The sequence below is a fragment of the Agelaius tricolor genome, unplaced genomic scaffold (genome assembly GCF_023055355.1).
Source record: "Agelaius tricolor isolate 1412-34295 unplaced genomic scaffold, bAgeTri1.0.p SCAF_8, whole genome shotgun sequence".
NCBI classification, from domain to species: Eukaryota; Metazoa; Chordata; class Aves; order Passeriformes; family Icteridae; genus Agelaius; species Agelaius tricolor.
Window position 1 is genome coordinate 38,590,265 of NW_027269268.1, and position 122,587 is coordinate 38,712,851.

The 122,587-nt window shown below is 38.8% G+C and overlaps 1 protein-coding gene and 1 long non-coding RNA gene across 7 annotated transcripts; both read right to left on the reverse strand.

Annotated features, from left to right (window-relative positions):
- Window positions 1–726: 726 nt before the first annotated feature.
- GABRB1 (gamma-aminobutyric acid type A receptor subunit beta1) lies at window positions 727–109,362 on the reverse strand. Of its 6 annotated transcripts, none has more exons than XR_011680014.1 (11): window positions 108,717–109,362; window positions 108,531–108,622; window positions 108,386–108,453; window positions 47,657–47,877; window positions 29,615–29,697; window positions 13,482–13,619; window positions 13,222–13,374; window positions 11,648–11,898; window positions 10,128–10,264; window positions 9,500–9,666; window positions 9,071–9,390 (listed from the first exon to the last, which is right to left on the reverse strand). XR_011680014.1 is itself a non-coding variant. In XM_071432448.1 (9 exons), the coding sequence occupies exons 1-9, from the start codon at window positions 109,022–109,024 to the stop codon at window positions 6,564–6,566; spliced, it is 1,647 nt and encodes a 548-aa protein (XP_071288549.1). In that variant the 5' UTR covers window positions 109,025–109,362; the 3' UTR covers window positions 727–6,563. The 6 variants fall into 6 exon arrangements, 1 of the variants encoding a protein (XP_071288549.1); XR_011680011.1 differs by having other exon boundaries at window positions 10,128–10,408; XR_011680013.1 differs by having other exon boundaries at window positions 9,500–10,264.
- Window positions 92,702–97,417, reverse strand: LOC139592632 (uncharacterized). The gene is made up of 2 exons (XR_011680071.1): window positions 97,008–97,417; window positions 92,702–93,342 (listed from the first exon to the last, which is right to left on the reverse strand). It is a non-coding gene; the product is annotated as an uncharacterized lncRNA (long non-coding RNA).
- Window positions 109,363–122,587: the final 13,225 nt, after the last annotated feature.

Consider the following 122,587-nt stretch of genomic DNA (forward strand, 5'->3'; position numbering starts at 1 on the left):
TTGCTGAATGAACTTTTGTGTTGCTGCCTCTTAGTTTTCAACATCAACCGTTCAAAAATACAAAATAGTGGTATTTTCTCAATAACAAGAGGCCACAAATAATAACTTCCATTTTTATGTACAACCAGTGAAACTTCTGTTGCAGAATTGCTACAGATTCTACTTTCAATATTTGTGACTTTTTCTTAATAGTAGACTTAAAGTGTTTACATAGCTTCATTTTAAATTCTCCAGCAACTTCTGTAATAATGGATTTCTAATTAAGGGTATGTAGTGGTGTTCAGTCTGTAGTATCATCCTATATTTCTCTGTCCTCTACTGCAGCACTGAACAGAAAAGGCTGAAAAAGTCTTTTTTCAATGTTTTTTTGCTTTAACAAGAAGACAGGTTTCTGATACTGCTGTTGTTGACAGAAATAAATGTGCAATGAGATGCTTTTTTTAATAGGTGTTAGACTTTATTGAAAAAGAGTATTTTTAATATAACCATCAAAATTAAGTTTTTAATAGGGGGCATAACAACACAGTGTGAATGGCTAGAGGGAGACAGGAGCTCCAGTTGACAAGCAGTTGAGAAGCAGGAGCTAAAACATGGCATTCTATTTGAAATGTGCATCCTGACCTTACATCTCTACAGAGCAATGAAAGGCACATAATGGCCTCCAGCAGATGGCAAGGAAAAGGACCAGAAAGAATGGAGAACAGAGCTTGCTCTTTGTACTGTCTGTACTGTCTGTCAGATTTTATTTCTCTTTGCTCAGAGAATTAGGTACTTCTGGAACAAGCAAGGTCTCCTGTTGTGACAGATAAGGCCTTTGTGGAGACTGTACCAGACCAGATTAATGAAAAAAGCCAGAGCTTTCACAAGACCCATTGCAGTGGTGTCATCTTCAGCTACACTTTGCTGGATGCAGGTAGACATAAGCAGGTAGTAAATAGGACAAACCTACACAGGACAAAAGCATCTGTAACAAGCTTGTGGCCAGGAGCATGTCTTGAGGAGAGTTTGTGGTGTGAGGAGCCCCACTGACAAAGAAACTTGTGCCTGTGACTAAGAATTAGGCCAAAGGTATGAGAGTTTAAAGAAGCCCAATTAGCATCAAAGAACTGAATTTTGTCCTTGCTTTTCTGCTCTGTTTGCCAATATCTGTATTTTCCTACATTCTTCCACGTGTGAGCTCATTCTGATTAACTGGCTGCAGCATGTGGAATAGCTCTGGAGTTTGCACATCCCACCACACTAACTGGTAAGTATTGTTCCCAGGAGGTGCTGCTCCTTTGGCCCAATTCTAGACCCTGGGTTCCTGTTCTCCCAGTCCTATCTGGCAGAGCAGCTCACTTCTGGGGCCTGCAGTGGCATGGGCAAAAAGCCCCCAAGCCAACCATCATAAAGGTGTTCAGGAAATCTCTCTGGTTTTGCAGGTACTAAGGAGAGGCCTCTTGGGTATGTAATTTACACCAGAAACAAAACTTTGTACAGGAGGCTTTTTGAACCAAAAGCTAATGAAATCAGTACCTACCATATAATAGACATACTGTAGGAAGTTTTAATTTCACCACCTAAAAAGCACCTACAGAAATTCACATTGCATAAACAGACCTGCAATTTGAATCAGAAAATCAGCATATCTTGATACAAAATATAAAAAGTGAATTATAAAAATAATGTTACTTGCCCTCTGCTGGCGTCCATTGCATTTTTCTCTGTTTCACAGAACTCTTCCCTTGATTTCAGAAAAAACTTTTTTTCATATCAGCCATGTCAGCTTTGATCTTGGTATGCTAAAGGGAACCAGAACTGCATATGAGCAGCAAACTGTCAGTATGGAATTGACAATTGTTTATAAAACTGCTTTTGCAACAAAGCTATTATACATGCCAAGAAGCTGTGTTTTTAAAAGATCTAAATAAGTCTGTAGAACATTTCTGAGTTCTGAAGCAAGCCTTTCTGATGGGAAACATGTTGAGACATAATTATGCTTTCTTCTGAAAGGTGGTTTTAAGAACCAGTAACACCCTATCCTGAAGTATGCACATTTTGCTATCATTTTGATTTGTGAATTAATATTTAAAATGCAGTACCAGCAGTAAAGGGATTTTTACTCTTCTAGTACTAAAGAATGCTTTCATAAGTGCATCAAGATAGTCCATAATTTTTTTTTACTTTAAATCAACCTCAGTTACATTTGGTGGTATACACTCTTTCCTCTGTAAAATTTTAGTTCATACCTGCTTCAGAGCTTCTCCAGAAAGACCAAATGACTCCCACCAAAACCTAGAAAAGGAGGCAAATATCACAAATATCATTCTTTGTACTTTTTCAGGCCTGTGTGGAGAGTACTACAGAGAGAAGGCTCTGGCTCTTTTTAAGCACTGGGTTACTCAGCTAGTTTAGCTAATAGAGTAATGAAAGGCACTGGAAGGTGTGGGGATTTTTATAACTGGGATTTGCCACAGTTCCACAGGGACTGCTTTGGTGATGGACTATCTGTGGGGAAGGGTTCCTAGCACCATATAGATTAAATAAATTTTTTTGATGGCTACAGTAATTTTTTCTGGAGGGGGTGAAGGCAGAGGTTTCAGATCTGTCATATTTCTATTGATATTGTTTTAAATGGGAGCCAGAGCAACGCTGGATCATCTGAGAGCTGCTATAAACTTCCTTTGTAAAAACCAGTCCTGAATTCTTTACCTATGCCAAAGTCTCATTCAGCTCTTTCTTGAAATGATGATTTGCCTGATTTGTTTCAGAAATGTTAGCTATAGTGTACAACATTCAAAGTTTCTTCTAAAAATCTAAAAAAAAATCAGGTAATATGTTGTCAGCTAGATCAAAACGGCAAATGAAGTTTCAGAGACGGGAACAAGGAGACTGGTATGTTCACAGATGAGATGGCTGATGTTCTCACCAAAAGGCATGATCTGCTAAAGGAAACCATCTTTCTTACACTTTGGCAGTGTGACTGATTTTATACTTTTGCATGAGACTGTGCAGGTACAGAGAGCCAGGGATGAGTTAAAAGAAATTGGTCAGAGATGACCTCTAACAATATGACATACTTCTGCTGCCATGTAATTATATTAGTTCCTCACTGAGATTCATACTCAAATGCAATTGGACTTTGCAATAAAAAAATGTGAAAGAGTGAGTACCAGGCCATTTCTTAGATTGGCACCAGCATGGGACAAGAAGGGATGTTTTTATAATTCTGGGAGATTCAAGATTACTTACAAAAGTATTGAGAAATACACATGGCAAGGAACAAACAACACCATTAGAGTTACCTCTGCACTCCAAGGCAGCAAGTAGACCAAAGTCACCTGGTCTTCTTTTAAGAAATGGTACCTTTTTTATTCATCACTTAATTCTTTCAGCCAGTGCATATACATTTCAGCATTATTACATGCTGAAATTCATTATTCTTGTGTGATTCTTGCCTTGCTTGGGCTGCAGGATGATTGGTTGCCCAAGGAGGTAGGAGGAAATGCACAGTCACAGATGTGGGGAGGTCATGCTTTGTAATAGAGAACCCATTTTTAAAGTATTTTTTTACATAACAGATATAATCCAGCCTTTTTTTACTAATACTCCCAAGGACGTATTAGCAATGCATCCTCAATATGTCAGAATTCATGGGAACAGGCTCCTTGGTGATAGGAAACAGCTGGTGGAATGTGGCCCTCAGCCCCTGGGTGACTTTCCTGGTGATTTATGTCAAGAAATCCTCTACTTGCAGTACAAAGGGAAGGAACATTTCCTGTAAGGGTGAACTAGGTGAACCAGCAGATATTCCGAAATTGCAACCTCTGTGCTGTTCAGTGGTAGCATAAAGAAATGTAATGTCAAAAATATTCCTGTTTCACTGAAGAGACAGGTTTTTGTGTCTATGAAGGCTGACAAGAGGGGTGATTATTGTGACGTTTGTCCTAGCTAACCTAGCTGCTTTGTTGAAACTTGTAGGAATGTAGTATCTCACATCCTTACTGTTTTTTCAGCTTTTGAATGAAAAGAAAATTATTGGTTGATATTATCAATAGATTCAAATATTGTTGGGAGACTCCCAGGTAGGCACACAAATGTACATGCTCAGGGACAGTAGAAACTCAACACCTCAGGAAACCCAGCCAAAAATGACTTCCAGTAGAAATTGCATGAGAGCTGCACAAACTGCATGGGAGTTTAGCTAAAATCTAATTAGCAACAGGACCTTACCTGTGCTGATCTTGAAGTCTGGTTCTTCAGGGTAGGGAAACTACTGAAGTACAGCTGTGAGGGAACTTAGCATTACAGCATTATTCAGCTTTATTGTATGAAGCCGGCCAAATTACTCCAGCTTATTGACTATAAATGGACTCATTTTGCCATGCCATGCCACTAATAACCACTGGCTTTTCCTTGCTACCAAGCTATTGCTCTCAGTGAGAAATGATTTCTTCTGCTTTTTTCTCTAGAACTTGTACATACAGTTAGTAGCTCTTGCCTCTGTATGGGATGGGTTATTAGTCCCTGCTGCCAAACTTTGCACCAAGAGCTGGCAGCTGTCTCCTGACTCAGGTGGTGGTGGTGGCTTCCAGCTCTTGATGCAGACAGGCCTTGGTGTGTGCTGCTCAAAATGTCCTGTGGGGCTGGGATTTGGATAGGTATGTGTTCAGTGTCTCCTGGGGCAGAAGGCTACATCCTCCTATTTTGGGACATGCTGTTCTTAAGGAGTTTTGCATGTGCCCTGCTCTTGTTTTGTTAATGGCTTTTACTCTGCTCCATTTTTTTAATTTTTTTTTTTTTTTTTTTTTTTGCTTGGAACTGTACAATGTAACTGATTTTAGTCCATGTACCTATCAACTGTGCCAGGAGTATCTGGCTGAACCATAAACTAGAAAAATATATGTATGGATATGTTAGGGGCCTGCAAAAGAAATGCTGAAGATCAGTAAAGCTGATCTTTGCCCTTGTAATCCAAAACAAAGGATCCTTTTTTTTTTTAACCTAAAGACTTTTTGAAGTCATGTTAGATGTTGGCTCTTCTAAAATGTTCACTGCAGCTGTAAGGAGAGGTTGCAGTATCTCCTCACCACTGGATCAGCTGGGCTTAATTACTTACCTGAGGTCTGTCTGTGAATGTCTTTTGGAAATCTGGTAATGCAAAACATGAATCATTGATGGTTGTATTTTATACTACAAGTCTGCAGAATTCATTCCTTTCTTTGAATTAATTTTTGTGTATAAGCATGAAGCAAGCAAATTCAATGGCTCATGGACTTACTCTGTTAAGTCTCATGCCAGTTCAAAGAATTCAAAACTATTTAATGGATATGTGTTTGCAATGGACAGCACATATGGTCCTACTGCTGTCTCCCTCCTGGTGCTATTTTTTGCGGTTTTGTAAAGTTCAGTTTGCAAGACTTCCTTAATTTGATTTCTTTAATATATATTATAGCCTGTTTAATATAGGTAGAAGATGACTGATCTATTGCTTCTCAGCTGCATGGACATTGCCTGTGGCTCCGTGGCTGGAGCTGTGTCAGGCAATAGGCAGCCAGGTTTGAAGAGGCAGCTCCTCAGGAGGAGCGCACCTGCATTGCCAGTGTGCTGTAAGGCTCAGCTGCATCTCCTGAGTGGAATAAAGAAATCTGAAGGAAACTGTGTGCAGAAATTTCCTCAGATCTGTTCCCAGACATCTACCAACTTTTGGGAGAATGTTGCAATTACCAGAAAACACAGAAAACCTGGTGTTAAGAAAAATCTTGGCCTGGGGTATCCCATAGAGTTGCTTCAAGGAATCAACATGTGTTTGTTTTCTACTTTTTAATACAAAATTACATATGGCACAACTGTTCTCATAAATAATGACTTTGCTTCTGTTATTGTGGAAATAACAGAATTCCATTAAGATCAAATCAGCTGATTACTTGCTTGGATACTCAGTGGGATTTCTCTCTGCTACCCTTTTTTCTTTTGAAGATCTCTGTCTGTGAAAATGTTATTTGACTTCTCCTTGAGTGATACTTCTCAAACACACTATGGAAATACTTTCCAGTAAAGCTATTAAGTTTGAAGTGAAGCATGGTGCAATAGTTATAATTCTTTAAACTGTAATTTCTTCACATTTCTCTACACTCTGAATGGTGAAAGACAGTGACATAGGCACTACTAGTAGTTTGACTGTGTTGTTTGGAAGCATACTGCTGTGAGCTGCCAATATGTGATAAGAAATACAGTGGGACAAATTTCCACTTAAAAAAAATAAATTTGGCACTGAAAGGTTATGGGTGATACATAAACTTTGTAAAAATCAAGGTAGAGCAATTTTTCTCAAGATGCCCCTTAAGAGCTGATCTGTACTGTTCTGATCTAAATGTTGCAACCCTGGATTTGTGTTGGGTTGTTTTTTTGTTTTTTGTTTTTTGGTTTTTTTTAAAGCTTAAATCTAGAAGTGTTCCATGGTGGAGAATCTTACGTTGAACATGGAACATTATAGCTACCTGCAGTTCTTCAGAATTAATGAAATTGAGAAGGAAAAGAAACAAGTCTAATTATGTTAGTCTGTGGTAACATTATTGCATAACTTAGTGGACATAATACAGCCAGTAAACAACATTAAAAAGAATAAACATGATGGGAAAGACCACTCTGGACCACTTGTCTATCAGGTTAACATCAGTCAGGTCAGGGATTTTGACTTTGATCTGGGATGCCCTCCTGTGTAAGTGTCCTTTTTTATGGAGCCTGTGCCTGTCCAGAGCACTCCTGCTGTAGAGGTCTCTGCTGGAAGTGGCTCTTCTGTGCTGCAGGTTGGCGCTGTCGTACGTGTGCGTGGTGGCTCGGGGCTCATGGAAGATGGTGCAAATGTTATTTCGTAGCTCAAGAGGTTCCAGAAGCATGTTTCCATGGGCATCAACCTGTGTCAAGGGAGGAATGGGGATTAGACAAGCTCCTCAGCCAGCCCAAGGTGTTTCCCAGATGGACCTTGTGGCTCTAGTGTCAGGGTGCTCCTGGGGCTGCAGTGTCAGTCCCGTCTGGTACAGCATTCACAAAGGTGAAAAGACACTGAATACGCTTTCCTGACTGGTGTGAAATTAGCTATTCAACATCTAAGCACCTTCCATCCTGACTCGGCTCCTTGGTCTTGTAATTCAGTTAATTGTCTCATTCTCTGTGAAATAAGACTTTTGTAACTTTATCTTTTACTTGGACCATGGTCTTTTTGAAATACTGATCTTCAAAATCTGGTGACGGGCACCTGAAGCTTTCACACACTCAAGATGAAAAGAAAATGTTGCTATCTCTGCCCATTTTAAACAGTTTTTGACTGGTTTTGTGCTGCAGGTTAGTTTCTAAAAATTTTTTGACAATGGGTTCATCATATGAAGAGCATGTAGATACACGATACACATGTATTTTATCAGTTATTATAAAATACTCGTGATGAGAATTGATTTTGGGCAATTACTCTGTTACAGGGATGAAACCATAGCACATTAACTTGTTCATGTGCAGATGAATAATCCATTTCATTCAATGAAAACTTACATTCCGTTGCATTTTTATGTGTTAGTGTCAGAAGCAACTGTTTCAAATATGTTTGTCCCTTTATTTGTGCTATTAATCAAAGCACTGTTTTAAATACCTGAGCAAAGGACTGGAAACTGCAACCAATATGTACATGTCTGGCACAACCAATTATATATATATAAATATTAAATATTTTTGTATCATTGTATGAGTGTTATTAACCATGAATTGCTGCATTGCTGTGAAATGTTCTCCTTTTCACAAATCTTTCATTTTCTACACATCTGTAGTAAAAACTCTTTTGAAATTTTTTTGTGGTATTTCCAGGTTAACTTCTGATTTCTCCACAAAGACTTAATAGATGTTTCAAATTCACAGATATTTAAACATCCATCATGGCTCATATGAGAGAAATATACATCATAACACTGGCCTCTTAAATGAAACTTCAAGGTCTTCACCTTGAGGCTTGAATATTACTGTTGTTTTTAGTAAATTGTGGTGTTGGACCTATCCCAAATTTATAACAAACTCGATCATGTCTGTGGATGCCTTTATATCAGTGAATAAGGTATTAATTATAGAAAATATCTAGTCTTGCGAGGCACCATTGAAATGCAGTGCTTTGTGTACACTCTGAGCTTTACGTTTTTAGTAAGACATAGCAGACCTAGAAAATTATATAATAATTACAGCAGATTTGAAGTATGTGCAAGAAGAAATTCCAAACAAAACACACAGGGAAACCTAGTTTTTGTGAGTTGCTGCAAAGGAAAGATGGGACCAAAGAAAGTTTCAGTTCCACCTGGCAATGTGGAAGATGTTCTTTCCCATCACAAGAAGAAATCTTTACATCATTACTGACAGCATATTTGCACTGTGCCAGACTAAGCACTTACTAACTGAAAGAAAAGCAGTGAAGGGAGTATTTGTACAAAAGCCACACAAGAGAACTGTGGGGTAAAAAAGCCTTCTAAGTGAAGCAATAAGGCATCACAGGTAGAAAATGCACTATTCTGGTTTAGAAATTGATTGACCACAAATGTGCTGAAATGAGAATTCAGTGGTAACACCCCAGTTCCTACCACTGTTTTGGTGGGAAAAGCTCACATATTCTGGGTTAGAAAGGTCAGCATGTCACAAATCAGCATGGTGTTTCAAATGTTTGCTTGAGATATGGGCTGTATATTCATACTTAGGTCAGTTCTTTAAATTTAAGAAGAAGGAAAATTTAAGCTAGGGTCTTCTACTCTTCAGAGGACTGCCCTAACTATGGGACTATTCATTTACTCTGAAGATCTGACATTTTTTCTGTGTAATCAGATACTATCACTGGCAATCCTTGAACCTTAACCTGTCCCCATTTTTTATTAATAAATAGTGATATTCCATAAGCTGTTAGTGTGAGTCCTTCCCAGGTGCTGGCTGTTGCTGGCAGTGGGTAACATGAATAAAGAGGAAGACCCACTAAGGGGTCATAAACTGGGAAGACCTGATGAGGGGTCTCTCTCAGGCTGTCCCTGTCAGTGACATCTCAGTCTGACAAACGAACAAGGAGATATAAATAGTCTTTATGCTTTATTCATAGAAACAGAAAGATTGTTTACTACAAATTAATAGTTTTTGTATATTAAAAATAAAAATGGCATAAATTGTGAAGGTGGAGAGACTTTATATCCATCTTCTTCAGTCTTTAGAGTATGGAACAGCCACATATGAAACAGCAGTTCTGTTTCATTTTTCATCTGGTCTTCTCTATACTGTTCATATTGTTTGCTGAGTGTTGCTCAAGCATCTAAAGCTTGTGTTATCTGGTGGAGGAATTTGAACTCTTTTAGTCTTTGGAGCTGTATGTCAGATGAGAATGATCAATATCTTCACCTGGCACAAAGAGATGAAGCACTGTTACATATCTTCTAATAGTTACAAGTGCCTGTATGGATAAGTGGTGTGGGTCAAGAATAAAAGGGAAAAAATGTCCCATACTTACAACTGTACTTCTTTTATGCTCAAAAAACTACTTTCCCCTGCTCTGGTGCAGGCATCATAATACCAGTGAAAAATCTCAAAAAATGATGGAGAGGGGCTGGGAGCTGTTTCACAGGAGGTAACAGAACCTTGCTGTGTCCCCCACTGTTCTGGTCATGTGCACTCTTCCTGCCAAAGACAGAAATACAACTGTTGGAAATTAGCATTTCTATGCTGAGTAATGTTCACAATGTCTCACCTCAGTATGTGGAACACAAAATTCACCAATATCCATTCACGTGTGTGTGTTTATGTATATGTGTGCCTATATACGTATTTACAATCACAAACCTGCACTGTACAGGCAGAAAGCAGTCTGTTCACTCAAAGGACTCTCAGTCTCAGAATGGGATTCCTGTCTGAAGTGTGAGCATTTAGAAATCCTGGTTCAAAACATGTATGACTTCCTTTTTCTATCAGAAAAATGATGGTGTATGCAATGGTGGTGCTTTAAAAACTTTCCATCCCATTCTGAGTACCAATCCCAGTGTAATCTTTGCTGCATAATATTTAGACAAAAGCTTTTAGTTATGAGTTGTGGCATTTTGTTAGTTAAATGAACTCTCCAAATACGTAGGAGAAGAACTTACCTGCACTCTAATCCTTTACTCAGTTCAGTGCACTGGGGCACATGTAGCCAAGGCTGACCTCTGAAGACGTCTTGATTTCATCTTCATCATGAATCCTTGCTGTGAGGCTTCTCACCTAGGCTGGGTTATCTCAGGAGCTGTTGAGGTAGCTGGTCAGAATTTGTGGGTTATGTTGTTTTTTCCCCTTCCTTATTTTCCATAGAAATGGATAGACAGCGCCTGTGCACGACAATCCACACTGGAGTGGCTGTGCTCTGGCTGTGCTCTGGCTGTGCTGTGCTCTGTGGAAGACAGTACTTTGTGGGGTCTTGGAGGCTGCTGATTGCCTGAACTGAATTTGTGCCCTCACTGTAATAAAGTATCTCCTACACAGTGGGAGAAGGCAAAGAACTTTTAATGGGCTGATGAGTTCACTGAGACTGAGGATATGATGGCTTTGTTAATGAGGCATAGCTGTAGTGGTGGGACACCAAACACACAGCTCTAGAATTAATAAGATATCACAGAGTTTCTGAAATGCACTTCCTGATGTGTATGTGACACTGTAGCCTTCTATCAAGATGAAATCTTACTTCTTAGAGGTTTATGTGTTGGTCTCATTCTTCAGACTGAACAGAGGGCATGAATACAGTTTTGTTCAAATGTTTTCACCTCAGGCCACAGCAGTAAAGAAGTTTATAGGACAGCCTGGGCAAAATCTCATTAATAACTGGATGTAATATATTGTAAGGAAAGCACAGAAAGGAAGAAAATTTTTGGCTTGTTAGGATATGTATTTTCCTCTGCATCAGACTGGGCCAAATACACCTGAGGCTTCAAAGGGTTTGTTTCTGAAAAGCTGGGGAAAAGTGAAATAGGTTTATGATATTTGCAAGTGCTCAGTGACATTTTGCAAAATTAAACTCATCCTCATTAAAAAAAATGTCCATAGTATTACTTTCTGTAAGTTTTCTGGCCTGTTTTTTAAAGAGGGGGTAATTGTGGTATGCCTGAATTTAGCTGAGGGAAAAATCCTGACATCTGTGAAAGCTGTTCTAACCTAGCAGCAGCATCCTTGTGTTCCTCAATGGTCAGTGCTACAGGCTTCATTCAGGGCTCACTGAAGCAACCAAGCTTGTCTATGCTTTTTATTTTTGGTGAAGTTTCTGTATGTAAAGAGGAACTTTAAACATTTCTTCTATACCACCTTCTAAAGCAAAAAAAGATACAGCTGAAGTGATAAATATTTAACTTCCTTGTACCCCTTGTACTTCTTCTGCAAGAAATATGAAGAAGAAAGAAATACATGTCCTAAATATTCATTTGCATTTTCTTACTCTGTTTCCAGTTGAAGATGGAACAGACCATATTTTGCTGTGAACTCCTTAAAATACAATTTTTCTCTATGCAATCTTAAATGCTTTTTTCTAATTTTGCATTGCTTTTGCACATGTGTTCCACCTGTATTTATCTCTATCATCATATAAATGAACATTTTTACAGTAAAAGTGATGTTTGACAAGATAGCTTGAACATTTTACCTGGACTCTATTTGTTTCCAGTCTGCTCTTCTCTCCTGTAGCATGTCCTGCTCTGCCTGCTGTCTTTTTTTGACGTTGAGGTCCTTTCCCAAAGAATATGTAGTTTACAAAGGCATATTCCAGCAAGGCCAGGAACACAAACACAAAGCATCCCATCAGGTAAATATCTATTGCCTTGACATAGGGAATCTTTGGCAAGGTCTCCCTGAGGTGGGTGCTGATGGTGGTCATGGTCAGCACAGTTGTGATTCCTTGCAAAGGGAAGAAATAGACATTGACTAATGAGACAAGGAAGGAGATTTGAGCACAAAAGACATAATGGCAGCATTGCACTTCTCATGCAGATGGGTTAATTATGTGATCAGCTTCTTAGCAGCCAAAGGAATGTGTTTTGCAGAACTGGAAAGGAACATGTCCTTGCTGGAACTGGAAAAAGTCTGCTGATAGCACCTTCCTTGGCTTTTCATGAAATGGAGGATGAATGAAATAACCTTTAATAGCCCAGGCTATGTTGGAACTTCTTGCCTTAATTTTTGCAATAACTGTGCTAGGGAATGTGGTGTTAGCTGACCTGGATAGCAAAAGTTGATTGCTGCTCTTTCTATGTGAGAAAATGCTTCTTACTTCATTTACAGCAGTAGCTCTGTTTGACCCTATAGGTGACTTGCATTGCTGTGGGGATCTGCAGTAAGTATCTAGCATTTGATTTAAATTGGAGGATTGAAAGGAGAAAGGGAAGCCTTTTGATAAAGTGATGGTTTTTGGTGAAGAGAAGATTAATACATATGCTTGTACCAAAACAACTTCTCCTGTTAACTAGATGCTTGCAAGTAAAGCATTTCCATCTCATTGTGTTATCCACCACTGAATGATTTTTTTTCTCATATGTGTTTTTTCTTTCAGCTGGCTGAAACTACTTTTTAGTCTGCTTTAATCACAGATCATTAGTGCATGTAGATAATAGCTCTAGGCACAGGTGTAACAAGTTTAATTTTCAGGGAGATGGGACAAAATGTTTTTTTGGCAATAGAGCTGAAAAACATATATGCCTTAAAGCACAGATAGTGCAGAAGATTGTTATGGAAAGATTCATTGTTATGGAAAATTGTAGGAAGGAAGGTGGTAGGGGAAAGAACCAACTACAGTAAACCAGATTTATTTGGTGTAAGCTGGTCTGTCTCCACTGATGTCAGCAGGATCTTGTGTATTCCTACCAGTCACAGATCTGGCCTGAGAGAACACTTTTGAACATCCACAGGGATTGTTCATGCAGCACAGTGTAGATACCCTTAGACACCTGAATTAGACTTCCACGCTCCAGTTTGGAAGCAAGATGCTTTTGGCCTGATCCAAAGACCATTATGACAACAGGAAGTCTGTCAGAATCCCAGCCTAAGTGTGGAGCAAGAGCTTCAGATGTAGGCAAGGTCACACCTGCCTGCCTTCCTGACAAGCCTGTGCTGCTTGTGTAAGATCACAATTAATGATGCTACAACCAGCAGAATGGATTTGGTGCCACTGTTTTAAAAGGCAGCAAGTGCCCACATCATTCAGTCGTTTTGAGAAGAAGTTACCTAGAGCAACTCTGGCTGCAGAGGCATCGTAATTGATCCAAAAAGACACCCATGACAGAATTGTGATCAGTGTGGAAGGCATGTAGGTTTGCAAAATGAAGTATCCAATATTTCTTTTAAGCCGGAAGCTAAGTGATAGCCGAGGATATGCTCCTGGAAGAAAGAAGTCATATAATGACTAATGCCTCACAAAAGGTAGGCACTGATATTTCTGGGTTGGAGGAAGAGGGGACAACTTTTTTTAACTTGTCAGTGCTTACCTGTTGTAAATTCCACTCTCTTTGATACCATCTTGTAATCTACAATAGAAAATTGTGGGAGCTCGATGTTATTAACTCCTGTCACTGCTGACTCTCCTCCATTCCAGTAAAATTCAATATCATCAGTAGTGTATCCATCTGAAACAGGCACAATTTGATTATTTACTTTTCTTTTTGGTTTATTACTTTGCTTAAATAGTTGCAGTTCAAGTGGAAGGAGCTGCTGTTAAACAGGAATTCAGCCTTCTGTTTTGTGACATTCCTGTTACACAGAAGCCTTCTCTGTGCCCTGAGGAAGATTCTAGATGTAGAAGAGGAGAAGACAAAAAACAAGGACAGAATTAATCCTTAAAGTTTGTTTTTTAGCTAGCTCTAATACTACTACTTTTCAGTCAGGCTTGATCTGCTCAGTTTGCCAACGGACAGACACATAATCAGCAAAACTTTTAAAAGCTCTTTGGAGGAGCTCTGACAGTAAAAACAGGTTCAGTCCCCAGATTTTAATTTGGTTTCCTATGCAGGATGTGACAAAATACACAGCTAAGAGCCAATGGAGACAAAGATGATTCTAGAAGAATTAAGGTGCCTGTAGTGTCACCTGACAATGTCTGTCAGAGCTGTAGGTAACCCTTTGATATTCATGAAGCATTTTATATTTTAATTAGACCATGCCATCTTTGATCTTCTGTTATCACAGAACTATTTCTTTTTTACTCCAAAACTAGCACCTTTCTTCTGTTTCCTTTTAACAGTGATGTTGATTATTTATAATGTAATTAAAAATTAATTTGCTATTATATCACTGGAAATGTTAACATTATTGTTACCATTTTCAGGAATATTTTGATTGAACTCAGAAGTGACTGAGTTTCAAAAAAATCTCGCAATTGACAACATTTTTGAACTAATATATAAACTGGTTCCACTTTATTGCATTTTTCTACTTTCCCCAGATATCTACCAGAGGAGAGAACATTTCATCTATTTTTAAATTTTTCCTTCAGGTGTTAGATTTAATCAGGTTTAAATCATATAACACAGATCAAATAAAAACATGTGTTTGAACTCAAACCTTTAGAAAACTTGACAGTACTTTTGCCAGTTGAACCAACTGTAGCCTTGAAGCCTCCACAGAGTTAGGAGGAGTTAGGAGGAACCTATCCTTTCATATGCACAAGTATCATATGCAATATCAAGCTAAGGAAATTAGTCTTGAGATGTCTTTTCCTGCGATGGTGCCTGGTAATAGCCTCATCCCTGGAAGGCTGACCACATGCAGAACAGATCCATGGTTTCCCTGGTGACAGTCAGAGAAGCTCCAGAGATTGCTTGGAGAGTCTGCAGCTATTGAACAGCTATCTTTTGATGCAAACACACAATGATGGGCTGAACAAGGTTAAACGTTCACAAATTTTATTTCTGAACTGTCAGTGCCATGGTGTTCTAACTATCAGAATTGCTCTGAAAACCACACTAACTTATGTAATATGGATTGCTGCTGCAAGCTTAAAACTGGGTTTCCCATTACTTGTGCTATTTTATTTTTGTTTCAAATGACCCATCCCAGGGCTGTGACACAGAGCTCTGCATGGCTGGTTTTCATTCCTTTTCGCTGCAAAAGGTCGAGGTAGCTGCTTGGTACTGAGACTTCAGTAGCTGCTTTAAAGGCTGTGCACACAAACCCCAGGGCTGACATGAGCTGCATGTAGGGTGTGATACAGAATGGCTGAAAGTGAATGAAGACTGCTTAGACTGTTTAAAAGACCAAGACTGAGATTGGCAAGGAAGTGTTAACTTCATTTTCTTGCAAATCTGTTTTATGAAAACCTTCTCTTGAAGGATTTCTCTTCTCAGAAAAGGTGGTGCAAAACAGATGGCATTGGAACTGTCATCTCACACTGAAAGGGCATTGATTATGTGTAGACTTTGTACCACACAGATATCCTCTACATGAGGTAATACCCATCCTTTGTCTTTAGGGGACAGAATAAAAAACAAAAGGGGCATCACTACCTAGATGTTGAGCAGCTACTTGCTGCAAAGTCACAGGTGAAGGTTTAGATGTGAGAATCCTGAACTCTGCCTCAGGCTTTGGAAGAAAATGATGGAAATGATTCTTCTGTTCTGTGCTGTCATCACCTGTTGCCCTTTTCACATCCTGCCCTCCAGTTTAGCTCAGATTGTGCTGTTTCCTTGGGCAGCGCAGGCTGGGACCCAGGGCAGTGAGAGGAACAGCCTCCAGTCCTCAGGAGCTCCTGACTTCACTTGCAGCTTCTTAAGGCAGCCACAGCCAGCCTCTCTGCAGTTTCTCTGATGTTTTGAGAAAAGAAATAATAGTTTGGCACCTTATTGGGGCTGAAATTCCCTTCCCTGAAGGTGAATTATTACTGATTTAGTTGTTAAAACCCACAAAGGTGCCAAATAAACACCTGGGATATCAGAAGACAGATTTCAAAAAGAAAACAGATGCAACCTCCTGCAAAAAGATTGCACCATGTTATTGATACACTGAGTGGTCATGTTGGATTTTTGCAAAAGGAAATTATGTGAGTTTTGTAATGTAGACAATGTGCTTTCCCCTAGTTTTGCTCTCTATGACTTTGGCTACTGAGTGAAAAGTAGAACTAGTAGGTTATTAAGTCAACTAACCAAAAGGAAGAGCCTTGCATGTAAGACTAGCTGTCACTGCTGATAGGCCATGTTTTTAATCTCTCCAAACTTCCAAATACAACAAAAAGTGGCTCGAATGTGAACTACTTTTTCTGAATATATCGAATTTTTTCTTGAATTAAAGCTTCCCTAAAGTTGATGGGAATTATGAGAACGGGATAGTGATGTTTTTCACCCAGGAGCATTCACATTTTTAGAAAAGTAGTTGAGCAAAAACATCTTCCTGTGGTTTTAGGTACAGTGAACTTCAGGACATTAATTATTTCCCTGGCAGTCATTGTAATATCTCTGCTAGACACTAACAAGGTGTAAATTCTCCCCGGGCAGTCCATTCCCTGATAGGATTGTTGCTGTTCGATGCCCTTTCCTTATGTGTTTTGCACATTGTTCTAGGTGTGTGAGGGGCATTGCTTTTCATGGCTGACAGTGGCTCAGAGGTGCAGGAATTTCACAGGTGCTCGGCATGGCTTTTTTCTAGAAAACTTAGGAGGGTGACAGTTGGCTGCAGGTTAAAGACAGGAATTGATCTCAGCTCTGAACAGTGAGCAGGAGACAGATTGCTCCTTCTCCTTTTTCAAGTGGACAGCGGCTTTAAGCGAGGAGCTGTAGTGATGCAAATGAAGGAACCTCCAAGTGTGGAGCAGTAGTGACTGCTGGCTAGCAGGCAATGGAAACCCCTTATTTCGAGCAGCAAATGCCGTAGCGTTTACAAAGGAAGAAAAGCTATTTCAGTGATAGGAAAAGTGAGTCTTGCCCTTGCAGTGGCCAGTGTTAATGCTGGTTTGTTCACCGAACTTATCAGTACTGCCCAGGTACTCCCTCGGCAGCTCTTTTGCCATGTAATCCTTGTCCCTCTGCCTACGTATACATAACACCAATTTAAATGCATAGCTCTGCTTTTGTGACAGAGAGAGCAGCACTCGCAGCTGCACCGTGATGTCCGAACACGAATTTCATACAAGTCAGAGACACCGCGGGCCCGCAGCGTTTCAGCGATGCTGACCAGAACTGCCACGGGCCGAACGGGGGAGAGCGCCGGCAGCGCGCCCCGGGACCGCGCGGGGGCGCCCGCGCTCCGCCTCGGACCGCGCGGGGATTGCGCGGGGGATGCGCGGGGAGCCGAACCCCGAACCGATTATTGAGGGAGCTGGTTTGCTCCCAGCCTCTGCAGCGAGCGTGGCCTCATTGCTGTGCTGGCATCCCTAGCAGCCTAGCTCGCTTAATCAAGCAGTTTTCCGTGTGGTTTTGTTGACCTAAATAATGAGAGACCTCTAAAAATTAATTATTTGCGTATAATTAATAATGGTCCCTGAAAAATATTTGTTCTTCTTAAGCCTTTTTTTTGTTTGCTAGATTATTTTCCATCTATAAAACCACTAAAAAGCACATTTAATTGCCCAGCTCGAGATGCAAAACTTCTGCTTCCTAGAAAATCTTGTCTAGAAATTAAAATACCTTAAATTAAAATTAATAAATTAATTAAAATTAATCTTAAAATACAGCACTTAATCACCAACTTTTTTTTTTTAAATTTTTTTTTAACTCAGCATCTGAGAGTTTAAGTGAGAATGCTTGGTCAGAAGTACCACAGATTTAAAAAGTAACTATATACACACATGGCAAGAAATAGGTTATGTATAAATCTCCCTGTTCACAGAAAAAAATACTTTAGAAATGTTGCTGACATTGTGATTTAGCCAAGTTCAACAGTGTATGGGATGTCACCAGGCTGTTCTGTTTTACACTGCAGCATTTCTCAAATATCTCTGGGATAAGTGAGGATGTGTGCTACATTCACAAATACAAATCATGGTTCCACTATCATTAGCAATTCAACAGAAATGTCCAAACAGAATCCCTGTTCCCTTCTGATTCTCCGGGGCAGGGGAGCAGGTAGCTCTGAAACACCCAGCAGCCAGATCTCCTCCTTCGGATCTAAACAGAGCTTTCAAAAGGCTACAGCAATTCCCTGTGCACAAATTTGGTGGCCCTGGACAGGGCCCTTAGGCTGAGGTTGAGATTGTACCCCAACCCTCTTCCATTCCTCCCGGATTGCATCTTTCATTAACAACTTGGTCTTTGTTGCTAAATGTCTTATATATATATATTTTTTTTTTTGTTATTATTCCTATGATTGTATTCAAACTGGAAGATAACTCATTCCTTCCACACACCACAAGGCAGTCCATACGGTGGTAAGTACATTGTACTGTTTTATCTTAAATCTGACTTGTGAATGGGGCACCATGCATCTGAAGATGTGTTTTGGAAATCAGTGTAACTAGTTAACATTAAGGTGATAGAAAAGGTTTCCTGCCACTTGTGTTTGAGTGCATATTTGCATGTATAAGGTACTTTTTTTTTTTCACTGAAAATATTTTTTGTTTTTCCTGGGGATAAGAGTTAGCCTTAGCAACACTGGCTCAAATGAAAACTTGGTTACTTTTACTTGCTGGAGTACTAAACATTGTCAGTTATTTAAGAAGGTTTCTCAAATAAAAATAAATTTTATGTATGTGGCAATCTGTTCCCTCCCAGTTGGAGACATAACTTCCTATCCATTAGAAGAGGAAAATAAACATTATTACAGCATAAAGTCACTCTTGCAAGATCCTAATCTAGTTCAAATAGTGAATTATAACCTTGCCTTAATTTGCAAGTACCTTTAATGTTGGATCAGTTTTACTTGTTATCATTTTTTGCCAGTGAGACTCAACACAAACCTGAAAGTCCTGTGGGAGAGACATTATTTGGTTTTGCTTAATATCTCTTTAATGGCTAACACAGCAGGACTTGTCTGTATCACTGTGCCTCAACAGGGAAATGAAGGATTCTGGGTAAGTACTCAAACTTGTATTGAAAATGCCTTCCAGCTAATTTGGCCCCTTCTACTGGACTATGCCAGTGATGGCAAAGGAACTTAAAGGCCAAAATAAATATAGTGTAATGAACAATCAGAAACACATTGGTATGCTTTAGCTAGCATGGCTTTCATGTGCAAGAGCACCTCCTGTAAGGTATACTGGTATTTTTGTTTCCTGTTCACTAGTAAGAATTTAATTCTCATTAGCTATGAAAAAAAACCCAAAAACCCAAACTAAAGAACTGTTAAGAAAGGGAAGCAAATGCAAAATTCCTTGATTGCATTTCCATATACATTCCAATTCATGTTGTGCTATTTCATGGAGTTTCCTTTCTTTGCCCAAAATAGCAATCCTAAATTGACTAGAATGAAGGACACACTTGATTCCAGTGAAGAAAGGACCTGTCTGAGTCAAGATTCTTTAGCCTGGAGGCAAGGTGGCTGATAAAAAGTCTGTAAGATCCTAAGTTAGCATGGTGAGCTTGAAGAGCACAGGATTATTTACAGACCATCAGACTTTCAGACCAAGAAAACAACAAATCATGTCTAGAGGCTAGTTTGAAAGAAATAAAGGGAAATTCAGCGTACAGATAAACTGCAGAAATCACTCATTGTCATGAGTGTCCTTAGTTTCTGCTTGTTCAAAAGCTGCCATGGAATCACAGAATAAAAATCTATTCAGGTTGTAAAGTATGATACTATATCTGACTGGATGTAGCAAAGGGCAGAACACTTACAGGAGGTGCTTACTGAGGAATATCAGCACGTGTAGATAGAGCACTATCCTAGGCTCTGTTCTGTCTTCATTGATATGTTCTGCTGGCCACTCTCAGACACAAGATAATGGTTAAGAGACACTATATCTAAGTCTGTACAACAGCTGGGGGTCTGACATGTTCCAGTGCAGCCTGATTTACGCATCTCATTTCTTTCACCTTTACAATACTTTCATCACTGGAGTGATGACTTTTAGCCTGATGTTAAGAGGCTCTGACTCTACACATCTCTGTGTAATTCCTGTAAATGAAACTGTGATTAAAAAGTCTTGTTCATGCCCACACATTTTGTGTGGTAATAAGCAGCCTGCCCATAGTAGCTTAGAGGCTAAGATGTCATAGAAAACTCTGAAGTTCCTTATATGCAAATGCTTAGTGAGTAGTGCCAGTGATTCAGATTTGGACTTGAATAATTTTGATGACCTGTTGTCTAAAAAATTTCCACCAGCAACATATTGTTTTCAAACATTTTTTCAGAAAGCAGGCAAGCAGTATGTGTTCATGACTGGTGTCCTCTTGTGCAGCCCAGACACTTGTGTAATCGTACATGGAATATGTACAAGGACAGGTCAGCTCTGACACACACATCATGCATCAGTTTCTACAGACTTTTAGCAAGTTTCTCATCTTATAAGTTAGTTTGAATGGCTCTGCAGCATGAAGTTTTAAGATGGCACTTTAGATACTTTGATAGTTACATATGCTGAGGAACATTTTGTTTAATTGCTTCCATCTTTCTCACTCATTTGCCTGGATCCTCTTCTCTTGTGGGGTTGAAACCACCAAAGTTCTGAAGTCACACTGTCATGTTCTTGTCTAAAGAACTGTCAACAGTGATTAGTGCAGGAGCTATGCATGAGAAAGTTAACCCAAAGAGTCTCCTTGCCTTGCATGCCATTTCACTTGCTGGTGGTACCAGACTGTCCTTGAGAGCTTGGAGCTGGAAGGAGGATTTGTTTCTTTCCAGTAGCAAGTGTCAGAGATCCCAGCCATCTTCTCTTCCTTTCATTCTGAGATGCCTTTTTCTGGAATCTGCTTTGATCTTTCTGCTTCTCCCTTTCTTATTCTTCTTTTGAATGGGGACACTACTGGTTACCAGCTGTATCTCAGCAGGCAGAAAGGTGAGCCAAAGATCCTCACCTCTTCTGCAGAGGCTTGCTTGCTTTTATTTCTCCTCTTTCTTTTTTTTTCTTCTAACCTTTATTCCCCTCTGGTTTGAGGAGGAGGAAGTAAATATCCATTTCCAGGAGCAGCAAAATGCAGACCACACATTGTTTCTACTCTAGTCCCAGCAGCACAGTCTGGGAGTGCTAGACTCATGATGAAAGACCGTGGCATGTTGAGAGAGACCTGCCCTCTCCTGAAAGCCTCATGCAATCCTTCACCTTGTTTGCTCACTCAAAGGACTTCCACACCTTCACACAAACCTGACAAAGGTAACTTGCGTGCTGTGCTGTCAGGAGCACATTTTATATAGAATTTGTAAGTCCAATGCAAATCATTTTTCAACCCCACCAGTTTCTTCCTTCCTCTTTTTTTTTCTCATTTGAGCTGCTGTACAATAGATGACTCTCACAGTCTGAGCCATAATCCTAGAAGTTTTTTTCTGACTTGAGTTGCTTTACAAAGTTAAAAAGGGAACAACACTATTTATAAGCACATTATGTAAACATTAGCAACAGAGGTTCAGCTGCTTAGCATTCAATTAATTTAGTTCAGTCAATATTGCACGGTACACAGTTTTGTCTGCTCATATTGTAAACACATCTTGCCCTTGAGCACTTACTTCATTTGACTAATTAAGATCTACTTCTAAGTGCTCTCATTTTGTTGCCAGGCAGACTCGCCCAACTTTAGATACGGCTGTTGTACTTGGTGAAAAAGGCATTTGAAATCCAGGTCCACCTGGTTGGTGCTCTAGTGGGTCAGGCCAAAACCTGCTCATCTTTAAGGCACTAGGGTCTCTGCTTTCCAGGACTCAGACTGGAGATGAATCAGGACATTGTATGTTTCTTACCTATGCCAGCATGTCTTATACAAGTACACATATTTCTGTGCAATATTGTGTTCCCACCTGAGACAGTGAAAACCCTTTTAAAATTTTAATTATTTAATGCAGGTGCTAAAGTTTTTCAGAGAGGTAAATGTAGAAATGTTGGGAAATGGATTTGTAGAAAAAATTTGTCTCACCCTTCTCATGAGACTAGAAATGAAACAAAAGTTTTTAAAACACCTCTCAGTTGCTCCACCTCTCTAGCTCAAAAAAAAGTATTGTCCGACATGGAACCAAGTACAAGTCCACTGTACTTGGGTGTTTTAAGATAAGCTTTAGGATAATTTTAAGATAAGTCATCTTCCCACTGAGATTGGAGGCATTGTGTTTTGTTATTTGTATTACTGCAGTGTCAAGAAACCATACATATAGATCAAGACAGAGAAGGGATAGGCACTGAGCAGATAATTTCTCAAGATTTATAATATCTGTAAATACAGATGCATTGGGGGAAAGATTTCATTTTCACAAACTGAAGCAAATCCATGAGTACCAGAATCCTCCAGTTTGTTCTGGGTTTTTTTTCTTCTATACAGCAATTCACACCTTGGCAGAAGACACCTTGTCTTGAAATATATAAAGAATACTTATGACTGTGCCATTCTACTGTACCATTCTAGAACAACTGTATTGTCTCAAAGCACAGTATACCGGCTCTTCCAAGGTTGTTATATTACCAGGTGCAAAGATTATTTTTCCTTCAGCTCTGACTGCAGAAACACAGATTCATCTAAGAGCACAGCTGCTTCTGGAGAAGTCAGCCCTTCCTCCAAATGAATCTTTAAATTTTTTTTAAAGCAAGCTAAGCTTTTTCTTTTGCTGTTGCCCTGGCCTGACGAGTCTCAGAGGCTGAAGACTGAGACTTGATGAGGTTGTGCTGGGAAGTGACTCAGCTCCAGCTTTCCTGTCCTCTGTGGTCACCAGGGGACACTCTGGGTCACATATTGGGACTTCTGAGATTGCTGAGATGACACTAAACAAGAAGAGCAGTTGGTGAAAATAACTTTGCATTCCTCTGTGTGTAATTAAAAAGTGCTTAAGACCGTCCAAGCTTTGCTAATTTCATATGCTCATGTTCTGGAATTGTTGAATGCCAAATATTTGCTATTAAAATCTATGCATCCATATAAAGACAAGCTATCCATCTTTTTGAAAATAAAATGTGAAAGTCATATAGACTAAACTATCTGCATATGAGTAACTTGTAAATTTGTGTGCAGTGTAAAAATACATTCTGAAAGTAACATAACTGATTTATAGTCCTCTGGGGAAAGAAATATTTCCAAAGTGTGGAAACAGAGCAGTCACTGTGGCTTAACACTAGTGTGCTGTGAAGAATGAATTATTTGGCTCAGTGGCTGACTTAAAAGATGAGTGGTAAGGAATGACACAAACTGAGCCAAAAATACATTTTAACTTTTGATGTGAAAAAAAAAAAAAGGAAGCATGCAGTCCTACTTGGCTAATTTCTCAGTTTCAATATCAACAAGCTATTTGTGAATCTGCCTCTCAAAGTATCTAAAAAACAACTTGCTCAGCTTCACAGCTCTGTGCTAGTCTTTCTGTTCCTGTGATGTTTAAATCGACTGCTGTGGATGCTCATGCTGTAACTTTAAAATCTCTCTTGTTTTGCTGCCAGCATGTTCTCTGCAGCTCAGAAGGATGGCATGTCAGAAGTTAATGTGGATCCACAGATTGTTGTGTGCATGCAGAGTCTCCACGGGCGATCCTTCTGAGAGTGCATTTGCAATGATACCAGCTCAGTATGTATATTCTGCATAGGGTAGATGGAGTAACCTAGGCTTTATTATCTAAATGCCTTAATAAATTATAAAGTGATTTTCAAATTGCAAAATGTGTTGCCCAGAGAGTAGTCATTCTGCTATCCCAGTGGGCAGTATATGGGATAACTTGGCAGCCTTTTGTGCTGATCTCCATTCCTGCTCTGCTCTTGCTGGGGTGTTTTGTATGGTATTGTCTTGCTTGTTTTCTGAGTATGCTGTGATAAAATGTGCTTTTCTGTGTCCTGCTGTTGCCTATTCCTTTGTTAGGCTTTGTGGGAGCTTGACCATGGCATTTGATCCAGGGGCAGAGTCTTTGTGAAATAAGGTGATTTGTGCATGTCAGAGCACAGGCAGCAATGGGAGTACAGCAGGCATGGATGGAGACCCACCTGCACACTGGTGAGTTGGGAAAGCTGTCAATAGGATGACATGCTAAGAACATCCTATCACTTACAGCTGGCACATCAAGAGAAGATGGGCAGGCAGGAACCCTTCTGACTTTTTCATTCAGACAGTTTGCATTGCATTGCACTGTTTGAATGATATGAGTTTTGGAACCTCTATCTTGCTTCTCTTAGTCCACCAAGTTTGGAAAAAATTTAAAGCTGAATATGTATTTTAGAACACTTAAAGGAATTGGCCAGAAGCAGAAGAAAGTTTTTATTCCCAGTGTTATGCTGTAACAACCAGAGACAAGTCAAAGTGGAGAAAATGAGGGTTTTTTTTTACCTGGGGTTTACAGGACCCATGGGTAGCAACACATTCCAGAGAACAGGTTTATGGCTGACAGGTCTCATGGGAGAGCAGGGGCAGTCTGGCAGGAGAGTGAGTGAGAGAAGCTCTTCATTTACAGATGTGAAAAATCAAAGCAACTGGTACTGGGGGGCTGTACTCTTTAGGAACATCAGAAATAGAAGCTCTTAAAAAAGTAATTGGGTTCATCCTCTTTCCAGACTTTTTTTTTTAATTGGGAAGGGGCCTTGCAACTGGCTTTTAGAATACTCTGAGCAGCAAGCTCCTTTGAGAAAGGAGAAATTATGCTTTCTGTGGAACCAATTTGATATGCTTGGTGAGAAGCAGGATGAGATCAGATGCCCTTTTAGTGGTTTTGGATACTTTAGGGACAATATATAAGTGGATCCAGCTCAAAGCTCTTGCTGCCTCAGGTATGAGAACAGCAATATTCATTAGTGAATTTTTATTGCTAGGCATGAATAAATTACTGGTGAATAAATCTGGTGCCTGCAGACAAGCAAAGGAAAAGCTGTATGGGAAAGCTTGGATTTAAGACAGGTTTTTCATCTCTAAAAAAAATCCCTATTTGTTTGAGGTGTAAGTTCTTACATCCTTGGTTGTTCAAATGCAGTCATACCCTGGATCAATGCAATCTTGTCTCAAGCAGAGATCTGTGATAAATCTGTTCAAATCTCATTCCCTCAGCCGGCTCTGTGCCAACAAAGGTGATAATGAATGTTTAGGTATGAACTCAGTTGTTTTTTTCCTGGCAACAAACTATGTAGAGGTTCAAGTGGAGCATTTTATTGATTTACTTTAATATCACTCTAAGTTGGTTGTGCTTTCATAGAAGCATTATGTATATTTAGTATTAGATCTATTTCTATATGAAGAAGGGACAGCCATAAAACAATGGAATTGAAACAGAATTGCCATTTCTTATACTGTAGCCAACTGAATAAATCTTCCTCTTTTCCCCAAGTGTCTCTGCTCAGGTTTCTGTGGGCTTGTTCAGTTCACCCATTCAAGTGGTTTCTAAGGGTGCTGCTGACAAGGCTGATGCACAGTTCAGTGTTGCAGTGTTGATCCCTGAATCCTGCTGCAGCATTCAGTGTTGTCATAGAGACACAGATTTTTGAGTCCAAAGGGACAGTTTTGATAATCAGCTCAGACCTGTTGTAAAACACATAGTAGCTTGCCAATAAGTAAATAACTTTGCCAAACTGGAGCACAGCTGGTCCCTCCCTCTCTTGTGACAGTGAAACACATTTCACTGAAGTTTGTGAGATGCTGTAAGTAAAACCCCAAATGGGGATTTAATTTATTGTAAGAGTGATGCTGTCAGCACACATTTTTTTCAGATGAGTGAAAGCCAGGTGCAAGCTTACTCCACAAGATCCTGCTGCTACTGTGCTACTGGCAACCTCAGAGGGACAAAGAATATTAAAACAATAACAGTATTCTGTCTTACACTCTAAGTAGTGCAGTGAGGTTAGCACTTGTACTTGTAAAGAAGGATGCTAGAGTGGGGCAGCTGTATGCAGTCAGAAGTCTCTGACAGACAATCTCTGGGTGATTTAATTGTAGCATTTTGATGCTGCCATCCCCAGTTGTTTGCCTCCTCCTTCTGCTTGCTCCTTTATCAGCTGTGTGTCTGCACCCATGCCAGTCCAGAGCCTGTTGTGGCTGCTGCCAGGAACAGTGGACTTGTGCCAAGGCACTGGGTTCTGAACTGCCATAGCAGTTGTAGCCCTTGCCAAAGGCTACCTGATACAGCAGAACTAACAGCTGGGGGATTTAACATCTTAAATGGCCAAACTGACATCCATCAGAGCTCATGTGAGAGTGCCAAGCAGTCTGTGTAACCTCCAGCCAAATATTAAATCTCCTCTTTCCCAGTACATGCTAATCTGTGAGAAATGGATTGTTACAGATCCCAGCTCCACTGATGAAGCAGGTCCAGTTATAAAATCCCTTGAGTCTGTACACAGAAGTTTCCAGTGGCCATTGTGGTATTAGACACTGGAACAGGTGTAAAATTTCTGATATGGTCTCACCATCTTCCACTGCAGAATTTGGAATAAGGTGAACTGGTTGGGTGAAGCTGTGAAAAATGCGTGTGAAAGAACATATGCAGCCAAAATGCTCCCCTCCTAAATGTATACATTTCTCTTTTTGTCAGCCATGCATACATAGCTTCTGCAGTCCTGTAAGATAGCTTTAGGAAAGCTGGAAATGCAATTTTTTCATGAAAATAATCTGCTGGCTCAATATAGGCATGCATTATCCATGCCTTTGCTGCGCTGCTGGAGAGGTTTGATAATAGTGCAGCATTTGGTTTCTTGTGCTCTTTTCCATTCCTGTGTCACACAGCTGTTTTGCTGCTATTTGCAATGCCTAAAATTACTCACTGTTAAGTATTATTAAGGAACAATTCTTATCACTTTAGGTTTTCAGGGACTGTCTGGCTAATTACCACAGCATCCCTACGAGGTGAAATGAGTCAGTGCCTTTCTGCTCACAAGCAGTGCAATGTTCATCTATTCTTTGACAAATCAATCTGTGGGACTTCCTGGCTCCTCTGGAACATGCTTCTTCTGTGGCAGGAGTAAGTCACCCTTAAAAACTCATGAGAACCCAAAAGAGAGCCAGGTTGTGTGTGCTTCAGCATTGGTGCTCTGTGGCAGTACTGCACAGCTGTTGTGGATGCATTGGGGAGCATTCAGGTTTTGGAGGGGAAAATGTGTCTCCAGCTTGCTTGTTCTGGAAATGGGGAAGCACCCTCAGACTCTCTGAGAAACCACTTGCCTGCCAACCTTTGGGAATGAAGGAAGTCCTGCAGCTCTCACAGTACAAAGTACTGCTCTGGAAGCTGGTGCCACATGGGTTAAGCCACAAAACTGTGCACAGTAGGGAAATGAACAAGCCCACTTTCCAGTGCTTTGAAAATGGTTTGGCAGTGCACATACTGCACAGTATCTGTCTAGTGGTGAGAAATGGTGCTCGCTATTGCAGACTTGCTTAGTGATTTAAAGACTTGCTTAGTGACAACAGCACCACCCTCCTTGCCCCTTTTACTTAAGGAATAGTTCTGTCCTGGGGCTTATTGAATTCCTGTCTGTCCCAAAATTGTGGTGGATAAGCCTTTCTATCAAAGAGATATTTTTTTTAACCAAAATATATGAACAGTTTCATTTTTAACCTAGCTCTGTGAACATTCTACACTGGCACAATAGAAACAGAAGCTCAGTAGCTGAAGGGCGATGCAGGAGCTGGAAGGAGTGCTTGAGGGTGGGAGTCTTATCAACTGGTTGTGTCATGGAAGCAAATGGCACATGCCTAACACATGGCATAAGCAGAGAAGCCATGGTCATGGTTATCACCTTTTTATTCACCTTATTTCATTCTGTCCCCTCATTACTCTCAAGGGGATTAGTTGGTACTACTGAGTGCAGATACTCTGGACAAGTGGCTTACTTGTACTCAAATGCCTAAGAAAGAAGCTGGCAGCTTGGCCTTCAGAACTCTATTCTTCCAAATATGATGTCCTGGTTTAGGCCACCCCAGGATATATGTTCCATAATTTTCAAGTATTTTAGACACATAGATTAGAAGAACTGTGGTGCATTAGAAGGTATGTTTAGGTGGAAAATTGTCAAAGACACCAGTGCCCCCAATACATCTACTACTTATGGGCTTCCAGTAGCAGGTAAGCACATCTGTACTTTTGGAAAATCATTCTGTTGTTAGTAGAACTGACCTAAATACTCATGAGAAGAAATTGACTCTCCAATTTTGACCTGTTGCAAATTGTGATCAGCTCAACAAGTCTTAACATATCAACATATGTATCTCTGGAGACATGAATTATTTATACAAGTGTTCAAAAGGTCTGAAAAGCAATTTTCTTTTGGGCATGTGTGACTGGCCACATGAATGACATGGTATTCTCTCATCCCTGGTTGGGTTAGCATTTTAATTACTTATTCCATCTGATGCTAATTTTGATTCTTGATAAGGTCTCAGTGGCAGTACTAAATCCATTCTCACTGAGAACATTTATCCCTACAAATCTTCATTTATGTGAAAGCTAGTGAAAAGAGAGGTATAAACCAGTAAAGTGTCAGTCTAATTTCATTATTTGGGCTGATATATGCTAGCTGATAAATGCTTACCTACTTTCATCATTTTCAGTCATGATTGAGCTGGGGACTTCAAATCAACTACCTCCCAACAAATAAACTAGGTATGTGTTCAATATGAAGGTAACTTCATTATTGTCACCCATTTTGGTTGCTGTGGTATTGTATATATATCAATTTCCTCTGCTAATCAGGTGGAAAAGCGACTGAGGAGAAGTGTTATGCACTATATTTTGAAAATCAAGACTTGACTCATTCTCCAAAGGCATCCATTACATACCTTAATAAGTTTAAGGCAGAAGATGAGCCAACAGCAGCAAGGAAGAAAATTGTTTTGTGCCATAAATAGGCAAGGGACTGCAAAGCCCAAGTATGGGAAGACAACCATACATCTTAACAAGCAACTGTAAAGTGGTGGATTGTGACACTTGGACTGAGTTTTGAACAAGCAGAAAGTGACTGGGGGGATCAGTAGCATGATGGAAAACACTGAAAAGGGAAGCTACATGGCCAGAATAATGAAGATTATTTTCAAAAACCTTCACAGGCACTTCTCTAACAGCTACCATCAGAAAATAAAGAGACAATAACAAAAATTTGTAAATGCATGCTGTGTTCCTATGCTCATGGAAGACAGTGACAAAGCTCTCATTAACCTTGGTGCTGAAGGATCAAATTATTTCTTTTTATAACCTCCAAATGATTTGGTAACAGCAATTGATCAATCCAGCCAGAACCACATGGGACAGATGTCAATCTTGATGTTAGAGATGAATGTGCTAAGGTGAAGTAATTAATCCGGGTTCAGCAGTGCTTAGGGACTGAAGATGGACAGTGCTTGACTGCTGTCCTCTGAGCTAATCTTCAAACAATACCCACCTCCTTTCCTTGTCAAGAGATTTTGAAAGGCATCTTACAAGCTTGGATCAACCAGTATTGTGAATCAAACACATTTTGGCTTGTGTATTACAGAAATACATTTAGTATGTTCCGCGTGCAAGCTCACTGAACCCATAGTATTTGAACAACTTGCTCCTGTTTTGCCTCATCTGTGAATATGGTTCAATTCTCAGCTGTCATTTTGCCAACCCTTTCCCTCCAGTAACTTACAACTTTCAATTTCTAGTGTGCAGTTTTGTTCATCCAGAGGATATCTGCGTAGATCCATCATGCAAGCAGCTGTTGTTGTGATCCTGTAAGAGGAGGGTGAAAAAACTTAATGAGACTTGAAACCACATTTTGCTTGTTTGAGATGGCAAGATTTTCTATAATAGATTTTGTGTTTGTTTAAATACAGAATGGTATCTACTTGGATTCCTGGCATGCAGTCTTTATAGAGCTTGTAAAGCATGATTAATTTATGCAGCACAGAATACTGGTTACAGCATAAAGCATAAAACTGTATGCTGAAGATTGTAGAGAGGATTTTGACTCAAAATTTTCTGTGTAAAAGTGTACAGTGTTTTGAAGGACATTCAGTGAGATTTCTACTTGGACATCTTTTCTTAAATGTTCTAAATTGAGACATCTTCAAATTGTTTAGCAAATTGTTTTATTTGTATCTCATATTGCTGATATCTTTCTTTTTCCATTTCGTTGTCACTTACTGCTGTTTTGTCTGATAGGCAGGTGTATTTTCATCCATGCTGTGGAATACCTGATAATATCTCATTCATTATTTTTATGCTTTCATAATCAGTTTATCATGAACTATGATAAATGTACATTACCTCTTAAATATGGCATGAGGCAATCAAACACTAGTGAAATATAACATCATACAGTGGTTACTTCATGAATACTGAGAGTAACTGATTGCAGGCTGGATGTTTCAGATCCTTCTTCTAGAGGGCGTGTGACTTGATATTTGGTCCCTAAAGGTATTCTCCATAGCCTAAGACTTTTTGCAAGTTGGTTCCTCTCCCTTGTTAGACCATAAATCACAAGAACATCTAAAAAAATATTTGCTGATAAGTCTGTGACTGCGTTGGAGGAAGATTAAATGACTTCATGAGGATGGAGATCAAATTTTAAAGCTCCCTTTGAGAAAGACAATTAGATCAGTGTTTTCTAACTCACAAAAGTGAGTTATCACCTTCATTTGCTTTTTTTTTTTTTTTTTTTTTTTTTTGTGATAGATGGGTTCTTAAATGCTTATAAAACCTTTGAAGTTGTGAATGGGCAAACTTGGCTTCTAATTTTATTGGTCTCTCTCCTTCTCTCTCCAAAGATTTATACCAGATAAAGGTAGATAACCTCTTTTCTTGATCTGGTTTTGGTCCTGTTGTTCCAGTTCCATGTTAACGAATACCAGAGGAGCACATTTTGAGACTTTACTTTTGATGTGCTGAAAGTCAAGCACACTTAGATGCTGTATTGTACATGCTGATAATCCCTGCTGTCACTGAACTGTCAGAAATTTAAAAGGAAAATAATGCCACATGCTTTATTACTGTGACATGCTTCAACATTTACTAACTCTACATAAGAACCAGCCCATGAAACTACTCTGGAATACTGTGTAAAGTACCATGAAAATGGTACATTTATACTTTTTTTCAGGCTGACTTTGTCACATTAAATAGAAATGCATGTGCCATAGAACATGCATTTGCCATAGAAATGCATTTGCCAGAAAAAGGTCTTCAGCTGCAGTAGGACCTCATTTAGATTAGCCATGTATCAATTACACTTCACTGAGAGGCACTGAGAAGACACTCATTTGTCAGACACCTGCTTAATAACACTTAAGATCACACATAACAATATGCTAACATTAGTCACAGTTAAATGCTTTTAATGAAGGTTCCATAGGGAAATGTTTTGTTCCCAATTAATAAATTGGCCTTTATGGTAATTTAGTTCACCTGTATCACCAGAGTGTCTTCTGAACAGAGTGCTACTGTGGTGAGGCAGCACTCCCCCTGCCACCTCCTCAGGCTACTCTGTGATCCCAGGGACTCCAGCTCGGCTTGGCTTTTGGGCAATGAGTTGAGTGGTGAAGTGTACCTTGACCATGCCACAAATTCTTGCATGGCGAAGGTGGGGGTGGCACTTTCTGTACCAGGGACTTCTGCTGCCTCCCCAGGGAGAGGAACAAGAGATACTGAGGCATCCTCTGACAGCCTTGGAACATTATTTACCTGAATTGAGCCCGAGTGGAGCTGTACCATCATTTTTAAGAACTCCAGTAATTACCAGCTTGGATTGCAGCCAGGATAGAAACTCACTAATGACTAAAGCCAAGCATTTTGTGACCCTCTAAGCAGCTCTTCTAAGAGCTGCCCTTTGAGCTCTTCTGGACTGCAGTGGATGCACCTCTCTCTTAGAGGGACACCTCTTTGAGCTTTGCTATACTTGCTGGACAGAAAACTCACAGTGGGACCCACACTGACATTCCCACTCCCTCTCAACGCTCAAGTCTCACCCACAGAGAAATTACAAGGTATTTAATATGAGTATTTCATTGGATTTGAGGGTAATTTTTAACATGTATATCTTCGTAAATTTATTTAGACACAGACATTGTGTCCGTAGATGTTTGTGTGTGTGAAGTGATTGAAACACACCACGGCAAGTATAGCATGAATGTTGCCATCTTGGATCTATAATGAGTCATGCACCCTCTTCTGCACCCTTACACTTTTTTCTTCCTGGTCTCTGTGCAAATTCTAAACTGATTCTAATCCAATTTTCATAGGTATGCTTCTTCTGTGGAGTAACAGAGCAAACCTTTCCATAGCACTTTGTGAAGCTGTACAAATTTATATTAAACCTTCTTTTGCTAATATATTTGACAATGGTTTTTGAGTCATCCTAACCACTCATTTGTGATAACCAGAGTTTGAATGACCAGTTATTCCTAATGGCAGGGTATCTGTACTACTGACTTCTGCAGCTTTGCATACTTTACATAAGTTACATAAGCATCAGCAATTAGCTATTCTTTACATCATCAATGCAAATTGATAGTGAAGTAGTAATTAATACAATCATTTGTATCTGAAATTTAAATATTCTACATAATATTTTCCCCTGACATTGTAATTCTGACAACCGTACTGTCTTCTCCACCAGCCTGCCAACACAATATGGTCCCTCCTAAAGTTGGAGGTGCTTAAATTTTATTGGAAATCTTAAGTTCCCATGAAAATAGCTACATGTAATTGCAGGAGTGCTTCAGGATTCAGCAACCTTCATTACCTGTAGTTCATAAATCTGCCTTTCAAGCATGTTTCCCACTCTTGATAGAGCTCAGCTGTGTAAAATTGTTAATGGCATTATGCTCTGTATAACCACAAAACTTATTTAAGCAGATAAATTAAACCCAGATGAAACCATAGTAATTGTTGTCTTGATGAAAATAAAATCAAGTATTTTATTATAAACAGAGTAAATAAATCCCAGACCTGTTAGTGGTTGTACTCTCTCTGGGTGAAGTAACTGATGGCTTGAACATGCATCAGAAGCTTAAAAATAAAGATATTCAAATGCAGAATACAGGGGTGTAATGGCAGGAAGGAGATTGCAATATTCTGAACATAGGGCAAAGCTCCAATAAATCTGTGTTCAAGAGGATTAGACCTGAAAGGCCCTTAGCACAAGTTTGTGGCAATGGCAGAATATCATGAGGCTCTGTAAATGCTTAAGTGGAGGATTAATCCTACACTTGAAGCAGAACTATTTATATATCTCAAAGTAGGATGTGTTTCTTCCAGGCTTTCCATTCTTAAAATACATTTTAAGTTCAGGTGTTGGGGCTAATTTATTTTGTTTGTACAGTGTCTTTTATTCTACTGTCCTTACATTCTTTAGAATAATTTGGCTGCAAATGCTAAAAATGGGATTATGCAAAGAAGACAAGCAGTTAGGTGGAGATATTTCATTATGCTACTTAATTTCACTCATGTCAGTACCCAGACATTCTGAGATGGAATGAAGTCTGAACTGGCAACAGGCAAGATAAATAGTATTTGCATAAAAGCAAAATCAACTGGTTTAATTTTTTGAAATTGTGGCTTGGGGTTCAAGTTATTTGATCCAATGCTTAGCTTTTACTTTGATGCCTTACTCTCTGAATATCTTATACTTACTGTATAGTCAAGTTATTTTTTTGCTAAATATAAGATTAAATGAAAAAAAAAAAAACCACTGATGTCCAGTATTTGCAAAACTGACTTCCTTAAATAATACTGTCAGAGATTTCCCTGCAGAGTAGCAGGTTTTGTAGGAACAAATGTTAAAGCTTAGTATTTTGAGTTAAATCATCAATGAGCAATTAAAGTAAGTACAGAATGAACAGAGGAAGTAGATTTATGGTTCAGTAGATAATTTCCTCAATATGCTGTCAAAAAGCTGATCCTCAATTCTTGGACAAGAAATAGATGCAATATTTAAGATAACAATAATAATTAAATGTGAAGATGATGAGAGCTAAACAATGCAAATGTTTCCTTCATTTGGAGGTCAAGTATTAAGTTTTAATATGTTTGTTCTTTTTCTGTCAGTCAACAGAGCATAAATTATAAATGTACATGAGGATATGAACTGGGATGGACTACTTTTTTTTCCTTAAAAGCTAAATGAAATCTTCAAATCAAATAAAGAAGAAACATGCTTCTCTTAACCACTGTAGGTGCTAGGGCTCTAGTACGAGCTGGAAGTAGACTTACATATTCCAGGTAAAAAATTGCTTTTATCAAATCAGTGTTAATTTAACTTTACTGGTATCAGGGAATTTAGTCCCCTAGGAACATCAGAACCCAGATCTGTATCCCTGGTGTAACTGGTTTAATTTTTCTGAAACTGGAAGAATCTTGATGTTTGAGTGGGGGATGTCTTGTAAGGAGAGTTATTGAAGGAATAGAGGAAGGCAGAAATAAAATTACATGTAATCTGCAAATTTTTTCTCTGTCCAAGCCATGTACAAGGTTTACAATTGTCATACCTGCTGACACCATACATTTCCAAGCACAGCCTGTGTGCTTGACCCTGGGAGAAATGTCATCTCTGCACCTGGAAATGTGCCCAACTTCTACTGCCTGGAGCAGCCTACTTGTAGAGTCTACATTGAGCATCAGCATTATTGGTTTGGTGCTGGGTATTTGATATAATGTTGTGTGAACTCAGGAAATCTGTGTTCAACAGCCTGTGTGTTGCTTGTCTGGTCACATTCCATTAAAGTCTATTAAACTATATTAAAAAAAAAGGAGATATGAGTATTAGTAAAACTGGCAAGAGCCAAAAGGTGATTAAAGAGTAATGCTTTCACAGATCTCATTAGAAGCTGAGAAAAAATTTGTAATATTAGATCCTTAGTCTTAGATATGAGTACATTAGCATGTGAAAACTTTTTTTTTTAATTAGAAAACTATTATATTTTAGCTAATGTTCCCAGTAGGATATATATTTGTGGCTCTAGGGTGACAAGCTGTCAACTGCTAGGTCACTGCTGCAGACTGCATACTTTGAGATAACACTCAAGTTTATAAAGAAAGCTTTTGTATGATTTAGCTTAAAAAGTACAACACACATTTCCTTTTGATCTTGCTCAGAGAAATAGTACAGTTGAATAATCATGACAAAAAAAAAGGACCTTGAGGAAGATGTGTAAAGAGAAATACACAGCTCAAAGACCTTAATAATATTGGGTAAAGTGACCTGTTATACTTAAGTTGCACAAAGATTAGGCAGGGAAAAACAGGTCAGACTGTGGGCTTTCTACTGTATTTTCCCAACATCCTGAACTTGGCAGTGTTTGCTTGATTTGCCTCTCCTTCATCTTTGTCCCTTTAGTTGCCCACATTGAACCTTGAAAGAAATGTGAGCAGCTCAGCGATAACGTCATTTGCCTCTGGTATCAAGGACCTGAGCTAGTGTAGCTGCAGCCAGAAAGGGGCACACATGGTAGAATTTTGCTATGTCTTTCAAGGGCTGAAACATTGCTTTTAAGGTAAAATGAGCTGCAGTGGTCAGTGACAACACCACCCAATAAAACCACAACAAACTATTGAAAAAACTAGAAGAAGAAATAACTAATAGTAGCACTGACTAGTGCTGTAGCATAGTGATGGTCATGGATTTGTGCTGAGACCTGGAAGAATCATTCTGGGTTTTTTCTTTCCCTATGTAGCTAGTAACATTCCTGAGAGTGAATAGACTTGTCAAATGTAGAGGAGGAATACTCGGTTTTCTCCGAGGTGTAAGTACAAATGTCTGTTTTCAAGCAAAAGACAGCCATGAAAAGTTAATCTGCAGGATGTCAAATCAATCAACTGCATTGGCTCGAAATAAGAATGCTAAAAAAATAACAACTTAATGAAAACATGACTGCTCTTATTGCTCTTTCCATTCTGATATGCCCTCCCCAAAAGCTACTGAGCTGTCTGCCTAGCCTGCCCTGTTGTCCTGTAGGTCCTCTGAGACACTCCTTATCCCATTCTTATTTCCCCCTGGTTATATCAACTCAACAGCAGCCAAGACAGATGAGGCAGAATTTGCCTGAACTGACTATTGTTCTTGAATCAGCTCATCAGTTGGGGTCCATGCTGGGACCTAAAGATAGTTAAATAGCACCATATCAGAAGGGAGTAATGATGATGAAGAACTGATGAAGGCAGTGCCCCCACACAATGAATTTTGTTATTCCCATATCAGTGGATCAATTCACCACCAGTGAATTGCTGGTAAACTGCCTGAGCTTTGTCTGAGACAGAAGTCCTTGAAGAGTCAAAATTCTATTCTTAAAGAATGTTCCCTGTCTGTCTCAGCAGCAGAGCCTAATCCTGAGGTATCCATTCAGTCTCAGGCAGGGGCAAGCCACAGAGCACAGTGTGACACCCACTGAGGAAAGAAAGAATGGTTTGTGACTGTATTTTTATATGCCCAAACAGTTACTGAGTCTAATGCAGGATGTGCTGATCGGAGTAAGTACGTGCCGGGTCCTGCTGTTGTGGTCATTTCACTTTGCTTCAATTAGTATTCTTTAACATGACCCAGGCACTAGTTTATCACACCTGCTTTGTCCCTACAAAGCTATGCAATGGTCAAATGCTCTTCTGCTAGACTGAACTGACTATGAATTTGAAACTTGTTATCCATTTGCTGTTTATTCTTCCCTGCCCCCTTACACATTTTCTTGTATTTTCTTCCTTTTTTTTTTTTTTTTATTTTTTTTATTTATTTTGTTGTGATAATGGTGTTTTGATCTATAGGACAATACTGCCTAAGAACTGCCTGTGGCAAGTGATGTCTTCAAGCAGAATTCTCTGTTCCTTACTCTGATTTTTATTGTAAAATGTAAGCTGGTGGTATAATTCCCACCTTTAACCTCACTTCTGAATGCAAATAAGTGTTATCAAGTGTGTTGGGCAGGTGCTACTGGATGCTTATGGGAACATTGTGCTTTTGTATTTTATGTCCTGCTTGGCAGTGGTTTAAAAAGATTTGCTGCCAGAGCTTAGGTCACTTTTTTCCCCCTGTATTTTTTTCACAGAACACATTGACTTCTACAGTCAGTGCAAAGTAGGAGTGTATCAAAGGTTACTTAATTTTCAATAAGAGTGCTGTGGGCATGAAAATATTTTGGGGAAGAGAACATCACATTTCCATTGTCTTGGGAGATTTACTTTGACACTCCAAGTAATTGTCAGTAGATTCATCAATTTTTTGCTTAAACCCTTAATGAACAGTCTTTCAGCTGCCAGAACTCTGCTTCAGCTACATAGTTAGACAGTTAAATAGCTGCTTAGGACTATCATGAATAGGGATGGGGTGGGGAAATTACCCAAAATTCAGACAAGCTGACCTGCTGGCTTCTGCCTTTTCCAAGGGGAGAACCTGAAGGTCCAGCAGAGCAGTGGCAATAGGAGGCTCTGGGAAAGGGAGAGCTCATACATGGAGGAGATGAGGAGAGAGGTGGTGAGACATAGGGTCTGTGAGAAAACATGTTGCTCTGACTGAATTAGAACCTCCTAAAATCAAAACCTTAAGCCAGATATGTACTTTTTAAAGATAATGTAAGACCATTATTCTGTTCAATGTAGTGCATCAGAAATAGTTCAGAGTAGAGTGAAGATGAACGGTGGAAGAATGAAGACGTTTGTAAATATCAAGAATAAAAAATCACTACAATTTTACAGTGTAAAATCTTTTAAATATTAAAAAAAAAGCTGTGTATTTGATGCTTCTAAGCCAAATTTCAGTGCAATGAGGATTTTTACTGCATAGCTATAAACCCATGAAAATAAATTTTACAATATAAATCCCAAGAGGCCTATAACCATACCAGGGCAACCAAGATACTTCAATAAAAAGTGCTTTAGATTTGGAGCTGAAATTTACTGCAAATAGTAATTTAGTTTGACAGTGCAAGTATGTTGCAAGATAAAAAGAAAAAGAGCAAGCCTGATGGGAAGTACTTAGCATAAAGGAAGGTTCAAGAGAGAAATAAAGTAAAATGACTGTTTTTCAATCTGGTTTGAATTAAAAAAGAAAGGAAAAAAGTTGATAAATCTGTAACTTTTTCAATGTATGCAAACCTTCTAAAAGTGACTAAATGCCAGAAAGGTGCAGATCCACTGACCAAAACATCCTGCTCAGGAGAGAATACAAGTCTGCTAGATGGCAGCAGTGATGTTAGTGTCATCTGGTATGGTCACCTCTTGGTTTAGTTGTTGTGTTGTTGCTTATTTCAAAATAAAACCAAATTAGACACCAACATACACTTGCTCTCTTTGGCAGGAGCAGAAACAAGGCAATATCTTCCATATGCAGCCCGGTTTGGAAGGCTTCAGGATGTGCTTGGGCAAAACAGCTGGTGCTTTCAGGTTTGTTTTTTTGGTATTGTTTCATGTTTGGTTTCAGGTTTGTTTGGTTGGTTTTAGTTTGTTTGGGTTTTTTGTTTGGGGTTTTTTTTTTTGGGGGGGGGGGGGGCAGGGGGGAACAGATGCTTTTTTCCTCATGTCTTGAGTAATCTCAGAGCAGCAAGCCTGAGAGTTCAAGGAGCATTTGGACAGTGCTCTCAGGCACAGGGTGTGATTTTTGGGGCTGTCCTGTGCAGGGCCAGGAGTTGGACTTTGATGATCGTCGTGGGTCCCTTCCAACTCAGAATATTCTGTGATTCTGTGATCGTTGATATTCTGCAGGCTCAGACTCTGCAGGCTTTTGTTCTCTCCTAGCAACACATCTGCATTTGATTTCTACAAGTAGTTGATGTGTAATTCCTCACAGTCAGTATCTGTCGCTGTGCCTGTCTCTTCTATCTTTAGCTTTAAGAGCACAGCACAATAGACTCTTTCTAATGCTACTGTGCCTTTATTTATGCAAGGTTTAAAGGACAGGAAAAGTCTCCTTAGTTGACAGAGATACTCTTTACCTTAATGTTAAAATACTGAATTAAGACTGAAGCTTATAAAACAGACCAGCTTTTCTGCTTATGTTATCTGAGTACTTAAGGAGAATTTTTAGATAAAAACTAGGTTGTTTATGGTGTTAAATTCTCACTTTGTGTTGTTTCATCATAACCTTTCTATGTTGCATGGCTTCTTGAGTCCCAAGAGGTAGTTTGGTAATTTTAATTTTTTTTTTCTTTTTTCTGTTTTTTTCCTTAATGTTTCTCACAGGACAAGAGGAAAATACAGTATGGCATTGCTACTTGACTACTGTGTCATATTTTCTGTTGAATTTCATAGTTCAGAAGTTCTTCCCTGAACTGTTTTGATGCTGTAAGTCACAATAAATTACATGGGCATTCTTTCATTAAGATAAACTAATAAAAATGTAAAAAAGTATGAAAGGCATTATGTCAGCCTGTAGGGTTTTGAAACTCTCATCCCTATACTTTCCATCCTGTACGTTTTTTACTATTATTCTCAAGTCTAGTAACTAAATAACATATTACTGCTAAGGTTTAGTGTCCAGTGGTTTCCCAGAATGATTTCTTTTCCTTCAATGAACACCTTATTTTTGTATCCAAGGATGGAGTTCGAAATCTTTATAGGAGAAGGGTTTAAAAATGGGTTTGGAAATGTTGCATTTTAAAATTCATATATTGCATCTTCTACTAGTTTCATACATTCTTTCTGCATCTAATTTAAAGATGCTTTGGAAGGGAAAATATTTACATATACATTTTACTTATTGTTACCTTTACACAGAGTAAGTGCATACCTGGCATGCTGAGGAGAACTGCGATAAGTTTTTTCCTTTGATCTTTAAACTCCTCTTGCTATGGCCACGACTTTCTCTTTGAGTATGCTAATAGCTCTTCAATATAGGAAATAATTTGCTTTTACTGATAAAATTTCCTACAGGTGACTGAGTATAGCAGAAGATTGAGTTATTCCTTGTGAAAGCAAAAAGTCCTGAACAGCACTGTGCAGTATTCAGGCAGATTTACTTATAATCTTGTGAGCATGCAGGCCTTTGATTTTTTCTTAAGAAAATGCTTTGATATTTTCACTGGCATCTTAAACATAAGCCTGACATTTTGCCATTAGGAAGTAACAGAAAAAAGGAATTAAAAATGGAATAAAAGATCACTAGTGAGTGAAAGCTCATACACATATATCAAACAGCCATCATCTCAATGCTCACAAAAGATAGAAACTTCCATTGCCATTGAGGAAACTTTTCCAGCTTATAGGGAGACCTACAAAATATCCTCAAAGATTAATCTGGAAAGTAAGCTTTATGTCTGTATCATCCACAGCCACGAGAGTGAAATTATATGGGTACAAAATACTTGTGGAAGAGGCTGCTGTTTATAACCCAGGCAGTTTAATTACACAGAGCTCTGAATGGCTGTACCTGCAGAATGGAGGAGGTAGTGAATACAGGATGGGTTGAAATATTTTAGATGAGCTTTTCAGGAAAGGAAATACTGATGATCTGTGAGTTACAGCAACTGTTCTAACACGTACTTTGCCTGAAATTTGTTGGGTTAGACAAAATTATTTTTGGTATTTTACTCTTCTTGCAGTCCTGAAATGTCTGCATTTTCAGGCTTTTTTTTCTTTTTTTTTTTGGTGCATGTGTTAATCAAATGGAATAAAGCTAATTCTGTTTATATGTTCTTTAATGATAACAACACAGATCACCCATCAGTTTGAATTCCTTATATTCAGCAGATAGGCTGCGCATTTGAATAATCATCATGAATTCTGAGAATAAGGGGTATTTTAAAGTATTTTGAGCATTTAACTAATACTAAGTATATGCATCTGCTGTGCAGAGTTCTCATTTTTAGTGATTGTTTATGAGAAATTAAATAAGGTTGCATTAACATACCATATATAGCATAATTAAATATTACTGAAACATCTGTGACACACCTTCAAAACAAAACCCTTCTCTTTTCTCATTTTCTCTCGACAGAGTCCCAGCAGGGGGCTCCCAGGTAACACAAAAATCTGTAGCAGTCTTAATACACACTTGGTGCCCACACTTGGGTGATAACATGTATTTTAAAACTTTCAAGAATTTGAGTTAAATTACTCCTTAGTCTTTTTTTTTTCTTCTTTTTAAGCTTTTACTTAAAGCAGGTTTTACCTGCTGAACTCTTTTTGCTCATCTTGAAGTCTTTCAGTGGGAATTGTTTTCCCTTGCATCCAAAAGTAGATAAATGGTGAAAAGTTGAAATTGTTGCCTTAGGGGTTTTAAAAATCTGCTAATACAGGTCTTCTGCCAGTTTATGTTTAATTCTGATAAGCCTGAGAGATATCTTTGAGTGCTCATGCACTTCAGTAATTCTCTGTAGATGGGTTAAATGTATACCCTGTGTTATCAAATTATACAAAGAGCAGAGTTATCAGTCTCAGATAAAGAAATAATTTTAAAAATTAAATATTGCGATAGCTTTCTAGAATCCTGCCAAAAATTTAAAAGTCCTAATTTTATAGCTTTTCCATTTACTTCTTTCAGGGAAAGACTCAACAGCTGGAGACATTGTAACAAGACAAGTAAGCCAGTAGCCAAATGTATTGAAATTATGCCAGCTGGGATCAATGGAATATTTCTTAGGAAATACTCTGACAATCTTTTATTCTCTCTCCACTTTCCACATGAAAATATGACTAGAGATTTCTGGAAAGTATTTCTTCAGCACCTCTTATTCAAGTATGGAAATATTTCTTGCAGAGTAGTTCAGGACTAATAAAATAGAAAATGAGATTTTTTTTTTTTTTAATTGGACTCCAAAGGTGTACTCCACATATGGTTTCTGACAGAAGAAAAGAACAGGAAATGGGTTGGACATTATTTGAACTCAATCCATAACAATAAAATCTGTGCAATTTTTCTTTCTGTCCCTTGGCCAGGAGATTTTAAAATTGATGAATGCAGCATTGAAAACATATAGGTAATTTAACTGTGTAACTGTTAGGCCTTTAAAAACCTGCTCAATTTTAGCTCTTATTTTACTAAAAAATAGCTAGCCTTAAGGCATTTGGTCTTTTGTTTGTAAAAAGGCTTATCAACAAACCCGAGAACAAGTTTGAAACACCTCATATCTACTAATAAACCTCAAAATATTCCGTTTTCCACACCAGATTTACACAAATGCAATAGGAACAGGACTGGAAGTATATTTATGCTTCCAATATAGCCATTTGATCACACTGTCTCACATGGTTTACAAATCCATCTATCTAACGACTATGAAAAATGCCGCATTTGCAGTCGCTTGCGATCATGCTCCCTGAGGTTGCTAGAGAGGCTCTGCTAAAAGGGACATCAGCAGCATGCATCAGAGCATCAGACAGTTAAACTTCCCAGGCCTGAGAAGTTCCAAGTGTTTAAACTTCCCCAGGTTTCTGGGAGATGTAAGATTACCCATTGTACAGAACTTATTTTCTCAGACTATAAACTCCTCTGTCTGAGGTATGGGACTGATGGTAGTATAAGAGGGCATACATGTTTCTTCTTGGATGACTGGTGTCTGGTTGAACCAAGCCTATTGTTATGCATGTGGCTGGGAAAAATTTGTCTTTGGCATTTTCTTGTAAATATGAAGAACTGGACACTTTGCATATGTGGAAAACCTTTAGTTTTGCAATAAGCAACCATGAGTAATTTGTATGTGTTTTGGTTTGGTTTTAACTATTTTTTTCAAAAAGAAGCTAGGTGTAATGAGTGTATATTCTTATTAATCTGACTCTAGAAAGGACCTGTGTGTGTTTTTTCCATTTGTGTGCTTGTGTTTTATTTAGCAATTTGGGTTTTATTTTGTGTTGGTGTTTTCTGTTGTTGCTGTACCTGGGAGTTTGCTGTTTGCTTTTCTAATGGCATTTCAATAATTGGAGCCAGTGTTTCTGTCAGTGGGACATGTTGCTGGTATTGAGGCTGGAGACTGACTGCTGTGTAGCCCTGACCTGGGGCAGGTACCTCAGCTGCAGTGAAACCAGCCACTCTGGCTGCAGACAGAGCTGCCTGATGATTGACCCAGAGACTGAGGAACAGTTCACGGTCACCTCAGACTCCTGCGTAGGTCACTCCCATATACATTTACCTACTATAGGTTTTAATTGCTGAATGATTTTCAAGTTGCTTTGTCCAACTTTGACTCCTTCTTTAGGCTCTGAGTAGCTCCAGGACTTCTGATATTTCTGGATTCTTCCCTGGAAGATCATAACTAATTAGATTTGTAATCCAAAACAACACAAATTGTATTTGAAGTACCTACCTCCTGTCTGCTCAGCTTGATTTCCTTATTAATGGTTTTATAAATTAAAGCATTTTATTTGTCACATATTTTGCCTCTTAAAATGGGGCCATTTTGTCCTGGCAGTTATAACACCAGATTTAATAGACAGAACAGAGCCTGTAAAATAGAGGATAAGAAAATCATCCAAAATCTATTTATACCAAGATGGTAAGAGATGGTATGCTGCCTAGAAAATATGTAACCCATACACTGCAGTTCCTTTCAGCTTTAAAACTAAACATTTGTTAAATATTGGCTAATCATTTTTATTTGTTCTTTTGGTAGTATTAGTGGGATTAAATAGTTATTAAAAATATTAATATACTTAAGTAGTTGACATATCATTTCAGTAATCTGAATTTGATCTAGACCCTGCTTCAATTGAGTTGTCTTTGAAAAAAGCTTAGCGGGCTTTGCACTACAAAATGCTCATTTAGTTCTTCAAAGTGCTGTACTTGATAGCTGCAATCAATTACAGCATCTAAAGCTTGTCTTGAAATTCAGGCCTGTGAAGGCAGTTGTGACTCCACCATGTGGAGTTTATGTACTTCAACTACTGATTACAGGAGCCAATGCTCATATATTTAAAGCTGAGTCCATGTTTAGTATTTGTGTATTTCTGCTGTTTTTTTTTATAAACTCTCTACAGAGATCAGTTCAACCTGAAGTATGTCCTCCTCTTCCCTATGTATTAAATGAAAGAAATGATGAATAATTGCTTGATTTATGTTTGCAAAGTTCTTGTATATTTTTAGGGTCTAAAAATATAAAGGGAGTCCCAGAATGATTCTCATGAGTCTTAAAATGTTCAGTGCTAAATCTTTTGCCATTGATGCATGGAAGAAATATTTTTTGTAGGATTTTCAAAATTATCACCTAAAAATACTACTTTATAATTTGCTCTGTATTTTTTTTCTGTAGTGAAATGAAATTTAGCTTTTTATTTCACTATATAGATGACATGGATTTTTCTCATTTAGAACAACTGCAGTCTGTTTTTTGGCTGGACCTGTTTAGTAACACAAGTAGGACAATCTATTGAGTACCAGTGTAAAAAGGCTACTTGTTGCCATGATGGGTTGTCCTCAGAAGGACTCAGTAACTGTCTCTTTAAGGAAATCCATGAAGTTGTTTAGAGGAAAGCCAAAACTCCACAATCCCAAAACATGGCAATGTAAAAGCAATCCAAAAACTATTAAAATTTCACTGCAATGAAAGATGTAAACAACTGTATAGCAAATTTCTTTAATAACCCTCTCAGCTATATTGCCAAAATTGAGGTAGTAAAAAGCAAAAGTCTACACTTAAATTTATTTTCAAGGTCATACTAAAAACTAAACATTCTGCATTGAAATACAGCTTTTCTTGCATTCCACCTCTAGGATTTGCTTCCATGGATATTGCATGAATAAATGGTTAGTAAATCAAATGTTAAATGGATCAGTTCTTGTTTGTGAATTGGTTAAAGGTAAGTGAATTTGTCTGCCAGTGTTTGCACCACAGAAAACCTTCTCTGTGTAAGAAGTGGTGAAATAAATCCTTATGTTGAAGACAAGGATTATTCTTCCCCTTGTCCTCTTGCAATTGTAGCAGTGCCTAGCAAAGTGGCATCCTCTGCTGTAGCGGTATAAAAATGAGTGGTCTCACTGAAATCAAAAGTTTTAGATGCTCCAAACCAGCTCTTCACACCTTGTCATGGTATGCTCAGTCCCCCTGCCTTGAAATAAAGAATTGCCCTAATCAAAGGTGGCAGTTCTGTGTCTGAACATCAGAAGAGAGAGAAGTCTGTGCAAAGGTATTGCTGGAGGTATGTTACACTTCCCAACAACTAACTCTGCTGAAGGATATGCTCCTTCCAACACACATGAAATTCTGCTGTTGTTTATTGTGAGGCAATGTCATGATATAAGAACAGAAGTCTCCACAGCAACATGGTGTCATTTTTTTGCTAGTGAAAATCTGAGAAGAATTAAGAGGTGGCATAAAATACTAGGAAAGGATGATTTAAATCAGAGCTTCCATTCCTGACATCATGACATAAGAATCTGAATACAGAATACAGTAAAATAAATTATTAATGGTTCCTTAAATATCTCAAAGACACATTACATGTCTAGCATCTTACTCGGGAAAGCTGGAGAAAGGAGAAGAAAAAGAAGCAACAGAATGTATTGGTTTAAGATTTTGGAGCTTTGGGAGAGATTTCCAGAGCATTTTGCCTGAACAGGGAATAAAAATAATGAGAGACACTACTAGTGCCAGAACTGTTAGAGCTAATGGCATCCAATCACTTGTTAAAAATGGGTAAGGGGAAAAAAAAAAGAATAATCCTGTATTTTTCCAGCTGTACTGGCACCAGGCTGGTACTGTCCCATACACCAGCCTCAGAGTGCTGCAGGTTGCACATTGACCCAAAGGGATTTTTCCCTTTCTCTTAGGAAGCAGGTGGCTATACTACAGAAAATGAAAATAGCTGCTGGCAGGAGTATTGACAGAAACAGAAGAAACATGATCTTCAACACTGACACTCAACTTCTCTGGGATATTTGAAATGAAGTTCTGTGGAAATATTACCATGGAGTTAAATGTGTTTGTGTGTGTAGTTCTTGGGTGAAAGGATGAAAGAGTTATTTGGTTTGTAATATTACACATTTTTTCTACTATGAACAATTAACAAACCTGCCTTTTGAAGCAAGAGACATAACAACAATGCCCAATTTTAGAGGTCAGAAGGCTTAGGAGTATTCTCTGTCAGCACAAGTTTATAGCACACATTGTTCTTTAAACTGTAGGGACATAACAGCTGAAAGTTACTGGAAAAAAAATAGCTAAAGGGATTGTTGAGTTTATCATAGAAACAATACAATAATGGAGACATAGTGAAGTGATAATGCTTTGTTACATGACCTAAAACCACTCCAGTGTATTATGTGCAGGCTTCCCTTGTTTATTCATCTGTAAAGCCAAATGGTTAACCTTGGTTTATTTCTCCTCAGCTCTGTTGAGGCTGAATATTGCAACAACGACAAACTGCTGTGTACCTGGGTGCAAGCAAACAGGTTATTTAGAGCTGTTATGATTGTTACAATTTCTGATTAAAGAAGCCAGTAAAATTTCGTAGCTGAGCCTGAACAGAAATATTAACTCTGGACTGAAAACAGAAAAGCTGTTTGGGGAACAGGAGGCATGAGGGAAAGGAAGCATTTAAATCATCCTTGAGATATGGTTAAAGACTCTGACTAATTTGTGAGGAACTCAGACTCTGGTTGCAGCATAATTGGTGTTGTTTTTCTTGTTCAAGACATGCTAGGCCAATGCTCTGTCTTCAGCAAAGAAAATGAAACTCACAGGTCACAACCCATGTGAGAGCTTTGGTGATACTGTCTTCATGCTCTCTACTGCACAGATGCTAAATCAAGGTAATATGCTGCAGTTTCTTTTCTGCTTGTGAGACTAGATTGGAACTGTGCTCAAATCTCTGAATGCTGAATTTTACCTAAAAGTATTTTCTGCAGTGTTTTCTCATGTTTTGTTTCTTACAAGGCATATATGTCACCTGGAATATGAAAAAATTGATGCTTACATGAATTAAAGGTAACCTAAAGGCTGACAGAAGCATATTTATTACCATGAGGAAAGTGACCACAGATGCAAGTTTAGTGCAATAACTGCCATCTGTTGCAGGAAGAAAATTTTAATGTTTCTTAATTTCATTTTATCTTCTGCTCATTTGTTATTTTTGCCTTTGGTTAGAGCTTTCTTGTGGGATGGGGACACTACATGTGTTTTTACTCACAACTACAGGCCAAAGTCTGTTCACCAGATGTGTCTAAACAGCTGCCTTTTCTTGGGGAAAACATGGTGCATCAGCTTGAGCTGTGAAAAAGACCTGACAGCTCAGCATCTCTTCCTGCATGCAGCTGGTGATGGCAATGCTGTCAGTGTTTATGGGCCCATCTGGCAAAACTCGGCCTTGCTGCACCCTGAGACCTTATACTCAGGCATTCAGATAATATTTAAATAATTTATGCAAATCTACAAATATCTCCTTTGTATTCTCTACCAAATATCACATTTCTTCAAATGACTTCAAATCTTAAATTCCCATTGTCCTAAAGAGAAATTTCAGAAGGAAGGAAGTGTTTGTGTGAGCTGTGACTGATTACCAGGTGGGAGCCATAATGAGGAACTCTTTAATAGTTTTAACTATTAACTATTAACTATTTTAACACTCAGAAGAGCTGGAAGAAAGAGGCATTAGGCTTCGTTAGCTATGGCTGTAGCTGTTAAAGGTAGTGTTGCTGCTCTGTGGAAAATCCTTGAGTGTGTTGTGGTTGACTAAATGGAGCATGTGCTGACTCATACATGAGAAACCAGGAAAGAAGCACAGGAAAGTGGCACTGATTCTACCAGCACTTCTGCCAGCACAGACATTAAAATGCCCAACATACCGTAGGCCATAAAGGACTGTCCCATCTGGATGGAGTCGGATCATTCGATTTTTCACGGTCACCCCATGGACAAATGATTTCTTGTCATTTTGGAAATACGTGTCCGGCACCCAGAGCTGGTCGGCCACTCTGTTGTCCAGAGTTAAGTTCAAAGGTATTCCAGAATAAGAGAGCCTTTTATCCCTCCAGGACTGCTGAAAGTACATGGTCAAGGTGTAGTCCTAGGGAAGAAACAAGAAGGGTTTTTTGTATTTTCATACTGATTGACTGACCAGAAGTTTAGTTTTGGATGAATCTCAGTAACTGAATATCAGTAGCAATAGGAAATTTAAGGATCATCAAGGCATTGTTACCATTAGGCATGATCATGAATCTTGGCTTGTTCATATTAGTGTCATTACCAGTGGCAGTGACTACAGCAGGCTTTCGTGATCTCTTGACCCAGAGGGAATAAATGGCACATTTGGGTCTCCAGTCTGTGGATCAAACTTGGTTTCTAATTTTTCTTTTTTAAAATATGTGTGTTTAGCTGAGCTCAGCCAAATAGCATTGCATAGCACTTAGGATATTTTTCTGATATTCCCTGCTTCTGATATTCCCTCCTTTCACCCTGAAAGATTCTCCCCACAATCCAGAAAGGCCTAGCCTTCCTCAGAAAGAGCAAATACAAGCTCAGAACATAATGGATAACTTCCCATTCTGCCTCTGCTGGAGTTGCCAGATGTAATGACTCCAGATAGCCAGGCATATCTTGTCTCAGCCTGGGAAATGCAGTGCTTTCTGTCCTTGCCAACTGGATTTTGCTGTACAGAAAGTCAACAACTTGGCTATCATGTTATAACTCCAGCGAAACACCATTTATGGAGCCTTTCAGCTTTCATTTTGTCTGAAAAGAAATTTTCTAAAGGCTTATAGTCTGATTTACTCTCTTGTATATATCTTTCTGGGAAATTGATGATTTTAAAGGTAGTCAATTTTTTCAAGTGGAAAAACCCATGTACTTTGTAGCTCATGGAGTTCTTAAAAGATGAGTAGAACAGCAGTATGTGGACTATTAGTTTCTCTCTTCCTCATCTCCTCCCCCAGCCCTGTTTTCATGTGACAGGCCACTTTGTCACATGTTTTTATGGTAGAAGTGCATCCAAATCATAGCTATTACTGAAAAAATTGGTCCGGTCAGGAGTAAGATTTTCTTTTATGTGATAGAAAACCTTACCTCTGTCATTGTCACAAATCCTAGCCTGGACTCTAATTCTTGAAGAAGCAGCATAAAAGCTGTCTGATACAATTTGTGCTCTTCATCTATAGTGGCTTCTTAAGACTGTATCATTGCCATGAAATCAAAGCAGAGTTACTTTTCAAAAAGACTTTCTACCTGAAAAGTCACATTCAACAGAGCTATAATACAGACTTGCCAGTGGAAGTTGTTAATAAAAATACTGCTCTTCCTTGTCCTGGGCCAGTAGTTTTCTTTGGGCTTTTTCTTTATGGATGAAATATCATGATTGAGGATCAGTGGTTATATACAATAGGATAATTACATCCACTGTGAACACAGACCCCAGATTCGCAAGGATTTTGTAGATACACCCCTTTTCAGGCCTGCAAATTGGTTGTTACCCACAACAGACACAAGAGGCTGTATGCTGAAGGTTTGTTCAGTTTTTTTGCTGGCCCGGGTCACTAGGAGGAGGTCAGAACATCTTTCCTTTTCACACCATGCTGGTCAAGCCTGGAACTACAAAGTAATGCAGTGAGATATATGCTGCATTTTGCTGAGTAGGTAATTTAATTTAAATAAGGGTACAGAGGAGCAGGAATACTAAGGAGGCAAGTTTTTGAATGTAAAACTTGAATAGAGGTGGGTTAGAAGCATCAGTTAAAGAGAAGTTTACCCTTACTCTTACACATATACAAAAACCAGTTGGGAATTGGATGAGAGAAATCAAAAAATTAAAAACAAAACCAAAAATCAGCCAAACATGAAAGAACAAAACAAAACCCCCACCAAACACCACAAATACCCCATAAGCCCCCACCACTATTCTGGTGCAGTTTTCATACATTTTATCTGTTTCCTAACCTGCCCTATTTAAAATCTCTTTAGATAGAAAAGCTTTCATAGATGACTGATAAAATTCAAACCCTCAGTGCTGCACCTGCTATCCTCTTCTGCCTGATCCAGCAGAGCCTATGTAGCCTGCAGCACAGATGGAACCGAAATTCTGATTATACATAACTATCTTTTCTCCTTCTTGCCTTTCTTTATATTTTCCCTAGGCCTTAAGGCTGCTTTTGTGGAATTGTTATGCTGTTCCATAGAAAACCAAACAATTGAGAATGGTGTCTATGCAATGGTTCTCAAAACTCAATCAGGAGAAGAATAGCCACAGTAAGCTACAAGAGATCTTAAAGGATGTGAGAGCTAAAGAAATTCTGTCTCTTAGCTATGACTACTAGAAGAAGTTGAGTTGCTATTTTTAGCATCATAGTCTGTTAAAAAAATTTGTTTCATCCAACATTTGTGCTTTACACAAAATGCTGCTGTTGGCAACACCAGAGTAGAGAGAGTGATCCTCTGGTCTGCAATTGTGCTGTACTATGGAGAAGTATGTGGCAAGCCTGCAAGTGTTAATGAGGAAAAAAAAATCTGAGCTTCATCCTAAAGGAATCTCAGGGTTTCCTAACTAAGCAAATTATCTATTTTTTTTTTCCATTCCTCAGTACGTGGAGGTATTACTCATTTGGTATTTAAATAAGAAAAATAGTCTGATATCACGATTGTGAGAGTCCCTGTTGCAGCAAGTTCATATTTTAAAAAGCATAGTCAAAGACTGTTTTAATGAAAAGCAAATTACAGCTGCACTATAACAACCCCAATTTTGTAGTTATAAAATTTCTAATTGTTTTTTAATGGAATACAGCCTTACCCTTCTTATCTCTCATCTGTGAAGTATTAAATGTTGGCAAACCATATGGCCAGCCACATCTTGGAGGTTCTTGTATTATTTTTTATATAGTACAGTGGTGTGAGTGAAGTGAGGATTTAAGGACTACTTGTCTTCTACCCTGTAAAATTTGCTGGGGATTTTGTGCTTTCAAATTCTAGACTATATGAATAATTTCTGAATCTGTCACATCTGTAGTGGTAATTGGCTGCAGAATTTTTTTAGCTTCTTATGAAAGCTTCCCAAGATCTCAAGCATAAGTCTAGATATGAAAATAAATCACACTGTATTTAACTTTTATATTTAAAAAATTCTATTCATGAGTTTAAGAAGCAGAGACCAATGTAAAATTAAAAAAGAGAATCTGTTTCTGCAGCTAACTGTTCTTTCAAATTATTTGTTTTTAAAAACAATTCATGTTTTATAGAAACACACTGAACAGTTTTTTTCTGAACTTTACTTTTCATAATTAAAAAAATCTGTAATTCTGCTGAAAAATCATGATATTTCAGTAGATTTAATAGTGCTGTTTATGCATCTGATCTACTTTCCCTTTTTCCATGAAAAAATTTGATTTACTAGTATGAGATCTTTTTCTCTTAGTAATTATGCAAATTTCTTATTTCTTTGTATCAAACTAGAAATTTGTAAATGTGTGTATGCAGATGTGTACTATAACTTATAAGTAAATCTTTACCAGTGCTTTAATAAAGTGCATTAGGTTGCTAAGAAAAATACATGCTAGTCCTAGTTAAGAGAAGTTCTGTGAAAATATAAGAGAAACTAGTCTATTTTACTCAAAATTGAAAGATATTTCATAGTCTGAATTTAAGAAACCTAATAGATAAATACTGGCACCAAGCCTCACAGTATAAATTTCTCAGTAAAGAAAATGAATGGACCATTGAAGTATATTGTACTTGAGGTCACATGAACAATTTAGAGTGCCAGTAAGGAATAGACAGAAGAGTTACCATACAATAATAATTCCTTTTTTAATTCTATTTTTTCTCCTATTTTTAAATTTTTTGGTGGAACAAAAATAGATAATGTAAGGGCAAGAACACATTTTTTTCCTTTCCTGTTAAACCTCTGTAGATCTCTGAAACCAGAAGAGATACATTAAAATAACTGAAGAATTTGGATTTGCTGGTCATTTCTACTCTGTGATTTACCAGTTCAGTACAGCAGAATATAATGTGGAATACATTGCTATATTATAATCTAACCTTCTGAGAGACACAGAACTAGAACTTCACTGTGTTTATCAGCTGAATTATGGATTCTGGCAGAATAAAAGATGAGTTCACATGTCTGCTGTACTGCTAGTTGTTTCTTCTTTTACAAAGTCCATATTTTAAGGAGAAAATAGGGAATATTTTCATATGCAATGTTCAGCTTGGTGGTCTAAAAGACCTTGTGTTTTTCCCTTTTCCAAGGTGGCCTTAATCTAAGCTCTGTTATCATTTAATGAACTGAACAGCAGGTTAACACATTGTGATATATTTAAGTAATAACTGAATATCAAAGCACACTCTGAAAGTCTTAACAGCAAAAAGTAAATAATGTGGATGCAGTTATTAGCGAAAGTTAGCAAATCAAATACTATTTTGTGAATATTTAGCTGTTCTAGGTCAATCAGACATTAGCTGTCTGCATGAGTTTGCACATGAAGGCACTGTGCAGCAAAATGAATACATGAAGTGCACCAAGTCATACTTCTAATAGACAGCAGTGTATATTGGTAGTTGTGGGACAAACACTGTACACCCAAATAATCTTGAATTTAAATTTTATCCTTGGGAACCACCCACTAATACAGTATCTGTCAGCCTCAAAGAAAATGAGATGCAATGAAAATCAGATACCTTATAACAATCAAGACAAATGTAACTGGAATTGCAATTTAAAATTAAATATGGAGTGATAATCAGAATATAAATATTGACAACAATAATGCCATAAATGCAGAAAAGCAATATATGAAAATCTTGCTGTGACTGCAAACACTTATTAATTGGGTAAGAGCATTTTCCATGTTTATCTGATACAAGGATAGGAAGGGCAGAGTTTTGAAAGAATGGCGAATATATAAATTTGCAAATTGTAAAAAATTGTGCTAATGTATCAGAAGCAGCTGTTAGTTGTTCAGCAAGTTAATTTTCCTACCTTGGAACTCCAAGGGAAGCTCTATATCCTCACCTGCAGAAGAGCTATTTTATGATAAGAGAACACAAATGGTGATGTGGGATTTTGGGTTTATGTTTGGAATTTGCGTGTGCTTTGTGTTGGGTTTTTTTTTGCTTGTTTCTGTGCAGGCTGTTTTTGGTTCTTCCCCATCTCTTGCCTGCCCCTGATGCTCAATTCCAGATACTACACAGAAATTAGTGGAAAAAATTTTAGCTAAAACTAAGGAGGAAGAATATACTAGTTCTACTCATATTCTTTTCTAAGAATGTTAGGGGAGATGCATCTCTTTATTAAGTCTCCAGTCCAGCCAAGCAAGGAAGCCAGGGAATTAGGGGGCACAGTACTGGGCCATTTGTACTTGCCTTTCTTTCTAAGGACACAGTTCAGGGTTCCTGTGGATGTTTTCAATGAAGACTGACGCAGCATATGTTACCCAGTTTCTCCTCTTCTATCCAAATTAGTGGGAAGATGGGAGAGGGAGCATGTACTCAAATTATTCAGTATTCCCTGGCCTGGTTCACAGGAGGCCATGGTTCTTGTGAGCTACACTTATGTTAGGGAAAATGGAAGAGAAAGCTAGGACTCCATGACAACAGGATAAACCCCTTCTATTTTCCACACAGGAGCTGTTTGGTGTTCTTTAACAGGATCAGAATTTTCACACAGCAAACTTCAGTTTTGCAGAGATCATGTTTTCCACCAGAAAATTACAGATTGTTTATAGATGTGAGACTTTTGTAGGAGAAAAAGTTGTGAGGTCTTGTTAGGCCAAATGCCAGATCCTATGCTTTGGTTAAACAGCCCTAGGCTGTGCTACAGGCTGGGGGCAGAGTGGTTGGAAAGTGGCCCTGCAGAAAAGGACCTGGGGATGCTGGTGACAGCAGCTGAACATGAGCCAGCTGTGCCCAAGTGGCCAAGAAGGCCAGTGGCATCCTGGCCTGTATCAAGTATAGTGTGGCCAGCAGAATCAGGACAGTGATTGTCCTCCTGTACTCAGCCGGTGAGGCTGCACCTTTAAGTGCTGTGATCAGTTTTAAGCCACTCACAGCAAGAAAGACATTGAGGTGCTGGAGCATTTCCAGAGAAGGGCAACAAAACTGTTGAAGGGTCTCGAGAGTAAGTCATAGGAGGAGCAGCTGAGGGACATGGGGTTGTTTAATCTGGAGAGAAGGAGTCTTGGTGGGACCTTATCTCTCTCTCTACAACTACCCGAAAGGCAATAGACAGTCTTTTCACCCAGTAAGCAACATGGGAAGAACCAGGGAGGTTCAGGTTGGACATCAGGAGGATTTTCTTCACAGAAAGGATTGTTAAACATTGGAAAGGACTGTGCTGCGAGGTGGGGGTTCACCATCCCTGGAGGTGTTCAAGAAGCAACCAGATGTGGCACTTAGTGCCTTGGTCTGGTTGACAAGGTGATGATCAGTCAAAGGTTGGAAAATGTGACCTCAGAGGTCTTTTCCAACCTAAACGATTTTGTGATTTTTTAATTTTGTTTTATCCAGCCTAGAGATGAAACATCAAAGGAGTAGGACTGGGCATTACGTGAAAACTGTACTTCCCATCTTCCTGTGTGGACTGTATTTAGATGGCTTTCTACTGACTGGAGGACTGGCTCATGACTTGGGCATAGATGAGCTCTGAGGGTCTATCACATGGAACGTCATGTGAGGACTAAAGCAAACTAAGCCAAAGATAATTGGGAGGGTGCAGCACTTTCAAGTTCCCATTAAGGAAAAACATTGTAGAAGAGTGAAGAATTAATTAAACACCACTTTCCTTGCCACCTATAAGCAAGATAATTGGAAAGCAGCTTGTTTTCTATCAATGGCTGTTGCTGAAACACTTGATTATTTTTTTCCTTTGCCATTTCCATCTAGCTCAGCAGAAGTGAACTATGAGTATTACAGAGTGTGCTGTGTAACTAAGGAGGATGACACACTGCTAAGAGCTCGGTAAAACTTTAAAGTAAGAAATCAGAAATAAGGACAGCCAACCATAGCTAGACTCTGGCTCCAGAAGATGCTTAACAATGTAGGAGGGAAGATACATATATCTTAGTATGAGGTTGGGCTAACTTTATAAAAACAGCAACTGTTTTTTTTAATACCTTTATATATTTATAAAATTTATTTTTTACCCATTTAGGAGCCAGAGTTATTTCTACTTCTATGGGTCTGGTGATTGAATTCTATTTGATTCCTCCTGCCTGGTTCTCAACTGTCAATCTACTATATCAAGTCTCTTTAGTTTTGAGTGAAGCAGATGGAGGTCAAAGTGACATGTGATGAGTCAGTGTCTCTACCTGGAATAGAAACAGTAATTACATAGCTGCTGCCAGATCTTTAAACTTGTGTATACCTTACTGGGGTTTTTTTGGTGTGAGTGGGTATTTTTGGTGGTTTTTTAAATTAATTTTTTAATTGGTTGGTTGCTCTGTAGCTTTGTATGTAACTACTATTTTTTTTTTCCCTAAATGCTCAGGACAATGTTGTTTCATTGCTCATTAGACTTATGATTGAATAGTGTTCTATAAAATGGTCATGATTATGATGACTTATGTGGCCAGAGATATTTTTTCTGTATATTTTTGGCACCTTGACTGCTTTACAGGATTCTAACCCATAAATCATAAGTCAGACTGATATTCACATTTTGTGCTGTATTTGGAAACCAGGGATAGAGGAACACCATGACATTTCTCCTTTATAATGACAGCCAAGGCAGAGGTATTTTGCTCTTAGAGTGGATAACACTAAGGGTATTAGTGACAGTGCTGGTTGCAAAATCCTCTGGGAATTTCTAGTCGAATCTCCTGTCAGAAGCAGGACTGTCACCAACCTGTGTCAGGTTGAGATATTGATTTGTCTAGAAAATCTTGAAGACCCTCAAGAATGGGAATTCCACAACATCTGTGGGCAGACTCTTCCAGTGCAGCACTACCTTTATGGTAAATCTTTCCTGACATCTACTCTGACCCTCCGTAAGTGAAGTTAGTAGTTGCTGCCCTTCATTATTTCATCTTCCACTACTGAAAGTGGTTTTACTGCAATCTTCCCTTCAGGACATTGAAGGCTGCCATGAGGTTTTCCTTTGGCTTTTCTCCTTGCCAATTGAAGCAAGGCAAGCTCCAATGTCTTTCCTGAGAGGTTTGTGCTTGTGCTCAAGGCCCTGGCCACATTGATACCTCTTCACTAGATCCTTTTCAGTTCCTCAGTATCAGGAAAGAAATGGGAGACACTGTTGAAAGTGCAGCTGTGCCATTACAGAATATGGGAGGGTAGTAAATTCCCTCTGTGCTGCCCATATCCCTGGCACTGTCACTTAGCATACAGTCTACACAATGAAAGTGCACTTTGTGGCTTGTATTCAGCTGCTGCTTAATCCATGAGTTTTCCACCTGCTGAATTCTGAGTTTCCTCACTGGACCTAGAGATGGGTATAATGTTTGCTGTTTTTCATACCACCAGAGACCTTCTCAATGACACATGTTTTTCACCAGGGCTGGCAGCAGTTTTGAAATTCTTATCAGTGAACTCCTAATTATCTTTTGACCCATGTTGTATGCATCTTCGTTTTACAATTAATGTAACTAGAGAAGCCTTTCTTGTTGCCCTGTTTCTTTTTACTGTCATGTCCAACTAGGATTCGAAACAATATTTTTATGCTTCACAGAATCAAAGACTCATTTAGGTTGGAAGGGTCTCATTGAGATTGAAAGATAATTTGAAACATGAAAGTCAAAGGCAGCCTTAGCTGCTCACCTGAAATCCAGGGCTGTGATCCTGCTTTTTGTTGTTTTTCTTTCCTCCCAGATTCCTGAATTCTACCATTTCATATTCATTGCAACTAAGGCTGCCTCTGACTTTCTTATCTCAGACAAATTTTTTATTCTTGTAACTACAAGGTCTAGCAGATCATGTTTTCTTGTTAGCTTCTCAGTTACCATGAAGCTGTCATCAGTGTGTTCAAGAAGTCTTCTAGATTTCCTGAGCCCTCCTGTATCATCCTTCTGGCAGATACAACAGTGTTTAGTGTCCCATGAGGAACAGGACCTGTGCACATAAGACTTCTTCCAGTTGTTGGAAGAAAGTCTCATCTGCATTTTCTTCCTGGCCAGGATGTCTATAGTAGATACCCACAATACAAGGCCAAACAATATTGGTTTGTCTGCTAATCTTGATCCATAAACTGCTGTTTGGCTTCTGATCCATCCCGAGGCATAGCTCCAAGTATTCCAGCTGTTTTCTCACATAGAGGGCAGCTCCATTTCCTCTCATTTCCAGCCATCTGACCAGTAATTCTTCTTTCTAGTTTCCTTGCCAGTTCTGTTGCCTTGTTTCCTCTTCCTGTATGCTCCCATCTGTGTTTTAGTTCATGGAGGGGCTTCCGTCTAAACCTGGCAGTTCTGCTAATGAAATTCTGGCCTTCTTGCATGAAACAGTGGATTGTTCCTGGTTTTCTTAAAAATTCAGCCTCATCTCTTTCTGCTTGATGACTGCTTGCTGGGAAATTTTACTTAGCAATTACCCAAATAAGCCAAATTCTACTGTCCTGATGTCCTGAGTCTTAACTCCACTGCTCACTGTCTCAGCTATCCTCCAGATCTTGAATTCTGTCATCTTGGGATCACTGCAAACCAAATGTGCTGTAAATACTAGCTTTTCATCGGGGATGTTTCAACAAAAGGCAGCTTGAGGAAAAGCCCTTCATGAGATTTCTCATGAGCTGCATAATTTAAATATTATTAAGCTGCTTACATGATAATTTAACATCACAGCTGGTGAGTATACAACACTGATGTAGGCTCTCTGAGGAAAATTTGCTTTCGGCTTTTGCAGGGAATCCGACTGCCTTTAAATGCATGTATTGTTGACACTAAATCCTCAGAGCAGAATGCAAAGCAGAATGCAGAGTGTTGATAGTAAAGGACTTTGTTTTATTTTTATTTTGACAGCAGAATCAGTTGGGTAATTAATGGCACTGGCCAATTTAATATGATTAATCTGATTAAAACCCTACATATGCAGTGCTTTTGCCAGTCTCATGGGAACCAACATTTCAAAATACTGTATAGTATGTGTAGACATTTTAGGAGATGAAAAAAACCCCATGAAAGAGCAAATAACTCATCAGTCAGTTGGAAAGCATCTGATTAATACTCTTGAGTACTTATTAGGATATGGAGGTGCAGACTCTCTTTTCTGCAAAATATGTAACTAAGGAGAACATGGGATTAGTAATTATCTGAGGAATTGAGTAGCTTAGTGCAAAATATTGGGATTGGTGCCAATATACTGAAAATCCGGGAGAGTGTCTTCATGTAAATGACTTTATTTATAAAGCAAACCTCAAAATCAGTTTTATTTAATGCTTAGGGCAGTAAAACCTCTCTCGGAGACTGAAATTTCAGAAGGCTTCCACCTCAGTGAAGCCCAAGACAACTGCTACTTCCATCCCTTTCTGTGTGACCACACACATTTGAATAACTAGTTAGGAAGTGGAAGGAACACAGATTAGAGATGAAGTTTGTCATTACTATTTTTGCATGGTGTTTTTCTGTGTAGGTAAATTCCTTGATCCTGTCTCCACCACCAATGGCTATCCAAGCATTGGTTCTGTGGCAGGAAAGGACAACTAAGAGTGAAGGACAAAGCCAAAGCAGCTTTGCAGAGCAGCTCAGAGCAGCTGTGAAACTACAGCTCTGGAGTGGGATTTACAGTCCCAAGAACAAGGCAGGAAAAACGAAAGGATCTTGTGAAAGATCACAGGACTCATGTACTAGTCTCCTCAGTCAAGGCAATTTTTGTGTTTTCTAGTCAGAGGAGGCCAGGGTGAACCAGAATGGTTAGCAGTGTGCTGTCAGGTGTGGGGCTACAGCTGAGAGCAGGTTTGGTAGCTGTGTACAGCTGTTCTACAGTGTCAAGTCAGAGCAACAGAAGCAGCTCAGTTCTACTGCCAGGGTTGCACCAACCCTTCTCAAAAGACTGGACACCCAAGCATCTCATGGGTTGGCATCTAATAGCCTATCTACTCTCTTATATTTGCTAGGTAAGTTTATTACTGTTTTCACAGTATTAAAATACTGCAGGAGCCCAGCAGCCAGTCAACTGTTTCAGTATTACCTCGGCTATGTTTGCTCATTCATTAACTTGGGAAAAAAAAAAGAAACAATAGAGATTATACAGAATATTCAGATGTTGTTGTAAAGTTTGTCCAGCATGGTAACCTCTGAGAGGGGCAGAAGGAACCTTGCTAGCAGAAGCACGGAGTTAGTTTGTTGAGTTGTTGTCTGGGTTTTTTTACATGTCCCTGTGCTTCTGAAATATTCATTTTTGGTCCATCTTGAAAGGTCAGGAGAAGTACACATAGCAGTTCTTCTGCACACAGCTTCACTTCCCTTGATGCTTTCTAGAGACAGCTGTGTCACACTACAAAGGATAAAGTTAAAACATCTATGTGACCCGTACTTGATGATCACTGATGCAGATGGCATAAATCTGGTGTGTCCTGAATTTATTGCAACTGATACGATACATGCTAGAGGGACTATTGAGGGCTGAGGGATCTTAAATCCATGGGTTGTTGGCCAAGCAATATTTTCTTCTGAGGCTTTAATTTCTGGAGACATTGTAAAGCCTTAACTGCGTCAACTAAAAGTCCTCATGAATATTTTTCCATTTAGAAGCAAACTGCTGTTTGTTACTGGTAAGTTTTCACTGTTTCACAAATTAGACAATTTCAGTCCAAGACAGGAATGGAAATTCACTGTGTTTTCATAGTGAAACAGGCATTGTTCCTATGCATTTATTCCTCCTTCTACAAATATGACTGCTTTTCTGTTTCTTAATGCCTCTACTGTGTAGTAAGACTAATTTTAAACTAAAATAGACTTGTATTTAGCCAGAGATGTTCCACATGCAGCTGGCCAAACTGTGAAGGTTAGGCTTGTGACACTACTGTTCAAAGCTGAAGTGTGGTATTTTCTCACCTACAGCTTTTTGTAGGACTGGTTTAACTTCTTGCAGAGCTAATCACAGGTGCTGTTATCAGAGCACCATGAAGTGTAGAGGTCCAGAAGGCTTGGCCATTCTGAAGACAGTGTTCATAAATGAGGTATTTGTGGACACAAATGGAAACCAGTGTCAGTGAAGCAGCACTCCTATGGGACAGATATAACTCTTTTCCTCTTGCACCTACAAAGAGTCTGTAGCAAGAAAGGGGCGATAGTGAGAAACAGACCAGGGGAAACTCCTGGGACAGGAGATCAGTTGTTTGGATGTTTTGGTGCATGGCAGAGGTGGCCAAGTCATGCCATTGTTCCTGGTATGAGCAACAGTGTAGGTGATGGGAAGGATTTCTTCTTTGTGGTAGTGGTGGTGAATCTTGCTGATCTTCAATATGATAAAATAGCTCTGGCTAATGGCTCCTAAGCAGAATTAAGGCCCTCACAGGTAATGAGACAAGTGAAGCTACAGCACAAAGTAGGATGCAGCACCATGCCATGCAGCAAGAAAATCTTTGAAGTGATATGGCAAGTGCCTTCAGTTAAGATTCCTGATGATATGGTGTAGGTGAAGTCTAGTTTAGTGGGTTTAGTAAAATGAATGTTTTTTATATTTTTCCTGTTATTTGCCTAATCACATAAACATTGATTAAATCATTACAGAACCAATGGGTTTGCATCAGTAGACACTGAATGCAAAGAGATAAACATGCTGGCTAGTCATAGGACTCTCCAGATGGATATGTTTTATCTGAATGGCTTTGTAGTTTTTCACTTATTTATAGCAGGAATGGCTTTTAGATCTGTTAGGGTATAGTAATAAATTAAGTGAACTACAAAAATAATTTATCCTTCTGCTTGCTTTCAGCTAATTACAACATCTTAAGGTGTCTCAGGATAGTATGAACATCTGTTCCCTGAAGATCGACCCTTCTCAGACAATAATTATAGAGCTAATGAGTGGAGTGGAGAATGGAGTCTAGGAAACAACAAGGGACAGCTCTGCCTTTCTTTGCTCTCACTTTAGTACATTCCTTTCACTAAACTGACTTCCTAACATACCCTACAGCAAACTTTCCAGATGCAATAGTCCATTATATTTGGAAAAGGATAGAAAATCAGATAGTGGCTCTGGGACTTGAATACCTTGCTCTAACTATTGGTGTTAGCAGATCATCAGAAGCAGATAGTCCTGCCTCCTTTTCCAGCCACTCTGAACCCTAGAGCACAATACCAGAAGTAGATATCCAGCATTCACCAGTGTTGTTGCAGGGAGATCTCCTATAATTTTTCATAATTTGAGTGATATAAATTACTCCCCTGGTATGCTTTTCAGTTTGCTATTTTTAGTGATAGAAGTGACACCTAATTTGCACTTGTTAAAACAGGCTTACGAAAGTGTGTTGTAAATAAATCTTGGGAGGAATATAAATTAGCATGGTGCAGGGCAAAATAACTTCCCTTTTGTGGGTCAGAATGAAAATAATGTTGGGGGGGGAAGATTGTTCCACTTCTCTATGTTAGAGAATTCTTGTACATTTTTATATAGTATTGGATGCTGGCTACAGTGAAGACAGGACTTTAAATGGTCACCAAGTCTTAGCATGACAGCCCTCTTGTTCTAAGACAGCCAGATGAATGCTAACCCTTGGGTCTCCCCTGGATTACAGATGTGATAAAACAGACAAAAAATGTCGGCGTATTGAGCAGTGAAATAGCTGTAGATGAGTAAGACATTTGTGGCTCCTGTAAGAAATATGTATATAGGTAATGTAATCCTACTAAGAATGTGAAGAGCACAGGATGGGAGAATAGCTTGGTTTTGGCTACAGCAAAATGAAGTTCAGTAGGCTTAATAGGTACCATTTGTGGTCTGCTGCAATGGTAGCTGCCAGAGTTTAATGACATGGATAATGCTTTTAAGTCTCAGCTCCAGGGGAGCAACCATGGTAGCTTAGTCCCTGCCCAGCACTTGCTTTTTATCATATATCCTCTTCTATTTCACCAATCTGATGTTTGGGAAAAGCCTTTCTGTGATGGGGATATCTGTTATGTTAAAGATTAGTGTTCTGTGTGAGAACAGTGTTTTTATTTCTCCCTTTTTGTATTTACAGGAAAAATTCCTGTTCTTTAATCCTGATTTCAGTCAGTTTTTAATCGTATTCTGTCTTCAAATTCTGTCTGCAAAGATTGCTTGTCATAAAGATACCTATTTTCTATGGTATCAATGTAGATTCAGCAGTAGGTGTCAGTTCAATACTGGGTGAACTGTTTAAATCTCTCCCCAAGCCTTTTCCTTCTTCATTTCATGGAGAGTCAAAGTCTAGCAACTGAAAGTAATCACTATGGTTACAGCATCTAGTTCTAGCAACAAATCCAAAAATTAAGTCTTAAAGCTTGTAACAAAATATATATATTTGAGACACCCCAGACATTTGGGATCATGTTTGCAAGTGTTAAAACAGACATTGACAGTTTGAGATAATTCCATTGCAATGCTTTGCTTGCAAGACAGTGGTCTGCTATTATAAGTGGATTGCTTACATAAGAGGTGAAAGAATACTTAGTAGTTTAAAATGCAGCTCAAAGCAATATTGGGTTTTCAAACTCAGACATCTAAGATTTAATCACTGCCTGGTTTGAAGTCTGTGTCAACATTGTCAGCCAAAAGAAAGATTGGAACTTGGATCCTTCCCAGCTGCAAATATTACAAAGACATCACTGAGTCATTTTTAGGCATTATGAGAGCAGATGACTTTATGGCCCAGGTGGCTGATATTTCATGTGTTGAGGTCCTTCACCCCAATTTCAATCCATCTGTTCACAGATGGCAGAAAATCACTGATCTACCACAGTTCTCTCTAACAGATAGGTATCCATCCATAAACCAAATTAATAACCCAAGACCAGAATTGCCCAGGGAGGTTTCTTGAGATGATATCAGTGCCTGAGCACTGCTAGTGCAGGACTAGTGGATCTTCTCAGAGACAAGTCTAATGGGAACATCTAGATAAATAATGCTTTTAAGCTGGCAAATGTCTCTTCTGACTGTGGCTCAGGCATAGGAATGAATCTAGATAGAGAATGTCTAATCTGGACCATTCTATAGTTCAGGAAAGGGTACAGGATTGTGCTTTATGCTTAATGGATGGGGAAAAAAGATGTAGAGTTCTGAGAGAACTGAATTTCTAACCTGACTGCTAACTAGTGTAGGGTGAGAGATTCCACATCCCAGATGGGTTTTGTTATTGAATTATCAGAATGGCACTACTTGCTTATAGTAGAGGAAATGTATTGTATTAGAATATCTGTATAGAGGCTTTTCCCCAGAGGTCCTGGTTGCCCTTGATGGGCTGCAGCTGTGATGTCCTTAATTGGGCTGCAGCTGTAACTAATGAAGATGACTGGGATAAAAGGGGGCAGGTTAGCCAGTCAGGGAGAGCCTTGGAGGAGCTCTGACCTGAGAGAGAACAGTATGCAGCAGAAGGAGTCAGTGAAGATTGGCAGCCATGAGAATACACCCAAGAGGTATGGACTTTAGAAATCTGATAATATCATTATAAGACTCTAGAGAAATAATAGAATAACAACACTTGCTAATCTCAAAGGGCTTATTATCCTACCACTTTTCATAACATCTTAGAGTATATTGCTTCATTCTGTAGAAAAGAAGACTTTGGGATGATGCGATTGCAGCCTTCAGTATCTGGAGGGAGCCTACAAGGAAGACGGAGAGAGGCTTTTTCCAAAAATGTGGAGTGACAGGACAAGGGGGAATGGGTTCAAACTGAAAGAAAGTAAGTTTAGATTAGGTATTATCAAAAAATTCTTTACTGTGAGGCTGGTGAGGTACCGGAACAGGGTGCTCAGAGAAGTTGTGGATCCCTGGCAGTGTTCAAGGCAAGGTTGGATGGGGCTTTTAGGAGCCTCCCCTAGTGAGAGGTGTTCTCACCCAATTCAGGAGTGTTGGAACTAGATGGTCTTTGAAGTCCCTTCCAATCCAAGCCATTCTATGGTTTTATGACTTATTCTCTACATACTTTTTCATAATGAAGTGCAAAACTAATTAGAATTTTTAATCAAATCTTTAAGCAAAGCCCATTCAGTTATAAATAGCACACCATATTTTTTCATTTGATATATGACTTTTTCAACTTTATGATACTGGTTTTTGAGTCTTTGAGGAAACTGAAATCTTATATAATGTTTAACTGCAAGTAACTTTTCTATTTAGTGACTCATAATTGTGGTTTATTTTTGTCCTGAATCTATTAAATATAATATTAGATGTAGAATATTCTCCAGCAAGTCTTTGAACTTTACACCTAAGTCAACTGTATCACAGCTAGCTAGTACATATTTACCATGGGATTTGTTTGTTTGTTTGTTTTGGTAAATAAATTAGGATGGGGCAGCTGCTGCTGCTCTGACTTTTAGATTGAGGATGTTTAAAAGGATGCCTTGTTTCAGATTAAGTTTCATTCGTATATGAGATCTGAGATTAATTGATACCTCCTTTTACCCTAGAGTTTGTTTTGTTTTGCTTAGAGGAATCTCAAGAATTATGTAAATTGTGTGGTGAGTCTTTTTTTTGTTTGGTTTCTGTTTTAATACCATAAGTGACAAGATTAGAAACAGCTGGTGATGAAATAAAATGCAACATATGCTTAGCAATTGTAGATCAATGTAATTTCTTGTTTATTCTGTGACTGATTCCCTAGATAAAAGAAATCTGGTGGACCTCGGCTATCTAATGTTCAATAAAACATCTTTGATTACATCATGTAAATGGATGAAAATGGGAATTAGAACAAAAGAAGTGTCATGGTTCAACCCCAGCTGGCAACTATGCATCATACAGCCACTTGGTTACTCTCCCTACCTCTCCCAGCAGGATGGGTGCAAGAGAATTGAAAGGGTAAAAGTGAGAAAACTCATGGGTTGAGATAAGAACAGTTTAATAACAGAAATAAAACAACATTAGTAATAAATTGTAGTAAAAATCTAAATCACAAAGAGAGAGAGAGATATAAAACCCAAGGAAGACAAATGATGAAAATGAAAGCGATTGCTGAGCACTAGTTGACCATTGCTCAGCCAGGGCCTCAGCACTGGCACCCTGGCCACTTCTGCTCTGGTTCAGTGCTGAGCATGGCACCACATGGAATGGAATGGAATATCCCTTGGGTCAGCTGGGGTCAGCTGTCCTGGCTGTGCCCCCTCCCAACCCCTTGTGCATCCCCAGCCTCCTCACCGGTGTTGTGGGATGAGGAGCTGAGTTGGCCTTGCTTCCCTGGAAGCACTGCTCAGCAATAACGTGAACATCCCTGTCTGATCAGCACTGCACAAACCCAAACCACAGCCCCACACTGGGCAACTGTGAAGAGAATTAACTCCACTCCAGCCAAACTCAGAAAAAACAGCAGAATGGTTAAGATTCTGGTTCAGAGGGGCTGTGACAGTACTGTATGGAGAACACAGAAAGTCACATGCTGAGGGAGATTACAGGCAGAAATACTTAAAGATGAGATTTGGGACTAATTTTTATTTTCTCTTTTATTTTTTCTGCCACTAGAAAAATCAAAATGTAATAATGAAATTTGCAGCTGATATTAAAGTAAGGAGCCACTGTTACATCAGAGAGTATCAGAATATCACAATGATCATCTTGAGTGTTGGGGTAGTAAAAGTGGGATTATATTCAATACTGAAAAGTCATAGACTAGGAGATGAATTATAAGGAAATATTTTAGAAGATGAGACCTTGTTGGGTAATGGGATAAAAAAAAAGATGAAAGAGCTGAATACTTATCTATCTGGCATATCACCTGAGTATCAAGAAATAGCATCAGAAGGAAGCATGAGGTATTTGGGGTTTGTTGTTTGGGGGAGGGAGGTTTGTCTTTTTTTTTTCTTTTTTGAAGTCAGTAGACAAATGGAAAATGAAAAGAATTTTGGATCACCCAAAAGTGAATACTTAATGAAAGTTCCTTAAAAATAGTTTTAACTAAATGATACCTCATATTTGTTTTGTTTTGCTTTTTAAAACTACTTTATTAAATAGAGATGAATATACTATAAAATACAATCTTATAAATTAATATATCAGGCTGTTGACACAGTATTTTTTTTTACACTGGAGAGGTCAAAATTCATAAATAGTGAGAAGAATTAATGAATAATTCTTTAAAAAATTATTTCTGTTGTGAAAACCCTCCTCAAAGTTCTACTTACAAGATTCAAAGTGTGTGGGTGTTCAGCCTCTTTCTAAGGTATACCTACCAGTTTTTATATGAATTACAGAATCATACAATTTGCAGGGAAGCTCCAGAAAACCTCCTCCAGCTCACAGCATATCCAATGAGATCAGGCTTCTTGGGGCCTCATGCACCTGAGTTTTGAGTATCTCCAAGGATGGAAACTCCACAACCTCCCTGGACAACCTGTTCTGGTGTTTCATAGTCCTAACAGGGGAAATCTTCATTCTTATGTTCAGTCAGAATTTCTCACATTCCAATTTTTGTCCCTTGTCTCTCATCTAATGCCTATGTGTGTAAGATAAATACAAAAAAGCTCATGTATTGAACTAAAAATTTCAGTAGAGCTGATTATGATTATTAATGATATTACATGATGATACTGAATTTCAAATTCTTCTTATATATTCCTGCATGATGTTTTAACATTTTTTTTAACAGGAAATGTCTCATTGTTTAAAAGCATGTTTAAATAGAATAATGTCTGACAACATAAGATAACAGGTGTTTAAAAGTTTCAGCTGTACTGTCATTATCTGTAAAATAATTTTTTTTTCCACCGAGTTTATATTTGAAATTTTTGGCTGAAATGCTTAGCTTTAAACATCTACACAATAACATCAAGTAGATCAAAGGGCTTATCTAATTTGCTAAATCTTCACTTACAAATGAAGAAAAAGTTATCACAGGCATGTGTTGAGCTGGTGATATTAAACCTTGACCTGGTGGGGAAAATCTGTCTCCCATTCAAGTGTAGCAAATGATTTTCATTCACATATGATATTTTCTGAGGTAATCCCTTGTATTATTTTACCCTATAATATTCTAGTAATAGCATCTGTGTGTGACTATGCTGTTTTTCTTTTTAACTTAAAGTGTTTGGGAAAAATACTGAGAAATAAATCTTTTTAGCCATGAAATGCTGTCATGTGTCAGCAGAAAAATGACAGAAATAGAGCTCATGAAGAATTAATTTAGACCATTTTACTTTGATTGAATTCTTATTAATAAAGAAGAAAATAATAGTGAGAACTTTTAATAGCTGTTACTCAAGTGACTCAAAGTCAGATGTGTTTTACTTTGTTTTAGACTCTTGTTGAATTCCCAAGTGTGAAAAAAACTGAGGGATGAGGAGGAAAGGAAAGAAAAGCAACCTTTGTAGTATACTTGTACCAAATAAATGTTGGGAATCAAATATTGTATTTGCATGCTTATAGAGATGCACAGGTCATTTGCAACTATATTGAGCGTTTCCTTTAGCTGGTGTTTGCAAATAATATTTCTTTCTGGACAATGTACATTGTATAAAGGAATAATAGTGCAGCTCAAATAGTAAATCTATAGGAATGCTTCAGTGTGTATCTTGGCATAAGAATTGGCTTCCAGCTAAGCCTTTTGTAATCATCTGAAAGCTTAGACAGAGGAAGATCTGACATTTGATTTTAGAATATCAGTTCATTTCCCATTCTTTTCTCTAAGGTATATCATATTTCTTTAATAAAAAAAGAAACATTTCCCTAATAGAAGACACTGATATTACGATAAAGGAGCATAATAGAAGCCACAGGGACAAAGACAGTGTTTGTATTAATTTCTCATCTGTTTGCAAATATTTTTTAATACCAATTTTTACTTTGATGTGGCTGTTTTATATGGCTATGACAAATAAGATACTTCCTATTCAAGCCATGGTGCTCCTGGCTCTCTGCATCTCCTGAGCATATGCTATAAAGCCACTGAGGAATGAAAATAAAACTGGAGCCTGTACAAATTCTGAACACAGCGCATCCTGCCTCTTGCATTTTTCTGTAAACACACTGCTTTGGTTAGATCAACAGACAGCCTGGCTTTTCACCAGGCTTACAGAGCTTCTTCAATTAGACTGCAAAGAAATGCTACAGGAGGGTGTGGTGGTTAAGGCAATACAACATTTGTATAAGGGCAAAGAGAATGTAAAATTGCCAGTGGAGATGCTGGGAAAGAGGAAGACAGTATGCAGAAAAAAAGGAAAGATCTTATTTCAATCCTGGGAAAACCTGGAAGAAGTAGTTACAGGAGAAAATCAGAAGCTCTATTGTAAATTTACCAAGATGTTAGTGTCATACAATAATTGTTTCTGAGCCTCTTGATTTTTATACTTGGTTAGTTTAAAATACTGAATTGCTCTGTTAGAACTTCATAAGCTCTTATATATACTTCAGATACGTATGAACACACAATTTGATCATCTGAGCTTTGACACTAATTTTCTCAGGTACTTTCTGTAACTTTTTGATTGCAGTGTCCTCTCAGGAAGAATATTCAGCTTGATTTAGAACAAAACTTTTTTCTGCTGCCATTCAATCCTATGTTATTACTGAACATGCCATTCCTTGTTTCCTTAACTGAATTTAGATGCAGTGGGATGGGGGCCAGGTCCTTTTCTTGAAAGGAGTTAGTAAAGTAAGATCATAAAGATCTTAGTCATGCCTAGGACAATGGGGCGAGAGGACTAACACAACCTATGAAGGTTTGTTACAGACATTCTAAAGTAGAAAGATGCAGGTAATATAGCCAGCAGTAAACCCAAGAAATTCTAAGAAAGTAACATGGGATTCACAGAGCTCCTTAAGCAATGAAAAGCAGCATAACCACCTTTGCACAGAAACTACTGGTACAGACAGGTGTTTACTGCCTTTGGAAATCAATACTCTTTTCTGACAAATGCATTAATTTGTAATGGCTGGTAGTATCAGCTGTAGGCAATTTTCCTGATCTTATAAAGACAACTCCTACATTTCACAGATGGTGAAATCTAAAACTGTTTTTGATGGTAGTCTGGATCAATGCTTTCATGAAAGAAACCTAAAATCCTTCCCTTAGCTGCTGCTTTCCACTGTGAGTGTCCATGTGTTTGTTTGTTTTTTCCTACAATGATGAGGTAATTTTGGAAATGCTTGTTAAGAGATACAAAATAGGTAGAATATTTTGGGGACATTAATGGAGAATTCAGCACTAATTTCTGTGATTATACATGCTAGTCACTTGACCATTCTTCTGAGTTTTCTTTATGTGCTTCTATTTCTCTAGCAAGTTAAGTAAATTCAGCATTTAATTGCTATTTCTGTTCTGAATCTACTTTGCAACTGAAGCAGGGTTAATTAGCCAAACCTAAAGTTCAAATACCCTCATTAGTGTGAGTTTCACTAGCCATCAAGTATTACTGAATAATGATCCCATCAAGAAAATTTATAGTATTACAAAGTGAAAGCAGCAGGATTTTCTGAATGTTTTGTTCACAAGAACTTACATGTTAATGAGCACAGACTTATGTCTGACAAGGACCTTTAAAGGAAATAGGAGAATCATATTAAATTCAGAGACGTGCTTTTGATGTCTGTTTTGCTGTATTTCAGGTAAATTAAAAAGTCTGTGCATACCGCTTTGACTATTCCGACAACCTGAATTTTGAAGCAATTGGCCTGAATTTCTGCAATTGTTTCCATTTTTGTTATTTGCTTATTGTGTACCACATAATTGGTTTTCCTTTCTGTGTAAAACTGATGTCTTTTATGTAAAAAGTTCACTTGCAAACTGACTAGTTTTGAACACACTAGAGGAATAAGCCCATTATCTTACAGAGGAAAGTTTTACATTACTTTCAATTGTGGGAATATGTTTACAAAGACAGTATTTGGAGAGGCTTTGTTTTGGAGTAAAATGATGTTTCACCCCCTGCAGCAGTCAACCATATCAGTTGCATGGTGTAGGATTTTAACCTAAACCATGCCCCAAATAGCAAAAATATGCCTTTTTATGAGTGCATCACGCATGAAGAAAATTCTCAACATCTTCTCAGTACTTTAGAGATGTACTTGCCAGAGATACTCAGTGCAATGGTGAATATCAGAATACCAAGATAAAGATCTTTAAAAAATTTTTCTAAACCTAAGGATTTTATTTTGTCTGAAATCCTTTTTTTTATTTTTGCGTCCAAATTCCTCTCTTATAGGATAGTCTATTTTTCCATTTTAGCCTTTTACTGTGTGAATATAAAAATATTAATTTATCATAGGAATAACTGTCTGTTGATTACAGAAATGACTAGTATGAAAGGCTGTGTCAAGTTCATTTATATATTCAATTTGGTTTTTAATGGAGTTGATATAAGGTGTTTTAGAAGATGAAGGAAGAAGTAACCCTACAGAGAAATGATGGGTCAAGCTTAACTAATTTTGAAACGAATCCATAAGAAACATGATCTCTTTCCATAGAGAAGAAAAGCAAGTTATTTGCTACTCAATTAATCCTTTCCTGTTGAAAGCATCACTAATCATGAAAACTCACAGATCACCGTGCCAAAGCACCTCTCCTCCCCATCAGTAACACAAGGCTGGACCTTTACAGCATGAGGGTTACTTCAACATATTTTTTCATAGTTTTCTAACATTATTTTATGCTTTTCAGCTTATTCTAGCTAGCATGTCTGCTTTGTTTCTTTTTTTTGCTCTCTCTAAGGCAACTCCAAAGCCTACAATCTGTTAGCTGTTTTAAAGCTCAGCTCTCTTATACAAGTCTGGTACTTTTCACAGAAGCTGGAAGATGCTGCATGAAAAGGGTGCCTTGTTGCAGTTATTTTCCACTTGCGCAAGAATCTACACCAGAACATGGAATTCAAGAGAATGAGGTTTCTGTCATATGTTCCTAACTCATTTTTCTTAACTGTATTCAACATATTTCAGCAGTCATTGTTAGCTGTAGTGGATATTTAATTTATTTAGTGGCTATTTCATGTAATTTCTCTTGAATATGAAAGTAGGAAAATTTTCTGTTAATTTTGCCGTAGGTCAAGTTTTTGTGACACCTAGTCCTTCCTGCTTCTTATACCTTCTTAATTCCAGCATCATCTTAATGGGAAACATTATTATGTGTACATATAATGGAGTTCACAACCTGGCCCACAGTTGACTTCCAGATGACACTGAATGAACAGGTACTAATCTCCAGAGCTCTAATGGACAGGAGCCTGAAGTTTTGCCTTCTAGTTTCCTATTGTCACTGGCTCAACCTATGTTGAGCAGACATTCTCTGCTGAACCCTCATTAGACCTGATATATCAGGCATCCCACCCAGAGGACTTATTCAAACAGCCAGTGGCTTTAATTTGCCCAAATCCACAAGTTTTCTTTGGGAGGAAGACAAGGTGAACTATGGATTAAAGACTACCTTTTTGCAGCATGAGCTGGTGGTGAAGTCCACCTGTGGTGTGGAAAGCAGGGTGAGCAACAGGGTGCCCATGACCCTCAGGTAGGTCTGTGCAGCTCTGCTGTTGACAGTGGATACACCAGGATACCTGTGATCTGCTGAAGGTGTGCTGTAGAGTTACTTTGTGAAAAGTCCTTGGTACAGGGGCATGACCCCAGCCTGTTTTTGCAGCCTTCTAGATCACCTCACGTAATCATGGTGGGGGCAGTGGATTCAGACTTGGAGTTAATTTTTGTCAGTGGACTTGAATATTTTCAAGATTTGATCAGCAGAAGATAGGAAAACATATTTATATTTGATGAACACCATAAATAATGGAAGCAGATTATTGGAACCGAACGGTTTTGTGGTTTTCCTAGACGAAGTGAATCACTGTTTTCATGTTTTTAGGTCCTCATATGGCATTTGAGGAGTCCCAATGACATCTTTGTTTTACAATATTTCAGAGCTTTTGTAAGGGTTCTAACTTTTCTTCAGCAACACGCAAATTACTTGGTGAATAACATTTTCTTCTGGCTTATGACTGGACTTTGTCTTAAATGATAATGTTTAAAATAAAGTAGCGTATGTTGGCCTTTCTCTCCTTTCTTTTTCCTGCTTTGGTATCTCCCACATTTATTCTTCCTCTTCTGTCATTTCCAGCTGGAATCAATGACTAAAAACGTGCCCAAGACCTCTATCTCTACATCATGCTTTTTTCCACCTTTTTGAATTTATATCAAGATATTTCTTGGTGTGATTCTTCAGGGATTTCTTGGTCAACTGTCTGAGACACAGAAACCATATGGGAATTTCTCCTTCACTTTGATCCTAACAAATGCTAGGGCGGTGCTGAGTGAGAAATGCTTTCGGAAACTCAGGGACAGGAATACACACTACTCCTAGAAGTTCAGAACATTAAAACCATTTTTGTTTTGTGTTCACACTAGTCAATACAGAAGTAGCTGTTATTTACAATTTTTTTTACATTAAACCCTAAGAGTATAATTACACTTGCCATGGTGAACTGTTCTTTCCTGTTCAGTACCTACCAGCTTGCTTTCCTGTTTTTGGTTTGCATTTAATTATCATCAGCCTCTGATGCTGGTAGGACAAATTGTCTGTCCAACTACATGGCATGAGAGTTCTGTGTTTTTATGTTTTCCTGTCTCATGTATCTTTGGCAATCCACCAAGGAAATTGGGTGGGTGAATTTTTGTTCACTTGTTTGTCCACTGTAAGTAGACCAGAAATAGTCTGATTAAAATCCTGTGTCTGTGTAGGTGGGGGAAGGAGGCTTGAATTAGGAAAGAGTTATGTAGCCACCTGAGATGAAGCATCCATGTAAATATACAAATAAGTAAAAAGAAGCTCTGCTATGTCTGTTTGAGAATAATAATACTGCATCTGTATGAGATTCAGAGAATTAGCACTACCTGTAGGTTCTGGTCCAGGGACTGGTATAGAAGGACCAGTTTATAAAGAAACTTAGAATATGGCCAAGAACTTGAAAGATGTTTTGTGCCTTCTTCCCTGACACATGCCTGTAGGAGTGACATGTACTATCTTGTCCTTTCTGGGAAACCAAGATGCAGGTGCATCAGGACCTTGTGTTAGCACATGGTTCACTTCATCGTGAACACGCACATCACTTCATGAACACATGTCTATCAGAATGAAAACTAGACACACCAAGTGCTTCATTAGTGAGGTTTCAATGAGCATGAATTGATTTAGGGCATGTTTCTCTTAACTAAGTGTTGGGCTTATACTTGCGCTGACTAAACCCTTAGTAGTTTGGTTGGAAGTATAAATTTCAAGCCTTGAATAAACAAGTACACAACAAAGAAGGAGCTTAAAAAGGATGATCTTTAGAACCAGATCACAATGTCTAAAGGACCACATGGCACTGTAAGGCTTTTACAAAATCCAAAATACAAAATAGGTCACCTGTCCTGCTGAGTGGTGGCAGATGTTGAAACAACTGCTCTGTAAATGAACTCTGCTCTGTGCTAAAGAGCCACCTACAGAGATTGGAGTCAAAACCCTGTGACAAAACCCCTTTGAAATGGATTCATAAATATCGTGCTACACAAATGGGAAAATAATTTAAAAAGAAAAATAAAAATATGCTCAAAAATTAAGTTGGAACAAACATGAATTAATGCTATTAATTTGTCTGTTTTACAGAATATGACATTGTTAATCCTTTGATTACCATTTTTAGTTTATGTTGCCAGCCCAGTTATACTGAGGATTATTTCTTTCTCCAGAGGACAGTTTTATGAAAAAAACCTCCTGGGCAATCACTTTGGAAATCTGACATGTGATGCCAACAGTTTTTTTTGGGACATACTCTTCAAGGCTTCTGTGGTTTGGAAAGGGAAAAGTCCAAAAACAATCCCTGAAAAATGTCCTGACAGAGTTTTGCTTTGCTTAAGTGTCTTTTCTTTGACACAGTATGGAATGTCATGCAGACTTTTAACAAGTTCTCAACTATTTCTGCCTTAATTCCCATGACCATTAACAGGTCTACAGTTGCATTCTACAACTACACCCAGGACTTCAAAAGCCAGACACAAACCCCAGATATGTGCCACATGCTGAAACACTCCTAAAGAGCAGGTCTGTGGGTTCTAGCGGTTTTTAAAAAATCAGGCCACTTATCCAAAGATATAACTAAGAAGAATTTGCAAACAAGAAGAAATTAAAATAATTCTAACCCTGGAATGCTGTCAGAATTTAAAAAAAATGCTTCCTTGGCAGCTATATCTACTATGCCATGCTTTACTGTTCTAATTTTTATGTGCTATTTAGCCAGTATTTACTATTTTACCTATTTACAACATTCAGTGGCGTATTTTATAAACCATAGTAAGGCTAGACATAGTATAGATTTTTTGTTGCTAAAATATGTCATGATAATGTTCCAATCTGCTGTAGAAGTGACAGGTAAGGCTGATTAATCCACTATGGACCTCTACCATAACCAGTTTCAGAAATTTATTATTTTTATTTCTTTAATGACCTTCATAAGTCATCTATGTGTGGCATCTTCAGATGCTGAAATACAGACTTTCAACTATACGCTGAACTCTGAAGGAAGGAGCAAAATAAGGTTGGGAGGTAGGGGGAGAGCCTAACAGACTATTCAAAACCAGTTCCAATTCATAACTAACAAACAATTCTGAATGTCTTGGAAAGTAATAAGCTGCTAGTATCAAGAGATGTAAACTTATCAGCACTTGTGTAAGAATTATTGTGGTGAGTTTGCACTGAGTATTTTTCTTATTTTCTCTTGGTCTTAACTTCTCTGTGCCTCAGCTCACTCACCTGTAAAATAATAAATCTTGGCTATTTCACAGGGATGTTCTGAGACTCAATTAATTACACTCATTAAAGGACTGTAGTTATTATATTGTATTACAGAAAATGTCACACTTTAATTGGTAACAAATGTCAAAATAGGTATACATGGGAAGAGATATGTCTCTTGAAGGCTTTTAAACTTTTTAATTTGAAAATCAGAAAGGAAGAGAAATGAAAAAGAAATCAGTATAATGTTTCCTTTGCTGATAGCTTTGCAAGACTTGTTCAGATTGCAAATGTGTAGACTTTGGGAACTGGAGACAAAACAAAAGACAGCATGGTGTCTTCAGCCTAGAAAGAGGGTCTGGAACTCAACTACTGAAGGCATCCTTTTAACCTACCACCTACTACGATATAGCAGCTGAATCTTTTGGAAAGCTATAGCTCTGGCACTAGAAATAGTGTCTTTGTACTGAGTATATTTTTTGAGACCTTTTTCTTTGATTCAGAACCAAGCCAAAGCGTATTTGTCATTGCCTGGAGAACTGCAAGCATGTGGCTCCTCTGAAGGTTTTAGTACATTTCTGCTTGAAATTTTGGTAGACTTGCAATCCCAAGTGATTTTTGGATTCCTTAGGAGGGAAATTGCCTTTCATCCTTTCAAGTAGTTTGGATATAGCAGCTACTCTCAACTCAATTAGTATTTATTGCTTAAAACACTCCCTGCAGCTACACCACAGGAGAAAATTAACATTTGGTTAAGAAATTTGCAATTCCTTGATGCAAATCAGAGAGATAAATATATATATCTATATACATGCACACATATATATATACACATATTTGTGGAAATGTAAATTCCTGCCTCTGGGTAGGAACACCACCATTCACTGGCATATACAGGTGGGTACTCACTGGAAAGTAGCCTGAACATGAGCCAGAAATGTGCCCTTGTTGCAGTAAAGGTTAATGGTACCTTGGGCTGTGTTTGTCAAACATATTGCCAGCAGGTTGGTGAAGGTGATCTCTTCTCTACTCGGCCCTGGCAAGACCAAAGCTGGATATTGTGTCCAGTTCTGGGCTCCTCAGAACAAAACACTCATGGAACTACTGGAGAGAGTTTAGTTAAAGGGCCAAAACGGTGTTTAAGGGATAGGAGCACCTCTCCTATGAGGAAAGGCTATGAGAACTGAGGCTGCTTAGCCTGGAGAAGAGAAAGCTGAGGGGCAATCTCATTCATGTCTGTAAATGCCTGAAGGGATTGTGGAAAGAGGACAGAGCCTGGCTACTTCCAGTGGTGCTCAGTGACAGGACAAGAGTCAGCAGGCACAAACTGAAACACAGGAAGTTTCTCCTGAATTTCAGAAACATGCTTTTCACTGTGAGGGGTGACTGAGCACTGGTACATGTTACCAAGAGGGGTCATGGAGTCTCAATTCTTGGAGATATTCAAAAGCTGTCTGGGAATGGTGCTGTACAAGACACTTACAGTGGCCCTGCTGGAGCAGAGGGGTTGGACCAAATTACCTCTAAGGATGGCCCCCAACCTCAACAATTCTGTGACTTTTACCAATGTAGTTTATGAAAAGTTTGCAGTTTTTAGGTGGTTTAAATCCTGGATGTTATGCAGCTGCAATGTCGACTGAGGGGAATATGGCTTTTCTGACTTGGGCAATCACCCTTCACCAATACATGTTTATTCAGAAGATTGAAATACTTACTGAGATCATGCAAAAGGTGAATTAGACTCAGATGGGTTTATCTAAGCTGTAGTGCTTCACACATTTTGCTAGCACATTGCATGCTGCATTAGCTGCTTTCTGCCTTATTACTCTATAAAGTTCTAAATGTTTGGTGAGAGAATTGGCTTTCCACATCTGATAGCTCTGCTGCTGCAGTTAGTGTTAATGGGTGAACTAACAACCAGTTTTAAAGAGAGGGGATAAAGTAGAAACATCTCATGAACAGTAATATACCTTTTCCCTTATAGTCACAGCAAGCTAGGAAGTGAGAAATGCAGGCAAATGAACAAGTATGTGACGTGCTCTGGGGACTTTGAGCTGACATATGGTATTAACAGGTATCTATTATAAGCAAGGGAAATTTTCAGGCATCTGTTCATTAGAAACAAATGGAAAATGTTACAAACTTTTTTTTGCAAGTGTTTTGTTTAACTTCTCAGTGAAATTTCTGGATACCTGACTTGTCTCCTGCTTCCTGCTTTTGCACTTTATGAACACTTTTGTTCAAAAGTTCTATGGCAGAGACGTTCACCAAAGGGGCACACTGGGCATGTGGTGAGCTCAACTAGCTAAAGCACTTCCTAGAGTCCCAGATGTTTAGGTTTGACCTCAATATATAATTTCTGTGGCTCAGGTAGAATGATGGTAATCTACACTGTCATTTTGTTTCTGATATTGATGTCTGTTGAAAATGATGTTGTTGTGCTATACAACACAGGCAGTTAAAAACAAGTATTCATGTACTTGTCTAGGAAGGTTTTGGATGATCCATTCTGAAGTGGATCTGACATAGAGAAAAGCAGCTCCAAACAGAAGTATGATATGAACTAAACTCACTCCTCATACTGAAAGGGAGCTTAATTATATTATTCTATTTACTGTAAAATTGTAGACATCATATTTATTTCAAACCAGTTTTAAAACAATGAAATTGCTATATTTTAGTTTTCATGTGGAATATATTCAGCACAGCACCTGGTTTATATTGTGAAATGTGCAAGGTTAATGGGTAAAGATCTGTGGCGATGAAGAACTGTATTGACTAGTTTGGCATTGAGATGACTACAAGGAAGAATAAATCCAGCGCTAATTAAGGAACAAATATCAAAATGATTTTTCTTAATCATTTGTTGTGTTATGAAGAGGGAAGTTTTGAGAAGCCAGTAGTCACTGAAGAAGACTAATGCATAACATTTAGCCACCAGTAGCAAATTAGGAATTTAGGATTTGAAATGTCTGCAAAATTATTTACAAAAGAGAAATGGGGAGTTGCATAGTACAGCCTGCAGCTGTGGTAAGTGAAATCTCTGGTCACAAACAAATTATTTCAAGACTAGTGTTCCAAACAGCTCACAGCTGAACCTAACCCAAGACTGACAGCTGATGGCAGCCCACGTAATACAACAATGAAGAAAGAGCACTATGGCAGCAGAGAGAATCAGAGGAAATCTACAGCTCTGATACGTGTGTGAAAAATCTGTTTTCTTTGAACTCTTCCTTTTGTGTCCAATATCACTCCTACCAACGCTTCAGATTGAAAAAAAGAAATCTGTTGAATATTTTTTGAGTTGCAACAGAAGTTTTTGGAAGAAGAAGAAGAAGGAACAGATTCAAACACATACAGGGTACAGGAGATTTCTAAACTATAGAACAGCTTCTAGAAAATACTGTGTTTCCTTGAGGAGGAAAAGATGTGGTTGCTGTGCCTGTAGGCAGCTGACCGAGGTGCTGCACACTGGAATGGGGGAATATGTTGTAGTGGCACAATAATGGGCTGAAGGCATACCCCAGTATGTCCTGGAAGACTGACTGTGACTGACTATAAAAGTAACAAAGAAGCAACATTTGGTAAGTTGCAAACTCAGGTGTACTCTGAAGAACTGGAAAGATACCAGGGAAACGAGATTATTTCTGAAAGTATTTTGTGCTGGTAAAGATGCTGAAATCAGTTGCATTGTACACTGAAAAGGGAATTTGAAAGGGTAAGGGGCTGAAGTAAGCACTAAAATCTATTTTGTGCCTAAAAAAGTTGAACTTAACAAAGGTTTCAAGGAAAATTTTATGGTTTAGTACTGGTCAGATGTGCCATTGTCTTTTATTTCATGTACTAAGTGCCTTTGTTATGACAAAATTTTAATGAACTAGGTCCCCAAACAGCAAACACCACTGGCAGTAGGATGTGATGAATTATTCAAACAGGATAATCCTAGCAAAATGGTGAGGCTCTGCCTCTAGAGGAACACTGTGTGTCCTGGGTGGAGGAGGGCTTCTGTCAGGGGTGTACTGTACAGCCTAGCTTGAAGTCATGGCACCTAATGAGTGTGCAGCTTTAACCTTGGTGAAAAAGCAAGTCTCTGGCCTACTTGGGAAGAGCGTCTACAACATGAGTGAGGGGGGCTTCAGATGCACTTGAATTGTGGCACTTGTTGGAAAGGGTGTAAGGCAACCTTAAAAACTCTTGTTTGCCTTTAGAGAGTCTCTAACATGAAGCCATTAGTTCTAGATAGTACAAAGAATGCTTAGGGCAATACACTGAAAAATAAGAAGCCCAGCAGAAGAATATAATGATTACTTCCAAAATCTGTTTTTGAGAATATTTGGCTTCTGGCTGAACAGAATTTATTAAGCTAATAACTCTTCTCCTGAATGGAACTGATCGAAACTGCCAGAAGCAGGACACCACTGTTGGGCAGGTTGAGATCACTTGAAGTATCAATTGAAGTTACAGCTTCTGATGAAAGATATACAGCCTTTGAGAGCTTTCTGCACAGTAAAATGAATTTTTTCCTTTTCCTGGGTTCTTGCAGCTAGGTTTTCATGGCTTTTGCCTGCACCGCTGGGGAGCAAAGCATCACAGTGAATAGATGGGGCAGCTAAGCTGTTCCTTTAGAGGTCTTGTGCTCACCTCAGACCTGAGGTCCCAGGGAGCTGCTGTACCAGCTCACTCCTCAGAGGGTGACTTCTTAGCTTTGAATTGCTAACTCTGGCTGACAATGATCTATAATGTATTGCTCACTTTGCTTTTAAAAAACAACAGGAAGGACAAAATGCCGCAGTGAAATGAAGCAAGGAAATGGCTAAGCTGTGTTAACATGCTTGGAGAAAAACAAAGCCCAAGCAAAGCCACTCTTAGTGTCAGAGTTCCTTGGCTGTCACATTCAATCATAAAAATCCCAGTGATGTTATGTCTGCAGCAGATGTGTTTTATTATTTACAACGGGTTGTGGGGAACTTGCCTTATAGTTGGATTTGTTTTGGTGCTACCATCTTTGTCCCCCTAGGCCATTTCAGGTCCTCTGAGAGTCCTGGTGCAGAGCTAGCTTTTTCTCAGATATCCTTAAAGCTACTTTTCCTTTATGTGTTGCTGGAACACTTTTTTTTTTTTTTTTTTTGAGTTGACACCATACTGAACGCAATATTGTAGGTCATGTATTCTCTTAATAAAATCAGGCAGAGGGGTGAGCTTTCTGTTGTAAAATTTCTTAATTGGTCTGTCACAAAGAGTGAGTATTGAGGGCCAGGCAGTAATTTCCTGGAAATATGAAGAGCTGTGTTTGGTGTAAGTGTGATGAATTAGGCAGACTTTCAAAAGGTTGGCAAAGGAAACATTTGTAAATTAGAGAGATCATCTCAGATCTACTTTTAGTTAAAAATCTGTATCCACACTAGTGTTGAGCAAGGACAAGAGGATGCAGCAGAGCATCATGAGAACAGATGATCAGGACCCAGCAGTTGTGAGGACAAGACACTGTTACCTAGCAACTTCTCAGAGCTGTCTTTTATAAATCCATTCTGTCATGGATGTCATGTATACACCACAGTTGGTCTTCACAGATCTTGCACTACTTAGTACTATAAAATATATCTTCTGAGCAGTAGCATCCTTGGCAGGTATTAAATCATGCCAGTCCAGGCTTTTTTTGCCCTACCTGTTCCCACAGCAAGGTGAAGGCTGTGGATCTGTGTTTTTGCATAAGTTACCATAAGCTGCTTAAGTTCAGAGATGGGGCAGCATTTGTGGGAGCTGATGTATCTTCTTTCTTGTACAGATTGAGAAAGAATGGACAATTATCTGTGGTAATTTCCATGCCTATAAGCTGCTCTCCATCTTCTGCAGCAGAAGGTGACTATGATCTGTAATTTTTTCTTTCTGAGGTGAAGAACCCTTACTCTGACTCAGTATTAAAATATGAAATGAATAAGTGGAGATATTCTCAATTTTTACAAGTGCTGCTTTACTATACCTCTACAGATTTCTCAGACAGATTATTTGATTCTGGATAGGCATTTTGAATGTCACAGCATTTCAGATATTCAGCAAGACTGATTTAAGGCCTTAACTTTTCTTTCTAATCTTTGCCTACTAATCACATTTATTTTGAGGTAATTCAAGTACACCATTGTTTCCAATGGCATTTGGAGTTGGAATTTAGAAACTTCAATCCTTGTTTAATGTTTCACTTCTTGCACTATTTTGATGTGTATGCTGTAATACTGTAAATAGGGGGTTGGACACATTATCCTAAATATTACACAGAAAAAATACTGTGTTGATTCCTGCATTACCCTTTTAAAATACTTTCCATCCTTTGTTATAAGCAGAGGGAGTGCAGCATCTCTTGCTTCAATAATTATCTCTAATTTGATGTGTTATGAACTGGACTATTTTTCTTGGATTCTATTACAGTACAAGAAGTTCAATATGCTGTTCTCTATGGCTCCTAGAAGCTGACAGGCATCACATCTCAAAAAAAGAAAAAAAAGGAAAAAAAAGATGATATTAAAAAACAATGTCATGGTTTCATGGTTTGAAGTGACCAAATGCAGTAGTAAAATATTGTGGCTTGTCACTTCCTCATGGTTACTTTAAGTGACTTGATATTGTACACTATCAGAGATACTGAGAGGACCAAGCTCCCATTCTGGCTTTATTTTGTGGGTTTTCAGCATTCCTTCTATGCAAGAAAATGTCACTGGAAATTGTCACTATCTATAAGAATGTTGTAAAGAAATTTTAAGATAGAAGCCTGTCACAGTAGTGGTGAATTCAATTTTAAACACGTTAATTGACAGAATTGGGGTTTTGTTTAATTTTTATTTGTACATTTTTTTTGGTGGTTTTTTTTGGTTTTGTTTTTGATTTGTTTTTTTTGGGACAGGATTTGCTTAAATTTCTGTCTGTAATAGATAAAGCAATGATTGTAATAACAGAAAAGATTCTGCTATGTCTTTTCCTTTACCTATCTTGTATTCGTGTCAAGATCTTGATAAATTCAGAAAACAGCCTGAAAAAAATGTGATGTGATTCAGTTTATAACACATTCAAGTTCTATACTCAACAGTAATACTGTGTAAAGTATCCCCATCCTGTATATATATATATATGTATATATATATATGTATATATACACTGAATGTGTATATATACAGGACAGGGAATAAGAAGCAGCTCTGAGCAAGATGTAGCTTACAAAAAGAATGTGGACCACTGTCAAGCTGTTGCAGAAGGAAAAGTGGCATATGCTCAAGTGGGATGTGTAAAGAGAAGGAGAATCTGCAACAGCTTGTATTTAACACAGTACAGAGAAGACATATAGGAGATAAGATATATCAGTCTTCAAGTACCTGAAAGACTATTGCTGACTTGACTTGCTGCTGACTTTTTGACCTGCAAAGTAAAGACAGGATGGGCTTAGAATGCAACAAAGTAGATATCAGTTAGCAGGGGGAAAACTTTCTAATTCCGAGGATACATTTTACATCAGTTACTTCGGGTTGTTACAGGGGATCAGTCACTGGCAGTTTCTAAGTCCCTATTAACCACAGGTGTTGTGCAGGTACTATAGCACCACTAACACTTGCAACGTTCAAAGAAAGGGACTGTGGGACTTTCTCAGGCTTCTCTGGAATTGCCAATATGTCTAAGTGCAATATTTCATTATCAGTATTTGGTAAGAGGCAGGATGAAAGGTAACATAGTTTTGAAGTACATTCATTTATTTTACAATTACTCAAATATGTATTCATGCCAATTCCTAATGTTCCAGCAGCAAATGTTAATAGCATTTAAAGAAAGTGCCCTAAATGCACACAGAGTGATCTCTAGGATACAAATTATCCTGTTACCAGAGCGGCAGGTCATCCTCAGCTGAAGTCTTGCTTTTGAGGTTTCCTACATCCCCAAAACCTTTATTCTCTTCTATTACCTCTCCTAGCTGTGGAAAACTTCTTACAGACAACTTTTTCAGCCCCCTTCCTTTACTATAATATACAGTCTTTCAAACTGATAATGACAGGTGGTAAATTGTAACCAGAACCACCTTTTCTAATTCGTGAACTCAGGACAATGGGCACTGAAGAAGAAAAAAATCTGTTTTTTCACACCAGCTGCATTCCTATATGCTTTTGTTTTGGCTCAGTTGTTTCCTTTATCAATGTATTAAGACTTGTAACTTAAGATAATGAAGTGTTTTGAGTCAGAGATACCACCTACTGTTTGATTAACGTCTTGCACATGGGTTTTCCCTCTATGTAAAGATGTCTGTGTCTCTCTCTGGTACTTGCTCTCTTGCCCTTCACTGGCTCAGAGTGCCTAAGGCAGTGGATCAGCTAAACAACTGGAATGATTACAGGTCAAATCCTTGGCAGGACATGAGTAGAGCACTCATTCTGGAAATGGCTATAAACAGCAGAGCTTGATTATTTGATTAGCGCCTGATTTCCAGTTAAATACTTAATAAATCTTATCTATTATGGTATGCTGTGCACAATATGTGGCATATGAAAGTGGACAGCTGTTAAGATGCCCACTGTGCTGTTCAGCATATTGGCCAGCCAGCCAGAGTGCAAATGAAGAAAGCTGCCAAGCCCTGTGTGAGGATTGGGCATCTCAGGGAGAAAAAAAAGAGGGCATGGTAGAAAAAAAGGTAGATGGGTAGTAGCAATGATGGAAGAGAAAGGAAGTGTTTTAGGACCTAGGGGAGGGGGCTGCAGACACTGCTTGCCAGGTGAAGCATAGGTATTGACCCTACTTGTTTCAAGTTGATTACTCATACTCATCATTTACCATCCGATTTTTTTTTTTACTGCATTATATATCAGCTCAACAAGAAAACAGAGGCTGGAGCCAAGATAAAAATTTTGCAACCAGTTAGTTGCTGAGTAAAGTGAACTGAGCACAAGCTGAGGGTTAGAGCACAACATAAGACCACCTCAGGGAAGCTGCTCTCATTCACAGATTAATTAATTGGAAATGCTACTTTTGGCCCTGTGAACTATACTGGAAGATGGTAAAAATTTTTAAAAGTCTTTCAGAAACACTAGTCATTGAGCAACCAGAGGATCTTGACAGGAAAAGGAGCAAAACCTGTCAGAAGTATGGTCTTAAAAGATTTTTGGGATACTCCTAGGAAAATCCATGATGAAGTACTTAGTAACATGAAAGAAGACAAGTTTAGAAAAACAGTGGTATGTTTCTAACATGGAACTTCTCCTATTGTTCTTTTCTGGCAAATGATTAATTCATTATCAAACTATTTCTAAGAAACTCCTTGTGGTAACACAACTGCACACAGTCTATTTGGTCCAGAAAGAAACTGAACTGAGGCAACCTGACTTTTTCAAGCAAAAATGAACATATCTCTGTTTTGAAGGTTTATCAACAAAAAACCTAAGTGCTACTGACTGCAACATTAACACCTAAATTGGTACAGAGGGCAGTAAGGTGCACCATTTTTCCTATTAAATGTAACTTGATTAGTATAGTTCTTTTTATGTTTTTATGTTTATTTGACATATCTTTATTTTTAAAGAAAGTTACGTAGTTTCTGCCTTTTTGTAATTTGTTATTGTGAATCTTTTAACTACCACCATGCCTTCAACTTTCATCCCCATAAGCCTTGAATGATGAAGTTTTCTTCAGCTGAAAGTAATTTTAATTTGAAATGCACACAGAAAACCAGTATCTTATTTTTTTAACTCAGCACTGCAAGTCTGACGGCATCAGATGCCCCTAAGAGCTAGTGCTTCTATTACCTAATTACACAATTTAAGTCTACAAATTAAGCCTAACAACATCTGAAATTACTGTGATTTGTTCTATCTTCCTGACTCCATTTCCATGCTTGAGAAATCAAGTGCATAGGCAGGAGAAGCATTACTGTGCTTCTACTGTTCATTCCCTGGCTGCAGCATTGGGACCAAAGGGACTTGAAGCCATGGCATGAAATGCCTCCTCCCAGCACAGGGATGGGGCACACCAAGGCGGTGATTTTAAGAAGCACTGCATGTAAGAAGGAGGCATGAAATCAGCTGCAATAAATAACATTATTTCTAAACCAGGAGGCTTTAATTGCTTCACACTCTTATGTAACTGGGGCCTCTGAGAGTGTGGGTGTGTGTTTAAATGCACATCAGTGTGTTTCTGTCACGCCATTTCCAGATGGCAAATATGGAACCAGAGAGTATCTCCAAATAGAGCTTTGCTAAAGCCACTCACACTGCTTCAGATTGCGAGTGGAGAAAAAAGTCTAACAACATTTGTGACTGATTCAATTACCCTGGCTTATTGATGTGTTTTATTGCTGATTCTTGATTTTTTTTCCCTGGCTCACTATCTCACATAAATTGTCCCCCTCATTTAACAAATCTATTTTTCTCTTTATATGAAGTGTTATTTCACTTAAGAGTAGTAAAATTTCTTATCATACTTTTGACAGACATTTTGTGCATCTTAAAATGATAATAAATTGACTGATAACTTGCTGGGCAGACATTTCTTTCTCTAGGACAGTAAAAATGAGCTTAGATTATTATTTGGACCAGATTCCTAACACCTATGGGGCTGTGCTTTTACCTGAAAATTTCTGCCTTGGTGGAACACAAACAAGGCTCACAGTAGGTGAGCAGTTTAGTTTATACATTTTAGGCCTTCATAATTGCACTTCAATAATCTGAAAAGGTTTTGTCAGTTAGCAGAAAAAATGAGAGAGCTAATGTAAAAAATAAAACTATTTTTACATCATTGATAGTTGCAGCAAATTCTCTATTTGAATCCAAGCCTAGCCCTCTAGACAGATGCTGTTTTCCTGGGATTGCAGATGGAAGCATCAGTTCAGGCTCTAGGTTCTTTTGGAAATTTCTCTTTTGGAAACTGAAGTAACTCTTCTAGGATGAATTTGACAGTATTCTTGTTCCTTCAGAGTTAACCCTTACACTAGCCACAAACAGTATGAGAAGACCTCTGGAGTTAGAGGGTAGGCTGTATGGAAAATCAAGCCTAGAAAACTTAAGCTTATTTCCTATGTATGTGCTCCTTGGTTCTTAAGGATTCAGCACAGTGAAATCACATCTTGCAAATTGTGCAGGACATATGCAATGATAGCAAACAGATTCTCCTTGTGGCAAAGCATGCTGTGTCAGGATCTGCAGCCTTCTGTTGTAAAAAGTACATGGAAGATGCAGCATGGTTTGTATACACCCATATACTCAGTGGGCTGCAGGTTTCGTATCAGTACAAACAAATACATTTCCTGTCTTGAGGATAAGACAAAATAACTCACTCATTTTGACAAAAATTCAGTTTCACAGCCACAAGAGTGTGGGTCTGTCAGGCACCATCTACCTGCGTGGGATGGAAGCAAAGGCCAAATGAGCTCCCTTTCCTAGCACTTGTGTCTGTTTGTGTCTTCAGTTACACCTAAAGCAGCTGCTTTCCCTGCCAGTAGCGAGCTCATGTACCCACACCCTGCCCTGCTGTCTGGAGGAATGCAAGGAGAAGGTTGCCAGCTGCCTCTCCCTCCCACCAAAGCAGCTTTAACCACACAGCCTTTTCCTGCAGTGTCAGCGCTGGCAAGCACAGCAGAACCAGGGGCGCATTGCAAGAGCAAATTGCCTCCAGGGATGCATGGGGAGAGGGCAGTTGAATGAGTTGTTTTGGGGAGAGGCTTGAATCTGGAGTAGAGTTGGGGTCACTGCTGGAAGAACTACAGGACTCCCTTCTATGTTTATTTACCCTAACAAATTTTCTGTGTCCAGCACTTGCTTAGTTTAGGTAACCGCTTATTTTGCTTGAGTCCTTGCCATCACCAAACACAGCTTTCAGAGCTCTGTTTTAACCTGTTCTGTCTGGGAAACACAAGCCAGTAAGGAATAACAGTTATGTTCCCATACATTGCACCAGCAGCTGGGAATCATGTGGTGATGCAGTGGGAGGTACTGACCTCCTGCCTCACACCCTTTTTTAGCACATGCAGTCACAAAGGAGAAGGATGATGCATGTGCTCCAGTTTGTAATTCCCAGTACAAACACTCATACAGAGCTGTCGGATGTGTATTTCAGTTAGAATTACACACACCATGTATTCTGATAATGAATTTGCTACAAGACTAGAGAAAGCTAATAAATTATTTATGACTTGACAGATTCCTGTTTATAATCCTTGTGGCTACTGCTGTACTGCTGCTAGATTTTAGCACCTTTGAGAAAGGACTTCATATTAAGAAATTTGTCATCTGAAAAATAAAGTCTGTCGGCACATTTGGTACAGAGGGGCTTCAACTATCCAAATAATCTTCTAAGCAGGCTTCTTTTATCTTTCTAAGGAGGTTTTACAACTTCACTGTAGAAAATCCAGAGAAATATATTGTTTCTCTTCATAAAAATTATCTTTATGATTTAGCTTCTTTGTTATCCTTACCTCTGCTGAAAATGTGGTCACGTAAATGTTGCGTACTAAGAATTTATAATATAGGTTCTTACACAGACCTACATAAATTTCTAGACAGGTGAAGAAGCCTCCCTTGGCAGTGGAATATGTCCAGTCCTTACTCCTTGCCAAGGCAATGGAAGAAGATTTTAATTGTGAGTTTTCATACATTCCTACTTTGTAAGTTTGCTGGATTTCTACTCAACTCCTGGGGGAAGAGAATTCCCACCGAACTGCAAATGCAAACATTTTAATCTGGTATTAGTGTGGTTTTAATATTAGGCATTTATGGAGGGAGGGCAGGACCTCAGATATGTTACACCTCATGTTTTCTTACCCAAAAACATGCAATTACTTCTCAGTCTTCTGAGGAGCAACTTAGCACTACACCAGGATAAATTAGTTCAAACCATTCCTTAAGGAGGTGTCGTGGTTTAATGTAGTTTGGTTTTTAGCTGGGGATGGAGACCACGAGCTATGGAATCCATTCCCTGTAAGGACCTTGGCAGCTTCCTTCAGACCTGACAGAACCAATCAGCCGGCTAGTTTTGAATGCTGACACTCTGTTAAACCACTTAAGAAAGCTGAAGACACCTCTGTGAAATCACACTTAGAAATTAACAAGCCCCAGAAAAAGCTCTCTTGCTTCTGGCCTTTGAACAGGTAAGTGGATGCTCGCAAGACCAGGACACGAGGCCCGGACCCGCTCTGCTGCACAGCCAGGCCAGCCCAGCCATCTACAGACCAGGGCAAGATATCAACTCTTTCAGTGCACCGATGACACTTGCAGACATCAATCCTCTCTCAAGTGAGAAAAAAGGAAAGGGTGAAGACACGTAAAGAAAATAACATGGAGACACCAGGGTCAGTAAAGAAGGAGTCAAATCCCAGATGGGAGGAGAATGAGGAGATGTCTTAGTCTTGGGCTGAAATTCTCTTGTAAGGCTATGGGGAAGATATAATTGCTGCATCAGACTTTTTTTTCCCTGTGACCCATGGAATGCGTTGGGGGGATGTAGCATTCTAACTAAACATGTGAGCAGAGGCACCTGCAAGCAGATGTTGACGTAGCTGTGATCCATTGAGAAGCTTGAAAAGAGAGAAATGAGCGAGATGAAAAACCTTGCTCCAGGAATGGAAGAAGAAAACCTCTGTTCCCAGATATAAGAGAACTTTTGTTCCTATACCAGAATGGCTCATCCTTAAAATTGTACACCAATAAGCTGAAATGACCCATGGTGGTAGCTGTGGGAAAACTACCAAAACCATGGGAGAGACCTCACAATTTCAGATTTCTGGGTGGCTGCTATTCGTGAAAATTAAAATCACAAGAGATTTGTTTCTTGTGGAAAAGTCTCCATGGCATGGTAAGAGACACTCCTCTCCCTAAGTGGACTGAAAAAAGATTATTTTAAGAGTGGCAGACTGACTGAAAATACCAAATTTGTCTCTTTACATTGTTGGTGGGGGAAAAAAAGAAAAGCTGGGAGGAGGAGAAGTATTCTGAAAGCTTGTTCTGATTTCTTACTATTTTTCTTTTAATTCTGTTAATAAAGTTTTCTTATACCCTTTAAAACCTTGAGCCTGCTTTGCTCTCCTCCTAATCCTTATCTCACAGCAGAAAATGAGTAAATAATTCTAGTGGGTGCACTGGTGTTTGGCCAGTACTAAACCCACTATGGGAGACATGAAATCAGTTACTCCAGAACACAGAAATTGTGTTTTGCACAACTTCCCAAAGGCAGCCAAGTGAAAAGAAAACAGTACTGTACCTTTTTCCTCTCTGACAAGAGGATCATCTGGTTTGCAAGGCCCCACCATGAGCAATCAGTTAGGAAGAAAACTTCTGTCTGGCTTAGGTTGAGTGAGCTGACCCCATGCTCTAATTTCATCCATGTGACTCTTCTGCCACAAGTCTTGGTACAGACAACCTAAATGGCTTCTGACCCATGTCTGTACTGAGAGAGAAATGATACAGCTGTATTTCTGGATGCCAAGGCTAAATTAATCATCCCTGCTGAGTATGGACTAATGATTTTGGGCACAGTGCTGCAAGATCTGGCTTCCCTGCTTCCAGACTAAAACTAGAATCTTCATGTTATCCTGCATAACATGGAATCCCTGGAAAGGGATTAGCTGGATGATTATCTTACACTCCATGACAGAGTGACCAATCATTGTCTTGGATACCTCACATTCTCCAGGCATGCTGTAGATTCTGGTTTAATTCAAGGTGCCATTCCACCTACTCTATCACACACTGCAGGCCTGACACAAAGTGCTGCTGTTCAGATTTGGTCTCATGAAACAGAGTGGAAAGAGCAGGGAACAGGGCTCTAAATTTAGTCTGTTTAGAATGTCACACCACTCAGTATGCCCATCTATTTTCAAAGCTGCAATAAAGCAGCATGGCAATATTAGTAAATGTCATTAGTTCTTTGAATTGAAATAATTACTTCCAGCCAACAGTAATACATTAGAGAAATTCTCATCTACTACATTAGAGTAATTCTTGGCAGTGTGAACATAATGAATCTGATACATATACATACATATAATGAATCTGATACAACCATCCAAATAAAACTTGGAATATAAATTCTCAGCCAGTAATCACTTCCTTTTTGCCTCTTTTCTTTTTAGTCAAGGCAGTATGATTCTTTTTTTCAGTCAGAGAGTCATAAAGTTTTCATTTGAAGTTTTTATTGGTTTTCAAAAATGTAGTTGATTGGTTAATGTGATTTTGTTGTAAATAATCCTTCTCTTTAACAAAATCCTTCTCTTTTCAACAAATGCCATTTTAAAGCTTTAAGATATTTACCTTATTTACCTGAAATTATTTTTTTTCAGTTAATAGATTATAAATTTCATTACCCAAATATATTGATATACTGTCATACATCTTAACTGAGCTATGAATATTACTGACCTTGTCCCATTTTCTTTAGAAAACTTTCCATGAAAAGAGTAGCTCAAGCATACCAAGTGTGTATTCTTTTGCTCTCCTTAGTGTTTCATAGCTGTATTGATAAAAACAGCATCATCAAAGAGCATCAGCATTTGAAATGCTCTGAAATTATACAGAACACAGTATTTTGTCACTGTAGTTCTTAAACCTGATACTGATTTCTCTGTTGTTGGTATAAACCCCTGGTACAAATGGAGTTATTGCTGACTTATGTTGGAGAATTAAGTCCTACTGAGGCTGTTACCACTAGAATGGGCTTGGGAATGGAACTGGGAACTTGATTACAGCTCCTTCTATTTGTGAACTGGTCTTCACTATTCGTACTCTCTGTCTGGACTACAGTCCAAACACTACATCTGAAGAGATTTAGAGACTTTAAACTGGTTGAGAAACAGTGTGCTTTGATTATTCAACTATTTGTGCTAAATTTTGAACAATTGTACTGAAAAGAGAGGAGAAAGCAACTCCTACTTGCTCCAAAGAGAAGTGGTTGGACAGTGAGCACATACTCTCTGACATCTTTTAAGAAACTACTTCAAATGCTCTGACACCTTTAATAAATTATTTCAATACCTTTAAAAGGTACCTTCTAATGATCACATCATTGGTTATCAATGGTATTGAAAGATGCTGATGGTTCTAATGTAGAAAAGCTTGCTAGAAGGCTTGATCTATGTCACAGGTTGTGAGAAGACCTGTACAGATATTCTATAATCCACTGGTGCTTTTTTGCCAAATGGCAAATTTACAGACAGCTAGAAAATCCCTCCAATTTGAACACAGAGGAAATGCTGAATTCATGGCTGCACTCTGAATGATTACTGATAGACAATATCCTGCACAGCAAAGGGGAACCACCAGTCATAGGATTTTATTTCTTTATTTAATTTTCCTTTATGAGCTATTTGTGTTTATTTGTATGATACTTCACCTTGCTGGCAATCACTAATGGAATGCCCCTAAAAACTGAAGTGTTGAATGTTTCTTCTGTTTCTTTTTCACAACTAACCTTCCAATACCACTGTAATGGAGAAGCAGTTTTATGCAAGCTGAGCAAAAGGAGCGGATGAACCTACAGTTTGACCAAGAACAACATAATGGGGAAAGGAACAAAAATATTTACAGCAATGTAGAGCTAGGGAAGCCCAGTATTTCTGAAATGTCCAAATTGACAAAAATGATAAGCAATTCTGAATCTCTTTCACTCCCCTCCCTCCAATCTTCATTATTATACTTCCTTCAATATATTCAGATATTCTGAACCAAACAGTAGGAAGGATTTTTACTTGATATTGCTTCCAGTTGTTTTCATTCCAGAATAGATGAATTATGGAAAAGAAAGTAAAAAACTAGTTGTGTCTCTGAAGCCCAGCACAGAAACAAATTGCTTTGACAAACATGTTAGACTCAGTGGAAACAAAATTGCTTTTGTATAATCAGTTTACAGATTGCAGAAACTTATGGAAAAGATAAAATGGTCAAAGACTTGGAGACTCCATAAAACCACATTTGGTGTGGTTTTTTTTTGCTAATGTGTGCAAGTCCAGTAGATATTGTTAGTTTAAGTCTCAGGCTTATGATCAACAGGTTGGAAAAGAATTTTAAAATGCATATTTGTAGGTATATTCTTTCATAAAATAATCCTCTTAACCACTTCTTTGTCAACTGTGTGAGCAAAAATTAATTCTCAAATGATTAGGAACTTGAATTATGAGCATTCAAAGACACTACTCCACGATCTGAAAATGCTGGAAGCAAATCATAGTCACCTAATAAAACACGAAAATACAGATGCAGAAATATATCATACAGAGAAATAAATCCTTCTTTGTGACTCTAGTTCTTATGCTGTGAAATTAATTTAGGTAATTCTTCTTTTAAAATGAAATCAGAAGTAGCATAAAATATCATCCCATCCTGTAGTAATAAATCTGATGGATGTTGCTATTACTGGTCACGTTGAAAAGCTCAGGCCTTTAGCAAGAGAAAATAATATTGCTACATAAAATACAACTGCAACTCTCCAGCTGGCTTAGGAACTGAATCAGACTATCTAGGGTCATAGCCTAAGGACAGCTTTCCTTTCTAGTCCTGGTTCAGGGAAGAACACCACTGCCTTTTACATGATCCCTAGCAACTTCATATATGATGTCCTTGATCATTGTCCTGAGCAGTTTTTTGTTACCAGATAACATTTCTTTGCCTGATTCATACTTTTGACTATGTAAATGTTTAAGTAACTGTGGCCAGGCATTCATACCTCTTTTGGAAGTTACTTTTTTTCAAGTATCTTACTTTTAAAGTTTTTTTTGCTTGGAGAGTGCAGTATACACACACAGTTCTGCTGCTGCTTGTCAACTTTTGTATTCCAACAGATGCAAATACTTGTAGTGGAAAGCAAGGGATAGATTAATGGTGTTTGGAGTATTTTTTGCAACAGATTTTTGTACACTGACAATTTGTTAGCAGCAAATCTCAAGTGAAGAAGACTTCAAAGGATTCTACAAGAAAACCAGGAATACCCATTTGGGAACAGGGAAACATAAAGAAACAATGGCTGCCACAGGTACAGGAAGAACTGTTTATAGAATCTTCAGGATAAAATTAGGATTTCTGCACTGTTTTCATTTACCATTTAGTTCACCAAGGGAATCCATTGATATTTTCCATGGAACACCCTAAAGGGAGACAGAAACTGAGTCATATTTGATTTTATTTTTAAAAATTTGTATCTTTGTGTAGAAGTAGCAAGAAAGCTAAGAGTAAATTTCATAACACTGTTTAATATCATTCTCAGTTGTTGGTACTGTCTGGTTTACAAAATATTTTCTGGAGCAAGGAGGCCATAGAGTAGAGCTGGGAATTTGTTTCAGTTCCAAAGATGATAATATCTGTTCACAATCATGGTAGAGCACTACAGGATTGCTTCTCATCTTTGGGAAGATTTCTATGAATTTTTCTTTGGTTCTGTTTGTTTAGCAATGAAGAGTAAAATGATGCTTTAGATTATTCCATTCCATTTTCCAGTGTTAATACCAAGTCCCTAGCCTTTTGTGGACCTTTATGTTAATGATAATCACTAAATAAATATAGGAATTTAGGAAGCATTTTTCAAGACAGCGTTTCCCCCACCATACTTCGGTCAAAATCCTCCTACTCCAATCCCTAGTTATGGAGCTACCTGAGCAAACACCTCTAGCACTAGAACACCAGTTCTGGCTTTTTATCATTTGAGATACAGCAAGGGATGAGGACAAGAGACAGGAGCCATGGGACAGAAGAATGCAGAGAGCTCTCTTTGGAAAGGATATTTTCTTGGCCATCTTCTTCCATCCTGCTAAATACAGACAATAAAACACGGTATAAAATAAAATTAAATTAAAAAAATTAAAGTTAAATTACATTTTGTATTTCTCTTTAGATTATATTATGCTTACAGGTATCTAGATAGTAGAGATTTAATCTGTTAACAGACAGACAAAAAACCAATTGTTTGGTATTTAATTTTTAATGTTTAATCTCTTCTGAGATATTTCATTGCTCAGACACCATCTTTAATGAAAAATGAAGTTATTTTAAAAAATTTGATTGTACTATGACAGATTATATACAATACACCATCTAGTATTTATATTTCAGTCTGGCATACTTTAGGTACATTATTATCATATTATTTACATATTTCTTCCTGCTGATCCTTTCTGAAATACATTTCACTGATCCTCTGATACACTTTTATCACTTGACTCTGAACTCAAATTGTCAGTAAGACTGTCTGGGTGTATCACGACTACAAAGAAACTGAGAAATTGCCCATGTCTGCTATCAAGGTATTAATCACTCCCTGCTAAGGTGAGAAACATACCCTAGCTTGATGATAGAATCCATTCAGGGAAACATACTGCACACTCTCACCAAACTCAGAAACATGCAGGAGAGAAGATGACTATTTTGGTTTTGTTTCTTTTTAAGCAGTGTTCTTGACCTGGATCTAAGGTATGCCTCACTGTCTGCACTGAAGACTCATACACTATTTGCTTTTCTTGCTTCCAGTGCCATTTCAAAACGTCAATGCTCTCCCTGGAACCAGACAAAAACCATGGAATGCCATCTAAATGACTCTCAAAGTGCAGGCTAATTTCAGCAGCTCCATAAGTAAACTCTAGCCGGGTATCTTCCTAAAAGATACCAGAAGTCCCCCTTCACATCTGCTACACAGGTGCTCTGTTGCTCACATCTATGACAATGAATCAGACACCCTGTGACCTTTCAGCTTTGCTGCCCCTTTGTGCATATCTCATGTGTCAGAAGATATTGAATATGAAAAAAAAAAAAGATTTGCGGATAGCCTACTGCTGCATATTTAATGGAAAACCAAACACTGAGAAAAAAAGCTGGATTGCTGACACTAAAAAATGTGTTTACTTATCTTATTGTAACATATTTTCACTCAGTCTTGCATGAAAATTCATTCTTGGCACTGATGTGGAAAGCAATATAGAAGTTGCCTATCTTTTAGAATTCATACTGTGGAAAATACACTCTCTCCAGGAATTTGATAGTTTCAGGTCTGCAATAATGCCCAGGCTGAGTAGTCAAAGCTTTTTATCTACATCCTTATCTCAAAGATGTTGATTCAAAACTTACTTCAGTCAGAGTACCTAAGAACTTGTTGAGAAATAATTTATGCCAGCAAAGTATCTTGAACCTGTTTACTCCTAGTTCTTTTCACAAACAAATTTAATATATATTGTTTTCCAGGATGACAACCAGAAAGTTGAGTGAATGCAGGAAGTCATGTATTAAAATAAACAGGTTGCAGGTATATTTAGGTAAGATTGCTTAGATGTAAGAACAGGCATGAAAACAGAATTAATAAAATATTATTTATAGTATAAAAAAAACCAGTACGGCTCTGCTGTAAGGAACAAAATTACAGGGAAATGAGGAGGTTTGGGAATGATACATTGAATTGCAATTACTTTCCATCCAACATCTGAAAGACACTTTGTTCTGGAATACATACATATACAGAAGTTCGCTTTTGAAACTACACTTTGTCTGCTTGTCCTCTTTCTTTCATCTGAATATGACTCATCCAATACAGACTAGTTACTGCCAACTCACAATAGTACTGGTGAACAGGAGTTCTGATCTAATGTCAATGTGTAGTGAGAAGTACAACTCCAAAATGGACTACTCCTATGATGTGTAATGGCTTTACACATCAGTTGTTAAGTTTGCTCAGCAACATCTGAAAATATACCTAGGAAGCAGGAACAGAGCCAAGCATGGCCTTCCAGACTGCCTAAGGCAGATCCTTACATAGGCTGGTACTTGCAATGGCATATGATGTGCTGTTTTATTAACTTGAAAGTAATGACCATTGATTTTAAAGATACCATATCAGAGAAAAAAACTTGAGGGGAAAAAAGCACTAATGAATGTAAAACAAAGGAGAAAAAATGACTGGTTTCCTTTTGTGAAAGGCACAGATGTTTATATGTGATACAAAAGTCATAAAATAAACACATGAGAAACAATGTCTTGGAGTCAAGGAGAGCACCCTGACTGAGATAGGGAAGGACTGCTCAACCATGTTCTGATTTCAGACTGGCTTGCAGTAAGAACAGTAAATACACAATGAAAGGTAGGATTCTCCTCACTTAGTGTATGGACAGAGTTAGATAACTTCTCTCATTTCACATTTTACTCTTAACAAATGTATCAGGTTTTGACAGGGACCTAAATATCTCGTCATTCTTGGGTTCTGTCACTCATTCATTATCTTTAAGCAGCTATAACACCAGTTCACTCAGTTATAGGGACTTGTCAAGTGCACAAAAATTTCCAATTGGCACTTATCAGCCATATTACCTTGTGTTGCCTTTGATTGGTCTTTCTCATAGAGACATGGCCAAAAGAATGAGTCTAAGAAGCAATTTTATGCATCAAACCACACTAATATCCATACAGTTTTCAGATGCCTTTACGTTACTTCTGCAATTGGTCTGGTAATGTGATAATGCTTGAATCCTGAGACTAAGAATTGCTAAGTGAAAAAGCGCTCCTTGCTTTGAATTTAAGGAGTAGCATATTATAAAGCAGGGAAAAAAAATCTTTGTCAAGGTCTCATACTGCCTAACTTTAGCCTCCTAACCTTAAAGAAATATCAGCATAGACTTTGTGTGACAGAATTAATAAAGAATGAGATTAGGATACTTCACACAAATTATTTAGACGAGGGAGGAAAACTTTCCTCTTTGTCAGTTTAAGGAACCTGCATTACCTCTTTGGTGAGTAGACTCCTAACAGCTGAAGATATTTGGCACTATTGCACTCAATTCTCATTCCAGCACGTCAGTAGCACTATTTCAGAATTGAAGTACTTGCCCTCCTCATCTACCCAGGAACTAAAACTAGGTATCCACACTCTTTTACCCCTGGGATAGCTGACTTTGAAAGTGCTACTCCCAACACAAGACACAAGAGGCCAAAGGGCTGCAGCTGCAATGCAGAGTTGTCTAAAAGCACATTGGGCCTGGCACTGACAGAGCACCCAGTGAAGTAAGTGTCCACTCTAGAAATAAGAATGGAGGTCTGGGAAGAGTATTTTCAGTTGTCAGCCACACATTTTGCATGAAGGTTATTGTCTGTTAGAGTGCACTAAAACTCTTTCACAAATACCTAAAGAAAAATGTTCTTTCCACAGAGGGGAATTTCTGCTCGTTCTAACTGCCCTGGTAAGTGTGTGGGACAAAAAGCAGAATTTGTGCAAGTCTTTATTGTTTCTTCCTCCTCACATGCCAGCCTTGCAATATCTTGCAAAACACAATATGAGGACTGAGTGATAAATTTGAAAAACTGTCACCTCCCTAATGATTAGCAAAACCCTATGCTTTTGCATGTTGTTATCACATTCCAAAAACTGGGAAAATAATGTCCTGAAATTAGGTAAGGTTAAATAGCCTTCCTAACAGAATAATCATGCAAGTTCCTTACCTGTTCTGTTAATCACAAGAAATAGGCATTTAGTGGCATCAAACACTAAACAGAAAGAAAGAGAAAGCTTCATATTTTGATGTCTGATTCTTCTGACAAATGACTATCATTATCATCTTCTCCTGTGAAACCATCTGCAAACAATATATTCTTAAATATAAGAGTGAATATGTAAGCTAAATAAATAATGAATACACGAAGACTCCCCAAGGCAGCACAGAATCGTACGTGCTTTGAAAGCTAATGCTGACAAAGTATGCATGATGCTGTGTGGTATTCAGAAACTTCTCTTTATTCTTACATTCACTGTGTTCATCTGGAAACCTACTGTACTGGGCAGAGTACTGTGATGAGTGAAGTTAAATTCACAGTTGCCTCTTGATATATCACAATATGTCATTCAGCAATACCACTGGGGAAAATGTAATTACTATGCAACATCTTGTGCTTTCTTGGGATTGCTCACTAGGTAAGTAAGAAATAAATTCCTGTCAGGACTGCAGGAGTATTGTTGTAGAGATGTAGGAACAGACCAGCTGGGTCACAAGCCCTGATGCTGTGTTGAAATAACTGGTCACAGGGGATATATTCTTTTTTAGCTGCAGGCTGTATGCCTTTTCTTTCCACCTGAGTGTGCAGAAACTTGCTCACTGTTCAAATGAATGCTCATAAATGCATTTAATTCCCATAGTATCCCTGAAAGGTAGAAATCTTAACAGAGAAGCAACTGAGGTCCAGAGAAATGAAACAAACCAATCAAAAAAATCCATGTAAGGACAGAAATTTACAGTTTGGTTCCACTTGATATCTCTCCCCTGAGACTCTTTCCTTCCATAAAGCAAACAACATATAACCCCTGTAGGCACTGATCTCCTGCTGAAAGCAAGAGTGAAATCTAAGACACTGGCCTCCAAAACACCTTCTGAGCATGACCCAAGCCACCTGAATTACTGCCCTTTTCTTTGGAATAAGGACCTCCACTCACAGCTTTGTTCTGCTACTACAATGATTGTTGTGATTACCAGGAGGAAAAGGCATTAACACCCACATATTTCCCCAATTTCAGTAAAAATTCAAAGCTCCTATTATGGATCTATTTTGATTTCTTTATTTTAAACTCAAATATGCAAATAAAATCAAAGGTACCTACAAAGAACAGAAGAGATTCCCACTTGTGACTTCTAAAACTTGCATGCCATTCTGATAATGTGGTTGTGGGTGTGAATAATAAAAAAGAAGATGCATAGGTAGTTGTTTATGTTCATTTTGTTTTCACTGGATCTGGCTCAGCATAGACTAAGGAGACTGAGGTCTCAGATTACTCTTGGAAAGACCTGATAGCTTCTTATACCAATGTTTAAATTATACCATCATAGAATGGTTATGGGTGGAAGGGACAACATCACCTAGCTCCAACCTCCCTGCCACAGACAGGGACAGCCTTCACTAGACCAGGTTGCTCAGAGCCCCATCCAACCTGGCCTTGGACACTTCCAGGGATGGGACAGCCACAACTTCTGGGCACCTGTTCCAGTGCCTCACCACCCTCACAGGAAAGAATGTCTTCCTAATATCTAATCTAAACCTATTATCTTTTTGTTTAAAGCCATCAACCATTGTCCTGTCACTACATGCCCTTGTAAAAAGTCCCCTCCATCTTTCTTGTAGGCTGCTTTAGGGACTGGAGGCTGCAATTAGGTTACCCATGGTGTCTTCTCCAGGCTGAATAATCCCAATTCTTCATATAATAGCTGCTCCATCCCTCTAACCATCTTGGCGATGGTTAGAGCAACTCCTCTGGACTTGCTTCAACGAGTTCATGTTCTTCCTGTGCTGGGGACCCCAGAGCTGGACACAACACCCCAGGTGGGGTCTCACCAGAGCAGAGCAGAGCAGAGGGGCAGAATCCTCTCCCTCCCCTGCTGCCCACACTGCTCTGGATGCAGCCCAGGACACATCTGACTTTCTGGGCTGTGAGTGCACATGGCTGGGTCAAGTCCAGCCTGTCACCCAACAGCACCCCCAAATCCTTCTCAACAAGGCTGCTCTTGATCTGTTCATCCCCCAGCCTGTGTTGATACTAAGGATTGCTCCAACCCTTACTTTAAACACTAAGCTAGGATGCATGAATACAGCAGCAGGAAAATAGTAAAAATGCTTCAAGGAAAACCAAGCTGTCTGCAAACCAAGACTCTGCAATGACAGAGAATATATTCCCATGAGGGTAACAGACTTCTTGTTGTTTTCTCAATTGCTCATTTTCATTCTTTTTTGCATTTTGCTTCTCAGAGGCATCACCATAACAATTAAACATTTTGAAAAGTTTTTTCTTGATGTCTGTGTGTTCAGAGCAGTTTGTCTTGAGTTTACACATTACTGGCAAATTTTTTTCCAAGAAAATGCAGTTACTGCAGGAAAGTATAATCACCTTAAGTAAGGTTTGTTTGACTCATTACTGATGCAACTTCACTGATTTTCAGAGGAACCTAACCAATGAACAAGGTGAGCCGAGCACGCCAATGCTCCACGTGCTCCAGAGAAGCCATTTGGAGCTGATATTCTGAAGTGGAAGAACAGCTAATAAATGGGATCAATCTTTTCCCTACCAAGATGGCAAATGTATTTTTCTTGACTCAAGAGCAGATAGATAAATATAAACCTTAGCTAATAAAGTATTTCAACCAAAGTGTATTGGTTCAAAATTGCATTTGGCTTGCTGTTGCATAAAGTTTGTCCAGCTTCTTGCTCCAGAGTTCTTGAATATTGCAACATGTTGTACTGATCACTTCTGTTTACTGGAAGTTACACGAAATACTGACTTTCCATTTTTTTTGACTAAAAATTGCAAAATTATGCATACTAATCAGTTTAACAGATTCATAATGTTTTAAGTACAGAGCTCCATGTTTTTAAATTCCTTTCCATAACACTGTGCTGAATTCTTCATCACTGTAATCACTTAGATGAGAAAAAAACCAGCACAACAATTGCTTTATTGCAAGCTCCTTCTAGCCCCACAAACATCCTTGAAAAAAAAAACAAACAACTATGCAATTCATAAAAAATGTTGCCTGCATTGTAAAAGGTTCTAAATAGAAAAAATATAAAACTATAAAAAATAATCTACCACAGTACTGCTGTTTTAAATCTGTCGAAAAGAATTAGCCATTTGTCATGACAGCAGCTTGACCTGATGGGCCCTGCAGAGCAGCAGTGAGATCAGAGGGTCCCTGCTGAGCCAGCAGTCCTTTCCAGGCCCTGATGCTGTTCCCTGGCACAACAGGTTGTCCTCAGCAACACCGCTTCCACTTAATTGTTCTCTATGATCTGGAGCACCTGTTGCCTAGATTTTCAAACAGCAACTGTGCAAAAGTCATTGAAACCATGAGGTTCCACAATAAGCCCAGGTAATAAGCTTGCCTGAGTAATATGTCAGAATCATCTGCAGATTAATATTTAACTTCAGAATTTACAGGTGGCCGTCAATCGCATGTTTTGTTCCCTTCATAGGAAATTAGTGACAAAACTGCACTGCCTATGAAATGTGCTAATGTGAATGAAGCCTCCAAACCTCATCCATCTCCCTCCTTGACCAGTGTATTATTTTGATCAGTTAATGGTTTACAAAAAAACACTGATTAAGGAATGGATAAATCATAACGAAGAACACAGGACAGGAGGGTATAATTCCAGTCTCGGTTACTCTCTCATGCTGTTGAAGAGCAACAACACAGAAAATTAAAAAGAAACAAAGGTTTTAAAATTATGTAAACTGGAGAGCTTAACTGCTCCTGCAAGCTGCTGAGTAAACTGTTGAGCTGGTGGGGATATTATGTACTGCATTTTAGTGGTATAAGAAATTTTATTGGTGAGCATATTAATTGAAAACATGGGACTATCAGCATCTAGGCCACTTGGATGGGACAGCAGGGCACTGCAGTAATTAGTGCTTACAGAAGCTCCTTACCTGCTTGTGTACCTTTGTACACAAGCACAAACACATCTACATGCTTTTGACTTCTATTCATGTTACTTCAGTTACACTTACGAGGCTCTTGAGGTTAAAATTATGCTACAAAATTAACTTAATTCCTCTTTTAATATGATTAAGATCCTGCATAATATTTAGACACCATTTATGTGTTTCAACAGTTTTAACTTTGCTAACTCTTCAGTTCTTTCTACAGGCAATTAAAAAAGACATGACTGAAATTCTTCCATCTCAGTCAAATGGATTGATGAGTTTTAATGGAGAACATTTATTCCAACCTTTAATTAAGTTTGGCAGTCTGAAATCATTAATCTATGCTTTGAAACTATGTACTGTAATGTGAGCATTTAAAACCATACAAGTCAATCTTGTTATAAGGTGGATGTCTGAGTAATAATACAGCTTTCTAGAAGCTGTCTTTGAATCTTTTAAATTATCTTTCCTTAGTTCATGACATAAACCATTAAGGATTTGCCCCAACAGGGGATGAAGTCAACCTCAGTGTGACACTGCTTTGGACAAAAGCAACCATTTAACCTTGCAAGGTTATTGTAAAAGTTGATAGGCAAGAAATCTGATCTACATTTTCCATCCCACGTAAACCTTAACACAGTTGTTGCTTAAAGAAAGAATCAACTGCATTATCTGGTGTTATTCTGCTAGATTATTCAGTGACTCCTACGACCAATTTCCTTGTGAGCATATTTGCAGTAGTTTAGTCTTTGGGGTGGAAATAAATTCATTTTAATATGTTTTTTGGAGCACTGCCAGAGTTACAGGGATTTTTTATGTGAGAGAATTCTACAAGCATGAAAAGTGCATACCTTGAGATTCTGGGTTCTCTTTCTAGAAGAAAATAAAGAGCATTAAAGTATAAAATCTTTCCAGTGGCCATCTTGGCTACTTGTCAACATCTGCCAGAAGACCTTATAGTTATTTTTTTGGCCTTTACTGATGCTTTAAAGTCCAGCACACTCAAGATGGATGGGAGAGAAAAAACTACCGAGAATTCTCCCAAGCAGCTGCTGTTTAGAATACAGTGATCAACAAAACACATCGGTTGGGGATACCTCTAAATAAAGCCAATCTCTGGGTTTGATTTAACAGTTTGAACTGCTGTCACAGAATACCTGGTATCCTGTGAACAGGAACAGGTCTTTCTGGTAATAGCTTTTCAGGTTGTCACTGTTCCTCCACTGAGGTTCCCCCCCTTTTCCAACCTCAGGGTGAACTAGTGGTGTGAGTGTTCCCTCTCTTGGTTGCACAGCTTCAGCTTCAGGTCTGTACTGAGCTGCAGTTGGTAGATAATTAATTATTATGGCCTAGAGGAGGTATGGAACTTTTCAAGCAATAGAGTACAAAGTAAAGCTGATTATAAAAAAAAAAAAAAAAAAGACTATGTTTTGCAGGCATTTGAAATGCATACCTTGAATTTCCTTATTCAAGAAGAAGAATTCTTAGTTTGGAAGGTTCTGATACTCTCTTTCAGAAGTCAGATGTAAAATCCAAAATCAGAAGTAAATGGGAAATGCAATTGTGGAAAATGTGAAAGCTTTATTAAATATCCACTTGTCCTGTCCTGCACACAAGAAAATAAATATAAAATTTAATTTTATGGATTTATTTTTCATTTTTTAGAAAGAAGTTAATTTAGGAGAATAGGTCTTTTTGAGTTAATAATTTGTGTTCCATTACTACACAACAACTTGGCACTGTGAATGTTTCCAAAGGTTTGTACCACTGAACTGTAGGACTTGTGCACATTAACAGATGCCCAGCTGGATGTTTCCACAGTCACAGCAGTCATGTTATTTGATGCACATACACTAAACAGGCAGTGCCAGGGAAATCCTTTCATTTTCCCTTCTACACAACTAAAAAGCCTATCTCTTTACAGGCATACCTCTTATTTGATGAAATCCTACAGACCTCAAACTGGGTGCTAAAGATTCCACTACTAAAGGAGAGGGTGTCACCCCTTTAATTTCATAGGCACCATTACGATATGATTAACTCTCTGTTGTGGGAGTCAGGAGAGTTGCATTTGTGGGGAACTGTGAGTTTAACATTAGACAAAAAAAATACATATTTTCTAAAGGGCATTCACAGCTAGTTTGTCTAAGCCTTGAAATCAGAAAAGTATTGTACCTGTCAGCCTAAAGGAAAATGTGGACTACAGCTTATATCAACCCTGAAGCTGGTCTCAATTTTGTTCGAGGTTTAAAAAATTAAGATATATCAGATTTCTGGATCTTATGAGACAACATTCACATTACTGCTTTATAAGTTTTGCCTGTTTATCAATTTTGTTGAATAAATGCTTATTCTTGTCAAATCAAAAACGATCCAACAAAACATCCACGAACAGTGACCCAGTCATTTAACCTCAAGCTGCCCATTTCTACATTCATTCCACATTTCACTCTCTAATATAATTACTCCTGTTTGGAATAGACAGTGATGAAATGATCTGGCCTTTATGTATTATTACTTGATTAGTTTTTCCATATTTGCTGAAAAAAAAATAAAATCAGTTACTGAACATTCTTATTAATATTGAAGTGTCTCTGCATCTCCTTCATGCTCTTTAGGACAGTTGCTATATAACAAAAAAGTATTTCTCCTTTCTTCTTCTGCACTACAGCTAAGTAAATTTTCATTAATAATTATTAGGCTTTATGACTTTTCAGAAAAAAAAAATAAGTGTAATCTAATTAGTTTAATATGAACATCTTCTGGTAAATATATTTAGACCAAGGATCATTTATTATCATTTGTGTTTCCACACTGGCTGGGGCTAAAGGAATTTTTGACATTTTAGTTCTATATAAACCAGACTTACGATTACAAAAAATGAGACTTGGCTGCTGTGATGCAAAGAGTATGAGATGGGGCTCATAATGGCAATTTGGTTCCCAGGATTTATTTCCTATGTTGAGACTGACAACAGCCACCATGCTAAATTCTCAGATACCTAATCGAGACAGGAAGGAGGAATAAGATGTGTGAAATTCTGGCTGCTCCAGTAAACACAGCTTAAGTCTTTCCCAATCTGCAAAAAGTGTCTTAAGATAACCTCCATCCATGTACGTAAAGTCCTTCTACCATTTCTGGAGTTGGGATCTAATGCATGAGCAGTGGCCTGCCAGGATTAATGGTCAAACTTTCAGTGCCTTGGTTCTAAGCATTACCCAGCTCAAGTGTTAAAGCCCACAGATTCAGATTGTCTTGGCTAAACATCTACCGGTGTAGGATGCCACAGCCACCTGGGCTAACATCAACCCTAAAGTAAGGGGAAGGCCTTTGCTCTTCTAGGCCCTGGATGCTTCTGTGGCAAACTGGAAAACTATATACATATATATACATAATAAATACATATATGTTTATGCAGTTGGCTTATTTAATTATCCACTTTACAAAAAGTATACAAAAAGTCAGTGGTTTAAGCTATATAAATTCTTTCTGGGGCAAAAAGACGTTACCCAACAGGTTGGAATGTTAAATAAACTAATCCCCGTAAGATTTGTGGCTTATTTGGGAGATCAGATAAATGTAAGAGCCTTGAATACAATTTTAGAGAAGCTAAAGAATTATACATTCTTTCCATGACTTCATTTACCTCTTTTTGCTGAGACATGAAACCTTCAGTCTGTGATCACAGAAATCACATCACCATCAATGTAAGATCAGTATGGTAGGTCAGGAACAGTGTTCCCAATATAAAATAAAGGGATTTTTTCCTTTTTTTTCTTTCCTCTTCGGTATCTTTTTTTAACTACTCTATAAAAGGTTCTTTATCATACACATTTTTTTAAACTTTAGGACATGTACATGACATCTTTTGTCCATTGTAAAGGTTTGACCACCTTTACTTCAGTAAGGAACACATTTTAGAGAGAATTACAACATGTACTGCATATCAATTTTTTTCGAGTCCAGTTACTTCTCTCGACTGTTTCTTAGTAGATAGAGAAATACATTATCAGTTTGCTTGCCCTGAAGCATGACACTAATTACTGCCAATCCTTCTGCCCATGTTTATTCTTGATGTACAAGCAGCACCTTCTGCCAACCACATAAAGGCATCAGAGTAAACCAGACATCACAGCAGCTTAATAGATCTAGTCATAGCATGGTTTTAATGAACTCTATATTCATGTAAAAGTCTATTACACTTATGGAGCTCTGTCATGAATGAAAATTAGCTCAACAGTCACTAACTGAGACAAGGAGAAAGGTCACCATGTGCCTTTGGAAGGTAATGCTTGCACTTACCACAGCAAGGCTGTGAAAATCAGATGGAAAACTAAACTAAAACTTATCTCATGGTACATTAGGGAGGAAGCATGGTTAGAACCAGGCAATGATCACTAGGATGTTTACATTCTACTTCTCCTGCTTGTTTGTTGTATGACAAGCTCTTCAGATTATTACCTGCAAAAATCAACATAAGACAACATATCTGATGTCAAATGGGAGAGTCATTAAGAATGAGTATTTCAATTAATCTTTCTGTAAAAGCTGGTATGGTAGCTCACCACAGTATTATTGAACTACCAAGCAGGTATAAAATAATGCTATTTAATGAGCTGAGGAGATGATGACTGAGTAGTAAGGGAGAAAAACTAGAACAGTTGACTTCAAGACTGTGCAAGTCTTGCTTCATTAACTGAGTGAAGTATCTTACAATAGTCTCACAGATTAGCACAAGCCACTTCAACCAGCCAAGCTGCTGGAACAGACAGTTACTACTATTGGTGCTTTCAGAATTCAAAATAATTCTATTGCCTATATCTCAAATTTTTACCCAAGGACTGGAAGTACTTGGAAATACAAATCACCCTGTTGACATGGCAGACAGTCTACAGCCATGACCATGTCTCACCCAACACACCAAAGGAGAGCACCTCCTCTCTCTCTCTCTCTCTCCCCCTCTCTCTCTATATATAATATTTACTCTTATTTCTGCATTGAGACTGGAACACAAAATTTAACTCTGTGGGCACCATGACTGGAAATGTGTGCCTCTATCACTCTAGACATACGTTTTCATGTTCCTGAGGAAAGCCAAGGGATAAGACAATTCCCTCCAATACTGCTAGGGTGAGACTGATTGAACTCTGGTGGATCCAACCTGACTCTCTTGTCAGGAGGACCTCATATGATGTATTGCCCTCCTTTCTCCTATCCCTTCAGCAACAAAACTGCCCTATAGCCAGAGGACACTGCAAACTTGGATCTTCTGAAAAACATTTCTGGCTCTGAAGCCACAGAACAGTAGTTCTTACTAAATAAATTTAAAAAAAATCTATAAGACAGAGTTTAAAGGAAAAGAAGATTAATGACTTACATGTGACTGCAACATTAAGCATCTCAAGGCTATGATTTCTGAGAAATAAAAAAAAGTACCAGAAGAAAGCATCATTTTACTAGGTAAAAAACCTTTTCTTATTATGCCAAGATATCAACCACCTTGTTTTTGCAATGATGGATGAAATTACTGATCACTGTCCAAAACAAGGCAGACAATCTCTAGCAACACAATAAAGACCTTGCAACACAGAACACTAGATATGGGTATGTACAGGTAGCACTTGTGATATCAAAGCCCTTTTAAACTGATTCAGAATGGAGACTCCATATTTTGCATTCAGGAATGGCTACAGATACAGCTGGGACCAGTTGCTTCCTTCCACTGTGAGGATGTGGCATTTTATGAAATGAAAACATTTTTTACTTTTTGACCAGTTTTAGTCAAGCTGCCCCCTACACACAGAGATTATACAAAAAATCCATTTAGCATATAACTTCTCTTTCTCAGAGGGTGTGCAAGTGCTGGAACAGAGAGGAAAGCTTTGATAAGTACAGGAGGCAACTAAGAAATGCTGTGAGCAGGTGACAATTAATGACAATTAATACCCTGTGAGATTGCCACTGGAAACTGTCACATCCACCTCCTACAGATTAACAGTATTTCAGGTGTTGAGATTTTACAAGATAATTTTGGACTTTTCAGAACAGGTGTTTTTGTGTTTTGCTCCATTTGGCTTTTTCCAGATGTGAAAGCAGAATCCCACTACAGTGTCACAGAAATAGCTTGGAGTTGGAGTAGATTTGTTCTTTGACTATTTTGATAAGATCTGTGTTCTGTTTCCTCTGCCTTATCTGTGTGGTATGCACCATGCTCCTCCCTGAAAGTACAACACAGGAAGACCAGGAGCTGAAACTTGCAAAATGTTGTCTTTGTCTGCAGACCTTGGTATGCTATACACAACACGACAAATTCTGTTTCCTCCCCACTCTAACACGCATATTCATTCATAAGCAAATAAAACAGTAGCACACAAACAGAACCTGTGATACATATAACAAACAACAGAAAAAAACCTAAGAATGAAAACAAAACAAAAAAAAAATCAATGAAGAGATTGTTTGCATGGCAGCTATTAACTAATATACCAAGGAAGAAATCCCCACCTTTGGGTAAATTACTTCAAACAGGCAAATATCACCCAGTGAAATAAACAGCTGATCAGGATAGAAATGTAAGGTTTCTAAGCTTCTTTTAACTAAGTAGGTGTTCCCTTATGTACAGAAAGCAACTGAGATCAAACATAAGAAAAGAGAGTGAGAGCAAAATGCCCATGATGCTGACTAATTCAACGTGATTTTGTACAACGTTCAGACTTGCAACTGATTCATTGTCTTCTTCTGGGAAAAGGCTGTCAAATGAGGCAGGCACTAAAGTCACATTTTTGCTCTTTAAACCTGCTTGCCTATTAGCATTCCTTCCTGCAGGAGAACTGAAATCAAACGCAATATGTTTCACACCTGTAGCTACGAGACTTCTGATTTTGATAGCAGGAAGCATCCTTATGTACTTACTCTGCAATGTTGTTTTTTTCCCTTCTACAAGAAAGAGAGCATTTTCTAGAAGTCCTTATTTTCTCTTTGCACCTTTTACTCAAGACTACTACATGCAAAGTGAACTGTCTAACTCTTTAAATAATTTAACATGAAAACAAGCACATCTGGCCATCTGCTGCTACAGTTCAAGTAACTCCAGCATTTCCGACGGCAGCTGCTGACTACGCAAAGGGCAAACCAGGGCAAGAGGGACCGAGAACCTCAAACCTGCAGTAGGTATTCTGACCGGGACAGGGAGCTCTTCTGAAGTGCCACCACAGGCATGCCAACATCATCCCAAAAACGGAAATAACTTTTCCTAGCAACTGCGACGTGCTCGGTTATTTTGTGGCAATCGCAGTGGCTCGGTACGCGCATCCCTGCGCAGCCGGGCTCCCGGCCGCCGGCATCGCGGGTCCCGCGGCTGCGGCAGCGCCCGCACGGGCGGGGCGCCGTGGGGTCCGGCCCGAGGGTCACTCACCATGTTGACTTCCGAGACCACGTCGATGCTGGCGATCTCTATCCGCATGCCCACATCCACGGGCGGACCTGCGGGGGGAGCGGGAGGCGGCGTTAGCGCACCTGGAGGGGCCGGGGCGCGGGTCGGGGGGCCGCGGGCGCCTCACCTCCGAAGTCCGGGCGGAGGCGGATGTCGTAGCCTTGGAGCAGCCTGTCCACAGTCTCCTTCACGTAGGACATGTTGCTGGGCCCGTCGGCGCTGCGGGAAGAAGCACAAGCGGGTTAAGGAGGCGGCCGGGCGGCCCCGCGCCCGCCTGTCTCCCTGCCTCCGTCCGCAGCCCGGCGGCGCTCACCTGCGCGCCGCGCACGCCACGGCCAGCGCCAGCGGCAGCAGCAGCGCCCGCGGGCCGGCCCGCCTCGCAGCCGCCCCCATCCCGGCCGCCGCCTCACGGGGGACGAGCCGCGGACTGGAACTTGGTGCGGACCGACGGGGAGAGACAATTCCCGAGAGCGGGACGCATGCGCGGAGCGGAGCGCCGCGGCCCCGGGCGCCCCTCTGCCCGCCCCGGACGCCCGGGCCCGGCCGGGCCGCGCCCGACGCGGGCTGCTGAGGGAGCGGGGCCCGAGGGCGCGGCGCCGCAACAGGTACCGCGGCAGCCATGAGGGCGGCGGGGCCCCGCGGCTGGCGGCGCACAGCGGGACCGAGACCCCCGAGCTGCCGAGGGGAAGGGGCTGCCACCGCCGGGCGCAACCCCAATCGCTGGAGCGCCGGCTTCCCGTCAAGAGACGGTGAATGATTGTTGAGGGCGCTTCGGCGTGAAAATTCCCCTCGATATTATGTTAGCCATGAAGTGAAAGGGGCACGGCCATTTGGACAAAACGGCACGTTTTGCTGCAGGTCGCCTTTTGCCGAGCGGCGGAGGCTTGAGGACGCGCCCGCCCGGCGGAGCGCTCGGCGCTCCCGCAGCGGTACCCGCGGTGCACCGGGAAACTGATCCCGGTACCGATGTTTTTGGTAACTGATCTTGCTTTTAGAACGTCTTCCTTTTTAAGACTCTCGGAATGGATGCTCTAATGTAACCTGACCTTTCCTGTGCATCATTACAGAGTGGCTGATCGGAGCCCTGTGAATAGTTCATGACTTTGCCGGTGCCGCTCGCTTTCACTGCACCGTAGCGCAGCAGAAATAACATTTATCCCTTTCAGGTTCAGCCCATCTCTGTGCGCTTCACAGTCCTGCGTGCGCTGCCCTTGGGATACATATTGGATGCTTCTGAGTCTGCTACAGCCTGCTCATGCAGACTTGTTTCTGAGAAATAGCAGACTTGGTGATGTTTCTTGTAGCTGAAATATGCCACGATATTTGAAAAATGATGGAATATTGATATTGACACACATTCTAGTGATACTTTTGAGCAGCTTTTGGAACAAATTTTTTGAACAATGCATTTTTCTATGAAAATTTGTCCCTTTTGGAGAAGGAGCCCAACGTGTTTCTTGAGAGATTACTATGGGATCCTTCATCTCACATCTGCTTTCTCCAACCATAAGTGTACAAATTAATGAAAAGAATTATTTTATCAGTTCTTGGTTACAGTATATAATAAATATTTTCGATTTTCTTTTAGGAGTTTTATATTTTTTTCCTTTCCTCCTAGTTCAGTAATTAGCTGCTGAAAAATGTGACCTCCCAGCTCAACTTGAGAGTACTTTAGGATTGCTGTTTGGAAAGAGATTTGTCCAATTATAATTGGTGTGGCTTGGGTAGAGTGCTTAAAAAAAAAAAAGAAATCCTACCAATCCTACCTATAGCTGTCTGCCAAATAGTATCTTTAATTAGAGTTGTATCCCACACAGCCATCATAAAGTTACCTGGTTCTTCTGAATTAGGATTTACCATAGAGCTATATATTTTACTTCTTGATGGTATACAGCATTACATTAACTTTGTCATAAGCCATGTGAAAGTTAGTTATGCCTGTATTTAATGGAGACCACTGCTCTCCATGGCTTGCCAAAATCTGTCTTAAGGCATAAGTGCAGAGGTTTATTCTATTAGAATTCTTAATCTGCAGCACATTTCAGGGCAGCTTAAGTTCAGATGAGCTGTAGTCTGGTCCCTGGACTGAATGCACGTTAGTGGTTGAACTATTTTAGGTGAATTTCTGATCTTACCATCTGGTCTGAAAAGGCATGAGCAAAGCCTGTCCTGCAGGTCTCCTGCAATCAGGGATGCCTCAGCCCAGCAAATATACTTCCAGGAGGGATGAGGATGTTCCTATGGGCAAGCTGGTTCCTCTGAGAGCTCTCCCAACCAAGCTGTCCTGTCGAGGACACCAGCCTCGAGCTTCCTCCACTGAACATCCCAAAAATATGACCCAAATTGTTGAAATTCAACTCCATTTAGTACAGCTTGATTACCGGGAACATCAGGGCTCTAAACTTGGTTTTTGAAACAGCTACAAATATCCTGCAGTGTAGAGACAATACTGAACAGATCCTTCAGTACTGGGGGCTTGGGAACAAAGAGATTTATATGTTTTTTTAAAAAACCATACAAAGGAGGACCTGCATGGCATTACACTGCCAGAGCAGAGGGGGTGAGAAGGATTTCTCTTGCCCTATGGGGAGGATGATGGAAACATGAGTGAGACCTGTTTTCCATTGTTTTCAGGACTAAAAAGGTACATTATTATCAGCAGGACTTCCACTCTCACACGTGTTGCTAGCTGAAGTAGTCAATTAATTAAGAATTTGGAAGTTCTGCTCTCTTTGCAGATCATCTGTTTCTAGGAGAATATAGTATGCTTTTCCAGGCCACCAATGGGGAAGAATTTTGATGTAATTTTGATAAAACACTCCATGTGACATAGTTCTTGCTTCAGGATCTCTTTAACAACACCTTGTGCAAAGAGCAAAGACATCCAAAATGAATGACTATGGGGAAGGGGCTTACACACAAATATTATGACTATCATTTACAAATGTTTTCTAAAAGCTTATACAGGTGATGAGTCATCTGGTGATCTGTTTTTGACATGTGCTTAAAATGGCAGCTGCTTCTGCAGTCAATAAATTTGTTTCAAAATGCAGCAGTGTGTCTTTCCATCCTCTCCAAAAGGGTTTGCTCAAACACCCAGGCTGAGTGAAACCTGGTGGGTACTCAGCATGGCTTTTGGGCATCTTGGAATTTGTTGAGCACCCCAGAATATAGACAACTAAGTAGATGGCTAATTTGCAGTTTTGGAAATCAGGCTGCTTAGTGTACAGAATTCTAGGAGCTTAATCTGGAGAGTTTTGGCACTACTTTTCAATATTTTTAGTTCTCTCACCTCTGAAATATGAGTTATAAATCTGTGTTTTTTTAATAAGACTGGCTATAACACAGCTGCTATACCAAGAAAAGTGCATGTCCTCTGCATGGAAGTTTCTACCTTCACAGAAATAATTAAATATTTCTATTGCAATTACCTTTCCTGTCCACTCTGTCAGTGAATTGAGCTTCCATGGCAGACCTACCACCCTGACCCATGTGTGCTGCTTAGTGACCCTAGCAGCGTGCAGCGTGAGGTGGCATGCAGTCAGCTCACAGCCTATGGGAGCTGTAACCCCATTGTACCAAGCCCAATTTGGTTTTCAAACACCTGTGGTGGCATCAATTTCAGCTCCTATGGTCTTTCATTATGCTCATTTCCTCATATTGTTGTTCAAAACTTTGAAACCCTTGCTAATGATAGTGCCAAGTTTCTTTCCCAATTATTTCTACTCTGGGTTTAGTATGTACAGGGTCTATGAGATAGAAATACAACTTGTACATAAGATTTTAAAAATATATTTTCTGGTCTTTGTTAGACAAGGCAGACCTTTTGGGCAGGGAATAATTTCATATTTGTTCAACATATGTAAGCACTAATAAACGAAACCAATTGAGATCCACTAGTTTTATCATATTAACCATGACCTTTTTTTCATATTCTAAGGCATGTCAAGTACTTACTAGAAGCAAGACAAATAATATAATCATAAAGCATGATGCAGAAACTATCCTGGGCCAAATGCATGTTCATTTTTTACCTTCATTATGTTTTATCTTTCAGGATGGCATCTTTTTTCTTACACATATTAATGTTTCCACTTTACTAAATACCTTTTTTGCACTGCTCATTTTAATTTGGCACCAGAAAGTGCACATCATACAAAGATAATGTCCTGCTCAGATAATGTTGGCTAATTAAAAAAAAAAAAAGCAAGATCACTGAAAAAGGGTAAATTTGGAAATTCTTTCTGTGTCCCGCTAGATAAGATCTGTAGGCAGGTGTCTGGGTTTAGGAAGACCACAAGTTTTAAAGAAATAAAAACATTATAACTATGCAATCTCTCTCTACTCATATTTTGTGCCTTCTTAAAAGTAGAATGAAAGTAGGTGTCTCTGTGCTTCTGCTCAAAACAAATGGGGAGCTGTGTCCCTCACAGTGTAGACCTTGTATGTGGAGGTGGTAACTGAAAATGATAATTGTGATATTGACAGGTTTTGAGATAGTGCAAATAGGGACTTGCAGACCCTGGATAGTCCTAGTCTGTGTCCAATTGGAACTGCTGTGTGGATTTTTCATACTACATACACAGCTGAAAGAAAAATGAGAATTAGGATGGGTACATATTTTTTTTTTTTAATTGGCACTGAGCAGGCAACATTTTGCAGTAATTATATAAATTATATAAATTCAAAATTTTAGATCAATTTTTTTAACAATTAAGATGAATGGTTGGGTTTGAAAACTATGAAGTGAAACCTTGAAATTGTGAAATGACTACCTGGGCAGGTAAAAAAGAAATCTTGTTCATATTTATACATAAAGAGGCAGGTAATGAAATAGGTCACTTATTTCATCTGCTTAGTGATAGTGCTATTGTTGTTTGGTACCTAAAGCAATCCCTCGAGTCAAATAGAGCTTTTGAGCCATCTTCTCAAATGAGAGAAAACTGCAAGCTGGAAGTACTTTTAGTGTGCCTTGGGGATTTCAGTACAGCAGCAAAGCTGCACAAACAACTGACAAGAGCTGAGGACTGCCATGCTGAACTTGTGCTTTATCCTGGGATCTGTAGGCAGTGTGGGACTGCTACACACTGAGGAGATCACCTCACCCTCACACCTATTTCCCTTTCCTTTGGGTCTCTCTGAGCAAGCCCTCACTCTTATCTCAGGAAAGAAAAAGGTTCCTCTTGGTGCTCCATTTTCATCCCTCTCTTTATACCCTGTAAAGATCAATTAAGGTCTTTCTACAGTGCATATTCTACTTTGTTTTAAAGGACTGTAAAATGCTTAGGACAGTTCTTTTAAGGAATTAATAGTAAATATCAAAAGTGTGAATCAGTTACTCACTTTTAATATTCAAAATGAGAATATATTAGTTATAGGATTTTGTCCTTTAATAATTATAGCCAGGATAATTTAGTGAGTCTTTTAATCATGTCAGCTAAACGTATGTGCTACTCATTTGAAATCCCTTTTTAGATTTCCCAGCTTTTTGTCTAGACCACCATTCAACATCCATTCTTACCTTAGAGAATTTGTTTCCTCTCAAGATGTGCATGCCCAGTACTGCACCCTAATGACAGAAAACCCTAGAGCAGCACATTTTCTTTGCCCTCCCTCCTCACCACCTATGGGAAACAACCTTGCTTCAAAGTCCTTCATCCCATCTGTGAAAGATTCAGAAGCTCCTTCAGCCTCTGATTCTGGCTCAAGAGAAGTAGTAGGGGCTAAAGAGTAAGGTCTTTGTGCCAGTTGCTATAGAGATTATAAAAAAAGACAATTTTAGTTTCAGAGAACAAACCATTCAGGGTAAATAAGGATAGACAAGCCACAAGTGTTCAGACAGACATGAAGAAGGTGAAGGCAGCAGTTAGTCTGCATGCATTTGTATAGTTTTTATGGACATATTAACTACAAGGAGCCAGTCATCTTAAGTGTTGTTGGAAAAAGGAAGGCAGTTGATGGCAGCACTGCAGAAGCTGGTTTTAAGGAGGTATTTACAAAACAGAGAAATATGAAAGATGATTTTGACTTTTCTTTAAAGGTACTTCAGATACTTCCTTTTATACAGCTCCTAAATTTGAGTTTTTTCAGTAGTGGAGTATGTCAGAAGCAGGACAGAAAGAGTTAACAGCTGATGTTTTATCCTGGAGAAATTGAGCACATGTATACCTTTTGATTACAAGCAGCTCCCTTGGTTTTAAGAGGCTGATGCATACTGTGGCAAGGTGCTTTTACATTTGCAGGATTGAGAACTTTGCTTCTATGCTTTTTAGGCCAGCTCCTGTCTTCATTTGTAAAGGCTATTTTTTACTCTTTTTTTAGCATAAGAAACAAAGCACTGTTAGTTGAATGGCTCAAAAATTATTTTTCTGATAAATGGATTAATTTAACCCAGATTTGCCTTTCCATTGTTTTCTGAAGCAGCTCACTGCAAATCCTTATTAAAATTATCAGGTTGTGAGTAGTATTCTCATACTCACAAGCATTTTACCACACAGAGCCACTAGAATGCAATGTGTCTCTTTCTCCCATTTCAGTGATGTGATGCACTCACTACAAACACTTGTGAATGTGAGTCATGTAAATAAGAGCCTAGCTTGTTTTCTTCTAGCAATAAGGGGATAGAATGGCTGAATTTAGTCACATACGCAATTTCTCTGGAGATATGTTCCATAACTGTCTAGCTCAGAGAGTTGCTTTCTCAGGAAGAACCAAGTAAAAACTGGATCAAAATGAAAATTTCTTTGAGAAAATATAAATTTTTGCATTTTATTCTCTCAAGAAGTTTTGAATTAAAAAATACTCCTAAGCAACCTGGTCTATCTTTGAGGTTAATGCAGCTCAGGGAAGAAAGCGAGCTTGGCTCTGCAGTTGAGCAGGAGGTAGGCTACTCAGCTTCCCCTTCCAATTTCAAGTATTTTGTGGACTTAAAGGGTGGTAACATTGCTTTATGCCTCTACTTCTGGTTTATAATTCTTCCATAGAAATGGTAGTTCCAGTTCCTTTTCAATCTCCCGTAGCCTCTGCTTATTTGGTGTATTATATTGCTGAGAAGGTTGAAGATCCTGGCTAGTTGTTCCTCAAAGCTAGTTTTACATTAGAAATTTTGGGGTTGTGACTTAAATATGATTTGTGATGAAAACTGGTGCTGAACACAGGCCTTTTCCATTGGCTACCACTTCCAGTTTTAAAATCAAATCTACCCAAAATTATTCTTGGTGCACTGAAGACCCACACTCCAAATCACATACTCCTAAAACAGCCAAGTTCAGTAAGAAAGGAAACAGACATTTTGGTTGAGATTTTATAGTACTTGTTTTTTAACAATATGTAGGTTGTGAATTATATGTATATAATATATATATGTTAAAACCCCAAAAAGGAAAAGCTTGAACAGAGCCAAGAATGGGCATCGCAAATAGAAACAGTTCTTTATCTTGCTGTTACACCTGCCTCATGAAAGGTAGGCATTTTATATTTCCACTCATTATCAAGGTTGTCTGCTGCTTCCAAAGATGGAGGTGACAATAAGAAAAATTTGCATTGTATTTCAAGAATATGTTTACAAATATGACACCTCTCATATTTAAGAGTGAGTTTTATGGAAAGAGCAAAATATAACAATAAAACCTGCCAGACTGAAAACTTGCAAGATGCTTTCTTTGATGATGGCAAATTCCCCTGGAATTCTGTTGTCAACTTACAGCCATGAAAATGACAGCATTAGGTACCACCATGCACAGTCATACCTACGCTAGGAGAAAACAAAGTAGGCATGACTTTAACAAATGCAATAGTCCTACACACCAGCTGCTTGCACACTCCTTTCTTGTCTTAGGAGCACATTTGAAGAGTGAGACAGATGCTTCTGGCTTGCTGAAATAAAGAGCACGTGTGAATCTCTTCTGCTGGGAGTCACTTTGTCATCAGGGAAGTGTAAGACAACAAGTAATTTTACTTCTCTCTTTAAGTGATGCAGGGGTGCAGGTCTAAAATTCATGATTTATATATGTTGTGTGGGCTGGCAGCAGTCACTGGAAGCAGTCCATATACTGAGAAATGGATTGTGCCCTGTCATTTAGCTGCTTTTAGCTATTTGAAAAAGAACCTTAAAATAAAGACTAAAATAAGTGCAAAGTTAAGAATTTGAAGAAAAAAAGAAATTGAACACAAAGGCAGAGAATTGGCAAAGATGTTCCTCAGCCAGATCACAGAACTGGGATGCTTTAGTGGTTTTTTAACCCCTATTTGTATCTCTTCCCACTGCAGTGGCAGGCACAGGGGGCACAAGGATGCTCCCATGGATAACTTCTCTTAGAAGAGGTATTCAGGAGGAATGGCTCAACAGCATGGAGTGTTGCTTTATTCACTGTTCATACATTTTGGAAAAGACCGAACTTTTTATGCCTGCCTTCAAACCCAGCTCAGAGGGTAAAACCATCATGACTTCTCTTTTAGAGCAATGAGCAGCATTTTAAAGCTCAGGAAGTAGTAAAAGGTGACATAAGGGATGCAGGAGCATCCCCTTGTTCTCTTGAACTTCTCTTGAGCAGCATCAAGCATTTGTGTGATGTCAGTATTAGCTTCAGACAGTTTTTAGTACCATTTTGGGACAGAAGTGAATAGAGGTTGAGAGAAGATTTCGTTTTGTCTGCAGAAGCGGCCAAAAGAACAAATATCAATATATTAATGATTTGGAAACCTTTGTCTCTCATCTTTTCCTACTGTAAGGGTTGGTTTAGCAATCTTTCGCATGATTTGACTTCTCATATTCTCAACCTCTTTGTTGTGTCTTCCTTTGTCTTGCTGTCTCCTTAAGTGGCTCGTTCTTTGATTCAGAGTGCATCCCAAGCAGTTCTCAGCTCCTTGCAAATGATACTAAGGTACACCTTAAAATGCTTGAAAGAAGTACTTAATTTTTTCTCTTTTCTACCTGCTCATCTTTTCAGTGTTTCTTTGCCTGATGCCTTTTTATTGATGCCTATAAAACAAAACCACCCCACTTGCGCTCCCACTGCTGCTACTTTTCTTTTCTTTCTGAGGATATGAAATTTTTCCTCAGTAATTTTGAGATGTGAGTAATGCCACTCCATGCAACAACCACCAGATGGTAATGAAGAGCAGACTAGTTGAGTGTCTTTTGTAGCTTTAGTGTTTTGCCACAGTAGCAAATTTTGCTTTTACTAGCAGAATTTACAGGTCTAAACACCAATTTGTTCAGCTGCTTACCTCTGGGCCAGTCCGCTTGGCAGCTCTATTTGTATTATCCCCCCAATCATTCTGTTTGCTTTTATACTAAAATATGTGAAAGGGAATATTCTCTACCTAATGCACAAATGCTGATATTATTATTTAGTACAAAAATGTTCTTATTATAAGGAAGGTTTGACTATATTTGGTGTATCACTATATGAGCTATCTCTTGTGAGAAAGTAGATGCAGAACACTTTTAAGTGACTGTATTCCTTGCTTCTTCTGCTGCCATTATATTTCTCCAAATGTTATGAAGGGTGTGCCTCTTTCAAGGTAGAAAGGAAAGTCTGTAAGTGTACGTGCTTGATGTCAGCAAAGGGAGCAGTGTTAAGAAATGAACCAAACCAAAGCAAAGTTCTTAGCTGAACATCATTGTCAGTGAAGAGGTGGTGTTGGGCACAGCCCACCAACCCCCCAGAATGGCAACATGAGGGAAGAGCAGCATCAACAGGGCCTCTTAAGTACTGCTAGCCCCAGACCTTTGAGAGCCAGAAGTTAGCCCCACAGGGCTCATGAGATTCAGAATCTCAGTTTTACTTACCTGCCTGCAGGATTTTGGGTTCTTTATGCAGTAAACCATCTAGGTCAATTTTTCAGGTTTTTCCTGGCACTATACAATCCAGAGACTTTGCAACTCTTTCCTCCTTTTAAAGAAAAATGAGGCTCCTCCTCCTTTGGTGCAAGCCAGGCACCAGGAAGGCAGGGAGAAAATCACTAGAGCTGTTGCCAATGGCTTCACTGTGGCTTCCATGGAATATTTAAGTCATTCCCCAGGTATCTGCCCATGACTCATAAACTTCTGGGATTAATAGACATGTAATGACTGGGAACAATGAAGCCTTCCAGGAAGGCAGTTTGTTGGTGCATTTTCTTTCTTGTTCCTTCTGGGAGCAGTTGCCAGCAGCAGGATGCAGCTGTCTTAAAACCAGTAGGCAGAGCAGCAGGCTCTGCCTGAAAGCAGAAATCTGAAGGACTCTGCAAGTGGGAGCATCCAGCCTTCCTCCCCTCTCCATCTGGGCTATGGCAGCCCCCACAAACTTCCCCTGCCTCAGGCCCCTGCCCCTCTCTGCCCTGCCTGTCGCTTCTGAGTGCTGCAGGAAGTGTGCAACTGTTGCTCGTGGCAACCAAAATTTTTTGACACATTTTGTATTAAACATGGGAACCCTGACAGGGAAAGGCAAGATACAGGGTGGTGGCTTCCCAGGTTCCTCCCCACAACCTTGGTTGCCATGTCCTTCACCTCAATGAAAGAGAGACAGATTTGTATTGCTTTTAGGAACATCTGCATTTCCCCCTGCATGAAGAGGGTTTTTATCTCTTGTTTTTTCTGGGGATGCCCATTTTAGAGACAGAAATCAGGAAATCTCCTTGATTTCCCACTTTGCCAATGAGGACATGACTACAACTTGTCCTGATGGCCCTGGCTGCAGATGTGACACGGGTCAGTGATGTGTCAAATTATGAATGTGTGTGCCAGGAAAGTATTAGGGTCAGATGAGAAAGAAGACATGAAGGCACATGAATCCTCTAGTGCTTTCTTGGTGACAACACTTTTTTGCCCCAAATTGCAGTTCCTGCAGTGAATGCTTCCACAAACACTGAGAGGTCCCCTTAAATATGAAGCTCACAGTTTACCTCCTTAAACATCCATGTGTCAATCACTATAATCCATATAAATCTTCTTGCAATCAGTAATAGCAATATATACATGTGTATATATATATATATTTATATTTGGTACTAGGATTTTCTAGTCTTATTCCAAGCAATCAAGGACATATGTGTTAAAATAACCATGGTACTGTAGAGCAGTCTTGTAAATACCATATGTCAGAGGAAAAAATACACAGCTAAATGCATGTCGGCATCAGCTCCTGCAGTTTCGTAGGAGTTCTGGCCATGGAACTGAAGCAGAGCTGGGCCAGCTGGAGGTTCAGTTTTACACAGAGCTAGCTTATGCTGTGCTCTGAAAAGACAGGTGAGGATGTGACTAGAAAACAGACCTGGGACACAGCAGACTGGAATTAAGCTCATGTTCTCCTGTAAATGTCTTATATTGGAAGCAGTTACATTTCATAAATTGTGTTGCATTGCCACTTTTTGTGTCTCTATTCCCAGCAGAACAGAAATAACAGTACTTTCTTGTATCCAGCCCTTACTTAGTCTTGTTTATCTAGACTGTATGTTCTTTAGAGAGGCAAGTGTGTAGGTAAAAACTTTGTGATCAGATACTGAAATAGGAACCTGGAAAGAAAACTTCGAGAACTATATTGGGAAAGTGAACTACAGGGAAAGCTGGGATTGGAAGAAGACCTAGAAAGAGCTTATTCATCTTACTGTTATTATCTTACTGTTCCCAGAGCAGAACTTAAGTTTCAATCAATAGACCCAAAATCTACATTCCTTAACCATAAGCACATCACTTAAGGTGTAGTCAAGGCCCACAGTGTCCTGGTATCCTCCCTGATTGAAAACTGTTCCCTGATCAGGTAGTACAGACTTTCCCTGAACTCCAGATCAAAGTTTTGATAAAGCCAAGACATGCAGGTTTCCATGATCTCTGTAATCAGTGTGGATGTTGGAGAAGAAGGGAATGAAAGACCCTTCAGTTAGTACAGTAAAAGTATCCATATATTTTCTTGGTCATTTACCAAAAAAGGGATCGAGGGTATGCATTTTCCAAAGAATGCATACTCAACCCCTGATTTTTTAAAAAGGATCTATGTGAAGACAAGTTGTTGGTTCAAGATTGTAAGAAACTCTACTGGTATGGATAGAAACTAAAAAATCCAAGAAATCAATGACTTACCTATTTAGATAAAGAAACATTGAGATACTTGGCAGTGATCTCAGTTTTATCTTCTCTTTTCTAACAGTTAGAGGTTTTTAACTATGCAACATATAGCTGGGCATTAAAGATTTTCACAGCCTTTTTAATCTTAGCTTGTTTGTCTTCATGGATTTGATGCCAAAACTAAATCAGGTAAAAATCAGCTGAATAATTAAATCTGCTGGGAGAAAGGATGGAACCTATGATTTGCCTATATAACCTGTAGTGTTGATAGAGCCTATGGTTTACAAAGGGGAGAAAAAGCAGCAAAACCAATAAGTACAAACCCTGTAAAGGTTAGATAATGATTAACACAAGAAAATAACTGACTTCCCTTTTATTTCCACTTAATCTGATGGTAAAGTAGAAATGGGAAGGGTGATAAGAAAATCTGCTTCTCTGTGTTATAACAAATAAAAAATGATTAAGCTGTACTTAAGATCCATAGCTCTGGATAATCCTTCTTTTGAGGCTTGGCCAGAATGTCTGCTTCATCAAAAATCATTAGTAGGATACATCAGTAGAGGGACAGAAAAAAAAAATCTATTTAAAAAATTCAAGTGCTTTCTGAGCATATGGAGCCTGGCAAAAATAGTCCCCTTCTTACAATAGTCCCCGATGGGTGAGATTTCTTCAGAGAAATCTTGGAAGAATTGATGGTAAAAGCTGGAGAAGCTGGGAAAATGCTGAATTCAGCAAACACTTTTGGGGACCATCAATCCAGCCTGTGACCACTAAATCCTTCTGGGAGTCATCAAGTAATTTTAGAGAGATGATATAACCCAGATATTCTGTGAAGAGATCAAAGACCATTTGAAGCAGTACTTTTCAAAACAGCGTACATCTGCTGGTGACAAAGAAGAACCTCTGGAGTTTCTGTGTGTTTATGCTACAAATACATTACCAATAAAACCCCCAGAATAGCTCTTAAGTTGTAATCGAGAAAACATTGAAATTTAGCAGGGTAATGCATATATCAGAAGTAATAAACACTCAGAGGGGCTATATGTGGCTTACAGGACTGTTTACTGTTATTTTGAACTGCTTTAAGTTCCTTTTTCCTTCAAGTCTAGTTTTGTAAATGCTTCGTCAATCTACAAATTATTCAGTTTTTCAGATATCAAGGAAAAGAGTCTGGTTTTGGAATTAATCTTATAGATTTCTTGATAATCATTGCTGGATTTAAGGAAGATATTAACAACTCATGAATTTGAGGGGTTTTAGAAATAATTTTCTAAATTTATACAAAGTGAATTTATACAAAGTGAATTTTCATTAATTTTAGCACCTGTAGGGAGTAAATGCAGTCCTGTGGCACCCAGATCAACATAAATACAACTCAAGGCAGGCTTGGTATGACAGGAGGGCACTATGTCTACATTTTCTTAGAAAAAACAGCATGAGCGTCTTTTTAGAAGCCAGGAGTATTTCTTGCCCTTGCATGGTGTGTCCACAAATCTTGTAACCTACTGTTACTTTTACTGAATGTGACTTCAGTTACCTCACTGAAGTACCTGTACTGAAGAAACAAAAAGTATCAATAATGTTGTTCTTTGTTCCAAAGAACTTGGAAATCATTCAAAGACCAGCTCAGTTCCTAGAATTGATGAAAGGGAGAATTTCTTTGATTTCTAGCTGTAGCAGAACTACTGACTCCAGGCATGGCTTTGAGAGAGGGTTGTGTGATAGCATTTCTCACAACGTTCATGTAGTGAGATCATTACTGGTGAATACCACTAGATTTTCTATTTCAGCTCACACAGGTGTCTATACATATCCAGAAGGTATTAAAACAATCTAAACCCAAGGGTGTCCCAGTTCTGCCTGGGTGTTTGTTTTCTTCCTCAGCAGCTGCAGTTAGTGACAGTGCTGTAGAGCCACGTTTTGCTCTAAGTTTGTGACTAGCCAGCAGGATTCTGCCCAGTTTTCAATTACCCTCTATTGCCCTCACTTCCATTTTTTGAGTTTCACTTCTGTCAGCAAAATTTAACTGAGTTATCCCTATATAAGATAATCTCAGTAGGAAATATTTTCAATATTCTGCAATAAGGGTCTACTTTTTATTTCAAGGGAGAAAAACTCAACACTCTCTTTACTGGAGG

Coding starts and splice junctions, on each gene's coding strand:
- GABRB1 (XM_071432448.1), bottom strand. CDS start 109,024: ATGGCTGCCGCGGTACCTGTTGCGGCGCCGCGCCCTCGGGCCCCGCTC. Junction 13,620..29,614: donor CACACTAGAAATTGAAAGTT/GTAAGTTACTGG, acceptor TGCCTGTTTCAG/ATGGATACACTACTGATGAT. Junction 11,899..13,221: donor TGCAGCCAGAGTTGCTCTAG/GTAACTTCTTCT, acceptor TCCCTTTGCAAG/GAATCACAACTGTGCTGACC.